The 140,712-nt window shown below is 48.5% G+C and overlaps 4 protein-coding genes and 1 long non-coding RNA gene across 9 annotated transcripts; 4 read left to right on the top strand and 1 right to left on the bottom strand.

Moving 5' to 3' along the window:
- The first annotated feature begins 4,773 nt into the window (after positions 1–4,773).
- TAC4 (tachykinin precursor 4) lies at positions 4,774–12,590 on the top strand. Of its 2 annotated transcripts, none has more exons than XM_047709308.1 (5): positions 4,774–5,179; positions 7,765–7,849; positions 9,742–9,774; positions 10,725–10,796; positions 12,020–12,590. In XM_047709308.1, exons 1-5 carry the CDS (start codon positions 5,063–5,065, stop codon positions 12,049–12,051), a joined length of 339 nt encoding a protein of 112 aa, XP_047565264.1. In that variant the 5' UTR covers positions 4,774–5,062; the 3' UTR covers positions 12,052–12,590. The 2 variants fall into 2 exon arrangements, with proteins under 2 accessions (XP_047565264.1, XP_047565263.1); XM_047709307.1 differs by having other exon boundaries at positions 4,780–5,179; positions 12,008–12,590.
- A 7,556-nt stretch (positions 12,591–20,146) lies between these two features.
- On the bottom strand, positions 20,147–53,783 carry KAT7 (lysine acetyltransferase 7). Of its 2 annotated transcripts, XM_047709302.1 has the most exons (15): positions 53,600–53,783; positions 51,023–51,170; positions 48,086–48,262; positions 45,471–45,710; positions 41,026–41,108; positions 37,651–37,737; positions 36,114–36,212; positions 32,949–33,059; positions 31,082–31,273; positions 28,440–28,529; positions 28,080–28,220; positions 26,875–26,968; positions 23,831–23,977; positions 23,099–23,205; positions 20,147–21,867 (listed from the first exon to the last, which is right to left on the bottom strand). In XM_047709302.1, the coding sequence occupies exons 1-15, from the start codon at positions 53,612–53,614 to the stop codon at positions 21,766–21,768; spliced, it is 1,833 nt and encodes a 610-aa protein (XP_047565258.1). In that variant the 5' UTR covers positions 53,615–53,783; the 3' UTR covers positions 20,147–21,765. The 2 variants fall into 2 exon arrangements, with proteins under 2 accessions (XP_047565258.1, XP_047565259.1); XM_047709303.1 differs by lacking the exon at positions 37,651–37,737.
- A 97-nt stretch (positions 53,784–53,880) lies between these two features.
- Positions 53,881–72,310, top strand: LOC125088190 (uncharacterized). Its single transcript, XR_007123605.1, has 3 exons — positions 53,881–54,431; positions 55,122–55,206; positions 71,911–72,310. It is a non-coding gene; the product is annotated as an uncharacterized LOC125088190 (long non-coding RNA).
- Positions 72,311–75,486: 3,176 nt separating this feature from the next.
- Positions 75,487–120,664, top strand: FAM117A (family with sequence similarity 117 member A). Of its 3 annotated transcripts, none has more exons than XM_047709304.1 (8): positions 75,487–75,696; positions 102,402–102,571; positions 110,353–110,448; positions 112,731–112,841; positions 113,304–113,438; positions 114,584–114,785; positions 116,168–116,318; positions 119,430–120,664. In XM_047709304.1, exons 1-8 carry the CDS (start codon positions 75,501–75,503, stop codon positions 119,728–119,730), a joined length of 1,362 nt encoding a protein of 453 aa, XP_047565260.1. In that variant the 5' UTR covers positions 75,487–75,500; the 3' UTR covers positions 119,731–120,664. The 3 variants fall into 3 exon arrangements, with proteins under 3 accessions (XP_047565260.1, XP_047565262.1, XP_047565261.1); XM_047709305.1 differs by lacking the exon at positions 75,487–75,696 and adding an exon at positions 99,707–99,734; XM_047709306.1 differs by lacking the exon at positions 102,402–102,571.
- A 2,521-nt stretch (positions 120,665–123,185) lies between these two features.
- Positions 123,186–130,078, top strand: SLC35B1 (solute carrier family 35 member B1). The gene is made up of 9 exons (XM_047708293.1): positions 123,186–123,411; positions 124,056–124,159; positions 124,718–124,848; positions 125,123–125,153; positions 125,731–125,888; positions 126,982–127,108; positions 127,864–127,970; positions 128,123–128,276; positions 129,827–130,078. The coding sequence occupies exons 1-9, from the start codon at positions 123,203–123,205 to the stop codon at positions 129,877–129,879; spliced, it is 1,074 nt and encodes a 357-aa protein (XP_047564249.1). The 5' UTR covers positions 123,186–123,202; the 3' UTR covers positions 129,880–130,078.
- Positions 130,079–140,712: the final 10,634 nt, after the last annotated feature.

The following is a 140,712-nucleotide window of genomic DNA, read 5'->3' as shown; positions in this document are numbered from 1 at the left end:
AAATCTCAGCACCTTTTGAAGTGAATATATTATGATCCCCACCTTGGGGATAAAGGAAATGAAGCCCAGAAAGGTTAAAGCTTGACACCTGACATCACACAGAAAGTAAAATTCTGGGGTCAGAATTTGAACCCAGGATCTCATTCTTTTTTTTTTTTTTAAGATTTTATTTATTTATTTGAGAAACAGAGGGAGAGAGGGAGCGCTGCACTAGCGGGGTGAGGAGAGCAGGGTGAGGAGCAGAGGGAGACACAAACTCCCCACTGAGCAGAGACCCCAGGATCATGACCTTGAGCTGAAGGAAGATGCTTAACTGGCTGAACGCCCCCAGAGTCTCATTCTTAGCCGCTGTGCTATGCTTTGCTTCTACTCTTGACTCGAATCTTTCTTGGGGACAAATACCTCCCACCATGTATTTCTCTTTCCTTGCTGAGCCTAACTGAAAAAAAAAAAAAAAAAAAAGAAAGAAAAAGAAAAGAAAGAAAAAAAAAAAGATGTGAGTGGGTGCCAGTTCCTACAGAGGGAGGGGCCCCAGGGCCAGGATGTACCTTCCATGGTGGGGGAGGTGTCTGACCATAAGTGTGAGGTCAGGGAATGTTCTGAATCATTCTCCAGACTCTGAGAATTTCTTTCTGAAACTGAGCAATAACTTCAGGCCCTTCCAGAAATATTCCAGGCCTAACTGAGGGTCTAAATGTCAAAAACAAGGCAGGCTGGGGCCCAAATGTCCTCGGTGACTCTGGACAGAGGTATCTGGCTCCCACAACCTCTGGGGACAGAGGGCAACTGCTCTGTCGGCTTCCTGTGTGCTCTGGGTGCAAAGACCCACGTTCCCAAGCCCAGAGTGTCCTAAGGACAAGCGTCTGAAGGGTGCCTGCTCCATCCGTGGGAGTCAAGGGGGCCCAGGAATCTTGGTTTTTCCCCAAATGCCCCTTCCATGGCACTTTCCACACTGAGTTAAAATTGCTATAAATGCTTGTGTGGTTCTTTCCTCTCTGCTCTGGGGCAACTCCCGCGTTGCGAGGTGCTTAGTAAGTCCGGGATCCCTGACCCAATGCACCAGCGTAGCCTCAACGACTGCGGGAGTCCTTCTTCAGGGGTGGCGCCAATCACGCTCTCCGGGCTACTCTGCTCCACTGCCCTCCCCTAGAAGGACCAGGCTGCCGGCCCAAGGAGCCTCGCCCCCTCGGTCACCTCCTGTCCCTCTAGCCAAAGGCCAGGCTATGGGGACCAGGGAGGGCCCAGCGGTTGCCCTGCCTGGACCCGCCAACTCCGAGTCGTAGGAGGCGAGACCAGACTTCAGGGGAAGCTTCCACATGGGGGCGCTGAAGGGGCGCGGGAAAGACAGCTGCAGGACCCCCTGCGGCGTCATCGCGGGAGGTGGGGGGTGGTGGAACAGATCATCCGCCCCACGTCCGCCCCCTCCCCACAAGCGTCCCCACGCGGCGGCCACGACCCCTCCCCAAAGCCCTCACCCCGCGGCCTCCCCTCCCAGCTCCGCTTCTTCGGCGGTCGGGCCCGGCCACCCGCCGCCCGCCGGTGTCCGCGGGCTCCGTGCAGGTGAGAGAGCGAGCTGCAGCAGCAAACCGGTTTCGAATCCCGGCCCTACCCCTCCGCCACTGGGCCGCCTGAGCCACAGCGCTCGGCGCCCCGGAGCCCGCCGCCCGGCGCGCCCATCCTCCCTCCTGCTGCGGACGGAGTGGGCGCTCGGGAAACGTCAGCTTCCTGCCCGCCGCCCGCCCTCCTCTCGTGTTTCCCTCCTCGCTGTTCGCCCTCAGCTTTAAAAAACTCCCTCCCTTCTGCGCCCTTGCTCTTCTCGGCTCCGCGGTCTTCGCCAAACCGCAGCCTTTAGCAATCCTGCGCGCCCACCCGGCGCCCCAGCAGCCTCGCCGCGGCCGCGACCCGCCTCGCGGGCCACACGGCCCCCCGCGCCCGCCCCTGCCCCTCGCGTCCGGCTCGCACCCGCCTCCATGCAGCCCTCCGGGGTCGCGCCCGGCTCGGCGCCGTCGGCCTCGTCCGGGCTCTGGCTGCCGCGCCCCAGCCCTCCCACCGAGGCCGCGATCACGGGGCCGTGCCCCGGTGGCCGAGGGCACCGGGCGGGGCGGCGGGCTGGGCGGCCGGGGCAGCGAGCGCCAGCCCGGAGACCGCAGCCCGAAGGCAGCGCTGCAAATAGCCGCGGTTTCCAGCCGGTGCCCTGCCTTCCTCCCAGCCTTCCGGACCTCTGGGATTTTCTCTCCCATCTTCCCGCCGCCCTCTCCTCTGCCCCGTGGCTCCTGCCTCCTCCCTGCTGTGCACCAGCCACATCCTGTCCCACGACGTGCGGCTTCTGCGCGGGCGGGGCCGGGAGTCCACGCCGAGGTCCAGGGTTCCAGAGGTCGAATAATCACAGAAAACAAGTGAGGATTAATTGAGCGCCTACTATGTGCCAGTCACTGGATTAATTGAGCGCCAACTATGTGCCAGTCACTGTGCTGAGCTCTTTAAAACTGGGGAACTCATGAAATCTTTACCACCATTCAATGAGCAGCAGCTCCAATTTTCAGATGGAGAAACTGAGGCCCAGGGATATTTCTTAAGTCCTAAGGTCACTCTGTTTGGACCTGCAAAACAGGAAGCCATCTCCCACCCCACCCCACCCCCCACACACACATCCAGGGGTCCATGCTGTCACTCTGCCTCCAGCCCTGTGCTGCTTGCCCTTAGAAGCTGAGGCCCTAGTGTGAGGTGGGAAGCAGCTGACTGGGGTCTGGGATGCTAGTCTGCCACCAATTAGTACAGGCATCTAGAGCAAGCCCAACCCGCCTCAGTTTCCACATCTGTAAAATGAAGATGAAAAGCGAAACTGTTCCCTGGAAGGAAGAGCTTGTCAACAACACTGGAAAACCTAAAGTGGAATGCCCCGCCCTTGGGGAAGTTCCGTGGGAGGCAGAGTGACCGTCACCTGGAGTGTTGAGACAGACCCAGAAACCAGGGCTGGTGGGGCCAGAATAGGGCTGAGCTGGGGGAATCTGCATGTTAGCACGTGCAGGTTTGGGATCAGGCTTGGGATCCACCAAAGAGATTGCTGGGTGGGGTGAAAGTGGAGGGGATGTGTGGGGGGTGTCCTCCCCCAAACCTCCGTGCTTGCCCGTATCCCTCTCTGCCTCCACTGGCCTGGACTCTGAGTGACTGCACATTTCTTAAGGACCCACTGTGCACCAAGCACATATATCACAGCCCCACTCTCACATAGTTGGGGCATAACCCAGCAGAAAAGGAGGGGCTGTTCTCAGCCCAGAGGTCTCCTCTGGGAGAAATGGAGCAAAGCACCTTCCTCCGGCGGAGCAAAGCCTCACACCAGGCTGTGAGGCTCAGTGAACAGAGCAAGGGCTGGGTTTCCCATCCACTCTCCCACTCGGCTGCCACTCCCACCCCTCCCCTGTGCTCAGCTACAAGGGATGTAAGTGGGATACTAGGAAAACCGAGGAAAAGGACTAATCAATTCTTGCTGGAGTGAGGAAATAGGCACAGAAAAACCTACTGTGGAGGTGACCATGAAGTGGGCCCTTTAAGGAGGGTGCGGTCGTACCAGGTGGAAAAGGAGGTCTAGGCAGAGCCAACAAGCCAAGGTCAAGGCACGGGGCAGAGAGTCTGAGCCTGTCCTGGGAGCAGGCAGTGCAGCATGTCTGGGACCATAGGGACCATAGGGATGGGAACAAGAGAAGGACATACCTTCTCTTGTTCCCGTCCCTATGCAGGCACACACCAAATGGAACAGAGCTTCCCCACCAGCCAGGGGTCTCCCCTGGACTGGGAGATGTTGGAGGACAGGGCTGGCATCTTATTCATCATCTGTGGCCCAGGGCCTCACCCGGGCAATAACAGTTACAGTAATAACAGTTAACGGTGTCAAATGTTTACTGCCTGGCTCTGTGCTAAGTGTGGCACACGTGGGATCTCATTTCACCCGCCAGCAACTTTGGAAATTAGTGCTATGGTTAATCTCATGTACAGATGTGGGGTCTAAGGTTTAGAGGGACTAAGTAATGTGTCAAGGTGACACAGCTATGTAATGGTGGAGCTAGGATTGGAATTCAGGTCTCTGACCACAGGGCCCTTGTTCTACACTGACAGATGGACCGATGGATGGATGGACGGTTGATTGGATGGACAGATGGATGGTTGGTTGGTTGGATGGATGGATGGATGGACGGATGGATGGGAAACAGGGAGGACCTAAATGGAGAAGGACCTTGAATGCCATGCTATGGAGCCCGAACATTATGCCAAGTGACATGGGGAGACACTGGAAGGCTGTAAGCCGGGAGAGACTTGCCAGGTTAGGGCTCTAGAAAGATCACTTTACCAGCAGTGGGAAGTAGTTTAGAGCTGATGACACTTGAGCAGAAGGCCATTTTTCTGGCAAATCCCAATTCTTCCCTCTGAGGAGCTTTACTCCTTTAAGCACTATGTTATTTCTCTCAGGGCAAGATGTGCGTTTCTATGTACATGTGGAGGTCCCTAGATGGAGGGGAACCTCGGGGTGGGTGTGCGCAGTGATGGGGAGACAAGTGGTCAAACACTGAGTTCTGGAGGAGAGGCCTCTCTTACAGGGGAGCAGAGCACCGGGAGGGGAGGAGCCGCACACTCCCCTTCCCCATGTCCAGGACGACCAGGCCCCCTTGGGCTTCCAGCCAGACCCCCACACAGTGCCGCATTGTGCACCTGCCACCAAGGGAACACAGCCAAAAGGTGAGGCCAGTGTTGCATCAGAGTGCTAAGCCCTGGGATCAAGTGCTGGGCCAGCAGTGGAAGAGGTCTGGTCCCTCCTCTGGTATCATTGGTCTTTCCAGCCAGCAGGAGGGAGGGAAGGGAGTCACAGGAAGTGGCCCCAGGGGCCAGATAAGCTGAAGAAAGGAAAGCAGGGTAACTAGAAGGACAGAGAGTAGGTGGAGACTCACCCACCCCCACTTCCCCAAACACACACGAAAGGAGCCAGAGAGAGGCCCCAGGCCGTGCTGGAGACAGCATCTTTAAGCTACGAGGAGCTCCGGGAGGGTCCCAGGACAGAGCAGTACCCACTATGCTGCCCTGCCTCCCCCTGCTTCTCCTGATGGGGCTGTCGGCAGGCACTGTGACAGCTGACGAGGAACTGGCACTCGGAGCGGAAGCAGGGTCCTGGATAACCTTGACCCTGGAGGTACTGGGGGGTGAGGCACAGGCTGGTCTGCGGTGGAGGGGGTGGGAGATCCCTTCCACAGCTGCCCAGAGAGCGGTTTGTACATTGTTAGCCATTTTGTTGGACTCCCCTCTGCAGGTAGGTTCAGGGCCATGGGCCCTGGCTGGGCAGACATCCAAAGGGGCAAGCATACATGGGAGCAACAGTGTGTGAGTGTGTATGTGTACGTGTGTGTGTTTGTGTTTTATGTCACATATGTTGTGCTCCTGGCACTGTCCTCAGCGCTTCATAAATATTGACCAGTTTAATCCTCCTATCAGCCTTGTGGGGAAGGTACCGTTATTATCACCATTGCACAGCTAAGGAAACTAAGGCACAGAAAGGTCAAACAGTTTGTCCAATGTTATGCAGCTTTAAAAGCACATTTGTCCGAGATCAGATTTGGTTTGTCTGTGCATCAGAGGACATTTTCCAGAATTTCCTTTCAAGGGGGTCAACTTAGGGCAGGATCACTGTTAACATCTCCCACGTTTCTCTTATTTCATGATAAGTACTTGGTCCGATGGCCACTGTCTTCTACTAAAAGGTCCTGAATGTGGTCACTGGGGAGAAATCCAAAAATGACAGCATCTGGTCAGGACCCTGGGGCCACTGGAAGAGCCATCGAAGGAATGGCCATTGGTGGCGAGTTTCCTTCCTGCTTTGTCTGATGTGGAAGCGTGTGGAGTGGAGAAGACTGCAGGGTGCACGGACCCGGGTTCAAGTCCCAGCTTCTCCATGGACTCTGCGCGAACTTGAGGATCACTGCTGCTTTCTGGCCACCTGTGACATGGGAGGAGAATAAAATGATCCCCAAGGGTCTTTGCAGAGTCTGTGCCTAACAGCATGGGACTTGGCCCAGGCCCAGCAAAGCCAAGTGGTGTGACGGGGAGCTCTCTTCACAGCCATGAGAGAAACATCCGCTTCCCCAGGTGCTGCTGGGCCTTCCACCTGCGAGCACCTCCCCCTGTAGCTGGGTCTCATAGCTGTTCTGTTCCCTGAGACACGGGGCTGGGAGTAGAGGAGCCATTCACACAGGAGGACTGAGGTGACGGAAGGAACAAGGCAGCCATCAGGAAGAGCGGATCACTGCCTCAGCCCTGGGGGTTCCCCCACCTGTCGTCATCCCTGGAGCTAGGCATTTGGGTTAAATGCATAAGGCAGGCTTCAGGTGGAGGAGGGGTCTTTCCTGAGTCAAGGGAAGCTAGGGTCCAGAAAGCCCAGGGAGGGCGGGAGAAAGATAAGACTTCATAAGTAGCCATTCTCTCCAGCTTGCATATGAAGGCTGCCTTTTACCCCGGCAAAGTGGTTTTCGTGAGCTTTTCAGCAGTGGGTCCAAATCTCCGAAGAGACTTTTCCGGTTCCTAGCCAGGCTAGGTGACTCCAGCCTGAGACAGCTGCCCCAGTCCTTGACATCCTGCACAGGAGACAGACTGGAAGTGACTGAATTGGCCCAGGGCTTAGAAAGGGCCCCTCTTCAGCTTTTAGTATCCTGCACACATTGTGTTCTAAGCTCTGTGCCAGGTGCTGGGCACACAGAGACGTGACGATGGTCTGATGACTGTCACTCACTGTCACCCTCTCCACTAGCAAGCATCTCTCCCTCTCAACAGGGCTGAGAAGCCCTTTGGGGGCTCAGGTTAAGGCCAGAAAGTGAGGCCACACTTTTTGGCCAAGATCACAAAGCCTGATGGAAAAACGAGAACTTCAGTTCAGCACCATTGGCCTAGACTTTTCGCCCCATCAGCTCAAGGACGACAATGTCTTTGCCCAGAGGAGTGGCCTCCACCCCAGGCCACATGCCATGTTCCACGTGGGAGGCCCAGGCTGTGGGGTAGGGTAGATCCGGGACCATGTGGGGAGTTTGGGAGGAAGAGAGGTCAGCAGCAGTGAGAGCGGGGGTGCTGGGGAAGCCCTCCCGCCTTGCCTATAGGGTGCCCACTGTGAGTTCCCCAGCTGCCCGCTCCTGTCTATGTTGGAAACATTTTCTATGATGGAGCAGAACCATGCTCTGGAGTCAGACTCCTTGTGTTCAAATTCTGCCTCCGCTGCTTCCTGCGTGACTTGGACAAGTCACTTACCTTCCGTGAGTCTCAGTTTCCCCATCCGTAGGTGAGGGATCAATCAGTCACTTCATATGGCATGTGCGAAGAGTAAGTGAGATTGTGTCTGCAGTGTTTGAGCCTTTGAGCCAGTTGACCTGGTTCAAGTTCTGGCTCCGTCTCTCACAACCTAGCTGGTGAGCTTGGGAGGACTAATGTCTCTCTGCCTCAGTGTCTTCATCTGTAAAATGGTGACTGTACAGGTTCTCACTTGGTGTGGCTTCAGGGAGGATTAAATGAGTTAATACGAGAAAGTGCTGGGCCCTAAGCCAGGAACGCAGGTGGTGGAACACTGTCTATGAATGATTGTGTCTAGGCGCCGTGTTGGCTAAAGAAGGCACCAGAGCCACCTGCCGGCACAGAGCCAGGGGGCATGATCCTGCTGTCGCTCAGGCTGCCCACCCTGTCCCGTGTCCAGCCCCAGCCTCTCCCGCAGCTCTAACAATGACATCTCCGCCTCCCCAGGATGATGGCATTCACCTCCAGCTCCAGCAGGTGAAGAGGGGCAAAGCCAGCCAGTTCTTTGGGCTGATGGGGAAGCGGGTGAGAGGTGAGTGACAAAGGTGGGTGCTGTCCGGTGGGTTCTGAGCGGGTTTGATGACACCAAGCAGGGGCCCAGCTTCAAGCCCAGGTCTCCAGGAGCTGGTAGGGGTCGCCCATGCCATAGGAATGATCGTCAAACCCGACACTTAAATAAAGAGAATTCATTATACCGGGCTACAGGTGTTAAACCCGGGGCTGGCTCAGGCATGTGGGGGTGCGGTCACCCTAAGGGTGAGGGAACGCCTCCCGGCCTGCTGGTGCCCTTGCCATCCATCCGAGGGATGACTCCAGAGACAGCTGGTGAAGCTGGGAATCAGTGTCTAGATGTGAGCCAAGCCACTGGCCAAGCTTTCTAGTTGATTCTGTTTGGCTCAGATAGAATTCTTAAAATGAACCCGTGTTCCCTGAAGATATTCTTAATGCAGAAGTCATGTCCCAGGGGATCTGGACAGAAGGTAGTTCCTCCTTTTTCACTGTCTATATTATATCTCTATCTCTATTATATCTCTATATCTATACACACATTTAAGTGTTGTCAGTGAGGGTCTGAGGAAACTACCATTTTTATACCCTGTCAAGGACACGTTGGCAATCTCCATCAAAGCTGGAAGTACACATACCTTTTACCAATAGTCTCACTTCAGAACATGTACAAAATAGAAATGCTATTGATGCATGAATCTTAAGATATTTACATCAGAGTGTTTATTGCCAACTTGTTTGTAATAGCAAGAATTTGGAAATAACATAAAAACCATCAATGGAGGGTCACCTGTGTGGCGCAGTCACCGAGTGTCTGACTCAGTTTCGGCTCAGGTCATGATCTCAGGGTCCTGAGGTGGAGCCCCACATCAGGCTCCAGGCTCAGTGCGGGAGTGTGTGTGAGAGTCTCACTCTCCCTCACCCACCTCCAACCCACAGCTTGCACTTTCTCCCTCTCTCTCTAAAACAAATAAATACTTCTTTAAAAAAATTTTTTTTAAAAACTGCTTACTTACACACTTGTATAAGCAAATATATAGGGAAATTTCTAGAAGAATAAATATGAAACTGTCAACAGTGGTTACGTCTAGGCTGGGAAGGGGAAGTAAGGGAGAGAGAGTGAAAGGGACTTTAATTTTTACTGTACAAACCTCTCATGGCTTGATTCTTTTTATAGTGGGCATGTACTCAAAGAGTGCTTTTTTTTTTTTTTAAGATTTTATTTATTTATTTGACAGACAGAGATCACAAGTAGGCAGAGAAGCAGGCAGAGAGAGGGGGAAGCAGGCTCCCTGCTGAGCAGAGAGCCTGATGCGGGGCTCGATCCCAGGACCCTGGGATCATGACCTGAGCTGAAGGCAGAGGCTTTAACCCACTGAGCCACCCAGGTAGCCCAAGAGTGCTTTTGTAATAAAAAAAAAATATGCACATAAAAACAGAGAAAGCTGACTTATGAACAAACACTTCTGACCTTTGTTTTCTTCTCCACAAAATGTGTTCTCGACTGGGCCATTTCAGTTTCTTCCAAATCCAACACCCCATGAGGAACAGGGGATGGGGAGAGCAGAGAAAGATTTATTGAGCACCTAGAATGCTCACATATGACATCTCACAACAACGTCCCCTTTATCACCAGCGGGAAAACTAAGGTTCAGACCTGTTACAAACTTTTCCAAGGATGTCCAAGCAGTGCCAGGCACCAGAGACTCCAAAGTCTGTGCCCTTCCCAGGGCTCCACACTGTCTCCCCCCATGAGCAGTCAAGCAGCCCAGCCATACGGGGATGATGGGAAGGGACTGGAATTCTGCCAACTACCCACCAAAGGCACCGAACCCCAAAGAACCATGAGCCCTTCCCGCCTTACCAAGCCCCTGGGGAAGCAGTGCGGCCCTCATTCCTTCTTTCTCTTCCCCCCAGGAATACCTCCCATCCAGCCAGACAGAAGAACAGGTAAGCATTGTCCAGATCTTCCCCTCAGCCTGCTCCCCAGGGAGGGCTGAGCTGGCCAGGCCGCTAACAAGTCAGTGAGGTGGGGGAGACCCTCTGGCCAGGGGCACCCCATGCTGGCCTTGGAGGGGGAGGGGCCAGCACCATTTGGCCACACGCTGGGCTTGCTGGCTGTCTCCTCAGAGAGGGGGTTTGGACATGTGGGGGGAGTAGCTGCAGGGATAAGGAAGAGACAGTATGAATCCAGTTCTGCCAAAGGTTCAAAATTACTTTGGGTCTAAAGCCTGGGATTGGAAAAAGCTACCAATCCATTCCGCACTGTGCACCTAGAAGGATCTGGAAAGTGCAAATCTGAGCAGCTAGTACCCTGCCCAAAATCCTTGGTGAAAAGAGGGGAAAAAAAAATCGAAAGAAAACCAACCAACTCTTACCCACCACACCCTCAGTACTCTCTCAGGATCAAGTTCAATGCTCTGACGACTCACCACATCCTCCTCACTGACTTGACTCTGGGCCCCACCTCCCCTCCCCTGAGTGCCTGCCCTACCCGGATGGAGCTGGTCTCCGTGGCCTGGGTGCCAGGCTGTCCTTGGCACCCCGCCCTGCCCTGCCTCACCAGGTCACCTGGGTGCTGTCCCCAGAATAGACCCCCTCCCACCACGGACAGTAAAGGGTGGGTTGCCGCCTCTGTACCCACAACGCTAGCAGTTTCTATGAGTGGTGCTCATAGGTGTCTGTGGAGGGAAGGGCAAAGGGAGGGAGAATGCCAGAGAAAGGGGTGGGAATCAATGAATGACTCAGTGAATGAATGAACCAATCCACAATTTTTCCCTCAACTCCCACAACGCTTGAGGAATGACTGCGTTCCAGCTCTGGTCCTGGCCCTGCCCTGCCCTTCCTGGGTCCCAGCACAGCCTTATTCTGCTGCACTCTTTCTCCTCTATCTCGTCTAGCTCCACCACCAGAGCATCCGCAAGGACAAATGGTGCAGGGCCTTGTGGACAGGGTGCAACTATCTACAGAAGGTAGGTGAGCTCTGGTGGATTGCAAGGGCATTAGGGGAAGGTGACCAACGCCTCTCTGCCCGTCTCCATGGTGGGGGCCAGGCAGACGGACAGACGGAGCAAGTTCCCCACAAGCCGCTGGGCAGATGTCCCATAGAAGAGAGCGGTTGAAGCACAGGGAGGAGATCCCTTCAATGATTTGGCGTGAGACAGCTGGAGTCCTGAAGCTGCACCCTCTCCACCCACCCCAGCACCCAGGCACACTCTGCCCCCGCCTCTCTCAGGACCAGCTGGAGCCACGAGAATCATGTGTGTTTTTCAGGCCCAGGAACATCCCCCTTATTCCCACAGTGATCAATGATTGTTAAAAGTCATGCCTTTAGCCTTGAGGTATTTCGTGTCCTCAGCAATCTTAAGTGTGAATCACTCCAGGAGGGATCACACCCTAAGCAGTTACCAGCTAACACCTTCTGGCAGGGGTCACAACCCCAAAGGGGCCCAAGGGTACACTCAAGAAATGAATGAGCCGGCATGAAGGTAGATAAGAGACACAGGCAGGGGTGGGGATGTGGGGAAGATCAGAAGTTCAAGCCAGTAGGCCCCCGAGCTCCAGTCGGCCTTCAGTAAAGCCTGACTTCTTCCCCCAGAGCTCATCCTTTAGCTGAATGCTCTTCCAGCTTCCCTGGTCCAACACCTGCTCCTTCCAACATAGGCTCTTGGGACTAAAGATGGCAAGTCCTCTCCTCCCCCCACCCAAGATTCTTTTCTAAATGTCTCAGCTATTCCATTCTAAGGCCATGGAAGTCATCTCAGTACCTAAATGGAAGTGAACATCCCTGCACGCAGAGTGTGGGCAGGAATCCCATTTTTCAGGGATGGAAAGCTTGCCCGGAGTCACACAGTGAGCTGAGGACAGCTGGGGCTAAAGCTGGGTCTCCCATGACCTAGTCCATGGCACCTTGTGCATCTCTCAGAAGGCCTGCGGGCTTGCAAATACTGGATCACCACTTCCCTCCTCTTAGAGAGAATAGCTAAGGGGTGGCTCATCCAAGCTCCAGACGTGCTTCCAGCTGAGAACTGGAAGATGTGGCAGACGGACTTGTAATTTGATCGTCCCATATATCTATAGGCTGAGAGTTAGGGAAATGGAGGGTCCAGGGAGGAATGACTAGGGAAGCCCCCCCAAGGGTGGAGGAGACAGACAAGGCTCCTGAAACCACTGTCACATACAGAACTCTTCCCAGGCAGAGAGGACGAGGACCACAGGTCAGAGTGAGCACCCCCACTGCACCATTCCTGGAGGACGAAACGCCCATCTCTTTCCCCGGATGATACAGCTGACAGCCGGCCAGGCCAACTCTCTTCTCATGTGTCTCCTGCACCCGACACTGGTGTGTCCCACCTGGCTTCCCTGAACTCACTGCAGTTCCTTCTAGAACTCTTGGTCCTAAGCCATGGTGATGCACACATGCACTATTGTTCCAGTTGTGAGCTGCAGTGACCCTGCTCTCCCCCCACGCTCAGCTCCCATCTCACTGCTGAGCAGGGCTGAGTGCCACGCACTTCCATGTCTCCTGTGCCTGGAACACAGGAGGGGCTCAATAAATGGACAAACAGTGAATAGTTTCTTCTCTGGTGCAGAGCAGAGGGCAGGGATGGTCGGGGTGCTACACCCTGCCATAAACTGCAGAGCAGCAGAACGGGGCGGGGATGGTGGTGCTTTTCCAGAACTGCAAAGGGAATAGTAAACAACCCTGGTCCCCACCCTCAGGCGGGAAAACAGGCTTGGGATACAGGTAAGGACAGCCCCCACCAGAAAGCAGACACCCTCTCCCTACTCAGAGTTATCATTTCAACACCCCAAATCCGTCTTCTGACCTGGAGATTTGGGTCCCAGGTCCTTCATCAATTCTCATGTGTAAAGTGGCTCTTCAACTGCTTTGCTTTTGGGACCACAGGCAGTCAGGCATGCTCTGAGCGCTGGGAAGAGCTCCAGGGGCACCAAACACTTCCTGCTCTCAGGGAGCCCCTCGTCTGATGGGGACACCACTGTCACTGCCTCCATGGTCCATGGGGCAGGATGCAGAGGACCCCGGGATGCTTGGAGAGAGGCACATGAGCTGGAATGAAATCGTGGAGGGCAAAGCTGGTCATCAGCATGGAGGGCTACGTAAAGGAATGAGCTGGGAGTGGGGTGGGTTCAGCAGTAGAGGACAATTCGTGAATTCACTAAGCTGCATAACATTTAGCCTCTAGGTCACTCTCCCCACAAAGAGGAAATAGGTTAGACATTTTTTACAGGGATGTCTGATCCTTTGGGAGTGGGGTGGCCAAGCTGTTTTAGGAGGAGAAGGTGGCCCTGGAGGAGAGGGCAGGCCTTTCACCTGGGTGCTGGGGAAGGTTTTAGCGACGTCAGAGACCACTAAGGAGTGGCCAGGTGTCAGCACAACCAGCAAGAGTCCTCTGTTTGCCTTATAATGAAACAGCCTCTATATTAAGACCTGACTAAACCTCAGGCCTCCCTGGTCTTCCTTCTCCCACCTTACCCATGCCCAGCGAGCCATCCAGGGGTGGGAGTGGTACAAGCCCTCTCCAGGGCAGAATACCCCAGCGGACGCACTTATTCCATCCACTCCCGACCCCCTCACTCCCGGGGCACCCCCTGTGCCTTCCCCACCTCAGCCCACTCAGTGTTGTGGGCCCAAGAGGTGGTTCAGTCATTACCAAACTTGAAGGATGCACGAAGACTGAAGATTTTCTTTTTGTGTTTGAAGACTGGGACATTTAAAAGAAACTGGAGTCACCAAATATTTGGTGAGTTTCCTTTCTGTGCTGGCACTTGGCTGGGAACTCAGATGACCCCGGGAGGATGAAGAAGTCGGGGACACATTGGTCCTTGAAGACCTAATGCCCTTAACAGGGAGTTGAGATGTACAACGCCCACGCCTTGCTCTCCACTGTTCTCCAACCTACCACGTCCCTCAAGCTTCTTGGTTCCTGCACATGCCATTCTGGGCAATTCTTACTCTGAAGTCAATTATCTCTGTAAAGCCCTCCCAAGCGGGGAACTAAACATTCTATGCCTCCTATGAGTTCCCCAAGCCCCCTGAACATTCCTCCATGACACTTAACATATGATGTTCCCATTCCGTTTCTCTCAAGTACACAGACCACATCCCATTCATCTTTATCCCGGTGCCACTGCTAGTGCTTGCCCAGTGAGAGGTCCTTGGAGAGTATTTTGACAAATGACTCACACTTCCGGTCCTCCAGGAGTCTCTGTCTCTAGAGAGCCACACTTCACACAAGTGCCTGAAATAAATAATAGCAGCTACCGCTTCTGGAACGTCTATCCTGTAGTTCTTGGACTCTGCGTGTCCCAACGCTGAACTCTTCACCTACTGCCCCAAGGCCACTCCTCACCGTGGTGGGCAACCCCGCAAATGGTGCCTCCCTGTACTCTGCTGCCCCAACTAGAAACCTGGGAATTACCCTCCGCTCCCTACATGGAATATAATAAGCCCTGGTTCTTGGTTTCTCCAAATTCATCTCCAATTCCTCCCCCTCCACTACCACCCTTAATACAAACCAGTCTGGCTTTGCCCGGAAGGAGAAAGCCCCGGTAGACTTCCTTGCTTCCCATCTTACTGCCAGACCTGGCCCATCCATTCTTCACCGGGAGCCTGAGCTTTTAAAATGAGAAATTGGGTCATGCCATCCCCTGCTGGCCACGGTTCAGCTTCTTGGGATAAACCTGACAGTCTCATGAAGGCCTCCAAGGCCCTGTGTTCTCAGGTCCTTCGCCCTCCAGCCAGGCTTTCTCGAAGGCCCTCACACACACACAAAGGACCCCCTTATACTGGGGTCTATACCTAGGCGTCCCCACTGTCTGAACGCTGCCGCCATCCCTTCTCTCTTCCTTGGACTAATTCCTCATTGTTCAGGCCCTAGAATACAGACCCTTCCTCAGGCAGAGTCCCCTCTAGTTCTGCTCACACACCTTGTCCTTTTCCCTTCGTAGCACTGATCACAATTAGAAATCACATGTATTGGTATCTGTCTCCTCCAGAATGCAAAGTCCACATTTTTTTTTTTTTTTGTACAAATAAGCATTGGGTGTACAAATCGGGCATTCTGCAAGGCAGATTTCCTTCCACAATTATTGTCCTCCCCCTGCGATGAGGATAAGCCATGTGCTCGAAGTTATACAGGAAACGGCAGAGCCAGGATCTGAGCCCAGGTGCCTTCATGCCAACACCCAACCTCTCCCTGCTTTACTTGGTCTACACCATAATCACACAGACAAGTCTCACGCAGAATTAAGACTTCACAAGGAATTCCAAGGGGCGCCTGGGTGGCTCAGTCTGTTAAGCCTCTGCCTTCCACTGAGGTCATGATCCCAGTGTCCTTCGATGGAACCCTACATTGGGCTCCCTACTCAATGGGAAGCCCGATTCTCCCTCTGCCTGATGCTCAGCCTACTTGTGCTATCTCTTTGCCGAGTAAATAAAATCTTAAAAAAAAAAAAAACTTCACAAGGAATTCCTTTTTAGTGGGGCCAAATGAGTTGGTAGGAAGGAAATTTCCGAGAACCTGCCTCCATTGTACCAGTCATCTGGGAGGCTCCTTCCAGAGATCATTTTAGGAAGTGTTACTGTGTCTTCCTCTAGGAAAACTCCCACAGGGAGGAGGTTTTGAGAAGCTCTGATGTCAAGAAACATACCGATACTTTTTAACTGAGTGTCTTCCAAGTTCTAGAACTAAAGTATCCTTTTTGCCCATACTATTGTGTTCAATCGACACACTTGGGGGTGGGGGTACTGCTGGAAGTGTTGGATTTCCCAGCAAAAACAGGAAAGGGAATAAGACCAAGGCAGCTGCACTTTGAGACTAGGTATCGTGGAACGATGAAAGCTAGGTAGGCTGAATCCGCTTATGGACAGACTCGAAAGCCAGGATCTGGGACCTTAATGCAAGAAGCACTGGCGGGGCCGGGCGCCTGGGTGGCTCAGTGCATTAAGCCTCTGCCTCCGGCTCCAGTCATGATCTGAGGGTCCTGGGATCGAGCCCCACATTGGACTCTCTGCTTGGCGGGGAGCCTGCTTCCCCTCTCTCTCTGCCTGCTGCTGTGCCTACTTGTGATCTCTGTCAAATAAAATCCTTAAAAAAAAAAAAAAAAAAAAAAAAAAAAAAAAAGGCAGCCCTGGGAAGCCGTGTGGTTGAGCAGGGATGACCAGCCAGGTCTAGAGGGCAGTATATCCTTCACTTTTCCTGATCCACTTCTCTAAGGACGTAACTAAGATTCCCAGGCCAGGCAGGGACTTTAGAAGCAATCCGAGTGACAGCGAGACAAGCTGAATGGCCAAACAGGGCTCGAAGGGGTTCCCAGGCTCCCAGGCTCCCATTGTATGGAGTAGGAAGAGCGCCCCCTGGAGTTACACAGGGTGGTGGCCCCTCGCCCACCCATCTGGTTCCCAGTCACAGGCAATCAGCTGACAGAACCTCTGGGGCCAAACTGAATTCCAGCTCTTTCGTTTCAAAAGTTCTCCTCCTGCATTTCCCCATTGCTGTGTATGGAACCATCCCCGAACAATGAACGGCTTACACCAGTCTTTCTCACAATTGCGAGGTTGGCAGGACTCAGCTGCACTTCTTTAGCTAACTGTGGGGTCAGCAGGGGTCACCGCTGAGACCGCACTCAGTGGGGAGGTCTGGGATTTGGGTGCTATCGTCTGCAGCTTCTTGGTCCTCTCCCTCGTGGTCTCTCTTACACAGCCCTCACTGTTCACAATAGCTCAACCTTCTGCTTTGGAAAACATTTCCGCTGGTTTCCAACAGCCAAAGTGGAAGCTTGCCAGAGTATCACATCCTATTAATCACTCGATTAATCAAAACAAGTGAAAAGTCCAGCCCACCCTCAAGAAGGAAAAAAGTCTTACTGGGAGGAGCAGAACACATACCCAGAAATGGGAAACTGTTGGTGGCCTGCTCTGGAGAGGACCTACCACACCAGGTTTGTGAGCGTGTGTGAGTGTGTAGCTTTCTAATAACTCTGAAATACACACACGGTGCTGTTCCCAGAAACCAGCACCCGGTTAAGAAAAGAGTAGCTTCTTGGACTGAACCGGACTTGTCGAGGATAAAGGTGTTTACATCTCACAGTGAGGATCTGGGAGGGGCTCCTGAGCTGATGTTGCGCAAGACGCACGTTATTTTCTCCACTTCTGGGCACAAATAAACAAACCCCCCAGCCCCCAAATGGTAGCAGCAGGACCTTCGTGGACAGGGATTGCACAAGACAGAAGAGACAACCAGCACCTGGGACATTTGTCACCACCGAGGAGTCCTTTGTCTCCTTCTCGGTGACATTCATTGGCATTTTGTTGGAAGAGGCCACAAAGGAAGTGGGCAATTACACTGCCCCCAGCGGCAGGAAACAGCCTGGAAGAGGCGGTCAGAAAAGTCTGTAGCAGAAAGTTCTGGGGCAAAACCCGTGGGTCTAGTACTAGCATTCCAGGATCCCCGTAAAGAGCAAGATAGTTTCTAGAATTCCTAGCACACGCCATACATTTAGCAAAGGTTTCTCTTTATTCTAATAACGTGCAGAACCCTGGGCTGCATTTTGTATATACACACACTTGTGAGGCCGTGGGAGGAAGTGGAGAGCCAGTCAGGCCTGCTTCCCTGGTGGTCACTCGGCTTCACTCGAGGGGACCTGTCATTTCAGCCTGCACATACAAGCCCGTTCAGGGCCTTGGGGTGAGTGAAGGCAGGGTTCATACCTGCTCATGATCACTTTCTGTTTCAAACCAAAGTTTCTTTCTTTCTTTCTTTCTTTCTTTTTTTTTAAATATTTTATGTATTCATTTGAGAGAAAGCAGATAGCAGACTCCCCACTGAGCAGGGAACCTGTGACTGGGTCCCAGGACCCTGGGATCATGACCTGAGCCAAAGGGAGTCACTTATCCGAGCCACCCAGGTACCCCAAACCAAGGTTTCTTATTTGACCCCAGTGTAGGAATGGACTTCAAAGGCTCAATTTTCTGAACAAATCTATGCCTATTTGCCTCATGTGCGTTCAAGATGATCCAATGCTAGGGCTCTTCTCAAAAGGTCAGAAGAGAAAAAGAGGTAGAAAGGATCACTGCTGAGAGCTACACTGCTTGATCCAGGCACCGCTCACACAAACCCTGCTTTGGGAATGCCTTTCGGCTTATCGATTGCTCTTCAAATGCGGACAGGTTTAAAACTTCCTTGAAGTTACAATATACCTCTAAGACGCGCTCCACTCCACTCCATCTTCCAGAAGGAATGTGTACTAGAAGCAAGCTGTGGTCTTTTCTACTGGCTTTTCACACAGAGCCCCAACCTTGACCTGAACCAACTGCCTTCACACTGATGGCATTCGAGGCCGTTCCTAAGTGGAGGCAGGCAATCTGCCCAGAACTACAGGGACAAAACAAAGCCAAGTCAAAAGCATCCTCCTGCTCTATAAAGGGCAAACCATCTTGTTAAACAATCCCTTGCCTCAAGAGACATGGAACTCACAGCAGCGTCAGAGGCCTCGTGACAGCATCATGAATGGGTTTGGAACCTGAGTCAGGGCCGGCTTTCCATGACCCAGAGGCAAGACCTGAGCCTCCAGCCTTCCCATGATGAAGAGGCAGAGAATACCCACCTTACAGAGGTGTGGTGAGGAGAGGAACCAGTCAAGCGACAGTGCTTACTGAACTGCTTATTCCTAAGTCAGCAGCAGTGTCAGAATGGGGAACAGTGGCTGCTTCCTGGGTCTCTGGTCCCCCCAGTGCTACTTACAGGATGGACTAAAATCTTTCATTTGAAAGCTTCTACCGGTTTCATCATTTCCCTGGTAATGGAAGCCTCTAGGAGCACAGGGGCCTGTGGCTGAAGCCAGGAAATCTAACTAAAAAGGAAAGGATGATTAATCACTATAGAATTAAAGAGAAGAGAAAGCAAAGAGCAGAGGGGACGGTGAAGTGCTCAGGGAGGATAGACCAAAGGGAGTTCTCGGCCCTCACTGCTGTCACCTTAGGCTCCCGGCCTCCCCACGCCACTCCAGTGCATTTCCACCACGCTGGGGCTGACATGAAGGTCAGAGGCAGTGGGAAGGCACCCAGCATGCCAAGCATACAGGAAGCAACCAGCACATGCCAGGGTTCCCTTCTTCCTCCAGATACAGAGTAGGCATTGCTACTTCAAAGGTTTCAGAAGCTCCACCAGGAATAGCTCTGGACCTGCTCTGAGGAAGGAGTCGAACAGCAGGGCTGCTCTCCGGCAGGTAGTCAGAGGGGACAGTCTTACACAACACTGCTATGGAAGTAAACACTCTTGTTCCCATACCTGAGGGATTTAAACCAGAGAAACCTTCCTTTTATTTTTAAGTAAGGAAAGTCGGGCGGCAATAGGGAGTCTTGGGGGCCCGACGTGGCACAAAACTTCAGGTGCCCTGACCTCTCAGCATCCAGTCGCATGGTTCAGATCACCTAGCCTGATGTTTTTGAAACATGAGGCAGAATTTCCCTTTGATACAAGTATGTAGAAGAGGGAGATCTGGGCATACATCAACCTAACAGTGTAAAAAGGGTCTTTTTGTAACCTCAAGTTTCTCTTCAACCTAGTCTCTGCCCATGGTACATGGCATACAGGACTCTAACCTTACAAGAGAGAACCTTTATTCACTGGGATGGGTTTCTCAACCCTTCCATGGTGAGCAAAACCACCCCGGCAAATACAACTTCCAGCGTCAGATAAGTGCTGGCCCCAACTGCCTGCCCTGGGTAAGTGCCACAAGACAAGGGGGCTTTCAGAAATCCTCTCAAGCAGAGAATCCATGACTGGAGGTGACAACGCTCACTAATGGCAAATGAACTCTGAGACAGGGATAAACCAGCCCGCATCCCATCCCAAGTATCCGCTGTACCCCATCTATCCTAACTTTCTGCCGTGCCTTTGCCCTTGAAATCACAGGAAAATGAGCTTAAGATTGAGTAACAAACACAGGCGTGAGGCTGACTCAGTAGGAAGCACATGCGACTCTTGATCTTGGGGTTGTGAGTTCAAGTCCCACGTTGGGCATATAGCTAAAAAAAAGAATATGGTCTTGTCAATGCTATGCGTACCTCTTAGCTGCAACCAAGTGAGGCAGAGAGAATTCATCCCACCAACTAGACAAGTTAAGAGTAATCGCGCTCTCTATAGCCTGCATCAGAGCAAAATTCCTCAGCCACAAACCACATCCATCAACAGCCAGCTCACTGCTGGGGAAGATAAATGCCAAGCATGCTTGCCATCAGTAGCAGGTCGGCTGCCCCATTTCCAGAATTAAGGAAGAGCTCCCAAGTGCAACAGGCTTGAGCAGAGAACATGCTTTATTGAGGAGTAGATAGAGAATAGCACATTCTACCACATGTGGGGAAGGGTTAGCTTCGGTCAAAGACCTTTACCCCTTAAGAAAACCCGCAGTGAAGTTGCTTTTGGATAAACGTTAACAGTGACACTGAAACTGGCGGGGAGCTGCCACCGGAACATGCTTAAAAGGAGCTCCCCCCAACCCACAGTGAGTATAAGTAGTGTACAGAGAGGATGAGAGAAAGGCACAAATGACCAGAGTTGGGACCGTGGGGAGGGCTCCACACTCAGCAGTGTTGGAGGAGACCAAGTTGGGAAGGGAAGCACATGTCCTACATCCAGAGCTGCCCCCAAGATAGCGGGTTATAATGAGCTGGAGAAATTAGAGGGAGCGGCTCTTCCTTTGCTTGAGGCCAAAAATAGGAGAGCAGAGACCCGGGCGGGGAACGGTGTCAAATCCCAAAAAGGAAATGGAGTTCTTGAAAGGGCAGGAGCACTTCGGTTCAAGGGAGGGTGAGGCGCAGTGGGAGAAGCAAATGCTGGGTGGGGGGGCGGGTGGCCGTGGCACTCTGCCTTGCTGAGTCAAGGGCTGAGAGGAGAGCCGGAAGTCAGGTGCAATCATTTCCTACTTCTCTGAGGAGGTTCGGGCAAAAATCAATGCAACCGAGGCAGAAGTACAGGTGTGCCAGATCTGAGCGACAGGTATGGGGGGGGCGCAGGGAGGGGGAGGTTTCTGTACTCTAAATGAACCGGTTAGCATGCAGCATGAGAGGGAGAACCGGACACTGTTTGGCCCCTGCAAATGACAAAAGGGGCAGGGGATCACAAGAGAGGAAAACATTTAGGGCTGGGCACTTTCTGGTGAGGCAAAAAAGGACTCGTTCCCTTCCACCAACACGCAGCCCACCGGTGAACTCAAATCAAAGTACAGAATCACCACCTGTCAATTCTCCTCTCCATTTCATTCGGATAAATTATGTGCAGTTGCCAAGACGAGTCCCTGGGAGAGGCTAAAAAAATACTGGTCTCTTGTCAGCTTGACACTGATCAAAACCCGGCCTCTTTCAATAAAACTGGTGGAAAAAAATTTAAAGTGAGCTAAAATCCGAAGGGAATGGACCCCTCACAGTACACACAGTCAGAAATGTTACCTCTTCCCTGCTCTCCCCCCACCCCCCAAAAAACCACATTTAAGGAGGAACTGGAAAGGTCCTGGTGGTGGCAAACCATGGTCTGGAAGTCTGGTGACCCGGCAGCAAGAAGCACTAGTACAAAGTTTAGAAGACACAACACAACCTTGTGGGGCTAGAGGACATGAGGAGAACCAGTGACTGGACAGGTACAGTACCAAACAGAACACCTTGGGTCAGTGCTACGAGGGATCTGCTCTCAAGTTTAACAGAGATCCCATCCAGGCAACCTCACTGAGGCCGAAACAGCAGTTCCTCAGAACCAGCGTCTGCAGTGAACACGAGGGTCGGAGCCAGGACAGTCCTGAGGGGGGTGGCCTTCCCAAAGGATACTGTACTTGCCAATCACAAGAGCAACAGAAATGACAGACAGATCCCTAGGGTACGGATTCCTACTGCTGGGGTTCGCTGGCTCAGAGTAACAGGTCACTTTAAGTGCCCTTGGGAGGGGTCCATTTTAAGCAGCTTGGATCCATGGTTTTATTGGAGTTGGATCTTTTGGCCTCTTTGGCTATCCACTCGTCAATCAGGTCCTGCGGGAGAACAACAGGAAGAATGACTTTACACATTCAACGAAAATGTCTTTATATACGGATTCCAAAATGCCTGTTAGTGAAGGATGAATCTCCAAAGGTTTAATGATACACTATGGAGGGAAACAGGTATAAAAAAATTATCTTTTAGGGGCGCCTGGGTGGCTCAGTGGGATAAAGCCTCTGCCTTCGGCTCAGGTCATTATCTCAGGGTCCTGGGATCAAGTCCCACATCCGGCTCTCAGCTCAGCAGGGAGCCTGCTTCCCTCTCCCTCTCTCTCTGCCTACTTCTGATCTCTGTCAAATAAATAAATAAAAGCTTTAAAAAAAATTTATCTTTTGATTTAGAAAATGCTTTCCTACAAAAACCCATTGCTGCTCTGTCCTCAGAAAGAACGGAAATTATTCACCTTCCATTATAGGTTTCTCAACTAAAACAAATTAAAAGCACTTACATGAGGGACACCGGGGAGGCTCAGGAGGTTGGGCAGCCGACTCTTAGTTTCAGGTGGTGACCTCAGGGCTGTGAGATCAAGCCCAGCATCAGGCTTCATGCTCAGATATACATATACATATATAATATTATATTAATTATAATTATATTATATATATATAATATATACCTTTTAAGTGCACTTCCACAAAGATATTTTAAAATATTTTTATAAGAGAAAAAAGTGCACAAGCCCTGGAGTTTGTGAGGATTCCCTTCAAACAGGTGGGGAATTTGCTCCAATCGAAGAAAATCGTTAGGACAAAAGTGCTGTGTGACACAAAGCTGCTTAACTGAGCTCCTTTGCTTGTGTCATCCAAATCAGAGACAGGAGCTTACTCAAAGTTTCAGATAAAGGATAAGATAAGAAGTAAGCCCAACAGGCTTCACTGCAGGCTCAAAAAAAAAAAAAAAAAAAGAGAGAGACCCAATAAAAGGTACATGTGGGCAAATTCCCTTAAGAAGAGAAGGCTAGGCTCAGTTGGTAAAGTGTCTGCCTTCGGCTCAGGTCACGGTCCCAGGGTCCTGGGATTGAGTCCTGCTTCTCCCTTTGCCTGCTGCTCCCCTTGCTTGTTCTCTCTCTCTGACAAATTGATAAATAAAATCTTAAAACAAAACAAAAAAAAAAAAAAAAGAGAGAGAGAGAAGGCTACTTTAAGGGTATTAAGGCCCCATTTTGCTCTGCTAGGTCTCAAGAGACATTCAGCACTGAGACAACAGCTGACAAAAAAACTTTACCTGTCTCTTTAAAACTAGGTGTTTTCCTTTCCAGTACTTGAGCATCTGAAGGGCTTGCAGAGTGCTGACAATGTCCACAGGATTCACAGCTGTCTCCTGGCTAATTTCTGAAACAGAAGCACTACTGAGAACCAGGCCAAAATACAGACCTACACCTTCACTGACCCCCACCAACCCGAGCCCCTCACCCCGCTTAGAGGAAACCCAGACGAATGGAGTCGGATACTTAACCCAACCTGCTCAGAAAAAGCTTACAAAGCACTTATTTGACGGGTCCTAATAACTATGAAAGAGAAATACAAGAGCAAGAAATCACTCTGACCTGTACAGAAATCAAGGTCAAAAACAGACCTACTTTCTTCCACCCTTACATAAATATACAGGCATATCTTATCAGGTCCTACATTTCCCAAAGAATTGGGAAAAGAAAAATTCACATTCTTCTTCCTTCTGGACTTTCGTTTAAGAACTAGTGTTAACCACTCCAGGTTTGTGAAACCAAAATCATATAGCCATTCCCAAAGGGCCAAATGCTCTGGAGTCCTTCGGCAATTTTGGGAGGGTCTCTGCAGTGGCCTGCATCCAGGGGACATCTGTTCTCCTGTTCAGATGAAGCACTGAGGGCTTTCTCTTTGCAGGTGACCAAGCCGAGCAGGGCCAAGGAGAAAAGGTGGAATGTCCAGTGCCATTAACATCTTGGGTATCAATGATCCTCAAGAGCCAAAAACCAACCTTTGATAGAAATCTCTTTGCCTTGGAAATTATGCAGGTAACGGAGAAGCACTTCTTTCCAGTAACTGCGATAGCTTATGAGCCCCAGGTCGGAGAGGGGACGCTCCGGGGAGCCGACTTTTTCTTCCACTTTGGAAAGCAAGTAACCTAGCGAGAAACAAAATGCAGACACTGCTATGCCAACACAGAAAGCTTAAGGACAGGCGGCTTCATGGTACCAACTAGGGGTCAGACATTCAAGCTGGGGCAGTGACTGTACAGAGTGCTGCCTTGGGCTAAGCCGAAAGGGGAGAATGGTGTGTTTGCATTTAGCTGTAAATGACATTAAGAAAACTATGGAAGGCTTCACAAGATAAAAATGTTAATAACAACAGTAATCGGTAGGTGTGCGCTGGAACAGAGATGGGGAGCCATTTTATTATGTCACTTTTTATGTTTTTTGAAATTTTTCAATTTTAAGAATAGATTATCTCAGTAATGGGTATCTTGCAGCCTCTGGTTCTAACATCTGAACGTCTAACGTTAAATATTATGGAGACGCAGTCCGCAAAATGCATGCTCTGCCAAATGCTCGTGGAAAACTAATGGGCTTTCAATAAATAGGAAAGAAATACAAGAGATGGGAGTGGGAACTTTTCAGATTAAAAGGGATTTACAAGCCACATCTATCAATCCCAATGTATCAATTCTATTTGGAGCTAAGTAAAAATAATTACATGTGCGTTTTCTTTAAAAGGAAGAAAAAAAAATCAGAGAATCGGGGTAATCTGAACACTGTAACTTAGGGTATTAAGTATCTTGGGGAGGTTTGGATTTTTTTTTAACATGAAATAGAACTTATCTGTTAGAGATGTGAAAGTAACAGGTTGAGAATAGAGGTAAAACAAGACTGACCATGAAACGTTAATCATACGTTACAAGGGCTTTTATTATCTATTCCACACTTTTTTTAAAAAAGATTTTTATTTATTTATTTGACAGAGAGAGATCACAAGTAGGCAGAGAGGCAGGCAGAGAGAGAGGAAGAAGCAGGCTCCCTGCTGAGCAGAGAGCCCGATGCGGGGCTCCATCCCAGGACCCAAGATCATGACCTGAGCCGAAGGCAGAGGCATTTTAACCCACTTAGCCACCCAGGCGCCCCTATTCCACACTTTTATATACGCTTGAAAATCTACATAAAATCAAGTTTATAAAATAGGCGTCACCTTTTCCAAGATATAGGGCCCCCCTCCTCCGTGGGCTGTGCCACTTCCTGATTTCATCACTTCCCACAGCTGGAAGGCAATGGACTGGAAGGCTAACTCTAAGAATTATAATTCTGACTAGAGTGTTGTAGGACAGGGAACACTGAATAAAATACAGTTGACTCGCATCATTTATACAGGTGTTACGTTCTGCAAAGTCATGGCAAGCACTGAGTTAGCGAACACTGAACCACTGCTCCTAGGGGAACCTGGGTTAGGTTTCTGTAAGCCTCTGGTCATATTTTCATCAACCCGTCATTATGGTTACCTTGTCTTAGGTGTCTCTGTTTAACAATACCTTTTTAAATATACATGGTTGACTCATTAGCATTGAACTCCCGGCCAACAGCACAACAACACAACAACCTTGCGTTCTGGCACTACACCTAGGGGCCATTTAAAATTAGCAACAAGGGACTCCTGGGTAGCTCAGTCGGTTAAGCATCTGCCTTCAGCTCAGGTCATGATCCCAGGGTCCTGGGATGGAGTCCCACTTCGGGCTCCCTGCTCTGCACGGAGTCTGCTTCTTCCTCTCTGCCTGATGTTTCCCCCTGCTTTGTGCTCTCTCTGACAAATAAATAAAATCTTTAAAAAATTAACTAAGAGGGGCGCCTGGGTGGCTCAGTGGGTTAAGCCGCTGCCTTCGGCTCAGGTCATGATCCCAGGTCCTGGCTTCGAGCCCCACATTGGGCTTTCTGCTCAGCGGGGAGCCTGCTTCCTCCTCTCTCTCTCTGCCTACTTGTGATTTCTCTCTGTCAAATAAATAAATAAAATCTTTAAAACAAAAATTAAGTAAGTAAGTAAGTAAATAAATAAATAAAATCAGCAACAAGGGCACCTGGGTGGCTCAGTCTGTTAAGTGTCTGCCCTCAGCTCAGATCATGGTCCCAGGGTTGTGGGATCAAGTCCCACACTGGGCTCCCTGTTCAGTGGGGAGCCTGCTTCTCCCTCTCCCTCCCCCACCCTGCCTCATGCTGTTTCCGTCTCAAATAAATAAAATCCTTTAAAAAATTAAAGGGGCACCTCCGCAGCTCAGTGGGTTAAGCCTCTGCCTGTGGCTTAGGTCATGATCTCAGGGTCCTGGGATCCAGCCCCGAATCGGATTCTCTCTTCAGCAGGGAGCCTGTTTCCCCCTCTCTCTGCCTGCCTCTCCGCCTACTTGTGATCTCTCTGTGACAAATAAATAAGATCTTTAAAAAAAATTAAAATAAAATCAGCAAAAAAATGCACAAAAATATGAAAAGCATGGCACTAACAGACAGAAAAAAACATGTGTTTACATGGAGAGCCAAAACAAGGCACCTGCTTGTTTGACTGGAGCAGAGAAAATGTGACTTCCTTTTTGCAGCTGTGTGCACGTCCACAAGTGACTGTAGACATGCCAAGAGTACAGATTTGGGGATTAAAAATAAATTCGAGTAGGCAAATTCCCAAATACAGAATATACTACTAAAGAGGCCCAAAGCCTTTATCAGGTACATGGATTGCCACTGGACAAGTCCTTACAAAACTGAAATCCCTAACCCAGGAACAGATTTGAAGCCTTCAGCATACATGTGCTGTTGTTCCTTGTCTCAAACGGGGATAATCAGGAACCTTCTGTCCTATCCCCTACTTGCCCCACCATCAGGTAGCGACTGAGGCCTGCATTCACTGACGGTTCCAGGTACACCGGCTGACCCAGGACCTTCAGATTCTGTCCACACATCCGTCCTCTTGCTGCGTGCCAGGCACCAGAGACCCAATTGCTCCCATCACCCCCACGGCTTGCGGAGCTCAGGCTGCAGCAGTCGCACTTACTGAAATCGATGAGCATCTTGCCATAGCCCTGTCTCATGTACTGAGGCATGGTGAGGATACACGACACGTTGTAGTTGAGGAATGAATTCTTTTCCTACAGTCAAGAGCAAAACAGATGAGACCACGTCAGGAGAGCTTGGAACCCAAGGTGTCAGGAGTCCCACAAACAGAAAATAAGGCTGCTAGCAAACTGTCTGGACAGGGAGTTCCGGGGAGTGGCTGTCACACTCACAGACTCACAGTCACAGGAACTCACAGTTCCACCTACACTGGTTACAATAATGGCCAAAGCCAGCCATGGCAGGCTCCCCCTTGCTCGGAGACCAGTATCAATTTAAGGGGGGCTGACGGAGTTCTTTCTAGTCAGAGCAAGGCCAGGAGGGGTTGACTGTGGAGTCGTTCAGGGCAACCCTCTGTAAATGTAATTTTTCAAAAGGGGACTGGCTAGTGGAAAAGAGAGGGATCCCCACCAGGAAGCCTCCAGTTTGGACGGGAGTGAACAAACACTCCCATCACATACTGTCCGGTTCCATTTACGGAAAATGTTCATGACAGGCAAACTCCTAGAGCCAGGGGGCTGGTGGGGGCTGGCAGCGGCTGAGCGGCAATGGTCAGGGCTGCTTGCTGGGGTAACGAAAACAGAGCAGGGGGGCCTGCGTGGTTGCTGCGCTATTCTGGCAATACAAAAGCCACTGAGGTACAGGCTTTAAATGAGTGAAGTGTGTGGCATGTGAATCAGATTTCAAGAAAGTTCCTACTAAGAAGTCAAAAGCAAAACCTGGCCTTCAGCTTTCAAAAGCACAGTGGTGTTATCACAGAATAAGCCCAGCTAGAAAACCAGGCAAAAGGAATATATTCCTGGTTTTAGGCTAATAACAGAGAGCAAAGCCAGGAGCGCTGGCCTGACTACAAAATGTGGGCTTCGGGGTTAGTAGGCAGGGCCTTGGCCAGTAATTAATAGGCAGCTCTAAGCCACAAGTCCAGAAAGGAATAAACCAGAAGCTTTTAATAAAGAATCGCATACTTTCATTCAACAATCTTTGATACATGGATTTCTGTGAAACCTTCCCACCCAATCCTTAAGGGAAGGGCTGTCATCATTGCTCAGGGTCCAGCCTCTTCCTGTCAGTGATCTGGGTCCCCAAATGCCAACATCAATCACCCTGCTGGGGCCAGTAGCTTCTTAATCTCCAGATCCTGCTGACCTTGGAAAAATATCCAATCAGGTGACAGCCGGTGTTGTCCGCTTCTGTCATAACATAAAACAGGAAGGGTTCCACATCATAATATAACGTCTTGTGGTCCAGAAAAAGCTTGGCCAACAGGCACAGGTTTTGGCAGTAGATCTGGAAGCAGAGAAAGAGAATTCATGCATGGGCCAGTGATTCCTCAACTTATCAGATAAAGGCCTAAACCTAAAGATCCTATCGTGGTTGTTGATGAGGCAGAAAGTGTGCTTTGGTCAACAGCAGAGTCCTATCACCTCTACAAGGGGGAGATGGGAGGCGTAACAAACTGCTGCTGGGACCTGTGAATATACACCCTCCACCACCGCACCTGCTTACCTTGTTTTTCTTGCCGTCCACTTCAAACACGGAGATGGAGCCTTTCCGATAGATCTCATCGCCAGGTGGGTGTTTCCACACACATTTAGCCTGCAAGAGAATGGAATTCGTATCTGGGAAAAAAGCCTTCCCCAACAAGACTGCTGCTTAAATGGGAAAATGAATCACAGGTCAAATTTAGTTAGCGGAGATGAGAGACAACTGGACACACTTGAGAACGTACACAAGAGGTTTTTTTTTTTTCCTTTTTTTTTAGTAAAACAATTAACGGCTTCTAAAGTCATAGGAATGTGTTTACGGTATTTTTATAGCAGTTTAGAACAAGTTTTCTAGATCATACTCTGGCCCTGTTTCAACCCAGGAGATTAAAATCACCTACTAAGTAAAAGCCAGATAAATAAAAAATACCCTTGATTCTAAAACTCCCTGCGCCAAGAGGAAATTCTTGAGCAGCTTATTTCTAGCAGCTTAAGAGCTGCTAAGGAAAGGCAGGAACACTTCATGTTCGCCTTTACTAGTAAACTTTGCGACCGCCTCACCGTCAGTCTTTTCTTCCGATTAAAAAAGACACCCACAACAATAAAGACTAACCCCCACACCTAAGTTTTCCCTTTGTTATATAAGGAAGATGAGGACGCCCTTCCAGGGCTTAAAAAACAAGCAAGGTAGCCTGGTTCTAGAGCAAGAAACTGCGGAGGTGGGTGGACAGCTGGCCACAAGGGGGCACAAAGTCCCCCTTTCTTCACCCTCAAATGCGAAAGGATTTAATGCAGCCAGTCAGCCCTTGCTGTAAATATGTGAATTCTTATAAGGTTTTATGCAAACACATTAAAAAACATCATTTAAGAAGCATATGTAAATGGAACATTTTCTACTAAGTTTTATTCTAACTTCTGGTCAACTCAAGACACACCCCATTGCCACGTGTAAATCCAAACGCTAACTGGAATGGCTTCAAGAAAGCTCTGCCCCCAGTTTGTGGCTGGATCCACCTGCTTACTCATGCTGGCTCTTTCCAACAACCCAACTAATGCAACAATTGTTTAGAAACAGAAGCCAAAAATGGCCAAAGGTGGCCCGTTTCAGCGATTACTCATGAAGCAATGGGAATCACAAGTGTAGATGAAAAAACAGGTTTCCATAACCTGAAAATCGATTTTGTACCTCCCCGTAATACAGATCCTCCAATATTCAAAATGTTTACTTGACCCTCAGATTTATCCAAACCTTCTGTTTTCCCTACCTACTACTATGTCTTGCCCTTTTGGGCTATTACATTGGTTAGCGCCACTAAGTAACCAGAAACAAAAAGAAGTAAAACCTAAATGGTCAGCAGTTCACATCAGTCAAAATACCAGCCTTACTTTCACATAGGAGAACTGGATTTTAGTTTATCTCCATGGTCTACCATCACGGAGACCAGTCCTCTGCTACCCTCACCCCGGTGGCGCAGTGTCCCCACTAGTCCTCCATCCATTAGAGGGCCCTGTCCCAGGCAAGTGTGCAGGAGTCTAGAAGGCTGAACTCAGCGGGGCGGTTCTAGGCTGCAACAGTGTGTGTGTTCCAGAGAACACAAAATGCAGTTATCTCCCAAACCAACTGGGGACAAGAGGAGAAGGACATGGGGCAACCGGGTGGCTCCGTCATTAAGCATCTGCCTTCGGTTCGGGTCATGATCAAGCCCACATTGGGCTCCTTGCTCAGTGGGAAGCCTGCTTTTCCCTCTCCTACTCCCCCTGCTTGTGCTCCCTCTCTCACTGTGTCTCTCTCTGTCAAATAAATAAAATCTTTAAGAAAAAAAAAAAGAGGGGAAGGATGGGAACTCTGGGAAAGCCTGGGCCACAGAAGCTCAACACACAGAAAACCTGGGAAATAAAAGTGGAAGGGGATGGAAGAAGGTATACCCTAAAAGGTCTTAGAGCCAAATTACGCTGGGACGACAGAAACAGGAAAACGAAGGTGCCCACCTGAAACGCTCCTTCCTCTCTTCCCCATCCCTGCTTCCAGAAATTCCCTTATTTAAGACGAGATTTTTCACTCTACAGCTAGGCAACAAAAAAATGGCTTAAAGCTACAAAATACCTAGTGAGCATATATATGAACAATAAAACAAGTCTTTCTTCCTATCTGAACAGGAAGGACAATATTCAGGAACCAGAAAGCACTAAACTCGGGAGAAGGCACCAAAGGAGCCATTTTGTTAATTCCATAATTTGTCTCCTTTAAATACGCATTCATTCAGCAGTTACAGGGCACTTCCTGCCCCCACTGGTTGCTAGGGATATGAAGTGAGTCACGTCGTCCTTGCCCTGTCTAATGAAGTCCACTTGTTTTTATCAAGTTTGGGACACATAAAAACTGTGGGCAGAGGTAATTCGTATCCCAGGGAGAAACGGTACCAGGCAGCAAGAAAAAAAGACAAGGCAGTGTGTGTGACAGGATGTGGTTCCAGGACATCAGCTGCTTCGGGTGCCACCTGCCCCCACCCGCCAGGCCCCACCCTGAAACGTGGCTTGCCCTTTCCTATGCCTCTGTGCCATTCCTATGGACCACTGAGAGAGGCTAAGAGGTGGAGGTCATCCAGGTAGAGGTCAACATCCAGAGCTCCACCATGACGATCGCAGAACCCCAAGATGGCGTACCATGTGTCGGCGGAGTATCGTTTGGCTCTTCATATACTTCAAACAGAATTCGCACATGTAGAGCCGTCCCAGGCGCGCGTATTCTTCGGGATAGGGAGAGTGGTACCACGTATCGAGCTCATAACGACCAAAAGCAATTGTTTTAATCATGTTGCTCCCCTCTGTGATTTGGCCTTGCAGCCTTAGCTTCTCCTATTGTAGAGAAGAAATCAGAAAGCCAGAGGATTACGACTGACCATCTTTGTCTTCAAAAAGTCTCTAGTATGCCTGTTCGCATGCCACCATGCTAGGCTAGGAGAAAAAAACAGAACTGACTTCTAGGGGCGCCTGGGTGGCTCAGTGGGTTAAAGCCTCTGCCTCTGGCTCGGGCCATGATCTCAGGGTCCTGGGATTGAGCCCCGCATCCAGCTCTCTGCTCAGCGGGGAGCCTGCTTCTCCCTCTCTCTCTCTCTGCCTACTTGTGATCTCTGCCAAGTAAATAAATAAAATCTTGAAAAAAAAACAACTGACTTTTAATGCATGAGAAACTTGCACTGAAGAGGGCTGCCCACCCGGACACAGATAGTCAGGATGGCTTCTAGAAAACTCACAATCTACACTGCCTGGAAGCATAGGTCTCAACAGACCGCAGCTTTCCTCTGCTCCCTATCATGCTGTGGGTGGGCCTCACCTCTAGAACCTCAGTACCAAGTCCTTGGTAAAATTTTGTTTCTCATCACCCGGCACCAAACCACTTGATAAAGGCAATCTACCACAAAGAAAAATGCCCCGCCCTTACCAAACATTGTAAAACCAACCCGAAAGATTATCTAGAATGTGCTTTACTATCTGCCTCTAAAGCTGTATGGATCTGTGTGATGTAAATCCACAGGTATACGGGGCCATCCTGTCAAAGCAGGTCCCTGAAAACATATTTTTGAAACATGGACAGTGCTTTAGTACTGGACTCTACTCCAGATGAGGCAGAAAATATTTTTTGGATATCACTCCCCACTCAGTGGTTAGGACCTGACTATAGGACAAATTTTCAAGCCTAACCAGGTGGAGAGCTTTGACAGGAAATACTCCGCTCCAGAACAGGAAGAAGAAAAGCAACTACCAAACCCTGCCCCCTCCAAGGTTCCAACAAGTCTCTCTGAGGATTTGTGAATCAAGTATTTGACATAATTTAAAAAAAAAAAAAAAAAAAAGGGAAAGAGGATATTCACTCTACAAGCTAAGTTTCCTTCAACACATTTCATCTGTTAAATCACAGGTACCACAATTGTTTTAAAGCAATCTTGTTAAAAATTCTGCCTAGGGTATGAAAACCGAGTGAAACTAACTGTAAATAAAAATCAGAACAGTAAACCAGCTTCATAGATAAAACATGGCTAGGTCAAAGATTAATTTCCTTTATAAAACGTCTGACCACAGCCTTTTCCATTACTCCTCTATGCTGTTCTCTTAATTCTTTTGGAGCTAGAATGGAGGGCCTAGCAAAGCCTGCAAAGGCTAGCTCCTGGGTTGGTGGGGGGGTGTTGGTAAAGAGAACAAGAGAGGCTTAGCCACCAGTAAGAGGCTCTCAGAATTGCAAATTGCCCGACTGAGACCGAGGGGCACCTATTGTTTAACCCAGGCCTCAACACTCCCACCAAACAGGTCCTTCTGGGAGATGAGATGGAGAAGGAAAAGTGGTCAGGGAAAAGAAAGGGAGGAGGGGAAATTAAATATGAATGGGAAGCAGGATCATTCTGATAAAGGATAGCTGCGGGAAGGGAAAGAGATTTTCATTGTTTCCCATCAACTGATCGATCACTATCACTTTTCTGGGCAGTTTACAAGACTTTCACAAGCAGTCCGTAAGCCTGAAGGTTTTAATACTCACCAAATCCTCTGAAGCCCGGGCTTGTGCTCTTCGGAAAAGATCCAAGTCATACTCGCTAGTCAGGTTTTCCAAGAGAGGTTCCCGAGTGTTCCCATAGGTCTGTCTGTGTTCCTAGGAAAATAATTAGAGCGTGAGTCTTACTGCTTCTAAGAACTTAATCTATTTTATCTCAGTCAATGCCAACCAGAGGGCCAAGCACAACTATAAGCTATTTATTTAGTGCCTACTATATGCCAGGCATTATACTAGGCACTGGGGACTGAGCACAAGACACACTATTACCAGGTTAATGCCAAAAACAACCATTATCCACCCTAGTGAATCTGGAAAGAAAATGCTCCTACACCTTCAAAAGGGAGTTTCAATCTTCTCTCTCTAAATGAGCACCTCGAGGGTCAGAATTCTATGCCTCCATTTCTTCATCTGAAAATGTGCATGACAATACAAATAAATAAAATGTAACAAAGCCAAAGGCACTACAAATTCCTAGAATCTTGAGATCTGGAAGGAACCTCGGATACTCCCATGTTTAAAAGCAAAACAAAGCAGAACAATACAAGATACACAAAATCTCTTGAGACTATATAGAGTCTCACATTTTAGACGGAAAGGAAAAGCCTCAACGAGGAAGGGTATCCACACTGTGGTCCTTGCTAAGTCCCTTCCCCGAAGTCGCTGCACCCATGACGCTGTTCGCCCAAGGCCTGAATCTGCCACCTGAGATCTCCAGCCCCGGCGCATGGGAAACACGGGCTGGCCCCTTTAAAAAACACTGTGCTAAATACTAAGCGAGGAGGAGGAGACAATACTCAGAAAATCAGAAGCATAAAAGTAAGCCAGTTCTCAGTAAGTATCAAATCTCACCATGGCAGTCATGACAAATATCCTGGCACCGGAAAGAAAGGCCACAAGGGAAACTTCCCTTTTAAAACCTCTGATTCTAGCCCTTCCCACTCCATCCCAGACTCCACCTCCCACCCAGAGAATAGAAGATAATGGTTGTTAAGTGGAGTGGATGGCTCATCCCCAGGAGAACATTACAGAATTCGCATGTATATTATCATATGAAAAAGCTATTCACCAGTACCTCAACCCCTATTACAATTTCTTCCGGTTCCTCTGGGCCCATCTGACCTGTATCTTTTGCATCTAAGATTCAGGTTCTTAAATATGAAGTTTTTTCTTCTAGTTTCATAAACATTTTTTTAAGCTTATAAAAAAATATCCTAGGCAGCATTTTTAACAGGAATGTTGGGTCCAAATAACCTAGCTCAAATTTTGCAAAGCAGATGTTTGTAAACTCAATTTCAGGAGCTTTTACTTCAGACATTCTTTCTACCCCCCATATGATTTCTGGGCAAGTTACTTCTCGAACCCTCCGTCTTCTCATCTATGAAATAGTTAAAGCACCGCCCAGCACAAAGAGTTGTCGTAAAGATGATGGGAACAACATAACCATGCCTAGTGCTTACGCACATAAGCATTCAGTAAGTGCCACTATCATGTTTACTCCTTCCACATCTACCCTATTTGTAGATAGAAACACTGAACAAGGCAGAGGGAGGCATACAACTTTGCACCTGGCAGCCCACTACTAGAACCCTCCCCTCTACAAACCCAACAGTCTGGTGTAGGCGGATCCTACAGATCCACCCACCACCCATTTCCTGCTGGGCCATATCCATCTCATTCATAATGTTATCATTTTCAAGGCAGTGAGGATGGCCAAAAAAGTAAATACATGGTTTGGCATATTCTTGCCTTAGTGAAGCTGTGCTAAGTATCCACAAGCCATACATTAAATAACTTAACGCCTAGATAAGCCAATATTCCAATTCCATGAAAAGATAAAAATATGCATCAGGAAAAGCCCGAGAGATCTCATAGCAAAACACGTGGCAGCGGAAGGGGCTTCTTATCTCAGAGGGTGATTTTTATTGGAATTTTTCTTCTCTAATATTTTTGGCATTTTCATTAGGAAGCATTTAACACATTTATAAATATCAGTCACACATATTTATAAATCATGTTTACAATAAATCTTTACTTAACAGTTAAATTTTATGCAAAAATTTCTTGAATTTTTATGAAATGAGGAAATTACAGTTCAAGTTACTTAAGTGAAAACACGGAATCCAAAGCTGTGCTTACAGTAAAATCCAAATTACATAAATTAGGCATTATGTAAAAAGCTAAGAAGAAATATCCCCAAATGCTAACATGGCTACTTTTTAGGTAGTAGGACTGATGCTTATTTCTGTATACTTCTCTTTGTGTTCTGCATTTCCTACTACAAATGTGTATTACTTTGGGGATACCTGGGTGGCTCAGTCAGTTAAGCAACTGACTTTGGCTCAGGTCCTGGGCTTCCTGCTTGGGGGTGGGAATGGGGGGATTCTGCTTCTCCCTCTCCCTCTCCCCTAGCTCATGAGCTCTCTCTCTCAAATAAATAAAATCTTTAAGAAAAAAAGTCATTACTTTTAATAATGGTTTTTTTTTTTTTTTTTTTTTTTAAGATTTTATTTGTTTATTTTGACAGAGAGACATCACAAGTAGAGAGGCAGGCAGAGAGAGAGAGAGAGGGAAGCAGGCTCCCTGCTGAGCAGAGAGCCCCATGCGGGACTCGATCCCAGGACCCTGAGATCATGACCTGAGCTGAAGGCAGCGGCTTAACCCACTGAGCCACCCAGGCGCCCCAAAAGTCATTACTTTTAAAACTAGAAAAAAAGTTAAAATACTACCCAAAAAATCTTCTTATAGAATATATCACCCAATACCTTATACTATGCAGAAATTTTGTTTTCCCATTAAAATATACAGACCATCAGTTACTTTGAATACCTTCCCTTACACAGACATCTCCAACATCCTGCTATTTGTTCGAGTGGCTAAATTTAACCCTTTACAACTAAAGTTAGGTTTACAAACAAGTACAGGACTGAATTTTTTTTTTTTTTCATCTAAATTCTAATGGCATTTTGTCTTTCAAAGTCTCCTGTTTCCACTCTTAACAACCCAGTCTGGGGGTGGGGGGCGATTATGGCAAACTCTAAGTAAGGGCCAGAGGTGGGCCCTTCCAGGGTATTCTCACAGGCAGGGCTTAGAAACCAAAAGCAATCAAATGCGAATGCAAGAATTCGTCTTAATTATTTAACTTTTTCTCACCATATATTTCTCTTTCTGTTCTTTGCTCAGCCCAGAATTCCTTTTCTTCCTGAGTTCAGCCACCTTTTCCTTATATCGCAGCTGCCTCTCTGTTGGTGCCTGAAAGGCAAGAAGAGGACACTGAAAAGCTAGCTGGAAAATGCGTTATGTCATTCAGTTTCAAGATGAAAAGTAACAACACAAGACAAACCACAACCCGGGCAGGGAAGGAAAACATGCCCAGTGTGTGACAGCCACCCCCGAGTACCATGGCGATTTTAAAATCCCAAACTGGTTACAAACCACCATGGTTACAGTCAGTTAATATGGCTTCAGGAATGTACTTATTTTAGTATTAAACCAAACAGAACATAAATTAAGGAGGGATGTCTCCACCAAAGCGGCAGGAATAAAATAAAGGTATGTTAATTCAATAAGCATTTCTTGAATGTTTACTGTTTTCCAAGCACTGATACAAGAATGAATAAGACTTTTAAACTGAGTCAGACTAGAAGCCCAGATAGACCATGAAAACAAGAGCAGCTACAACTTACAGCATGCTTATTACCTGGCAAGCCCCAGGGAAGGGGAATTTGTCAGGTGACTACCATACTACGTAGTTATTGTTCACTCCTTGTTATGAACAAGGAAATAAAGTGTAAGGAGGGTAGCTGACCTGCCCGAGACCACACAGCTAGTATCACAGAATCACAGTATTCAAATCCAGATCTGTTTCGCTCCAAATCCCAACCTCTCCCTCCTCACCAGGCTTCCTCTGCTAGCTACCTATCATCTGACCACAAAACCAGACAACCACGTGATGAGCTACGCATATATAAGATGCGACAAGGGCTAAACCAGCATCCTGAGAACATTACAACAGAACACCTATGGAAGAACCACCTCAACGGTAGGAGGTCTGGGAAGAATTTCTACAACAGCTGAGAAGTGTTCAAGGCCTTGAAGGATAAACACAATCCCTTCCTGGCACAGAGTTAGGCAGAAAAACGGCAAGAGTGAAGACCCAAGGCAGTCACGAAGGAACAAGGAATTAAGCGTCACCAATAAGCAGGAATGTTCAGAGAAGCAGAAAGATTAGGGCCAAGCAGCATCTTGGAATCCAAGGCAAGAGAGAAGTAGAAGAAAAACGACACCATCCCTGAGTGTCAAATGCTAATAAGCACAAGTCACTGGCGACCTTGGAATCATGCCAGCACAGCGAGGGGGTCTGAAAGTAACAAAAGATTAAAAAGGAGATGCGACTCGGAGCAGCCATGGACATCTCAGAAATAATCAGGATCGCGTGCGATAACCATTATTTTCATAAACACCATGATTTCTTCATTTATGAGGCAGAAGTGCTCGTTTCATGAAATTTTACTATCTGGAAAGCAAATATGCTCCTGAGTGTACAACTGAAGGCGAGTTAGGACGAGTTACTCAGAAATACCACAGGGAACAAGAGACTTGGATAGACCTAACGCCCGCTCCTGGGCCGAGGAGAGCCAAGACTTGGCCCCCAGGCTGCGAGCGGCCGGAGCTTGAGCGAGGCCCGTACCTGGTGCCTGGTTGCGTGCCTGTTGTCATCTTGCCTGTGGGACAGCGTTCTCTCTTCTATCTGCTTATCCCGGCTCTGTGCTCTCACCTGCAACCATCAACAATGTCAATAAATCCACCTGCTTCTAAGACTAGGTTTATGTAAAAGAATAAGAATATCATGGAAATCCCCTGAATTCACGCTGCGGTTTTACTTTCAAAGGGTCTTCACGTTTATTATCACCATCTCTCCAAGATGGGGAAGGCAGGCTTCACCGTCTGCTTTCTCGGCCACTAACTGAGGATCAGAGAAGCGCAATCCTCGGGGCTACGTGGTGGCAAGGCGAAGATTTTAATGAAGTCTGAGGACTCGGAGCCTGGACCCTTCCCGCCGCACAATAGGTAAGAAACAAGAAACCGTGAGCAAGTGCAACAACGGGGCGAAGACGTGCACAGGTAAGCGTGGATAGCTGGGGGGTCAAGTCTCCGGGGAAACTGAACTCTGCAGTCATGCGTTCTTAAGGCAAAACACATCAGCTCTCCAACAGTTTCCGCTTCACTTTCTGGAAGTGAGGGCTCACATCTAACCGCCTGTTCCGCTTCACACCAAAACTCAGCACGGCCAAAACACGATGACTGGTATTCTCCCACAGATCTGCAACTCCCAAACATTCCCTCTGTCGACAGCAACACTTTCTAAACAACTCATCGAGTCAAAAACTTGAAGGTCGTCCTTGCTGCTTCTCTTTCTCTCTCCTCATGACATCCATCAGCAAGTCTATCAGGACGCTCCCTTCCGAGATACATCCTGAATCTGATCAGCTCCTACTATCTCCGTGGATGTGGCGCTAGTCCGGGCCCCCCGCCACTGCCCGAGCTTTGGATCACCCTTCCAACTAGTTGGCCTGAATCAAACTCTTGCCTCCGACCAGTCCACTCCACACACAACAGTTGTGATTTTTAAAAAGCATTTAGGAAATTATATTACACCTCTGCTAAAAGCCCTCCAAGTGCTTCCCACCGTCATCACATTAAAGACACACTCCTCGTGCCAAGGCCTACAGGTCTTTTTGGGATCTGGATCCTCCCTCCTCATTTCCCATTATGCGCCAGTCACACTGGCCTACTTCTGGCCCCTCCAACCCAGCAGCTGATCTCTACCTCACAGCCTTTGTGCCTGTCCATCCTTCCACCTACATCTCTTCTTCTAGATCCAGACACAACAGTCTCTTTGCCCTCAGCCATGACTCAGGTCAAACGCCAACTCCTCTGGAAGGTCTTCCTTAACGACCTGCGCAAAAGCAGTGCTGTACCCATCACCACCCCCAAAACAGCCATCACCCCCAAAACAGCCACTCTGTATCTTTTTTTGTTGTTGTTTCTCACAGCATTTATTACTGCATGAAATTCTTCTCTACTTATTCATCAGTATGTGCTTTGCCTCCCCCCATGAGAAAGTTAGCTCACTGAACGCAGTCTTTTTATCTCATTCAGAGAATCCTCAGATACCTGTCACGGTATGTAGTCATGGCAGTCTGTAACGGAATGAAAATGGCAATATCCTTGACTGCAAACATTTACCAGGAAACTCAAGGGTAATCACATATATGCAAGTACATTAAAAATTACAGAGCTTTCAGTAAATGCAGGAATTAGTCTAATTTTTCCATTTGGGATTCTAAATGTTAATAAAATATAGATCTTTCAGAAATTCTCTGGAGCCACCAGGTTCCAGCAGTAGAGATGGATTATATGGAGCCTCACTGCTCTTGTGAAGAAGAAAGTATAACAAAGGAAAGACTCAGGAAATGCTTTCCTTTTTTTTCAGAATTTTCTTCCCCAAACTGAATTTTTTCTTCCTCTTTTTTAAAAATAAATTGCTTAACTTGTTCACATTGCCACAAGCCAACAATTTACAAGTTGTACTTCAGGAAGACTTCTATGTGAGACCATCCACAGTATCCCATCATGATATTTAAAGACAAGAGGCAGAGGACAACTCTCAAAAGAGATCTTGGTTCATTTCAGAGAAACAAAGACCTAGTGCCTTGTCGGCGTCTGATGCAGATGTTGGCTGAGCTGTTCCTGTTTTGATCAGGTCTCAGGCAAATGGCAAGATAATGGGAAGACCTACCACTCCCTCTTACACAGAGCAGAAGAAATGACCTTCCTTACACAAGAGATTTGGAATGAAGAAAAATAAGAACATTTTCATTAACCTTAAAATCCATATAGGCATTTAAAGTACGCTACTTTGCTGAAAGAGTAAACACATCAAGAAATGTCCCATGGTGTGGTCTAGTTATGAATAAGAAACCAAATTCCTGACTCAGAAAGAACTAATGTTGGCTAGGGATTCTAATTTTTCATAGGATGAAAGCGGCTCAGGCAGGAATAAATCTGTGACCTTGGCATTGTCAGAAAATAACAGCCACAAGAACGACAGTTAATACTTTGATCCAATGAGCTTGGATAACCTATCCAAATACTACCCACGCAATCCATTTAATTAAGAACGTTTAGACTCTTGCTTCCCTATTATTAGTTCCATTCTTGGTAGCAGCAACCCATACAGGAACATGTAAAAGAGGATCCTGGGCTCTCCCAAAGCCATTACCCCAAATCCCAAAGGTTATTTAGGACTACAATCCTCAAGAATTTAAAACAAGAATTAGCCAAGAGCAGGCATGACTGAGAATAACAAAAAGGAAAAATATTCCACGGAAACAGAGAAAGAGGAAAAGGAAAATAATTCTGAAAAACTTTAAAGAGCAAAATGTCTTCACAGATTCATGAGACGAGAACCTAAATCATAAATATTGAGATCACATATTTATGCAAATTAGTTCCTAATGGAAAAGGTGCCTGGCAGTCGCTGAAGTCAATTTTCTTTTTTTTTTCTTTTTTCTTTTTTTTATATTTTTTATTTATTTATTTGACAGAGAGAGAGATCACAAGTAGACAGAGAGGCAGGCAGAGAGAGAGAGAGGGAAGCAGGCTCCCTGCTGAGCAGAGAGCCCGATGCAGGACTCGATCCCAGGACCCTGAGATCATGACCTGAGCCGAAGGCAGCGGCTTAACCCACTGAGCCACCCAGGTGCCCCTGAAGTCAATTTTCAAAGCAAAGTATCAAGGCACTAGAAAATGATACTCCAAATATTCCATACATAATCTCCCTATTAATTCCCTTTAAAGCATTCATTACCTCCTAGAATTCTTTTATATTTAACTATTTTTTTTTAAACTGTATGTTTACTATGTTTCGTCCACTAGAATATAAGAAAAAGGACCTTGCCTATTTTGTTCACACTGGATCCCCAGGGTTTAGCCAAGTGCCTGGCAAACCTTATGGCAGCACTCACTGGGTAAGTACACGTCAAGTAATGACTACAATTACCTTGCATTCATCAGCTGAGAGGTTATGATAGAGCGGGCATCCTGAGATGGAGAAATGTCTCTCGTGTTTTCCTGTAAGATGTCCTGTTAAAAGAGGGAAAAACTCAATCTCAAGATAAAAGATTTAAGCTCATCAAACGATAGTTTTCTGTACATCAACCGTGTTATTTTGCTATATCTTTTTTATCCGATATATATCTGATCACAGATTGAATCCACCAAAGGTAAGTGACGGGCCATAACTTGCACCCACGATAAATTCTTTTCTTCCACAGGATGGATCTGGCAATCTTTGAACATACTTGTATATGTTCAGTATCAACGGTAGTTCCTTCTGTTCTTCTGATAATGTATTTCTCAAATTCCAAAAAAGTCATAAAGCCATACATTTATAATAAAGGAATAAAAAAAATGAACGTTTCCTTTCAGTGAAATTTAACGTTCCTATGCTAAATTTTCAAGTTATATGTATACTAAGTGTTCCTTCTTTTCTATTATGCAATGCTATCCAATCTGAACTGAGTTCTCATAATCAAAAGAAACTTATGGAAAATAAAGAAAATGGACTCTTCTAATCTACAAATAAGCATATTTTGATAATTCTGAACCAGATTAAATATATTTATTTTCTTGGAGGGGGACTGATTTTGTTTAAAGATTCAGGCTTCTTCTGTAATCAGACTTTTAAATAGGCAGTTAATATTTTCAATAGCCACGATATAAAAGCAACTCAGGTGTCTATTCATAGACAAATGGATAAAGAAAAAGTTGTTCTATACACACACACACACACACACACACACACACAGAGTGGAATATTACTTGGCCACAAAAAAGAATGAGATCTTGCCATTTGTGATACGGATAGACCTAGAGGGTAGTATGCTAAGTGAAATAAGTCAGTCAGAGAAAGACAAATATCCTATGATGTCACTCATATGTGGAATGTAAGAAACAAAACAAAGGAAAAAGCAAAGAAAAAACAAAACCCGACTCTTATATATAGGAAACTGGCGGGTGCCAAAGCGGGGAGGGGAGAAAGGGGTAAAACAGATAAAGGGGATCAAGAGTACACTTATCTTGATGAGCACTGGTTCATATATGAAATGCCGAATCACTACTGTATACCTGAAACTAATCTAACACTGTAATAAATAAATGGGAAGTTAGCACAAGGCACTCTTATGAGGGGACAATGTTAGTAAATAACAATACAGAAAGCTCATTTTATCTAAAGGGTCATCTCTTCACTTTTCTATTTTTCATGTGGCTTTGGGAAACACACAGGGAACTGAATGTCACTTCCTTTTTACACATCTCTTTAACCAAGAGGTTTAAAAAACCTTTGGGTAATGGAGACATTGGCATTTAAAAAATCATACATGATTTATGGAGTAAGCTTTACAAGATGAAATTAATCCAAGTACTGGAGGAGAGAGGAATTAACATATGATATGCAGGCTGCCATTTCTCCAGGACTGTATTATAAAAAAATATGATTTTAGAGATCCATTCAATTTATCTTGCACACAAAAAACTACCCTCAGTGATCAAACACCATGTATAAAACGTAAAGCATCGATACTACAGAAAGCCTTCTTTCTATAAATATTTCTTTAAAAAAATACTTCTATAAGTATTTCTTTCTAAGATATTATGCACCTATAACTTCTGGGTAAATTATTCAAGTCATGTCTTATTCTGGAATATATAAACTGAAACCGATCTAATGTGTCTATATCAAAAGTGTTAAAAAGGATAACTAGTCTATTGATCTAGCAGTTCTACTGCTACAAATTTATTCCTACAGGTTTTCTTAGGAAGATACCAAAATACACACATACAAGGCTATCCACTACAGTATTATTCAAAATAAATAAAATGAGAAATAATCTCAAGATCAATCCATAAGGGACAATGTAAAAAATTTATATAAACTATCAATATAATAGAATTCTCTGTATTCTTTATTATTATTTTTTTAAGATTTTATTTATTTATTTGACAGACAGAGATCACAAGTAAGCAGAGAGGCAGGCAGAGAGAGAGGAGGAAGCAGGCTCCCCGAGGAGCAGAGAGCCCAATGCGGGGCTCGATCCCAGAACCCTGGGATCATGACCTGAGCCGAAGGCAGAGGCTTTAACCCACTAAGCCACCCAGGCGCCCCTCTCTGTGTTCTTTAAACAGATGAAACTCTGAGAAAGGTAAAATATCCAAGATGCCAAACCATCATACTTTCCCTTTTGTGGATAACAAAATAGAAATTTATGTATATATACACGTGTATGTGCGCGCATGTACACACAAACTTACTGAAAGCATTCATAAAAAGCTACAAGAGGGGAGCCTGGGTGGCTCAGTGGGTTAAGCCTCTGCCTTTGGCTCAGGTCATGATCTCAGGGTCCTGAGATCAAGCCCCAAATTGGGTTCTCTGCTCAGCAGGGAGCCTTGCTTCCCCCTCTATCTCTCTGCCTGCCTCTCTGCCTACTTGTGATCCCTCTCGCTCTGTCAAAAAAATAAAATCTTAAAAAAAAAAAAAAGCTACCAAGAATAGTTTTATATCCAGGGTTATGAGTGAAGGAAAACTTTATGCATTTCAAGGCTCTTGCAGGGTTTTAAGTTTTCACGAGCACAGACTACTTTCATACCAAAATTATTTTAAAAAATTAATGATGTTATTTTGCTGAACTTAAAGAGTAGGACAGGATCAAAAATAATTTCAGTAATTTTTTTTTAACTAATCTCTATGTCCAACATGGGACTCGAACTCACAATGCCAAGATGAAGAGTCACGGGCTCCACTGAGCCAGCCAGGCACCCCCTTATCAAAAATAATTTTGGAAGCTCAGGTTCATACTTTTCAAACTTTGCCAGTACATTAACACCAAAAGTCAAAGTAAACTCTCCTCTGATGCAACAGATTTACATTTATCCTCTCATCTACCCCACTAAGGGGGGTTAAGTACTGAGCATAAATAACATACAGTTAGGCCTGACTCTGACCTCGTCTCCTTGTGCCCATTCTGGTTGCTCTGCCCTAGGCATACTGGCCCCTAAGTGTGTCTCAAACTGCTTAAACATTATCTTGCCCCACAGCCTTAGCACTTGGCTGTGTGAGTGAATGAGTGTGTGTGTGTGGTTGTATATATGCACAATACCTTTCTCTCTCAGCACTCCCTAATTTTCCTTCAAGGAAATATCTCTAGTTGACTTATTATGTATCCACCTGGTTTGCCTTCCCCAGTTAAGACTATAAGCTCCAGAGGGTAGAAACTTGGACATGTTCCCAGCTACACCCCCAGAACCTAAAACAGTGTCTGGCATGTGGCAAACAGAGCACATGAAAGTGACAATTTAGGGAAGCAGGGAGAGTGACAAGTAGGGCCTGAATCTCTTTGCCATCTGGCGAGTAGATCCCCTCACCCTCTTGAAGCATTAGCTAGCACTTAAATACCAGTGTTTACATGATGATGTCCATGCTTAGTTTTTCCATCATTTACCCAAGGAAACTCATTTAGGCCTAAAATGATCAGCTTCTTTGAGTGATGACTGGTGTGATATTCAGGGGAACTTATGCTCTAGGCATTCTGAGGAGTTGAGATTATCAGAGATATTGGTGCTAAGACCAGGAAAAGATACAAATTCATTAAATGCTAGGGAAAACATACTGTGGCCTGTAAAGCAACAGCTTACTCTGTTCTACCTTTTTTTTGGAACCTGACAGCCCCGCTGAAAAGTTCACAAATTTGAGAGGTAGACCCAGTGGAGAAAAGTCTGTAATCTCCATCAGCGCCTTCCAGCTCTAAACAAAGGCTTAATCCCAACGTCTGCACAGAAGCTCGTCTTAAGGACCATTGGTTTAAACCATTATAAGAATCTGCCAGTAAGAGGTAAAGGTCGTAAGAAAACACTGAGATATTCTTCTATCTGAGAAGAGATACTTGTCCGGTTTATACTTATCAAGTAAACAAAGCCTAAAACCACTGAAGTCACAAAAGTCCAGCATCTCATCTGCGCCCTTTTACGTTCACGGCCACGCAATAAGAACTCTGTTTTTCTCATTTTCTTAGCAGCTCTAGCCACACAAGCAGTACTCTGCATTAGTTACACTCCTCATGAAGCACGAACTGTGCACCACACAATGAGCCATTTGGAGACAATTCATTTGGAGACAACCGGTCTTCTGTTTTGTATCTGCAGGAAAAAGGAGGAATCTTTTCACAGGGAGAAACTCGCAGGAAACTGATCGGTGCGTCGCGCTTCTTGTCCTTGCAACCAAGGAGCAAAAATACTTTCTACTTGAGTGGGCAACTCAGTGATGCTCTCAGCGCCACGGAAGAACCCAAGAAACTAGATCACAGGAGAACACAGAACATCTCCTCATGATCCTAATTCCAGAGGGCGAGAACCACAGAACACAGGTGTTATGAAGCCGGTCACACTCACCTAGAGAGTTACAGCCTGGAGTAGGACACTTCATATTAAAATTGTAGCTTTCGTGGAAGCGACGGCGCTTGGGGCGATGAGAGAGATCGCTGCCTGAGTCCTTCAGGGACATGTCCTTGGCAATGCTCTCATCGTGAGACACGTTGGGGCTGGAGATGTCTATATCAGACTCAGAAGAAGGCGCATTTCCAGTTGGAGTTCGAGGTGGAGACTCATCATGATCAGCTGTATTTTTAGTTTCTAAAGCAAAAGCAATTGGTAGAAGCTCATAAGTGAGGTTCTTTTATTTAGAGGTTTACTATTTGGAAGAGTTTATGGGCTTCCCAGATCCTCTATCATTTAACCAGTGACTTTTAGCCACTTATCTGCTGTAAAGCTACAAGGAAAATGAAAAGAAACTAACATCATTCCTTTGTGCGACTTTACATTCTGAGTAAAATTCAGTTTGGGATTTATCCTAGTACATCTCACTTATCTGTGTTTCTCATAAGCCCCCCATCATGGGTAATCAAAAGTGGACAGAAGAGGGGTGCCTGGGTGGCTCAGTGGGTTAAAGCCTCTGCCTTCTGTTCAAGTCACGATCCCAGGGTCCTAGGATTGAGCCCCACATGGGGCTCTCTGCTCAGCGGGGAGCCTGCTTCCCCTCCTTCTCTCTCTGCCTGCCTCTCTGTCTGCTTGTGATCTCTGTCAAATAAATAAATAAAAATCTTTTAAAAATAAATAAATAAATAAAATGACCATCCAGGGGTGCCTGGGTGGCTCAGTGGGTTAAAGCCTCTGCCTTTGGCTCAGGTCATGATCCCTCGTTCCTGGGATCCTGAGCCCGCATCGGGCTCTCTGCTTGGCTGGGAGCCTGCTTCCCTTCCTCTCTCTCTCTGCCTGTCTCTCTGCCAACTTGTGATCTCTGTCAAATAAATAAATAAAATCTTTAAAAAAATAACAATAATAGAATAAAATAAAATAACCATCAATGGGGTGCCTGGGTGGCTCAGTTGGTTAAGTGTCTGCCTTTGGCTCAGGTCATGATCCTGGGCCTGGGGTTGAGCCCCGCTTCAGGTTCCCTGCTTAAGGGCAAGTCCGCTTCCCCCTCTCCCTCTGCCCCTCACTCCCACTTGTGTGGTCTCTCCCTCCCCCTCTCAAATAAATGAATAAAATCTTTAAAATAAAATGACCATCTAACTTTCCTTCCAAGAAACACACAGGATGGAAGATTAATAAAAATGGGTGTCCTTCTGGATGACATATTAGGTGTGAGTGTGTGAATGAACTTGACTCCCAAGCTAACCTGTTAGTAATCTAACAATTCAGATTATAAATCATGGGTTGTATGCCAAATGCCTACAAGGGCTGAGCAAGGCCAAATCGAGAGCTGACTGTCCACCTCAAGAAGACAACTACTGGGGCACCTGGGTGGCTCAGTCATTAAGCGTCTGCCTTTGGCTTAAGTCATGATCCCAGGGTCCTGAGATCGAGTCCCAGATCAGGCTCCCTGCTTAGTGGGAAGCCTGCTTCTCTCTCTCCCACTCCCCTCGCTTGTGTTCCCTCTCTCGCTGTGTGTCTCTCTGTCAAATAAATAAATAAAATCTTAAAAAAAAAAAAAAGGAAGAAGAAGAAAACAACTACTCTTCCAATTCAGTCAATACTGTGAGTGAATGACCACCTCATGTTCTCAGAGCTTTCTAGGTTTTTTTTTTTTTTTAAAGATTTTATTTATTTATTTGACAGAGATAACAAGTAGGCATAGAGACAGGAGGAAACAGGCTTCCCTGCTGAGCGGAGAGCCCAATGTGGGGCTTGATCCCAGGACCCTGGGATCATGACCTGAGCTGAAGGCAGAGGCTTTAACCTACTGAGCCACCCAGGCATCCCAGAGCTTTCCAGTTTTTAAAAGAAACTAGTAACCTAGGTTTTCTTCGTTTTTTATGAAATTCTGTATTTCCAAATGCTGGCAACAAACTTTTAAACATGTAAACACTGGGGCACCTGAGTGGCACAGTCAGTTAAGTGTCTCTTAGTTTCAACTCAGGTTGTGATCTCAGGAATCCTGAGATCAAGCCTGGCGAGTCCTCTTGTTGCTCTCCCTCCCCCTCTGCTTCCCCACTCTCTATAAAATAAATAAATGAATTTTTAAAAATAAAAATTAAAAAAGTAAACACTGTGCAAGCAAACCAACAGAGCATGTTGGCAGGCTGGGTGCCCAGGTCTGTAACCCGTGCTCTAAGGCATCTGATCTGGGCTGGTGAATCACAATCTCAACAGCTCACAACCCCCATTTCCAAGGTCACTCCTCCTCAGAAATTCAGAGGTAAGTGGACTGACAAGCATGACTATAGGAAAATCTGGTGCAAGCTTTCTTCATCTATGGGTAAAAGGTCTCCAGTCCCTTTTGCCTATTATGGGTTTCATCTAATATACTTGTTACTCTAGACTTTAAGAGTACTCTAGTACAGATCTGTCCTCAGCGACACATTCAAGAAAGGAATCAGGCAAACAGCATTTACCTAGCTGAATATTGTCAGTCTTGGGCATCTATCTGCAGTGGCCTCAAGCCTTCTTTAAGAGGGAATTGATGAGATCCTCTCTGTAATTGACCAAATGATCCTATATTCACTCACCTCTATCTGAAAAGTCAACCACTTGCTCAGTTTCTGAGCCAGACGAGCGAGTCTGCCGAAGGGGGTATTTTTTCGGAGTCACCGGGGTAGGCTGCTGCTGACTACGGGTCACTCTTCTGGTAGAATAAGCAGGCTCCTCAGTGCCAAAAGACTGCAAATTTCGAACAGGACTGGAATCTGATCCCCAATATTAAAGATAATCATTTAAAGAGAAAAGAAGGAAATTTGTTTTATTTCTTATCCGTATGATCTATTAGCATGCATGCCCTCCTCTTCATACTTCACAAAATCTAACAAATAGTTAACATACCTATTCTATTAAATAAAATATAAGCTAAAGAACCTAGATCAGATATAGAGGTGCAATACAGTATAGAATTAACAGTTTAGGTTCTGGAATCAAGACTGACTCCCATTCCATGCCACTCCACCATACCACCTAGCTAGAGCATCTTGGGCAAGTTCACCTCTTCAAGTCTTTTCCCTGATCTATAAAGAAGGTAAAACACTAGCTGCAGGGCGCCTGGGTGGCTCAGTGGGTTAAAGCCTCTGCCTTCGGCTCAGGTCATGATCCCAGGGTTCTGGGATGGAGCCCCGCATCGGGCTCTCTGCTCAGCAGGGAGCCTGCTTCCTCCTCCCTCTCTCTCTGCCTGCCTCTCTGCCTACTTGTGATCTCTGTGTGTCAAATAAAATAAATAAAAAATCTTTAAAAAAAAAAACAACAAAAAACACTAGCTGCACATTCCTCATGTTTACCGTAAGAAGTGAGATACTTCATATAAATTTCATTGAATATGATCCCTGGTACCTAGTCTAGTGCTTTCTGAATATTAGCTGCATCCTCTCTTTCTTCCTTTAGTCCAACCCACCAAAAAACACGTATTTTACTACTAAAGGTGTAACAATATACAAATATTTCCTTTCTTTAGGGATCTCTTGTGTTCTTCCTGATTATGCTGATACTCTGAAGCAAAGTCATAACAGATTTACGAAAAGTGAGGCCAAGAACACAGTTTTGGAATTTTTTTAGATACCAAAACCTATTCTGAAGCACCTGGCAGCCTCATTACATCTCTAATTTGATGACACTTTAAAAAGAACTACAAAAAAAAAAAAAAAACGAACTAGAGAGGGGTGCCTGGGTGGCTCAGTTGTTAAATGTCTGCCTTCAGCTCACGTCATGATCCCAGTGTACTGAGATCGAGCACCGCGTCAGGCTCCCTGCTCAGTGGAGAGCCTGCTTCTCACTCTGCCACTCCCACTGCTTGTGTTCCCTCTCTCGCTGTGTCTCTCTCTGTCAGATAAAAAAATAAAATCTTTAAAAAAAAAACTAGAGAAAGATTCAAAGCTGAGATTAAACCATATTTTAGATGACAAAAGATCTTTAAGGTGATATGTAAATCTCACAGGTTCTCCTAAGAACAAAACTAAAATTCTCAAGCTTTTCAGTAAAAGAAGTCAACACACAGCTAGGCTATCAGCTTGCATACCTCGAGAAGGGGCAATTCATAATAGAGCCTACATTTTGCTTTTGAGAAGGCCACCTTACATAGACTACATTGTGAACGATGCCCCTGGGAGTTGTACAAGTCCCCAGTTATGACGTATAACAACTAGGAAGAGACCCAGGGCCCAGGTATTTCCTAGCTGTTTTGAATATTTACAACTTTTAGGTGTCCGGGGCAATGACCAATTACACTCCGTAAGAATATTATAACCCTTCCTTTGCATATACTGTTCCCTCTGCCTAGAATAACATTTTCCCATCTTTCAACTTGTGAAGTCCTATTAGATCCTTTAGGATCCACCTTGGAGACCTGTCCCAAATTACCGGCCCCATCTCTGAGCTTCCAAAATAGGCTATGCCAACCTCTCAGAGCCCTTACCACAATGCATGACCATGATCAACTGACATATCTGTATCTGGCACTGAACTGTGAGCACCTTACGGGCAGGAACTCTGATTTTTCTATCACGGCATTCCAGTATACAGCATAGTATCTGAATTACAGCAGTCATTTATCGCTATTCCCACTGTGCTCAAAAAATAAACACAAACTGAGACTCAAGAGACAACAGCATGACTTCAACTGAAACGTTAAATTCAAAAATAAAATCAAGAACAGCTGTGGAGAATGTTCCCATTTTCTTGCTTGAAAAACTGGTTTTTCTCTCATTTTGCAATGTGCTCATGAAGCGACCAAATTAGTGACCAAACGGGCATTATTTAAGTGCTCAAGCTTATTACAGTCCCCCCCCCACCCCCCTAATCTGTTATCACCAGCTTTGTGCATTAACTGCAACCTTCTGTCCTCCCCGGGGAATCCCAGAGCAGAACCAAGAGGGATTCAGGGGTACCCTCCAAATCTAAGCCGAGACAACTCAATTGCACAAGAGAGCCTTCAAACTACCTTCCAACGCAGAGATTCTCCATTCTGTACAACCAAAGTGAAATTCTAGGTATTTAACAACTGACAGTTGGGTGTAACTATTTATATCTAATAATTGCGTCTGACTACATTACAGAATTAAATATAAGTTTTGGAAGTATTGAGAAGTACTGAACCTCCTCCAAAAACAAGTTCAAGAGACTATTCTAAGGCCCTAAGTCTAAACCATTCCAACAGGAAGTGAAGAGATGGCATTCCCATTTTATTGATGGAAAAGCTGTAGTCCAAAAAAAAGTGAAGCGACTTAAGACATCCATGTGTCACACAGCCATTACATCAGACATAGTTCCTTTGGGTCTACAGATTAGACAACACCCCCAACAGAACCATTTTTTAAAGACCTGATATTTCTGCAGTCATTCACTCTGCATTTTACCAGATTCTGTCACCTACACCAAGCCAAGGGACCAGTTTCCATATTAACACAATAATACGATGACCAGTGAGCAGGCTGCGAGGTATGGTCAGGAAGAATGAATTCTTATACCTTGGGAACTCTGGCTCAGCCGGGCTGAAGAGCGAGTAACTCGGGCAGATCGCCGGGATGTGCCATCACTCTCTGAACTGTCTGTGTGCTCGAGATCTGTAGAAAAATCGGAATCTTCGGTTCCATCTGAACTACTGCCTGCATTCCTCTGTAACACCATAGATCCAGACATTAGCACAGAAGCATTTTTTCTGTGGGTTTGTGTTAACACTGGAAATAAAATGAACCATGATCCCGAAAACACGAAGGAAGGATTCCATCGCCAAATTCCCTTTACTTAAGGCATTTAAACGGAACAACCTACAAATAATGCACTTTTCTTAAATGAATGAAAGAGAGCATTCTTACTTCATTAACTAATTCTGACACAAGTCCATTTATCGGTCAGCACTACAAACTGGAAATGAAAGTATCAATTCAAAATGGTCTGGCCGACAGTACTAGGCACTTAAAGTCCATGGTGGTAGGAAAAATATCAGTGCTAGTCTCCTTTTAACTTTAGAGTAGCTTTTGTTCAAAGTTTCCACGAAAGGCCATCATGTTTTTTTAAACCGTATACTATTTCAAAATATCATGATCCACAACTCTGATCCCAAGAGAACTTAAAGAAAAAGACTAAAATTCTTCTTTCTTATGTTATCTACCTATGAAGTTTCTCCACATGTACCAAAAGTGCTTTAAAAAAAAAAAGTAGCTTGCACATGAAGACTTGTAGATATTCAAAAACAGAGATTTTTATCATCTCTTCAATTAATAACTATTTGTCAATTATTAGCTTCCTGAAGCATGATTAGTCATACAGACAACTTTTAATGACTGAACATTAACACTATACCCTTCCCTAAGCCAGAAAGGGGAAGAGTATTTGCTTAGAAAACCCTACAAAACTTCAAGCTAGAAGCCCCCTGGGTTTTTTTATTCAAAACCCTTAGGGCCAGTTGTGTCTGAAATTCGTAACTTTTTGGAGAGGGAACATTTTGCATATACCCCGCAAGAAACACCCATCAACAAACACATTAATATTTCTACAGCAGAATATATAAACAATCACCCAATGAGACACACAGAAACTATAAGTAGGCTCAGGATAGTTTAAGACAGGTTTTGCCAACCAAGTAAGTTACTAAAAACACATTTTCAAAAGCTCTTTGTATTTGGGAACTGCAGAAAAGGGACTATGGACCTATTCCAAGGCACCAATACTATTCCAGCATTTGGTGAGCCTTAACATAAATACTGCCTATGAGTATAGGCCATTTTAGGAGAAAACAAAAGGTACAAATGTTTGAAAACCTCTGTGAAAAGAAAGATTTCTGCAGAAATGAGCAAGAATACCACGCAGCTTTCCAAATATTTCAAGCATAATCTGCCCAGAAATGAGCGGAGGCTCCAGAGTCACAGAAATTCCACAGGATAAGAGTGAGTCTTAAAGGTCGTCTAGTCCATTACCCAGATACTCAAGTCTCTGACCATTCCCTCCTGGTCTGACTCTGGAATTCAGCTCTCCTCTCTAGCTTTCACCATCTACTTCCCATCTTACTCCACAGCAGACTTAACTGCTCCCTCCACTTCCCTCCCACAATACTTAGCATATACCCCTGAGTAGAGAATTTACTAGCTCCTTCTAGTTATTTATATGTCTGTTTTCCCCATCTGACTGTGATCTCAAGCCAGGGATCATGTCTAATTAATTCGTGAACCTCCAGCAACTAGCACGGTAGCGAGTAGTTAATAAACATGTGTTGAATTGAATTAGATTTGCTCTGTAGTCCTGGCTCCATTATTGCCTAATGGGAATGGCTTGGGGCACTCCATTACGTCTCTGTTTGTTCAGCTGCAAAGAAAAGGAATGGGGGTGTCCCTAGGTGACCTTACAAATCCTACCTAACTCTGGAAAGTTTTAGCTTTTTGGAACGCATTTCCTGTCCGCTGTCCAATTGGGCAAATAAGGAAAAATTACAGCTTAGATGCAACAGGCCTGAGTGGGATCCCTAGGGAGTGGGCGCTGGTTCCCAACCACCCAGTCCTCTGCTTTGTTGTGCCCCCCGCCTGGAAAGGAAGGATGCTCCAAAACCCCGCCTATGCACCTATCAGCATCACCGGCCGGAAGGGCGGGGATTCGTGCCACCCAATGGCGCTACTGCTACACCGCGCCCCCACGGGACAGACTGCCAAGCCTAACCAATCAAGAGGGGAGGGATCGTTCTCCACAGCCAGTCGCAGAGCCATAGGGCCCGGCCCCGACACCGCCCCCGCACGCGGGGAGGTGACCGTTGGACCCAAATGGGCGGTGCCACCAGCCAATCAATACGATTCTAGGCGTTCCAGCGACCAATTAACGAGAAGAACGCCTCCGAGCCAGGCAAGCAGAGGGCGGGAATAGTTACAAGCATAGGCCGAGGCCAGGATTGGGCCCACATTTTTCTGTTGGGTATGGACAGAAGAGAAGGCTGCTGAGCTAGGTTCGCGGGAGCGGGAAGTTGGAACCCAACCACTGTGAGGCGTGGCCAACTGCGTCACGTTGCTCAATCGACTGTCCTTAGACACCCGCCATCCCTTCTGTCCCGTTCCTCTCACCTTCCTTCGCGGCATTGCCGGCGGCTGCGGCCCGACAGTTCCGACTCGGGCAGCGGCAGCAGCAGCAGTAGGAACGGTGGCTCCGGCGGGCTCCGTGGCGGCCTCTGTAGCAGTCCCAATCCTGCGGACGATCCCAAGTGCCTCCTGCTTCACAGCGTCTAGACCCTTCTGCGCAGGCGCCGCGGGCTGAGGCGCTTTTTCCTTCACTTCCGGCTGGGGTTCGCGTCACCTGACGTTGAGGGCCAGAGAGGATGCTGGGAGGTTCGCTCCTCCTGGTGAGGCTAGTGAGCGCCATTTTGGAATTGGGCAGAGAGTAGCACAGTTGTAGAAATCCGGGCCAGCCATTTTTAGTTAGGGGATTGGCACCTTTTGTGGACGTGGGCAGCCATTCTTGTTTGGGGCTGAAGCCTGACAATTGAAGTTAGCCGTTCTCATTTTTACCTTGGGCAAAATTTCCCTTCCCGGTCGTTTTAATTTCTGAAGTCGAGGAAGGAAACCCCCAGAATCCATCAGGTGGCTGAGGTTTAACCCCTTCGTTGCCTAATTGGCTAAAGGACATTTCTGTTTATCGTATAAACTCAAAGTTGGGAAGGGATATTTTGCACAAGAAATTGTATCTTGAAAGCCATTCTGTATCTCAAAGTGGTGGGAATGGGGCTTGTAAAAGGAACTAAAGGGTAGCGTCCATCATCAGGAAGTTCGTTGTCTGGTAGAGGAGACATTGTCCTTGCCCTTAGCGAACAGCAAGTAAGTTAGCCGTTCACGTCGCGGAAAGAGGTAAAACCATTCTCCAGAAGCTGTAGCTCCAAAGACTCCCCAGTTTCACTCAACGGTGAGCGCCCACCTCCTTCCCCCGTTCTGTCTGGGTTTGAGAGCCCTGAGTGGCCCGCGGGAGTGGGGGTGGGTGCCGGCGCGGTACCAGAGTCGGAGAAGCCGTGAACTCCTTTTAGCCCAAGGGATCTCTGGAAATCAAAATGCTTGAGTCAGGAGTTGGGGGAGGAGGGAAGAAGAGGAAGGAATATTTTTAGCGAATTGGCTTTTAAAAAAAGGCAATGGGTATTTAAATAATAAAAACAACAATAATAATAATGGGGTTGGTTGTGAGAGGAAGGAAAAGCTGGTCAAGGATGTCAGGCTAAAAAAGCCATTTTTAAAAAGCTGGAAAGTGGAGAGCAGGCGTTGAGGATTTAACCTCGCTGGAGGAAATGCTTTCAGAGTCATTAAGTTAGAATCCTGGACCCCAGTTCCCCCCCACCAGCCAAGCTAAAGAACAAAGCAGCAGAAAATAAACATCTGATTGATGAGAAAAACAGAGGACTCTGAAGAGTTCAAGTTCCAGACCCTTAGCACTGCCGTTGTCTGGGATATTCTGGGTTAGTGGTAAGACCTGCAGCTTTTCAGTATTTAGTATTTAGCTTTCAGTGTTTCATATAAATACCTCTGAATAACCTACCTAAGGTTGAACTGCACATAAGAACTTGTTGGAAAAGGGCTCACGTTTCTTCCTCTTGTATCTCTTCAGCATTTAATTTCCCACTATTACTGTTATTTTGCACTTCCTGGTGTGTTCTGAGGTCAGTCGTGGATGCTCTGGCTCCCAGACTAGGGTAAGAAGATCTTGTGTTAAAAGCCTGTCTCAGTTTTCTGTGTCATCCTTAATAGTGTGCCCAGACCATGCTACGCCCACACTAAATGCTTGCCAGTCAATCAGAACATGTTTACCGTTCCACAGTCTCTGAATGGATAGCACTCAAAGATGATGAAATATCCCTCCGTGGCAATTAGTCTTTTAGAATAAGATCTTATTGGGGCACCTGGGTGGCTCCGTGGATTGAGCCTCTGCCTTCGGTTCAGGTCATGATCTCAGGGTCTTGGGATCAAGCCCGGAATTGGGCTCTCTGCTCAGCGGGGAGCCTGCTTCCCCACCCCCCACCCCCCCGACCCCCCGCCACTGCCTATGCCGCCAGCCGCTCTGCCTACTTGTGATCTCTTTCTCTCTCTGTCAAATAAATAAATAAATATCTTTAAAAAAAAAAATCCTATCCTGACTTAACCATTCATCATATAAATACCAGCATTACAGATGTTCAGCATTAATCGCTTACACTGAATTCTCAAACACTGCAGCTGATGCTGAAGGATTTACAGTTTCATTTAGACATGGTTCTTGTCCTTGGAAAGTGTGCACTCTGGAAGAAAAATGAAAAAACACTAACATCAATAGGATAGAGAGATGATCAAAAGGAAAACGTGTACTTAAGAGGAAAGTAGAACAGCTAGGTATATTTAAGAATGGGGAAGAGGGAACCCTAAAAGCTTTTTTTTTTTTCCTTCCTTTCTTCATCTGAATCAAATATAATCTTTACTTTAAGGATCATTTTCATCATGGCTCAGTTAGCTCCTGAAGCAGGAACTGATGTTGGTTTCAAAGTTTCTTGGCTAGTTGCCCGGGCCCAGCCTCACCACCAGACTTCACAGGCTGCTCAGCTCCACTGTGTCTCCTGCCTTTACACTTTCACACAGGTTTTTTTTCCTGCCTGGATACGTCTTTCTTGAACATTTACTTTCTTCAGAAAGCTTTTCCTGGGCGCCTGGGTGACTCAGTGGGTTAAGCCGCTGCCTTCGGCTCAGGTCATGATCTCAGGGTCCTGGGATTGAGTCCCGCATTGGGCTCTCTGCTCAGCAGGGAGTCTGCTTCCTCCTCTCTCTCTCTGCTTGCCTCTCTGTCTACTTGTGATCTCTCTCTGTCAAATAAATAAATAAAATCTTAAAAAAAAAAAAAAGAAAGAAAGCTTTTCCTGATTGGGGCGCCTTGGCATCTTAGAAGGCTAAGTGTCTGACTCTTAGTTTCAGCTCAGGTCAGGATCTGGTGGATCCCAGGATAAAGCCTACCACGTCAAACTTTGAGCTCAGCAGGGAGTCTGCATGAAGATTCTCTCCTTCTGCCCCCCCCCATCCGCCCCCGCCACTCATTCTCTCTCTTGAGCTCTCTCTGAAATGGATAGGTAAATCTTAATTTAAAAAAAAAAGTATAGTCATAGCTCTACTAGTACCCAGTCCAGGGCTCCGATGTCAGATCGGGAACTGACTTTCAGCTCTGCCACTTTCTGTCTGCATTGCTCTCCGACAGGTTTTGTTTTTTTTTTTTAAAGATTTTATTTATTTATTTGACAGAGATCACAAGCAGGCAGAGAGGCAGGCAGAGAGAGAGGAGGAAGCAGGCTCCCTGCTGAGCAGAGAGCCCGATGCGGGGCTCGATCCCAGGACCCTGAGATCATGACCTGAGCCGAAGGCAGCGGCCTAACCCACTGAGCCACCCAGGCGCCCCTCCGACAGGTTTTTTAATTCGTGCCTCAGTTTTCCTATCCGTGAAATGGGGACACTGACAGCTGCTTCCCAGGTTATTGTAAGGATTCAAGGAGACAGCTGTCGTAAAGCATTTAGCACAGTCCCTGCTGCAGTAAATACCTTGTAAATGGCTGTCGTTAGTGATATTTATAGTTCAGTCACCGTAGCCATGGCTAACATCCTACTGTTAGTGAATATATCTTTACCAGGTCTAGCGATTGTTTGCTTTTGTCTGTTCAACCTCACCTCAGCTCAAGAAACATGGAGTGATAAGCCCGGGAATTCTATCTCAGGTTTTGGGCCACACCCAATAGGGGCAAAACACCATGTCTCCCCAAGCCAGTAATCTCATGGTCACCAAATACTGTGGAAAAATAGAAGGATGAGCAAGGGTCAGACATGGTACAGAGGAGGAAGTAGAGTGTTTTGTCTGGAGGGTAAAGGAAAGGGTTTCTAGAATAGGTGAAAGAAGAATGGGGTTTCATAGGACAGACAACTTTGCCAGCAGGCAAGCAGAAGAGGGGCTTTCAGTGCAAAGGGAGCCAGCAGTGTGCACAAAAGTGCAGAGGGACAGAGCAGCACAGTATGTGGCAGTGACTGACTGACTGAGGGCAGGGTGGAGTTGGGGGTTTGCCAGAGAAGAGGCAGGAATGGTTTTGGCAAAGCTTCCTCCTTCTGAGGAGCCTGGACTGGAGGTGATGGGACATCTCTGAAGGCCTTTAAGCAGAGTAGTCCCACAATCACACTAGCACTTAGAGATCTCTTTCTAGAAGCTGTGAGGGGGACTCGTCAGAGGGGCAGGGAGACCAGTGAGAATCCCTCTGTAACAGACAATAACCTTATCCAGAATTGAAGAGGAACTGAACCGGGCAGGGGGCGTGGGGCTGTCTTGTCTTTCTTGTATCTATATCTTGTCATTTGTAAGCTCCCTAAACGATCCCTCAGTTTCCTTTAAAATGCTCCCCTTGGGTTGCCCTGGTGGCTCAGTCATTAAGCATCTGCCTTGGGCTCAGGTCATGACCCCAGGGTGTTGGGATCAAGCCCCGCATCAGGCTCCCTGCTCAGCGGGGAGCCTGCTTCTCCCTCTCCCACTCTCCTTGCTTGTGTTCCCTCTCTCGCTGTGTCTCTCTGTCAAATAAATAAAATCCTTAAAAAATGAAATAAAATAAAATAAGATGCTCCCTTTGCTAGTAAAATGGTACGTTTGGTATTTCAAATGCAAAGTGGAGTTGTTTATTGTTTGCTTCAAAGGTCTGGGAGCTCCTGGGAGGTTGGGAGCCTTGCCTGGCCGAGTTACCCCGTCAAACCCCGTCTCCAGCTTCGCCCTGGCCGCCTGTCCTCTTCAAGGGCTCAGTAAATGCAGTGACCACTGCCAGGTGTTGGCTGGTTAGGTAAGACTTGCCCAGAACCAGCCACTCTCTCTCCTTGAAGCCTGTTTTTGACCAGGGATGTGCCCAGGAGGGGTTAGAGATGGTAGTTACTTTGTGTGCAGACCCACTGTCAAGGTGGAGAAGACTGCCTTGCCCTTGGGAGGGGCTAGCATAGCCAGGCCAATCTCGTGACTTCTCAACAGAAGTGTTGGCCTAGTCTCTGGCCCTTTGGGAGACCCTCAGAGGTTGCTGATGGGACCGTAATTCATATCCAAATCTTTCCATTCACAGCTGCCTTCAACATGGAGTCAGCACAGTCACTAAGGGTCACTTCTGTCTCACTCTTCTTGGAAGTGGTCTGGAACTTCTCTTACCTTCTTGGACCCCTTGTGAATTTAGTTTCTCCATCACCCTTATCTACCACTCGCCCCCAACCCCACCCCTGGGGAAGACATAGGACAGATCCCAGCAAGCTCAGGCACAGCTCCCCGCCTCTGCAGCTGGGGTTATAAATAACCACCAAAACTAAACAGTCAAATAACTACATTTTGAGAATTGCTTAAAAAAAAAATCACCCTAATCCTGATTCAATAGCAATTCTCCCTCTCCTGCCCTTCACCTCCCCGCTTATCTACCTCCCTGCACTTATCTACCTCCCTTCCCTGATCTAAGCTCCCTAGGGAAGTCAGTCTGCGCACAAAGGCTGGTTGTGATAAAGACATCCTTTTCCATATTTGACAGGGCCAAAGCCCTCCAGGGCTGTAGTTATAGTTACACAGTGTTGTTATGGCAGCAAAGGACTCAGGGCGACATATGCTCCTGGGTGGTAATTGGGTTCGCTTTAGCAGACTGTCTCTCCCTGGGTTCTCCAAGCCCAAATTCACTTATCAAAAAGACGGGGGAATTGTCCTTATGGATGGGCCTTCATTTTTTAAAAATTTATTTTATTTTGGGGCGCCTGGGTGGCTCAATGGGTTAAGCCGCTGCCTTCGGCTCAGGTCATGATCTCAGGGTCCTGGGATCGAGTCCCGCATCGGGCTCTCTGCTCAGCGGGGAGCCTGCTTCCCTCTCTCTCTGCCTGCCTCTCCATCTACTTGTGATCTCTCTCTGTCAAATAAATAAAATCTTTAAAAAAAAAAATTTATTTTATTTTAAGTAAGCTCTAAGCCTGGTGTGGGGCTTGAACTCATGACCCCGAGATCAAGAGCTACTTGCTGTACTGACTGAGCCAGCTGGGTGCCCCGCCTTCCTTTTTTTCTTTGAGCAAAACCAAATTCTTCTTCATTCCCCAGAATGGAATGTGCCCAGTGATCCCGGGTTGAGACTTTCTGGACTGCAGGCACTTTCATTTATTCATTCAACAAATATTTACTGAGCCTCTGATAAGTGCTAGGATTGGGCTGGGAGCTGAGTGCAACCGTGGATAAGCAGATGTGGTCCTTCCCCTCCTAGAGCAGAAGATGTAGGACAAGTGTGTATAGAGGGGGCTGGCAGAGTATGACTTTCACCTGCACTAACCCCTCCACCTTTTCAAACATTAACACAACAGAAATACAGTAAATAAGGTGCTTGGGTATTTTTTTTTTAAAAGATTTTATTTATTTTTGAGGGAGTGAGAGAGAGCGTGAGCAAGGGGGAGGGGCAAAGGGAGGGCGAGGGGAAGAAGCAGACTTCATGCTGAGCTGGGAGCAGGACATGGGGCTCAATCCCAGGACCCTGGGATCGTGAACTAAGCTGAAGACAGAGGCCCAACTGACTGAGCCACCCAGGTGCCCCAACACTAAATAAGTTGTGAGAGAATAAGACCTCCTTAATCTTGCTGCTGTCACACAGCTAGTTTTCTTTTTTTTTCTTTTTTAATAATTGGGGAACTGGAAATGACACTATTATTTATTTATTTATTTTTAACTTTTTTTTTTTTGACAGACAGAAATCACAAGTAGGCAGAGAGGCAGGCAGAGAGAGAAGGGGAAGCAGGCTCCCCGGCGAGCAGAGAGCCCGATGTGGGGTTTGATCCCAGGACCCTGGGATCATGACCCAAGCCGAAGGCAGAGGCTTTAACCCACTGAGCCACCCAGGCACCCCACAGCTAGTTTTCTTTTTCACAGATGACCTTTCCAATTTTTCACCACATGAACACATTTTATTATCGTGCATATTTTTGTTTAGATGCACCCATTGTTTACATGAAATTTCATATTTACGTATTCTCCACATGCGCCATGTTTCTCTATGGTCTTCATAATTGTAATTATGATCATTGTGTGACGTCACCTTGTGGTACTGTGACGTATGTGCTCAGTCCCCTGTGTGGGATTACTGAGGATCTTTTACGTCAGATAATGCTGCCTCAAGCGTCTGCACGCCTCTGTAGTTCTATTCTGTGTTTATGTCTACCCCTTATGTATGTATCACTTTTTCTCTTTCCCCAAAGACTTGCCCAAATGTGAAGTGTCACCATCATCGTGTGAGGTGCCAGTTTTAAGACATTATTCCCAGAAGTGAGTGTTACCACTTCATAAGATCTTGCAGTTTGGGGCGCTGGGCTGGCTCAGTCTAGAGCGTGCAACTCTTGATCTTGTGGTTGTGAGTTCGAACCCCACCTTGGGTGTAGAAATTACTTAAAAATAAAAATCTTTAAAAAAAAAAAAAAAAGATCTTGGGCGCCTGGGTGGCTCAGTTGGTTAAGCCTCTGCCTTCAGCTCAGGTCATGATTGCAGGGTCCTAGAATCGAGCCCTGCATTGGGCTCCCTGCCTAGCAGAGAGCCTGCTTCTCCCTCTCCCTCTGCCTGCCGCTCTGTCTACTTGTGCTCTCTATCTCTGTCAAGTAAATAAATAAAATCTTAGAAAAGAAAAAGATCTTACAATTTTAGTCAAAATGAAAACTGTGTCTCCCTCTGATGTACTTTGGATTTGATTCCTGGTAAGGATTTACTTTCGTCTCTCCCATGTGTTCCTTTACTAGTTCTGTTTCCTCTTCCATGGAATCCTACTCATTACCCATTTCTCTGCTGGGGTCTTGAGGATTTTGTTTTTGAGTCTGAACAAGGGTCAGATGGATGGATAAATAGATAGGCAGATGCTTTGTGTGAGCCCTAGTCAGTTACGGAGTCAGTGTTATTAAGAATGCAGAACCTTTGGTTCGTAATTCTTGCCCTAGTGTTTTCTCCTCACTGTTTCACTCTGGCTTGCTTGTGACCTCTAGGGGTAAGCTCCTAGTCAAGTGTGCAGGCTACTGAGAGAGAATGGCCCCTTGAACGGAGTGTGGAGGTGACAGGCATGAAAGCCATGAGGAGGCAGTCTCCCTTTTTACCTCAGCAAGAGGCAAGGGGCCACTTTAAAAGTACTCTTGCCTTGGGGCACCTGGGTGGCTCAGTGGGTTAAGCCTCTGCCTTGGGCTCGGGTCATGATCTCAGGGTCCTGGGATCGAGTCCCGCGAGTCCCGAATTGGGCTCTCTGCTCCGCAGGGAGCCTGCTTCCTCCTCTCTCTCTGCCTGCCTCTCTGCCTACTTGTGATCCCTCTCTGTCAAATAAATAAATAAAATCTTTAAAATAAATAAATAAAAGTAGTCTTGCCCATTACAGGAACCTTGAAGATGGTTATGTAGACAGTATTTTCCCAGTGACCTAGGAGAAACCGAGTCCCAGGAAGGGGAAAAAAAAATTCCCAAACCAATCAAGCTTCGGGAGGATGAAAAATGACCCCGAATTTTGCCATTTGTAAACTGTGGGTCTTTTTATTTTGTTGGGAGATGCTTTCCCAGGAATGGGGGCTAGGAATGGGTCCCTCTGAGTCATATACACATGCTTACCCAGTCTCCCTTGTGACTAACTGTAGCCAAACATGAACCAACTGGCCAAAGTTAGGGAGGCAAGCTGCAACTAGGAAAAACATTTCTCTGTTTAAGGCAAACCCACACATATACGGTCCAAACCCACAACTGTGGGCTTCTTAGCTTGCTCTAACCAATATCAGGGGCTTCAGATAATTGTTTGTTTGTTTGTTTTTACTAGCCTAGAAATTACTTGAGGGTAAGTAGGCATCTATCTGGTCATTAGCTTACCTGCCTTGCTTTGCCAGTAGATGTCACTACACCAAACCACATTCTCCCAAAAATAGTCCGAGAAAGGAGAGGCCTTCTGAAAGGCTAACCATCCAATCATCATGACCCTTTTCTCCCAGGACTTCCAATAATACCAGTGCAAAGCTATCAAGGGTATGTAAATATACATGGTTCTAGACAGTGCTGAGGTCAGAACTCAGCAGGTCAGAACCCCAGGTTCTGGGTAATCAAGAATTCTTATCCAGGGGCCTTCCCCAGATTGGATGGGAAGAACAGCTGTACAAGAAGGGTGGCAGGGTGAGAAGGCCTTTAAAAGGGGGGAGTACATGATAGACTTATCTAGGAACAAGAGCGAAAAGTCTTGGGGCTGTTCCAGATGTCACTGCAGAGCTGATACCTCAGGCAAAACACTCCACCCACCCTCCACCCCTGCTCCTCCGTCCACGTGAGCAGGGGCCATCCCTTGCCTGGAGGGCTGCAGGGCTGGGGTTGGCTGGTGAGTCCTGGGCCTCCCCAGGGCAGAGCCACACCATGCCAGGACACTGGGAAAATTCCTAGCACTTCAGGCCATCATTACTATTCTCCTTCAAGACAAGTACAAACAGCATCAGTAATCTGGGGGAAACAGCCATTCTTAGCTCCTCTTTTTTTTTTTTTAATTAAATAGTTCTGTTTTTTAAGATTTTATTTATTATTTGAGAGATCACAAGTAGGCAGAGAGGCAGGCAGAGGGAGAGGGGGAAGCAGGCTACCCACTGAGCAGAGAGCCTGATGTGGGGCTTGATCCCAGGATCCTGAGATCATGACCCAAGCCGAAGGCAGAGGCTTAACCCACTGAGCCACTCAGCTGCCCCTCTTAGCTCTTTTGTAGATTTTTTCATGTGCCTCTGGAGAATAAAGACTAGAATCCTTACCTGGCAGCTGGAGTCCTCATCTTACACAACCTTATTCTCTGGTTTGTAGCCTCATTGGCCTCCCTGCAATTCTTCTGGAGGGCACTGGTTCCTTCCACTTCAGGACCTTTGCACTTTACTCTGCCTGGAATGTTCTTCCTCATACTCTTCTTCACCTATTTCCACTAATCATTCAGATCTCAGGCCAAATGTCACTTCCTGAGGGAACTGTTTCCTAAAACTTCCAGACTAGATTCAGGCCTCGATTTCTATACCCTTAGGCATCCTGTACGTTTCTTCATACCTCTCATCTCGGTTTATATGTACACATTGACTTGTGTGACTTCTGGATTCTTTATCTTCCATCCCCTAACATACACCCCAGACCACAGTATCCTCAGTACCAAGCACCGTGCTTGATAGGCTCGGTTCACTATTGGGTGTTTGAAAGCATGGCCAACATTTAAATGAAGGAAGTTAGAAAACATTGTGTTACCCATGTCTACACATGCATATCACATTCGTATACAAAATATAGTGCCTAATTCCTGTCATTTGCCTCCCAAGGAAGACCCATCAGAGTCCAGAAAAAGGTCATGTCAATTATTAGCCAAGGGAAAAGTGGGAAAGTCACCCTATGAGGCGAACTTTAAAAGACTGCGGAAGGAGGGAGGCTGAGGAGTTGAGCCCCACGTGTGAAAATGGAAAGCAGTTACTTGCCTGCTGGATTACCAAATCCCAAAGCACAAAGGAAAATCCATTGAAAACTAGACTGTGGACTTGGCAAAGAAGTGAACTATGTGTGTTGTTCACCTCCATCCCCCTAGCACCGAGTGTGATGCCTGGTGCATAGTAGGAATTCAAGAAACATGGGTGAACTCTCTTGTTAAAGCTTAAAGGCAGTAGACTCAGGTCTCGAGACAAGGTAGTGTGGAGTTATTCACTTGGGAAACCCCAGAGGCAAGAAAAAGAGAAAAGTACAGAATAGGGTCAAGAAGGGTTCCTTTACATGTAGAGACAATAGCCGTACAATAGACTGTTTCAGGGACATTAGGGCTATTCAAGTCCCATCCCTTGACCTTTTGAGATCACATTTATGAAGGGCATTTACCGGGCGCTCTCACGGAAGGCATCTTCTTCCCACCAGCCAGAACCAAACTGTAAACTATATAAAGCACCAGTCTCATCGTACCCCACATTGTTATCTCCTTCAGTGCCCTCCAGACTGTTGGGCACATGCCCTGTGGGTCTCTGGGGCATATTGTGCTCTGGTTTTTCACCAGAGAAGGGAAAGTCCCAGAAGGTGGTGCCCTTCAGTCAGGAGTAAAAATGGCTGCATCTCTCAGGGCAACCAAAGCCTGGGCCTGGCATTCCCAAGCCCACAGCAGGGAGGCCATTAGCCCTGATCCCAAGAATCCCTTCAACCAGCATCTCTGGCTTTTAGCCTTCCATCCCTGGCACTTAACCCCTTGGCCCCTGAAGCAGGGACGTTTCGAATAGTTTTTCTTGGAGCCATGGAGGGTTCAAAAGAATTCTTGTACATGAAAAAAGGGAATCCTCCAAAAACAGCTCTTGAGCTGCTCGACCTCACTGATTTCTCCTTCCCCCGGCAGTGCAAGGCTTACAGAAGAGCCTGCAGATTTGGATGTAGGTCCATTAGTTTCATTCTAGCCAGTTTCATGGGTCTCAGCCTAGATGGTACCCAAGCCTTGGGCCCCAGGAAGGGTGTGTGGGCTGTCTCTGGAAACTGAAGGCACAGGAATCAAGAAAATACTTTGACTCTTGTCCGTGGTGTACTGATGCGTCATGGAAACTAGTCCCAGGGGCTTCCCCTCACAGCTCCCCCACCCCTCCCCTTCCAGCAGCCTATAAATCACAGAGTATTAAATACTGTCTGGAGGACCCTTTTTACCCCACGCCTTTCTGGAGCTCCCTGCCAGGCAGAAGTTTGCAGCAAACTAAGCAGAGAGAAGAGAGAATGGGCAACAGGCAGGGGTGCTCATTATTTATCTGCCAAACACCACAAGTCGGGTACTGGTCCCCAACACGCTCGGACAGGCTGGACCAACAGTGCGGCCGGTGTTTTCTGGCCTCGGAGAGCACCTTATTTGGCTGCCCTGCCCCAGAAGTGGGGGAGGTAGAGTCAAGGGGTAAGGCCCTTCCTTTTGTGATCACGGTGGTTTCAGAATTAAAACACACTTTCGGTCCTGGATCAGCTCTTGCCTTCTTACCACCCTCCTCTGCCTAGTGTTCCCTAGGGCCTCCTCTTGTTGCCTCTCTTTTGACCCCCACAAAGAGCTTTCTCACTTTACCTCCCATACTGCAGAAATTTCTTGAGTCTTGGCTCCAGAACTCTGGCGGCCCTGCTTAGAGAGCAGCACTAACTAACCCTTCCACCTCCTTTCATTTTCTCTCCTTTCTCCCAATGGAAATCCCCCAGCTTCCCCATCTCTCTTTCCTCCCCCAAGCTAGGAAGCTTGGAGGGAGCAAATGGATTTGATCCTAAGCTAGTCCACTGAAGGAAAGACATGCTTTTGCCAAGGAAAAGTTCCAAAAAGTGTTCAACTCCCACACCAGGAACAGCTGGAACCTGCTAGGCTTACCTCCGTAATTTCTGAGCACTGCTTCCTGCAGTATAAACAAAGTTAGAATTCTAGAAAGTTTAGGGCTGGGGAAGTGGCAGGGAGGCAGGGGAGTGGGTGGTCTGACGGGTGGCATAACTGGTCTGGCCTGTATTCCTAACTCCAACCTTCGACCTCTGGGTAAGGGGTGGTGACCCCCCTGCCCCATAGTGGTTATACACACAGTCTTTGAAAGCAGGTGGACCTGTCACTTCTAGCCATATAACCTTCAACCCGTTTCCCAACCTCTCTGAGCCTCAATTTTCTCACCCGTGAAATGGGGGTAATTATACCTTCTGTATAAGGTATAATAACTATGAGTATTAAATGAGACTATGTGTGCAAATTGCATAGCCTATAGTAAGCACCCAGTAACTGGATGTTTTCTTCTAATGCTATGTAACAGGGACACATGGCCTTTGGCATCCCGATTACATTACTTCCTTCCTGGGGGGCTGATGTTAATGTCTGCACAGGTGGTGCAGACTTCTGGGGCATTTTGAGGAATGCAGGCCCATTGCTGGTTCAGGGATCCCAGAATTTCCAATCTGCCTTGGGAAGAATTCAGAGTTGAGTGTATTGGGCCAAGAAGTTGACAGGGCAGTTTCTAAATCCTCGCTTGATATTCTGGGCAAACACCCAGGAGGTCAAAGAATTGGATAGAGCTTCTGGGTGGGACTTCCAAGGAAAGTGCCAACTCGTGTGATATTATCAGAGTGGCATGGAATAAGCAAGGTCCAACTGCTTCCTACCCCAGCAGAATACAGGCTACTTTGTAAACTACCAGGCCTTTGCCCAAGTTGATTGGAAGCAGGGGTCACAAAGGCCACTGGTGGAATGTATTGGAACATTCCAAGCCCTTCCACTGTACAAGAACACAATTCCTCGAGTCTTTGAGCCATTGGGGGCTTCTAGGATTGAGCACAAGCTCATACCCTCCATGATGCAAGTAGGAGAAACCACCTGCTCTGAAAGGAGAACGGTTCTAAGTGTCATAAAATTACTAAATGGGAAGAGCGACAACCCAGCCCTTTGGGACTTTCTCATGAGATAGACAGACTTGGCTGCCAAAGCCATTTTGTTGAGCCAAAGCCATCTCGTGGAATGCATGCGTTGGATACAGGATATCCACAGGAAAACCAGGAATAGGCACCTCATTTAGTCAGGGCTCAAGAGTTGGATGGGATATAACCGGACTTCATTCTTCCAATCAGAACCAAAGCTTACCGTGAAGCTTAATGAAACTTTAAGAGTCTGATCCCCTCCCTTGCACAGAACCCTTCTAGGGCCTTGTACCTAATTCTATAACTTCTTACTCCTTAACTTAAAGAGGAACCCCAGATGATAAACATGAGTCCTCACAAAACCTGGAGACTTCCTTCCCTCCTTTCGGTCAGCAGGACTTTTAACCTCAACTCCCAAGAGTGATCAGGAACATTCAAGAGTGATAAGTTGGAGAAACAGTCTTAAATAACCAATACTGACTCACCACTGCCCAGAGCAGTGCTCACATTAGGGGCTGACACGAAATACAAGAGCAGGGGGCACCTGGCTGGCTCAGTCAGTTCAACGTCCGACTCTTGGTTTTGGCTCAAGTCATGATCTCCCAGTTGGTTGTGGATCAAGCCCTGCATTGGGCTCTCTGCTCAGTGCGGAGTCCGCTTCAGGTTCTCTCCCTCTCCCCCTCCACCACCTCGAATGAATAAATTTACAAAAAATACTACAGCGAATGGTTCCCCTTCTTCCGAACTGGGGAGAAGGGATAAAAATATATGAAATGACTTAGCAGACATAAGAAAGCTACCCATAAGCTAGGACAAAATAATAGGCAGCAAGTTGAACGCCTAAGCCAATTAGCTAAGTGCTGAGGGAATCATTAGTCCCAGACTAGTCCCGCTGAGGAATGTTTGGAGGAAGTGAGGTCTACCTGGAGGTTAAAGCAGATGGTGAAGAAGACAGTATTGCCAGGAGGCAGGCAGGGTCAAGGGCAAACCTCATATACCAGAGAATAAAAGTGAAAAAGCCTCTGGTGATAGTTCACAGTTATCTATTACAAAAACCCTTTAGAGATAATATTTTGAGCTCTGAAAATAACCTCTGGAGCCTGTGCCCCGGATCTAAAGGAAATCAGACTGCAAACCAACTTTCTAATCAACTCCTTCCTTCTGTTACATTTACAGTCTTTTTTAGTTGGATCTCGTGATACTTGATGCCTGATTTGGTGCGTGGTGGGAGGCGAAGGGAGAGGGATTGGATGTGGAATCAGATAGAAAACGTTTATGGTGGTGTAGTTTATTTGCTCCCAGATAATTGTATTTTTGAGGCCAATTTAAGGTAAATGGGAAGGGAAGAGAGAAGTCAAGGGGTCTGAGGGGCTCCTGGCCAGCTCGGTAGGTGGAGTGTGTAACTTTTGATCTCCGAGTTGTGAGTTTGAGCCTCACAGTGGGTATAGAGATGACTTAAAAAAACACAAATCTTTAAAGGTTTCTTTATTTTAGAGAAAGGGAGGAGCAGAGGGAGAGGGAGAATCTTCAATAGACTCCATGCTGAGCATGGAGCCTGATGTGGTGCTCGATCTCACAACCCTGAGATCACGACCTGAGCCAAAACTGAAGTTCGGACGCTCAACTGACTGAGCCATCCAGGTGCCGCCCCCCCCCCCCCCCCGCCAAATACAAATCTTTAAAAAAAATAAAGGGAGCTGAGACTCTGCAGTCTCCTGGGAGTGTGCATAACCCAACCTGTCTTTTTTTTTTTTTTTAAGATTTTTATTTATTTATTTGACAGACGGAGATCACAGGTAGGCAGAGAGACAGGCAGAGAGAGAGGAAGGGAAGCAGGCTCCCTCCTGATCCTACCCTGGGATCACGACCTGAGCCAAAGGCAGAGGCTTTTATCCACTGAGCCACCAAGGCGCCCCCCCAACCTGTCTTCTTCAAAGACTCTGATCTCTGAGAAGGCCTGGTGGTGGGAGTGGGGGCTGTGGCACAAACTGTTCCTAGCAAGGCACTGCTCTAGATACCAAATGGTTCTCCAAGGCACCTGTGATCAGATGACCTGGCAGAAGCCAAGTTCATTTTTGTGAGACCCTGCATGCATGTCAGGCCCAGCGCTTGCTGAGTAATGAGAGTGATGACCAAGACACACCTGTTCTCCTTAGGAAACTTCTCTAGTTTAGAGAGGTGGACTTGTGTAACGAATGAAAAATGCCAGCCTGAGTGTTCCGTAGGCCAAAAAGCCAAATCTTCTGTCTTTCACAGTGACCTTTTATTTATTTTTTATTTTTTTAAAAGATTTTATTTATTTATTTGACAGAGACATAGCAAGAGAGGGAACACAGTAGGGGGAGTGGGAGAGGGAGAAGCAGGCTTCCCCCCGAGCAGGGAGCCCAATGTGGGGCTCGATGTGGGGCTTGATCCCATGACCCTGGCCTGAGCCGAAGGCAGATGCTTAATGACTGAGCCACCCGGGTACCCCTCACAGTGATATTTTAAAAGGGAAATAATGAGAGTAGCTCTGTTTGTTTCCTAAGACATTCCCTTAAAAGATGAGCAGGGCTTGCCGCACATCCGAGATCCCTCATTCATACACATATCTAACTCCTCTTTTTTAGGAAACAGCTTGATTGAGGTATAAATTACATACCACAGAATTGACTTATTATATATTTATAACCATGTCATTTCCTTTAGTAAGTTTCTAAATTTGTGCAACCATCACCACATTCCAGTTATGGGTCCTTTTTGTCCTCCCCAAAAGTTCACTGGGCCTGTTTTCAGGTAATCCTTGTTCTCATCCCAGCCCTAGGCAAGTACTGATCTTGTTTCTGTCTCTATAAATTTGCCTTTTCTGGACATTTCATATAAATGGAATCCTATAATATGTGGTCTCTTGCATCTGGCTTCTTTCACTTAGCATCATGTGTCTGAGGTCTATGTATGCTACCGCACATAGCAATAGTTGTTCCTTTTCGTTGCTGAATCATATTCCACCTAAATTCTGTTTTGAGACAACAGTGAACAGCATGCAGGAGCCCTGGTCTCTGACCCTGTGTCTGATATCCTGAGTGCCCTCTGACCAGCCCTTCTCTTGTTTAGGCATCCATTTCTCCATCTGTAAAATCAGAGGACTGATCAGGAAGAGTCTCTAACATCTCTCTCAATTCTTCTTCTTCTTCTTTTTTTTTTTTTTTTAGATTTTATTCATTTATTTGAGAGAAAGAGAGAGAGAGAGAGCATGAGTAGGTGGACGGGCAGAGGGAGAGAGAGAATCAGACTCCATGGAGCAGAGAGCCTAATGCAAAGCTCAGTCCCAGGACCCCAAGATCATGACCCAAGCCGAAGGCAGATGCTTCAGTGACTGAGCCACCCAGGCGCCCCCTCAATTCTTTAAAAAAAAAAAAAAAAAAATCTACTTTGTATTTTTCATGGAGTGTCACTAGGACCAGTATTCCAAAATTTTGACGTCTCTGATCCTATATTTACCCTTTACCTGTTTTAGAACTTCCACCATATCCTATATGGTTAAGGATTAGGAATCTTCGTTTTAAATAGCTTGCCATTTAGCAGGAAAGTTTGATTCCCACTGAGAGGAAGAGTGAAGGAGTGAATGTCATCCAGTCTGAAAGACAGAAAATGAGCACTTGAGATAAGTAAGCCAGAAGACAGGAAGTGGTGGGCCACAGCAGGGGATGATATGTGTCAGAGGCAGCCCCCAAGGTCGAAATCCAGGCCATCGAGTTACCTTGGGAGTAAGAGGGAAGGGAGAGAGGGAGAGAGAAGCCACCACAGTGGGAGAAGTGTTGAGGGCTGGGACCCCTCCCTACTCTGTTCCCATAACCTCATTCATTCCCTCAACCCTCCTGCCCCATCCCTCTCCGGCTGCTCTGCTCCTTCAGTTCTGACCCCATTTCCTCAGGATCTCATTCCCTGAGGAGCCGGACCTGACATTTCAGACAGAGGCTGAGGAAAGGAGGTAGGTCAGAAAGAGACACAGTGTGTCTGCGTCATCTTATGTTCTGTTTTATTATTTGGGAACCTGAGGCCCAAAGACGTAAGCACTTGGACATTTACCTGAAAGTGCAGAGACAGTCCGCCAGGTACCCAGGAATATCAAGAGCTCTCTATTCTCTGAACAATTGCTATGAAGTGTCAGGTTTTGGAGGGTAAAAATGGTGGTCTGGAATTCCTATGCTTGTTTGTAATTGTGGCACAGAGGAATAGGGTGAGGGTCAAGGTGCCCTGGAAATTGGGCCAGACAGCACCATCAGAACTAGAAACCTTCTCTTGGTTATGAGGACCCCAGCCTTCTCTTAATTCAATAGACAGCAGGATAAGACCTCCTTGTTGATCCTCTGATCTGGTAGAATTCCCTCCAGTCTTTGGTCGTGGTACTCCCTGAGACTCCTGCAAAGTATGGCCATACTTCGTGTATGTAGTCCTCCACTTTTGCTGTTTTCGAGTGCCTGCCTCTGACCCAAACTCTCTGAAGGCAGGAACCATGTCAGGTCTCAATCAGATAGCATCTAGCCGGGTACCATTTCTGCACACAGGCTTCAAGGCCTGCTGGGTTGTGACTTCCAGCATAGGGACCATGTCTCTGAACATTATTGTCATTCCTTAGTGCCCAGCTCTGTGTCCAGTACCTAGTGATCATCTGAATAAATTTGTGCTGAGTGAATTAATAACTATCATGTTGATAAGGATGACAGGGGGAACAGTAACAAAGGGTTGTTTTGTTTGTTTGTTTGTTTGTTTTGCAAGCTACAAGATGCTTTGTAAGGCCAGGCATCTCCGTTAGCAGCACACAGCCTCCTCAAAGCCATGGTTTTCCTTCAGTGGAGGAAAAAGACAAGGGTTTATCTTCAGATGAGGTCTTTATCCCCTCCATCAAGCCCATGGCAGGAGAAGCTATCGGTGATAGAGAAGGGAATAAGAGACAGCTGCTTGGGCATGATACTTGTGTAAGGAGGAGACGGGGATCTCCTATGCAGGCTTGCCTTCTCACTCCGGCTAGGTCAACTCGAGTGTCTCTTGCCAACAACTTATCTGGAAGGACCATGACTCTCTGGACTCAGAAGATCCAATTCTTCAGCTGTGCCATCTCCATTGGTTCTTCTTCCACTGTCCTGGTCCTCAATTCCTGGTGTTATGGCTTTAGAACAAAATTTAAACACCGTGTCCTTGAGACTATCCACCTTAGCCTTCTTTCCAACAGAAGAATGCATCTGCCTACTACTATGCCATATTATCTTTAGAACCACTCTGTGAGGTTAATGGAGGTGATTTTTGCAGAGAGAAAGGACTCCACCTGCCCAAAGCATTTCAAGATTCGTCATTTAGGGCTTTGCCCTCTAACACACACTGTATGGCTTAACCAATAAAAATTACCCATCATCTCCTAAGAATGACTGAGAATTTACATGTTGAGGGGTCCCAAAATGGATCTCAGGAAAGAACAGATTTCAAGAGATCAACTAGCCATCCTTTGGCTCTTAGGTAGGCCAATGGTCTAGAAGTTGAGTGTTGGTTGGGAAAGTACTTCAATTTGGAGTCAAAAGACCTCGGATATAAATCCTGGGTCTGCCATTTACTGAGTGGATGATTTTGGAGGAAGTCACCTAACATCTGTGAGTTAGCCTTCTATAAAACAGGGATAATAATGTCTGTGTTTTTGTTTTTTGTTTTTATTTTTTTTCTTTACATACCCATTGTGAAAATTAAATGAGATGATGTATAAGAAAGTTGTAAAGTACTAGGCAAGTGTTCATTTTAACGTCTCAGGCAAATTTGCATCTTTGGAGACTCTTTATGTAAAATACAAATAGTAATCCATCTGTGTTCATGACAAAGTTTTACAAGAATAGGAGTTCAGGTCTGGTGCCTGACTGCCTGAATAACCTTGGGCATGTTATTTCTTTCTGAAACCTCATTGAAGAGATCTCACTGAAGACCACACCATCTCATAGGTGTGGTCATGAGCATTAAATGAAGGAACATACACATATACCTGGTGTAAAGAAAGAAACCAGTGAATGTTATAGCTGCTACCATTGCTTATTTTATTAATGGAGAGATGGGGGCAGGGTGGTCCAATAAGATCTGATAGAGATCTTTTGATCCTTTTGAGCTAGAAATCAAAAGGACTCACTTTTTTGGGCCTCGGTTTTCCTACTTGCTCTGTAATAAAAATCTACGGTTTTCTTCTTCCAGATTGTCGTAAGAGTTAAAAAAAAGAAAAAAGTATACAAAAGTATATGAAGTATATGAAGACTTTGAACTGATTGCACTTGAAGAACATTATAAATTGCCAGATTTTTAAAAAATGCTCTATTATTTATTTATTTTATTTTATTTTTTAAATTAACATATAATATTTTATTAGCCCCAGGGGTAAAGGTCTGTGAATCGCCTGGTTTACACACTTCACAGCACTCACCATAGCACATACCCTCCCCAATGTCCATAGCAAGATTTTTTTTTTTTTAAGAACTGAATTAAGTTGGGGCGCCTGGGTGGCTCAGAGGGTTGGGCCTCTGCCTTCGGCTCAGGTCATGATCTCAGGGTCCTGGGATCAAGTCCCACGTCGGGCTCTCTGCTCAGTGGGGAGCCTGCTTCCTCCTCCACCTCTCTCTGCCTGCTGCTCTGCCTACTTGTGATCTCTCTCTGTCCATGAATAAATAAAAATCTTTAAAAAAAAAAGAACTGAATTAAGTTTATAAAGACTATTACTCTTTATCATCCATCAGTTTTTGTTGATCCCTATCTGCCAGTATTAAAGTCATCCTCTTCATGGAAAAGGAATACAGCATTTCCCAGACAATAAAAAAGATTTCAAATGTCAGATTTTTTTTTTTTAAGATTTTATTTATTTATTTGGCAGAGAGAGAGAGATCACAAGCAGGCGGAGAGGCAGGCAGAGGGGGAGGGGGGAAGCAGGCGCCCCTGCTGAACAGAGAGCCCGACACCTGGCTTGATCCCAGGACCCTAAGACCAGGACCAGAGCTGAAGGTGGAGGCTTAACCCACTGAGCCACCCAGGCACCCCTCAAATGTCAGATCTTGATGTAAACCCTTAGAATCTGCTAGAGCACATACTCTTTGTTCGCAAAGAAAACCATACTTCAGGATGTTCCATTGCCTCACATTTGTTGTGCGTATGTAGGTTGATTTTAATATTCAGCCAGTGCTTAAATTTCTACTTTGGGTATTAAGTGCTTTCAATAGGTAATCACAGAATGACCTCTCCTTGCCTTGCAGGATGCTCCCAGATTACCTCCTTTTCTCTGATTAGCTAGGATGGCTTCAGGGAATACCTTCATTTTAACATTAAAGTGGGCAAAAACAGAAATAGAAAGACAAATCTGTAGCAAGATCAAAAATAGAATTCATAGCTAAATATAAATCTGGAGGGAATTATCCAATTATTTGTATAGTCCCTTATGGCAGAGGATCCAGGGTTGATTGCCTTCTGCTTTTTCCTTATATAGAACAAAATGGTTAATAAATACCAAGGGTAATACTTTTTTTTTTCTTTTGAAGAGTAATAGTTTTTAATAGTAACTAAAATGCTGTTTTCCTTCCCAAATGTCCTCATATATATTACAGCATGTGATTTTTACAACTGCATGCATTCTCTTTGGGGACCATCTCATTGTAGGTCAGAGAGCGCTGAACTGGGAAGACCAGGATTTGTTAATGGAGTCACTGTACAAATTTGGGCACGTTTCTCAGTCACTTTGTTCCTTCCACTCCGCTAAGCTAGACTTGGAATGGACGGCTCTGAAGGGAAATTCCCTGCTCCTTTTCAGTCTCAATATAATTTACAGGCTAGCGCTGGGTGTTTTTTGGGGGCGGGGGGAGTTGGACCCACACCAGCTAGGGACTTGGAAACGTGGAGAAAGACAAATGTGGGTGTCACATGAGACACGGTGGCCATTAAGTGCATGAATATAATGCAAATCGCATGCAAATATATGCAAACTTTGCATTAATTTGTAGAATCTTACTTTGGAGCTTTCGAGCAGCACTGAGATCCTATGAGGACTCACAGCTAATATTTTTAGGTTAAATCAAAAGTGATGCTTTTTGAAGTTATCGCTTTCTCGGTGCTTGCCAGGCTGAACTGCTCAAAGTTTGATACTCTTCTCTACCCCCCCATAATGATTTCACTAGTGCTTGATTCCATCTTCCACCCGGCCCCACCCCCGCTTAGCCTGACGTCACGTGATAGTATATTTGCATACTACCTGGGACTGGGTGTGACGCTCCCCTTTTCTGCGTCTTCTCATTGGCGGCACCGGAGAACCAGCCCTCTTCCGGACGGACCAATCAGCGCCCCCTCGGACGGAGGCCAGCGGGAGGGGGCGGGATGAGGGTGGGGTCTTGGGTTGGATCGCTAGGCATATCGGCCAGTCATCCTCCGGAATGGAAAGAACAAGCCGGGGATTGGTTGGGGGGCGGGGTCTGGGACTCTGTAGGCCTATGAGAGTTCTGGGCTGAGGGGGCCGGTCTCCGCCCCGCAGAGCAGATAAGCAGCAGCAGCGGGGGTTGGGGGGCTGTGTGGGGCTCGCTGTGGGGCAGAGGCAGGCAGGCTGTCGGGCGGGCGATGGCGGGGGCCGCAGCGGGCGGCAGAGGCGGAGGTCCTTGGGGGCCGGGGCGCGGAGGGGCCGGGGGGCTCCGGCGGGGCTGCTCTCCCCCAGCCCCCTCCGGCTCCCCCCGGGCTGGGTTGCAGCCGCTCAGGGCCACGGTCCCGTTCCAGCTGCAGCAGCCGCACCAGCGCCGGGACGGGGGTGGCCGCGCAGGTGAGCCGGGCCTGGAGCGGGTACCGGGGGGAGGAGCCGTTGGGGGAGGGGGGGCGCATGATGGGGGGGGGAGGGGTACGGGGAGAAGCGTGAGGGGAAAGTGGATGGGAGCGAAGGAAGAGAAAGGGGGTCGCGCAGTGTCTGCGAGGGCGGACGGAGCGAGAGCGAGGAGCGGTGAACGCAGGGTCCACCGCTGGGACAGAATGTGCAGGGAGTCGGGGCCAGGAGATGAAGGAAGGGACATGGCAGACGGAGGCTGGCTTTGGGGGCGTAACCGAAAAGTGGGCAGAGGTGTCGTGTGGGGGTGAGTGGAAGATGCAGGGGTGGCAGCGAGGTGTGAGGAAGGAGTGAGTGGCGCGTGATGGGGGCGCCCTGTGCTGGCTGGCTCTGGAGCGAGGAGCTGGTGGGCGCTGGAAGTCTGCACGGGGAGGGGGAGGGGCATGGAGGAGAGCCCCGTGGAGCCATGTGTTACTTCTCCAACTTGAGTTTGGCCCCGGCATCCCGCTCTACGGCTCTGGAGTTCATCCCCCTCAACCCCCCCGCCCCTTCACGTGCACTTCCCTATATTGCCACCTCCCGGAGCTGATTTCATCCGAGCCGTTGGAATAAGTTAGTTTAACGGCTTTTACTACGGTACAAACGCTCTGCTCCGATTCCCTACATTCCTCTTGGTTGGCCCAGAAGTTGTATGTTCCCAGATCATTGACCTGCTTAATATGGCTGTCTCATTCCAGCCATCGTGTGTGTGTGTGTATACGGCCTGGGCAGTTTGCCCCTGGCCTTTCTCTCCTACCCCCACCTGGGCTATTTAGTCTGGCATTGCCAGCCAACGTGGCAGTGGGGTGAGCGCTACAGTCAAGTACACTGTGGCAAATAACCCCACTTTCTGAACAGCCCTGAAACGGCTTCCTAATAGCAGCTTGCCGTGCTGGGTGTGGGGAAACGAGGGAGGAGCAAGATTAACCTTGCTTTCACACTCAAAGCTGCGATGGATCCCCTGCAAAGGCAGGCAGTGAGGAATGGGAAAAGGAACCTACTTGCATGAGGAGGTTGGCAGTAAGTTTAAAGTGAGGCGTGCATTTGATTCACACCAGATGTGAAAAAGATAATTGCACAAAGCCTCAGAACCTACCAAATGTACAATAGTCATGGTCCCCACCTTCTAATGGTTAATGACATTGTCCACACCAGAATTTCTCGAGCTTTTTTGTAATTACTAGGCTTCACTCCCTCCTGAAAGTATAGCTGCTACAGTGCTTTTCTAGGTAGGAATGGGGTTAAGAGGGTCTCCGAGGTGGAAAGGCCAACTCTATCTGGACCTCGCTGTAAATGTTAACCTTGCATATCGGAATGCAGAAACTTGGTCAAATCTGGTAGCAAGGTGGTGACCAATTAGTCAAAGTATGCCTAGACTCTGGTGGTGGAGAGCAGAGCAATGCCCAGACTCATGCCTATCATGAGCTATAAAGCAAACCACAAGATTACAAACCTGTTGGTTTTGTTTGGATTTCCTTGGAGTCCAGGGAAGTTAGTAGTAACAGCAAGCACTAGAACCTTAGTCACTTTTAGTAGAAATCAACAGAAAGCCTGCCTATGCGATAGCTGGAAATCTATTTGCAGTCATATATTTTTTTAAAACAGTTTCATTTATTTATTTGACAGACAGAGATCACAAGCTGGCAGAGAGGCAGACAGAGAGAGAGGAGGAAGCAGACTCCCCGCTGAGTAGAGAGCCCGATGCAGGGCTCCATCCCAGGATCCCGGGATCATGACCTGGGCCGAAGGCAGAGGCTTTAACCCACTGAGCCACCCAGGCACCCCTGCAGTCGTATTTTTTTAAAAAGATTTTATTTATTTATTTGACAAACAGAGATCACAAGTAGGCACAGAGGGAGGCAGAGAGAGAGGGGAAAGCAGGCTGCCCACGGAGCAGAGAGCCCGATGTGGGGCTCGAGCCCAGGACCCTGGGATCATGACCTAAGCTGAAGGCAGAGGCTTTAATCCACTGAGCCACCCAGGTACCCCTAGCAGTCATATTTTAAGGGCAGTTATTTTATGTCTGCTATAGAACTGACATGAAAGGCACAAACTGGTGGATGCTGTGGAATGGAGAAGAGTGTAGGTTTGGATAACTGGGTTCTTTACATGGCCTCTTCCTTTTTATAGGGCCAAGGTCCCGAAGATCCTAGTAAAAACCGTAGGAAGCTAGAGTTCTGCGTAACTTGTTGGATGATTCAGGGCAAGTTGAGTGGTCTCTTGTGTATGAATTGGGCCGAGGGGTGATCCCTCCACCTTTTAGTATCCAAGAGTTCTTAATGAGGTACTTACCTGGTGTATATTATCTATAGATTTTCAGTGAGGCAGGAGAGAGGAAAGATAGGAGGAAAGAGTGGTCTGAGCCTGTGGACTTCCTCCTGAGCACGCATTAAGGGAATGTACCTGGCCTTTGATTTGGGAGCACATCGGGTCGTCTACGCGTTAACTTTACTCCCTGTGTGTTCAGATTGTTCCCATTCCTTGCACTTGAGAAGTGGCAGAAGTGATTTCCTCTAGGTCAGGGGCGTGCTTGTGATAGGAGGAAACGCCTTACGTTCATAAACCCTTAGAGAATCCTCCTGGCGTTGGGGGCCAGGATTCCTGAATTTCAATTCCAGGCTGTGCCATTTACTAGGTGTGTGGCGTGGAAGAAGTTTCTTAACTTGTGTGCCTCCGTTTCCTCATCTGTTAGAATGTGAATCATAACTATATCCTGAGTTAACAGTTATAAAATGCCGAGGCACCTAGAAGATGTCATCTGTGTTTGCCGCTGCTTACATGGTTCCTCTTCTCTCCACCCCGCCAAGGTGAGAGAGCATTGTTGGCCAAAACCCATTGCCTTTCAGGCTTCAAAGAGCAAACCCATATTGGTCTGAAACCAGTACTGCAGGTTTCAGTATTTCAAGGCCTCCTCTTGCACTTGTATTCCCTCATCTTTTAAAATGAGCTTTTCTAATCAGGGCTCCAGACCCCAACTGTTGAAAGAGGCATGTGAGCTGGGACTGGGTTTTAGGGACAGTTAGGTGTTGTCACTGTTTCTTTCCCACCCCAAAGTGCCGAAGTGCTCTGGGCCATGCACTTACCTGTACCACATGCCCTGTTGTGTTCCTGACAAGATATGTTAGACCTTGTAAAAACAGGGCGATGATGTAAAGAACAGGATTTACCTTCTGTGGCCATTCATCCATGCGGGATGTCTTTATAAAGTGAGGAATGGCTTCATTTTTCCGAGCCTGGGCTAGGGGTGTGGAAGGCAAAAGAGAACAGCTAGAAAAATGAAGGTCAAGTCTAAGAAAGCTAAGACTCCCCCCATGGGGAATAGCAACCCAGCATACATTTATTACGGCAGTTCCCCCTTTAATTAAATTCTTGTTTGTGCCTTATGTCAGTTGGAGGCTAACTTTTATGTTCCTCCAGGATTGCTGATGGACAAAATGGGACTGGGAAAATTGTTCTGGGTTCTGGTTTTAACTATCCTGTCTAGTGTCTATGTCTCCATATCTCTAGAAAGAAGATAATGTTTAATTGAGCTTTACAAATTCCTCCCTAGTGGACCAGCCTCCCAGGGGTCAGCTGGGTCCTGGGGGAGCCCCATGTTGCCTCTGTACCTCCTCTGCACATCAGAACCTTCTTAAACCCAGGGTTGGCAATTATGGCCTGCAGGCCAAATCTAGGCCTCTCCCTGCTTTTTTAATTAAGATTTTTTTTTTAAAATTTTTAAAAAGATTTTTGTTTATTTATTTGACAGAGAGAGCACACAAGCAGGGAAAGCTGCAGGCAGAGGGAGAGGAGGAAGCAGGCTCCCTGCTGAGCAGAGAGCCTGATGCAGGGTGGGATCCCAGGACCCTGGGATTATCACCTGAGCCAAAGGCAGACACTTAACCGACTGAGCCACCCAGGCACCCTGTAAATAAAGATCTATTGAAACACAGCCATTCCCCTTCCTTTAGTATTGTCTGTGGCTGCTTATGCACGACAGTGACAGAGTAGAGTGGTTGTGAAAGAGACCAGAAGGCCCATAAAGCTTAAAATATTGACTACCATGGCACTTAACAGGAAAAGTTGGCCTACTCTTGTCTTAAACAATGTTCCTTCCCATTATTCCTATATACAGATGAGTTTCAGTGCGTGTGGCATAGACCTTCTCAGAATATTCTAAGGGGATAAAGAAAAGTAACAAGCCTGTATCCCCACTTCTGTTTTAGGTGAGAAGAGAAGGGGGGGTCATCAGCTTCCAGTCAGTTCTCAGTCTTTGTGGAGGATCAGCACATGTGAATGGAGGCTGCCTCCCTGCCTGCGCGCCCCCCCCCCCCCCATTGTCAGGTAGCATGTGTTCAGTAGACATAAACTAATTTGGATTTACATAAAAGCTTGACTGTTAGGCAAATGTGCACCCTCTCCCCTCATAACCCTTCCCAAACCACCCACAACTGCAGTGAACACATTTCAGATCATTTGGAAATGGCTTTAGGTTTATGTCCTCTCTGGGATTTTTCTCGCTACCTTTTATTTTTCTAAACAGATCACTGACAGCTGGCAGTAGTCTTAAAATACTGGCTTCCCCGTAGGGATGTAGGATGGGTTTATTTCAAACACGCATTCGGTTCTCCAGGATGGCCGATTCAGTGAATATAAGGCAGCATTGTTATTAGCAGTGCTATTGGTAATTATTAAACTCCTTTCCTTGCAATGCTTTGAAAACTTAGTCCTTGGGGGATGGGTGTTTAGATAGGTCCGGAACCTCATAAAGGAGGTCCCTTATTAGGGACCTTGAGAAAAAGCCCTCCTCAAGTCATCGTCCTCCTGGACTCGGGAGCTAGAAGCAGTCCAACTTCTCAATGCCAAGAACCCATCTTGCTATGATGAAGCCTGGGAGTGCATTTAAAAGCCTTTAAGAGCTACTACCGTCCTTGAATGCTCTGTGATGGAGGCAGTCTCTGTTTGGGAAGCACTGGACATTGCTTAGCCTGATGTTGCTAGCTTGCTTTTGATAGCTTTGCTCGCCCTAGACACACGTGGTCCCCAGGAGGTACTGTTGAAATCTGTCTTAAAGGTTATCACCAGGGACGGCATCCTTTTCATTTGAGTTCCAAAGTACCTAACTGCTTTATCCCGTCGTATATAAAAGAGCATGGGTCTGTGTGTTCTTCCGTGTTTCGGATAGCAAAGGATTGTAGAGATGGGAAACTCTCCACTCATGTAACATAGAGCTGGGATATTTTAAACCATTTGAGGTCAGTGGAGGAGGGGTGAGAACAAAAGTGGGTGTAGTGGTAAGAGGACATCATTCTCTCTGATTCCAAATATAGATGGATCTCCAGAAGATTTGGGGCAGGATTGCAAAACTTCCAGTTACGGTGGCCATGTGAGTGTTGCCAAAGTGGTTGGTGGGCTTTAATGGCAGAGAACACTTTACTCATAGTTTCTGGCTAATTTATACTGAATGGTATGATGGGCACCCACACCACACTGTTCTTTGTTCTTGTTCTTTTTTTAATTATAGCATTATGTTAGTTTCAGTTGTACAGCATAAGGACTTAACAGTTCTGTACATTACTCAGTGTATCCCTCGATCTTCATGGGACTGTTAGAAATCAAGCGTCCTCAGGGGCGCCTGGCTGGCTCAGTCAGAGCATGCAACTGATTCTCCAGGTTGTGAGTTTGAGCCCCGCGTTGGGAGTAGAGATTACTTAAAAAAAAAAAAAAAAAGAAAAGAAAAGAAATCAAGCATTCTCCTCTGGATTTTTATACCTCTCACATAGAGCCTTTGTGCCGTAAGGATTCACACTTTAGGGTGTGACACGTTCTGGAGGCAGGTCTGGTTTTGAAACCTCACTGACACTATCGCATTTATCAGTGCTATGTGACACCAAGCTCCAGTGCTTTCCTAGTCTTGCCTGGGCTTACCCTCACTCTGTAGGCAGTTTGGAGCCCTTTGAAGGGGCTGCAAGGGGAAACCTTGTGTTTCCTTTCCAGTTCAGGATGGAGGTGGGTGCCCACCAGCATGTTCATTGAGTGGGAATGGGCAGTCTCTTCCTGGGTTAGTAAGTTGGTTTGTTTTTTTTTTTAAGATATTTTATTTTATTTTTTAAAGATTTTATTTATTTATTTGAGAGAGAGACCGTGAGAACATGAGCGAGGAGAAGGTCAGAGAGAGAAGCAGACTCCCCGTGGAGCTGGGAGCCTGATGCGGGAATCGATCCTGAGACTCTGGGATCTTGACCTGAGCGGGCGTCCCAAGATTTTTTCCTTTTTTATTAGGGAGAGAGAGAGGGGGGAGAGGCAGGCAGAGGGAGAGGGAGAAGCAGCCTCCCCTGCTCAGCAGGGGAAGCCCCATATGGGACTCTATTCCCAGGATTCCAGGATCATGACCCTGAGCCGAAGGCAGTGGCTTAACGAACTGAGCCACCCAGGCGCCCCCTGGGTTAGTAAGTTTTAACACCACTTCGGGCATAGAAGAGGGGCTGGGAAGAGTGGAAACACAAAAGATGAGTGAGAAACCTGGTCCTCACCCCCGCCGCGCCCCGGCTGAGGGCTGATTAGCGTCTTCATAGAGGGCTGCGCTATTTGCTTTGCAGGGTTATGAATTAACCAAACACCAGCCGAATCTATTCACATTGTTAGGTCAAAAACAAATCCTGATCTCTGAGAGAGAAAAGAGTTTGGGATTCTATTTGAAGTTCTAAATTATCCGTGCACCAGTTCCTCTCCAGCAGTGTGGAGCTTGCGAAGGGGCCGTTGTTCTTGGGAACAGCTGGATGGAGGGAGTTTCTCTACAGCTGGCTGCCCACACTCCGGCCTCCAGCTCAGGGTCCCCACCAAACCTCCTGGTTTGGAAGACTTTTCCTGGCACTTGGCTCTCCTCCTCCGCGCTTTTTTCTCAGGGTCACTACAAAGTTGCATGCTCAACTGAGAGCCATTTAAATGTTTATCTTCAGGCCCGAATAAGCCTCAGTGGACTTCTACTGTGTCAGAAAACCACAACCAGCCAAAGGTGGCTTTAATGAACTTAAAAGAAGGCTATCGAAGTATTTCATAATAGGGAATCTTTTAGCACCAGCCCTTGGGGAACCTGGAATTGAAATTGGGGCTCTGGACACCTCCCATATGCCCTGCTTATGCACCCCAGCTGGCTGATGTTGGGGATGGATGGAGAGCCTTGGGCTCAGCAGTGACTGTGCACAAGCAGTTTCTGCTTCCAGCTCCTTAATAAAGCGGGTGGAGGTTGGAGAAGGCCTGGGAAGATTCCTCTGAGGGCTTTGGTTGATCTGAAGCAGTAGGCCTTTGATCAAGGATGGTAGAGTTTTCTCTGAGGCTGCCTGGATGATGTGGCTTCTTAGAATATCTGATTTAGCAGGGCAGAGCTGTAAGTCTGGGATGCCTCTTCTCAGACCCTGAGCCTCCTCAGCTTATGAACAAGTGTGGCTTTTCGAGGTGGAGAGAACTATGCCAATACGCATAGGTTTAGTCCCTCCCCAGCTCTGTTACCTGAATCCCCTGTCATCTGATCCTCGGTGAAAACATGCAGGGGAGCACTGAGGTCTCACCTCCTTAAGAGAGAAAGGAGGATAAACATAGGACTCCCAAAAGCAAATGACTAACACATCCACAAGTGGATAAAATTTAATTCAAGCTGGAGGAGGCATAGAATAAAGGAATATTTATTCTTTTTGTGTTGGGTAGGGTTAATTGGAGAATTAACTGGGATATTTCCAGTAAGCTTTTTTTTTTTTTTTTTTTTTTTTTTAATTGGCCAGTGTGTTTTTCTCCCTAAGGTTAAATGAGATTTTGACTTCTTCTCTTCCCTTCCCTTTCAAAAGTGGCATATTGGTGTGGCCCTGTCTGGTCAACCGTATTTCTTCACATTCTCCGCTCTCTTTAGTCTCTTCAGCCCGTGCTGCAAATTGTGTGCCTGCCTTTTTAAAAGGTAGGCACCTCATGTTTCAAGTTCAAGTGCAATGGAACTCACCCTGCAGCTTGAACAGATTTGAGTGTTTTTGCAGAGGGAGGACCAGGGCAGATGGGGAGTGTCGTGCTCAATAAATACTTGTTGGATTGAGTTGCTGGAAAGGCAGCAGGGGTGGGGAGAGCGAGTCACACTTCCCCCAGTCTCCCTTGAGATGGTTTTTCCCACTTCTGGTCCCCACACACTGTGCCCCCTTTATAATACCCCACTCTGCAGCTACTTCCAAGGCAACCCCCCCCACCGAAGTGTTAGTGTTCTCTCTCTCTTTAAATCACTGGTCTCCTATTCATCCTGGTCATTGGGCCTGAAGCCCAGCTGGTGGCAAAGACGTGGCATTTCCATGGATGTCATTGCTAGGCCTGTAGGTTCCCTTCCCCTCGCACTTAAAGCCAGAGGGGTGAGCTTGGGCAGTTGGTTACCAGGTTGATCCGTGGAAACAGCCAACACCTAGGATTTTGTTAGGATTTTATTAAAAAAAAGCCAGACTCCCTGGCTTTAGGCTTAGAAGTGGATATGGGTGACAGGCCAAGGAAAGCAAGACGAATACTGGGTTTCCTTTCACTCCAGGTAGATTTACAACAAATTCCTAGTAGGGCTAATGTATGGGAAAGGGAAGCAGAAAAACGAAATCTGCATCAGTGACTTTTCTAGGCTAGGGAACAGAACTGTCTATGGGCCCTAGGGGGGGCTTCAGGCTTCCTCCAGAGGTGTGATCAGGCTGGAAGCCCCCTTTTCCAAGCCAGGCACCATCCTGTTTCACCTTCTTTCCGCACACCGGCCCCCCCAACCTCGCCCCCCCCCTCCCAGCAAGTTGGGAAATGCTGGAAAGAGATGCTTATTAGCATTCCCCACCTCCTGAACACATAACACTGCCATCCATGGGGCCCACGTTGTCCTGTTGTTCCGGTTGCCAACCATGGACCTGGTAGCTTAGTCAGGTGGTTTTCTGAACCTGCCCAGCTGGGGGTAACTTGGAACAGAGTAAAACTGCAATTGAGAAGAAGGAAAGAGCTCTTCTCTTACCTTGCCCTCTCTTCTCCTCTTCCCTGCCCCACACACTACCTTCCCTTTAACGAGTTTTCTGTGCTCGGTGCGCGTTTGATCTGTTTGATCGCCCACATCGCTTTGAGAGAACCACAGCTGATAACATGTGCGCTCCCTGCCCCACACCTGCAAGCTGGCACGGCCTCCGTTTAGGGATTGTCTTTGTAACTCATACCCATCAGATAGGACATGCCAGGGCTGAGGGTGGGGGCTAGATGCCATTTGGCGAGCCCAAGGGGATGCAGCCGGAGAACTGTTGCAGGATTACGTGGTCCGGGGCAGACATTGGGAAGACGGCAGTGTGAGTCATGCCCGAGTGGTGCGTGCGCTCCTGACTGCCCAGAGTAGCACCTGGGCTTTTTTGTCACTGGGACCACAGTCCTCGGTAGCTGTGTGTTCACAGGAGAAGGCAAAAACAGCTGCTTCAGTGGAAAGAAAGAGCTTGGGAATCCCAACAAATTGTTGTACTTTTCAGAGAAGTTGAGTATATAGATAACTTTCGTTTTAACAGAGTGTTCCATTCATTTAGCTCTTTGTGGCTCCTGGTGGGAACTCTGGAATGTTTCTCATTTATCCTCCTGACACACAGCTGCAGGTGGCATGGACTTGTTTTTGCAGAGAAGTTACATGAGGCCTAGGAAGGAAGTGACTTGCCCAAGACCATGTGACTCTAGAGCCCTTTTGCTCCCAATCCCGGAGCTCTTCCCACACACGCAGGGCGAGTCTGTTGTGAATGGGCTCCCGAGCTGGCATCGTCTGTGTGCTGGCCCAGCACACACCCAGCCCGTGTTTCCCTTCTGCTCCCATGCCTGGATCCCAGGAGCAAAAAATCATCTGTTCAGTTGACCAAAAGAAAATTGGAAAGGCAGATGGGCAGCAGCGAAGTCTGTTGTTCCTTCAGTGCCCCGTAAGTGACTGTTCTCTTGGTGTGGCTAATTGGAAGGTAACGGTTGTTACATTAAATGTGTGACACGGTGGTGGCCCTTGAGTACCTCCCACCAGATTTGAGATATGCAGTTTCCAGGTGGAATGAGAAGCTAACCCCGGGACAGATAGACCCAAGGAGGTAGGCAGGGTTTTCCTGCTTTTAAGGGGGAGTCATGGTCATGATTACTGGGCTTGGGGCCATGTCAGGAAGATAACACCAAGATGGAGCTTATAGGAAGGGGTGTTGCTCTTCTATGTGGAACCCCAAAGAGCACCTGGGGATAAATGTGGGTGGCGCATTCCTCTGACAGGGGTAGGTTCAGGTGGCATGTCATCTTGATGACAGCTTAGTCTTCCATGTAAGGAACCTGTGGTGCAAATCACCCCCACCCTCCCTGCCACGCTCTGTTTTGAGTATGCTCCCTCTTCCTAGCTTTAGGTTAAGTGGAAGTGGAATCATTGTGATACATGATAATGCCTTAATGAGACAAGCGTGTGCCCAGTAGAGGGGACTAGCGGGGACTTGAACTCGAGAGAAGGCTCCATCTAGGGACTTGGTATCATGGGGAATTGCTTGGCCTGCTTCACAGAGATTACCTAGCCCTCCTGAGAGGATTCCGGGCAGCTCTTACCCACTTACCTCTCTTACGAAATCAGGCTCTGTATAGAATTCTTGAAAGTCCTGGTAACCATAGGCTTATGTGCATCCTTTCTTTGCCTGTGACCTCTCCGCTTCATCAGGTAAAATCCCGTTATAACGAACGTTATAAAAAAAAAATTCTATATAATAAAGCTATTTCCATGGTTCGTATCAATGCTTTGTTGGTTTTGTTTTGTTTTGTTTTGTTTGTGGCTTTTGTTGTTTAAAGAGAAGAGTAACTTCTTCTGTATTAAGTACTTTTTCTGGTCCCTGTCCATGTGATGGTCCATTCCTAAGCCAGGGCCCCCAGCACTAGCCATCTGCCTTGGTGGCAGGGAGGAGGGAGAGGAGTATTGGAGCCATCACCAAGTAGCAAGGTCCCCCCCTCTGTTTGCATTTCATCTCAAACCTCCCACCGTCTGGTACATCTTTGTTTTCCAACGGAACACCACACAAAACCCAACAAAGGATGTAGGAGTGTGTGTTTATCTGAATGTGAATGTGTGTGAGTGTGAGTCTTGAGCATGAGTGAGCATGTACGTGCCGAGTGTGAGCATGTGTGTGAAAAAGTGCATGTGAGAGAAAGCCAGTGACAAAGCAGGTGGGACAAATGTTTGCCCGATGGCGAATCTGGGTAAAGGTTATATGGGTGTCCCACGTACCGCTCTTGTTCTCGTATCTGGAAGTTGGAAATTACTTCCAAATAAAAAGTTTAAGAAATGAGTACATGCTAGACTAACTTGATGGTGCCAGGAGTTCTTGAGAGTGTGAGTTCTCTTCTCTTCCTCTTATAAACATCTCTTACTCTTCCCATGTAACAGACAACAAAACTGAAGCCCAGAGAAGTCAAGTGACCTGAGTTCACGTAGCACCCCGGGGCCGAGGCGGGATTTGGGCCCAGGTACTGACCACTGTGGCAGGCCACCCCTCAGAAGACTAGACTGCTACTTGCCCGGACTCCCTGAGCCGGACCTGGGGGTGGGGGGTGTCCAGTGCCAGGAACGGTCGGGTACCTGCTGCGGTGTGCCCACGCCCCTTGCATGGCCCGCGCTCCCCCAGTAGGGGGTCAGCAGGCATGCCCCAGTCTGCCAAAGTGTGCCGAGCGCACACAGGATGTCCCGGTACCTTCTGGGGACAGCTGCTTCCTTATCCTAAGAACCGCTCTTACTCTGCTGTTCACTCAACTCTCTATGCTTCTGCAAGAGCACGAGATGAGAACCCTCTTGTTCCAGAACCACGGAGTTCTTCTAGTTCTTCTAGTTCGAGCTTTTACGAGATGGATGGGTTAAAAGCAGTTGGGTTTGGCATGGAGAGCAAGGCCAGAGTGTGGACCCCGGGCCAGAGAGCTTTCTCGGCCGCGCACCCGTCCGTCTGTGGAGGTACAGGAGCCCGAGGGAGGATGTTTATGTGGTTTCTTGTGGCAGATCTTACCAAGGGGTTGGGAGTTACAGCTTCATCCACAGAGGGAGGACTCGCTGTCAGTCAGGGAAAACTGCTAACCGCAGGGCCAAGGGAGGGATCTGATGGTCCTGCTATGCTGGCGGTGGAAAGAGAGGTTCAAACATGGCTGTTTGTTTCCTGGCCCCTGTTGTCTAACACCAAACCACATGGCCTCCATCTCTATGTGCTGGAAGGCACTTAAATCGTTCCTGACAGTTTCGCTTACTGATACTTCCCCCCAGCTTCCAGAATTAGGGTTGAGCGAGAGTCTGACTCTGCTTCTTAATAAAACGGTTTTGGAAATCTTCAGTTTTAGCATGTGTCCTTTATCTGCAGTGCCTTCCTAGAGCCATGAGGCTGTGGTTAAGTTGGCTTCAAAGGATTTTTTTTCCCCATGGGCTCCAGCCAGTTACGTGAAAGAGACCCGTGAGCATTTACTGTATTATTACCCCTGCTTACATATACTGAGATCACTTGTCTTTAGGCAGTTATCCTGTTTCAGGCTGTTGCCTCAATTCTCTGATTCTTCCTGGTTCTGTTCTGCCCCAGCGTAAGTGCTGGGTGGATGTCATCTAGGGGCAGAACAGGGTGCAGCAGCATGAGGAAAGGCTGCCCGCCTGATTCCTGATGACTCGTGTGCAGCATGGAGGTGTGCAGATGGCCAGAGCCATCTTTTTTTTTTTTTTTTAAGATTTTATTTATTTATTTGACAGAGATCACAGGTAGGCAGAGAGGCAGGCAGAGAGAGAGGAAGGGAAGCAAGCTCTCCGCCGAGCAGAGAGCCCAATGCGGGGCTTTATCTCAGGACCCTGGGATCACGACCTGAGTCGAAAGGCAGAGGCTTTAACTCACTGAGCCACCCAGGTGCCCCGCAGAGCCATCTTAGGACGGGACGGCTTTGCATTCTGGTTCTTAGACGTATAGGTAGGCTGGATGCATTGGTGATGAACATCCCGCACTGTTTGCCTGGATCGAATTCTCCTTTGTTTCAGGAGGCTCAGCCTTTTCTTTGCCTGACTTACAGAAGAGGAGACTGGTACTGTTAAGCCCTTGATTAAGAGCAGACACAAAGCCCTTCGGGTACTTTGTGGAGGGAGTGTAACTTACCTTCTAGTGATGGGTGTTGTCCTGTCCGCCTCTGCCCCTGCAAGCACATGGAGAGAGGTGACCTGACCAGCGTCGTCCTGCTCTGAAGTCCACCGTGGTCTTGGGTGTACACTGATGGTAGGAAAAACCTTCCCAATGTCATGCCTTTTGAGGCTGTTTCTGGAGGGGAACCATCTGATTGTACTTTTCAGAAGAGGTTTACCCTGGAGGCACCGCATAACCTTTGAGCCTCCCTTAAGAGATCGGAACAACTGGCAAGACCAGGGCTGCCACGAAGGGGCTGCCCCGGAATGTTGCCTGGCATGCTTTGGGGTTTTTTCACTGGTGGGGTGACAGCTCAGGAATTTGCCTGGGATTTGAGGTCAGGCTGGGTCAGGTACGGGATGTCGGAGGCCAGGTGGGATGGAGCGGACTTGGATGTCTCTCCCCGTTGCAGCAGAGGACACAGTAGAACCTGCAGAAGGAGATGGAGATAACCAGAGAAGGCTTTCTGCAAATGGGGCAGCATGGTCCACACAGCTTTGTAAGGCGGCCAGGGCTGGGCAGAGTGACCCTAATAGGATTTTAGACCCTGAAGGCAAAGCAGATGCTGTGACTATAACTTCCTGGTCCTGAATAATTGAGCAACTGCTTCTCATGGAGCCCCTCTCCCCAGCCCTCAGTCCCAAGCAAGATGAACCTGAGTCAGTGTTCAGAGCAAAGAGCCTGACAGGTTCCAACCTAGTGAGGTGTAACCAGTGAGCCAACCCACCCTCTGAGCTCTGATGTCTGCTTGCCCAGTCATGTGATCAGCCCTTCTGCCTGTGGCTAGCCACAGGTAAATTGAGTGCTGTTTATACCCTCCTGCTTGGTCTGGGAGCCCACGGCACAGCTGTCTGATCAGCCTAGGTAAGGCAAATTTCCTTTTGAATTTGTGCCTCCCCCACCTTCCCACTGAACTTCTCTCACCCCAGATAATAGCCCTGAGCTTTCCATTAAGCAGAATTGGCCATCTCTTGTTTACCCTATAATGAGAGTTGGGGAATTCTAGAACTAGAGGAGGCTCAGACTCCTCTGCTGTACTTCCCTGCCTTCCCCGGGGGACTACTGAGCCATCTGGGGGGGCATGTCATTCTCGCTCCCCAGAGCTGTTCAGGGAGGGCTCTGTGTAGTTGTCTTCCTCATCTGACTGGGATCAGCGAGAAGGTCTTCCTTTGATCTAGCTGAGTTCTCTCCTAACTGAAGTCTCTGATCTTCCCTTCATTTTTACATCCATACAGAAGACTGATAAATTCAAAGTCCTTTACCGTTCCCTGCGACCTACCTACCTACGTTCCTGTCAGCCATGTTTACCCATCTTCCGTGAGATCTCACTGCTTTCTGCATTTCTGTGGCCAATGAATGCCCAGTGCTAACTTTGCCAGGCAGAGCCGAGGCTCTGTCCAGTCCCAGCTGTGTTTCTGGACCTGCAGGAGCCCTTTCATTCTGCCCACAGTCTTGTGGTCTTGGTCTTGCTACCGGGATCTTGTCACCTTTCTTAATTTAACATCGCCTCCTTCATTCGGTATCTTTATTCTACCTTGTCCTGATTTACATCTTTCAATTCCTGGCCTCAGATGAAGCTTCATTCAGGGTTTCGTTTCTTCCTGCCTACCTTCCCTTTCCCCAAATTAGAAGTCCAGAGCAGTGGGGCGCCTGGGTGGCTCAGTGGGTTGGGCCGCTGCCTTCGGCTCGGGTCATGATCTCAGAGTCCTGGGATCGAGCCCCGCATCGGGCTCTCTGCTCAGCAGGGAGCCTGCTTCCTCCTCTCTCTCTGCCTGCCTCTCTGCCTGCTTGTGATCTCTCTGTCAAGTAAATAAATAAAATCTTTAAAAAAAAAAAAAAAAAAAAAAGAAGTCCAGAGCAGTGACTCAGTTGAATTTGACTACAAATTCTATGACTACAACCTGCCAAGATCCAAACGCTAAAGGGTTTAAATCCTTGCTGAGGAGTGAACTGAATTTCCATCCTTCCAAATTAAGCCGGTTCCTTTTTTTTCCCCCCTCACAACTTTATTTTGGAAGAAATTCAAACCTACAGAAAAGTTATAAGCATGGTGCATACCCATTTATCTTTCACCTAGACTCACCGATAACTTTTTGTTGCATTTGTCAAATCTCTTTTCTCTCCTTCTGGGGATTACATATGTGTGTGTCTAGACTTATATATGTGTCTATATGTGTGTTTTGTTTATTTGTTTTGAACTGTTTGAAAATAAATTGCACATGTCATGACACTTTTTGCCCTTAGCCATATGGTATCTGCTGAGAGTAAGGGCATCCTTCTACATAATCATGATAACATTATTACCCTAACGAAATTATCTGTAATCCCATATCATCTAGTATCCAGTCCATTTTCAAATTGCCCCTTTGATTGCTCTTGCTTGTTTGTTTGTTTGTTGTTTATTTTTTTAAGTTTTTGTTTTGTTTCGTTTTTTTTGTTTTGTTTTTTTTTTTAGCAATCTCAACACCCAATGTGGGGCTGGGGCTTACAACCCCAAGATCAGGAGTTGCATGCGCTACTGATTGAGCTGGTCAGGTGCACCTTGTTTTTGCCTTTGAGCCAGAATCCAGTAAAGACTCTCGTTTGGTTATATCTTTTTATTTTTATTTATTTATTTTTTAAAGATTTTACTTATTTGAGAGCATGAGAGAGCACAAGCAGGGGGAGCTGCAGGCAGAAGAAGAGGAGGAAGCAGGTTCCCTGCCAAGCAGAGAGCCCCACATGGGGCTCAATCTCAGGACCCTGAGATCATGACCGGAGCTGAAGGCAACCTCTTCACCGACTGAGCCACCCAGATGCCCCGGTTATGTCTTTTTAAAAAGTTTATCAAGAATTCCCCTTCCACTTGTGTTTTTGGTTTTTGGTTTTCAAGGACTTTGAAAAGCATGAACCAGTTCTGCCTTCTAGCTCTCCCACATTTTGGGTTTTTCTGGCTGTTTTTTTCATGGTGGCATTTAGCTTGTTCTTCTATCCCCTATATTTCCTGTAACTAGAAAGTTAGGTCTGGGGCCTGATTTGGTTCTGGTAAAACACTCCTGGCAAGAACATTTCATGGGTGAAGTTGGGTACTTTATATCACTTTAGGAGGTATATTAGGTCAGAGTATCCCTTAAGAGTAATGGCTAAACTTGATCACATGAGGTGGTGACCACCAGCAGATTTCCCACTGTAAAAATACATTCTTCTTTTGATAAATGGTTTTTGATACTTTGGCGTTTATTTAAACATTTTGTTCCCTGTAGTGTTTCTCCCAGTGGCTTGGCACCCACTGGTGGCTCTTCCTGGCTAAGAGATTACTTTGAGAGTTGCAATAAGGCTAGTTCTGAATTAAGCACTAATGGACATGAGTATGGACATGAGAAGTTCAAAAGAGGAATAAACTTTTTTTTATTTTATGGAAGTCATAGGTTGGGGGGAAGGCAACAAAACGGGTTCAATCAAATTCTGTCAAAGACTAGGTGTTTTATATGACTTGGTATTGATACTAAATTGAGTAATAGTTGCTTACACATATATTGCTATCTGGCAGTTTCCTTCAGGTCAGGGGAAAGCAGGCTGGATGGAGCTAAAAATAAGTTGGTTCACAAAGCAGAAATTTTTTGACTATTTGGGAGTTAGCTGTAATTCTGTTCTCCTTTTCTTTCTTTCATGCGGTTTCCACTCTCCTCACTAGAAGAGGAATCTCTCGTTTTTTTAATTGTCTTCTCCCCCTTGACTCACCCAAGATGCCCAGTGGGTAAAACAGGATTCCTGAGACCCAGGTATGATCACCCTGGTTCCTAGCAAGGGAAAGGACTAGAACCCTTCCAGCCCATGGACTAGTTCCTGAACCAAAGCAGCCAGGTGGTCGTGACAGTTGAGTCTGACAGTGGAACACAGGGGTGGGGATCCGATTGTCACAAGCCTTCTGAGGAAGAAAGATCTGTATCACAGGCCCCTACTGTGACCCCTTGGAAGCTCTCCCTTCTCTTCCATAGATGAGTTCATGAGCATATAGGATGCGCGCTGTTAGAGTAGGAATCCACAAGTTTCAATCACAGCTGTCCTCTCACGGGTTTTTTTTATTTTTTATATTTTTAAGATTTTATTTATGTATTTGACAGAGATCACAAGTAGGCAGAGAGGCAGGCAGAGAGAGAGTGGGGGAAGCAGGCTCCCTGCTGAGCAGAGAACCTGATGAGGGGCTCGATCCCAGGACCCTGAGATCATGACCTGAGCTGAAGGCAGAGGCTTTAACCCACTGAGCCACCCAGGCGCCCTTCTCACGGGGTTTATTAACGAACCTCCTTGATCTCTGTTTCTGCCTCTCCCTCACTTATCTTCCAAGACTACCTGAGGGCTGGCTGGATGTCGTGATTTCTTCTTGCCTTGATAGGAATCAGACTGTTGTGAGAAGTGGAGATCCTCAAGGGTTTATGCCTGTCCTCTGAGTTTAGAGATTGGTCACTCCCAAATAACCATCAGTGGGGACTTTTTTTTTTTTTTTAAGATGGAGAGGGCCAGGCTATGTGCTATTTCTGTTCTTCTTGCAGAGGCCAAGGAACAGCTCCAAAAGGAAAGCCTGCTCCAATCACTAACTGCTAGTATTTTGTTTTGTTTTAAATATGTTGAAATCCTACAGAACTCTTCAGAGAATTCAGATAAAAGGTGAAGAGTTCACACCACTTCCTTCTCTTCTAACTGCAGCTTCTTGAGAATCGAACAACCGTCTACAGAAATGCTGTCTGTTCCTTATCCATGCGCGTGCGCACACACTTGGGATCGCCCTTTTCCCTCCCTGCTGATACAGACTCAGTGTTCTTTTTTTCTTTCTGCACAGTGACCTCTCTAGATGGGTTTCTCCTGGCCCTTCTCTTCAGCTTCCCATAGATGTCGTCTGCATGCTGGGAAGTCAGACACAGAGCCCAGAAAGGCTTTTGCATGAGCTGCACCCTTAACCGTGGAATTAGTCATTAATTCAGGGCCCGGCTGGGTTCGTTTTCCATGCGTATACAACTATCATCTTCTCTCTTTAGAGAAGCCTCCTTGGTCAGGGAAATGCAACGTCCCTCTTCTTTCCTTCTTTCTTTTTAACTCTCGTTTCTGTAGCTGCTTCTCCCTGCTGTGGCTGAAGTGAGCTCTCTCCTTGGTGTTGAGAGCTCTCGGAGCCCCAAGTGTAATTTTCCCAGCTGGGGATGGATGGGGTCTCCTTGGGCTTTCCAAGGAGGGCTTCTTACTCTTGTACCGTCATTAAGTGGGGATTTCAGTTTGACCACAACTTCCCTCCCGAACCCACACGTCCCTGAGTTAAGTGGTTCAGTGGCTCTGGATCACACATCGCTCAGAAGATTGCCTGCAGTGTTTAATCCCAACACAGGACTGAAATGGAAAGAGAATCCCTGTCAAGCTGCTGGAAGGAACTTCCCCTACTTACTGCCAATCTGTTATTGGGGGAATGTTTAGACATTCTGATGCCCTGGTTTACTTTGTTCCTCTCCAGATTGACATATCCCCTCTCCCTCCTGGCCCCCAGCAGCAGTACTGTATCATAGCTGGGGTTGGGGGGTGAGGTGGACAGGGCAGGGCCTGCTCCCTCGATGGCCAGCCTTGTGCCCGGCCTCTGCTTCCTAGGCTGCCCTGCCCCTGCCTACTCCTCTTTTCCAAAGGAAGATCTGTGATGGAAATAAGCAGATGGCAGAAAAACACATATAATAGGATCTCATTTTATTAAAAAGACACACGTACATGTGTGCATGGGGAGAGACCAGGAAGGATGTGGACAGGTGGCGATCTCAGGGCCGGGGACAGGCCCTGTTTTTATTTTTCTCTTCTTGCTCATCTGCATTTTCTTATTTCCTCCAGCACAGGTAAAGCTTCTGGTACCGCGAGCTATCTCTAAGAGGAGAGGTGGAAGGCTGGTGCTAATAATGCTTCAGAGCCCCCACAGCAGGAGAAAGTGACTCGTACCTCCTTTGTTAGACCAGCTAACTGTTGAGTTTGGGCCACGCATATGAGCTCATTGGCTGTCCTTCTTGGGTATTTTGGGTGGGGGAGAGTAGCCTCGTCTCATTTCCCAGGTTTCTATTTTGCTTCAGAGGTGGTAACAGGAGTGACATCGCCCCCCAACTGGGACCCTGTGGCCAGCGGTTGCTTTCTCCCTGTGAGCTGCCAAACCTTCACCCCACGCTCTGTCTCTGGCCAAGCTGAGAAAGGCAGCCCCAGAAGCCTCACTTCCTGCCTCGTCTGCTGCCTTCCCCTGACCCCCTCCTACCCTTCTTCTGAGTGCTGTCATCCTCCTCCTCAGGGTTCCTGGGGCAGGGATTTGCTGGCGTGGTCCAGCCTGAGCCAGGGACTGGAGGGAGGTGCAGAGAGAGTTTGCTAGTCCTTCTGAAGTGTCATTTGCTGGGGGGGGGCGGGGAGGCCCCCGAGATTTGTGTCTGGTAGCCTGGCCCCTAGGGATCGCAGCGGCCTCGAGCACTTCACCTTCGCCTGCAGCAGTGTCAGCAGTGGTTGTAGACGGGCTCGGTGTGGGCACTCAGAGTCCCGCCGGAGGAATCAGTCGATCCCTGGTTGTGCGCTGGGCCCCTCTTGGCCGCTTTTGGTCCAGTGTCTGGTCTGCTCTTTGCTTTGTGCTGGTGGACTCCTCCCCCAAAGCACAGACACCTGACCGCTGGCTGTCTGCACTCAGAGCCCCTGTCCCCGCAGCCTTACACATGGCAGCAGTTGGGAAACAGAAGCGGGTGGCTCTGGAAGATAGCACCCAAGGCGTCTTATCTCCGGTGTGTGCTGTTTTTTTTTTTTTTTTCCATTTGCTGTTGCCCAAGAACCCCAGCATCCGCCGCTGCTCCGCTGCCTGGTGAAATGGCCTGGCCCCGTGCCAGGGTGCTTCGCCAGGTGGTTGGGCTGTGGAGGCGGCTGCATGCGATGGGCCGATAAAACCCCACCGCGCCGTAAACAGGACACTCCACCCTCCCGCAGGCACCCAGCCGGGGCCCCCGCAGCCTGCTGCTTTGTCATGGCCTGGCACGATCTGGGCGTCCCTACTCAGACAGGGGAGCCGATGGTCCTCTTACTCCTCCGCCCCCGTTTCCCAAATCTGAGAGAGGGGTACTTTCCAGAAATGAAACCAGTTCAGCTTCCAACCACAAACAGCCGTTGTGACTTCTCAGCGCTTCTTCGTTGACCATAATCCCACAACGGTGGGGCAGAACCCAGTCCCCAGATCTTTCTGGTATATTCCATGAGGGAGAAGCCCACAAGCTCCTGTTTGAACTACGCTCACTTGTGAGATTTCTTTGAGGACATTCCCCACAGAGTTAGGGCCCCCTTGGGCAACACAGGCACACGCAGGCAGCCTCTCCACCAGTTCCTCAAGGCGGTGTCCGTGCTGGGGTAGGCTGTCACTCCGTCCATGTGTCCCAAGGGATGTGTGGCTGGAACTCATTCTGTGCATCTTTTCTGGGCTGAATCCTTTTCTAAGTTCCTTTACCTGACCTTGTATCCTAAAGAATTGTGGAGGAGGGAGAGTTTAAGTGATGTTAACTGGTTTGACATAAGCTTTCTAGCGAAGACTTTAAGCAGCTTTGCCTCTCACCCTCTGTTCTTGAGAGCATTGCTAGGAAGCGCTGTAGGCTGGGCATGAGCTCCCACTTGCCAGATGGGAGAGCAGGCCCGGGGAGGTTGGGTGGTGTTGGCTGCAATCCCATCAGGAGGAAGGTCAGAAGTGGGTCCTTTTGGAGCCTTGGTCAGAAGTGGGTCCCTCGGGGCGCCTGGGTGGCTCAGTGGGTTAAAAGCCTCTGCCTTCGGCTCAGGTCATGATCCCAGGGTCCTGGGATCGAGCCCCGCATCGGGCTCTCTGCTCAGTAGGGAGCCTGCTTCCTCCTCTCTCTCTGCCTGCCTCTCTGCCTACTTGTGATCTCTGTCTGTCCAATAAATAAATAAAATCTTTAAGAAGTGGGTCCCTCACATCTGACCTCTTGGGGACCACACTGCTCACACTCCATTGTCGCCCCTTGGAGGCTGGCACAGGACCCGTCACTGTCTGATTCTAGCTTTGGTTTGTGTTGTACTTGGGGGGAACTTGACACATGGGTTTAGCCCTTCATCGGTTTCAGCGCCCACGTGAGCAGGTGCTCGCCAAACCACTTAGGATGAGGTTTCTGAAGTAAGTGGTGAGTTTTTGTTTCCTATCAAAATTGAATTTTTCAAAAAGTGCCCCCCTCATTTTCTGGGCATGAAGGAAACATGGCATTTTAACTCTCTTCAGAGGTGTCAGGACTGCCAAGAATTGGGGGCTGGGGAGGGGAAGTGGGGACTTGCTGAGGTGTCTTGAGACAGAAGGTGATTCTGTCACCTTGTGACTGGTAGGAGCTATGCCAGTGGTAGGATGTGGTCACCCTAGAAATAAGGCTGAGGCCCAGCTGCCTCCTTGAAGGGAAAGAAACTGAGGCAAGACCTCCAGGTTTGACTTGGATGCAGTGAGGTCCTTGCAGGTCTGGCAGAGAGAAGGGCATCAGGTGTCACTGGTCCTGGATTGGTGTCCTCCGTTTCTCTCCATTCCTATCTCCCACCCCCATGTTGTTTTCTTCCCTTTTTTGTATGTTTCTTTCTTCGTGTGTGTGTGTGGTGGGGGGGGGTTGGTATATGGAAGAGCAAGTCAGGACCCATGACACCCTCAGAGTCTTTGTGAATCACTTTGGTCAAAGGTAGCCAGAAAGCATGTAGAGTTGACCAGAGTGGGTGGTTGGATTCTCAACCACATATTCTAGGATTCTGAGTTCTGCCTTATCCCAGGGCTACTGTGAATATGGTCCCATCTCTGATTGCCACCCTTAAGCTTGGATTCCTACTGTAGCTCATGAGTAGGGTGGATTATGAGGGGTAGTGCGAACAGTTATCAAATGGGTGTGCTTTAAATTATCCCTGGGAGATCGTAGAATGCCAAGGTTTCAAAAACTTCAAAAAAAAAGAAAAAAAGAAAGAAAAAGAAAAACCCAACCAACCTGAAAAACAGAAAGTCAGTACAGACACCTGGATAATGGCTGCCATCAAAAGACTCCCTTCCCCAAAAAGGTGCTCTAAAGATGGTCCTTCCGGCCGGTGTCTAGGCAGGTGTCTTCTGCAACCTCAGAGAGTGTTTCTGATGCTGAAGGGCCAGGAGCCCAAATGGGGTGATTAAGGAGGAAGGAGACTTGGGTTTAGGTGTCGGACTGCTTCAGACCTCATGGGCAACTGAGTCTGGTATGAGACTGGCCCACTCTGGGCCTCGGTTCCCTTACAGTCCCCGCCTACCCCCCCAGCCCTTTTTGGGGCTGATGGGGGAGTAAAGACCCAGAAAGGACTTTGCAGATGGGGTGAAATTTAAAAGTTCTCTGTAGTGGGATGCCTGGGTGGCTCAGTTGGTTAAGCGGCTGCCTTCAGCTCGGGTCATGATCCCAGCGTCCTGGGATCAAGTCCCACATCGGGCTCCTTGCTCGGCAGGAGCCTGCTTCTCCCTCTGCCTCTGCTGCCATTCTGCCTGCCTGTGCTCTCTCTCTCTCTCTCTCTGGCAAATAAATAAAATATTAAAAAAAAAAAAAAGTTCTCTGTAGATACCAAAGAGCCCTCATGGTCTCGGTAAAAGAAAAATCTCCATGAGGCTTTTGTAGCAGTTTCTGGGGGAAGGCTGGGTGAGGCTGTTCCCAGAGATTCCCTCCTCACTGTTTTCCCTGCCCAGGAGTCCTGGCCCTCTTCCGCACAGCAATGAAGCGGCTGTCAGGATCACCACATTCTGGCCTTTATGCCAGCCTCTTCCTCATCTGCTTCCCACCTGCCTCTCTGCGGCTCTGTCACATGATCCCATAAACTCACTTTCTGGGGCTGCCGCCCGCCTCATCCCTAGGCTCTCCTAAGACAGTTTTGGAGGCCCACAGGACAGCAGTGTTGTGTCTGACCAGCATGCGTCAAAACCTCCCCAAAATATCTGGATTGCCACCTTTTATTTATTTATTTATTTATTTATTTATTTATTTAAAAGATTTTATTTATTTGACAGACAGAGATTACAAGTAGGCAGAGAGGCAGGAAGAGAGAGAGGAAGGGAAGCAGGCTCCCTGCTGAGCAGAGAGCCTGATGCGGGGCTCAATCCCAGGACCCTGGGACCATGACCTGAGCTGAAGGCAAAGGCTTTAACCCACTGAGCCACCCAGGCGCCCCTGGATTGCCACCTTTTAATCTTAAACCTAGGATGGGAGAAAGAGTGGCTGACTGCAAATGGGGGACGTGAAGTTGGGACTTGAACCCAGCATGCCTGTCACTGACTGACTGGGTGACAAGGCCCAAGGAGGAGAAGAGAGAGGCCTGGCCTTCCTGAGCCAGAGAAAGAAAGAGACAAGCAGCCCTGGGGGCTTTACTCATGGGGAGGGGGTTGAGCATGGATGCGCAAGGCAGACAGACTTCAAATCCCTGATCTGATTAGAGTAGATTCCCTTGTAGTAACGTTTTTTTAATTTTATATGAAAACTTAGGCATCTGCCAATCACCAGCCCTGTGTTCTCAGCACTGTGTGGGGTACAAAGATAAATTAGAGACAGTCCTTGGCCACAGGTTGTTTATTATCTCGGAGTTAAAATACCCATAATCCAAGAGAGAGAGGATTCTAGGTACTAAATGAGTACAAAGTGCTGGGGGAAATCAGAAAATTCTTCCAGGGAATCCAGCAGGCTTTGTGGAGGTGGAGACAATTAGGCTGGCCCGGACACATGGGGCAGATACCAACTCTGGCCACCTGTGCAAAACGTCAGAGGAGGGAAGGCACAGGACATGGTGGGAAATGGTGCATTGTACAGCTTGTCCAGGACACAGAGACCTTGAGGAGGAGTGAAATGTACAGGAAAGGTAAGTGGGACCAGGACATAAGGCCTTTGGCTACTGTCTTCAAAAACGAAAATGAACTTTTGAAGAGTTTTAACAGAAATGTTAAAGATCTTTTAGAAGGGTATCTTGCAGGCCAGTATGTACTATTTGGAAAAGTGTTTATGGTATAAGGTGAAAACATATTACAAAACAATATGTACAGCATGATCCCATTTTTTATTTAAAGCACACAGCAGTCCAGCAGACAAAGGTGTATCTCATAGCATTGCGGGGCTTATCTCTGGGTATTGAGAGTCGAGGTTTTTCTTTTTGTTTGTATATTTCCTGACTTTTTTGCAGTTCACGCTTACTACTATTGCAGTGTGTCATTTTCTTCTGTTTTTTTTTTTTTTTAAGATTTTATTTATTTATTTGACAGACGGAGATCACAAGTAGGCAGAGAGGCAGGCAGAGAGAGAGAGGAGGAAGCAGGCTCCCTGCTGAGCAGAGAGCCAGATGCGGGGCCCGATCCCAGGACCCTGGGATCATGACCTGAGCCAAAGGCAGAGGCTTTAACCCACTGAGCCACCCAGGCGCCCCATTTTCTTCTGTTTTAAATGAACACATATGATAGCTGAGGGAGAGGACTCAGAAATATGCCAGGAATAAGAAAAAACAGCCTGAAAGTTATATAGGCAGTAACATTTGTGATGTCCAGATTGTGGGCAGGGAGACCCTTCAAATGCCCAATAATATGGTAGTGGCTAAGCAGGCAACTGTATACCAACCTAGTGGAATATTATGTAGTCATTGGAAATGGCAAATAAGTAGATTGTTGATACTTGGAAGTGGGTATACGAAATGGGTAGAACAAAGCAGAACGTAATGTATATTTCACGTTGATTTCAACTATGTCAAAATGTGTATAAGTAGGTAAACAGATTTAGAGAATATACAGTATGGTTAGCATCTCCTTCTCTATCATGGTAAATGCTTAACATAAATTTTACCATTTAACCATTTCAAGTTCATTATTCAGTGGCATTAAGTATGTTCACGATATTGTGCAAACCTTCCTACCATCCATTTCCAGAACATTATCATCATGCCAAGCAGAAACTCTGTGCCCATGAAAACTCTGCATTCCCTTTACTCCCTAAATCCCCGGTAACCACTATTCTACTTTCTGCCCCTATGCTTTCTAGAAGTGGAATCATACAGTATTTGTCCTTTTGTGTCTGTCTTATTTCACTTAGTATAATGTTTTGAAGCTTCGTCGAATTGTAGAATGAGTCCGAATTTCATCCCCCTTTGAGACTAATGGCCCATCGCATGTATACACCACAGTTGGTTTAGCCATTCACCCATTGATGGACATCGGGTTGCTTCTACTTGGTTGTCAAGAATGGCGCTGCTATGAACATGAGTGACCAAGACCCTGCTTTCAGTTCTTTTGTATGTTTACCTAGAAGTGCAATCACTGGATCATATGGTAATTTTATGTTTAACTTTTTGAGGACCTGCCAACCTGTTGGTGTGTTTTTAATATAAAGCTCTTCAAGTTTATTTATACCTATGATCCCTAGTTCCTTTTGCTCTGCTTAATGCACACACGAATTATTAAGGGATTGCTACAGATGTGAAAACATTTTGCTCTGTGGAAAGGAAAGAGCTTTTATAGATCTTAAGATAGTAGAATTTTTTTTAAGGTTTTTTAAAAAAATTTATTCATTTGAGAGAGATACAGAGACAGAGAGAGCTCAAGCAGGGGGAGAGGGAGAAGCAGACTCCCCGCTGAGCTGCCCCCCCTCCCCAGACATGGGGCTTGAACCCAGGACCTGGAAATCATGACTGAGCCAAAGGCAGACAGACGCTTAACCGTCTGAGCCCCCCAGGCACCCCAAGATAGAATGTTCTGAATGTGACTGTGGAAAGCAGGGTCAACCCAGATGACTGAAACTTAACAGATGATTCCGGAACCCTTAGATTTTATCAGCAGCCTGTTTTTACCATCTCCCAAAAAGCTTTAACCAAGGTAAAATTTAAATGGATGGATTTATAATTGCTTTATTTTTGTCCAATTTAGCCAGAAGAGGGGAGACAGAGGAGGGAACCAAAAGACTGATTTTCCTAAGCTAGATTCCTCCATCCCGGATGGTTGAAAGGAGTTCTATTGTTCTCTTTGTCTCAGTCACCTAGGTTCCCTGAGCTAACCAGTCATGAAGGACGTGTGAAGAGTTCTTCAGTTAATTGGGTTGAATTTGTGCAGTCCTCAGGAGCCCCTCAGTGGGTGCCGGAGAGAGGCAGGGCAGAGGATAAAAGATTGTTTTGGGGCCCCTTAGAGTTCCCTCGTTAATGATGGGAAACAGTCCTGCCCTCGGGAACTTCGAGACTTAGGAGTTCAGGGCTCCTGGTCCTTTAGGAACAAGAGAAAGAAGACATGTATAAAATCACCCCTTTTCTGAAGTAAAATGATGTAAATTGTTTCCAGTGATAAAGACCAGCTGGTTAAGTCAGGATAGCTCCGGTCAGACTGTATTTGCTTAGATTTGGCCTAGAAAAGGCCTCTTCAAATAACCTTTTAGGATGGAGGTGGATACAAGTGAAGACATGGCCGTCAGGTGAGGCTTTCCTAGGAGACAGAGGATTGGTTACTCGTCTCCTTCCTCCATGCTGACGTCAAGGTGTGCGGGCTGTGCTCTCTTCCAGCCAGTGTCCCATGCTCCGTGGCCCCAGAAAAGTCAGTGTGTAGGCCTCAGCCGCCCCAGGTCCGGCGTACATTCTCCCTGGACACCATCCTCAGCTCCTACCTTCTGGGCCAGTGGCCACGAGATGCCGATGGGGCCTTCACCTGCTGTACCAATGACAAGGCCACCCAGGTAATGACGTGTTCTCCTAAGGGGATAGGGATGGGGGGCGGGGGCTGGCTCAGGAGGCCTTTGGTCTACTTACCAACTCTCAGTCACTGACATGATCTGTCCTGGGTTTTGGCTGTAAGTCTTTACCATGTGGCTTCTCAGCATCTGATACTTACCAGCTCAGTTTTGTCTGTAAACCTACCGTGAAAACGAACTTGCATCCCACCTGGCTGGTGGAAAAGAGAAGTTAGTCTGGGTTTCCCAGTCTGGCTTTGAGTATTTGTGTGTGGGTAAGCAAGAGTTGACTTTGGAATCTCTTCTAGGTTTTCAAAAATGAGCTTTACCTTTCTAAAATTAAGCAGGCCAACATTTCAACCGAGTTTGCGTTCCCCAGACAACTGGGAAAGGGGGCCAGAAAGTGTCTGGAGCTGGGATAGATTCCCCTGGAGCAGTAGGAGTGGAAAGCTCTCAGATTGTGAAGACTCTAGCCCTAGCCAGCAGCCCACTGGAGTCCAGTGGGACTGTTTAAGTCCTTTGGAGCCCAGGTCCTCTCTGTCAGTATTTTTCTTCCTGGTGGTCTTTTCACTAAGAATCCTGAACTTCGAAGGAAACTCTGTGGGTCACCTGGCCCCTCGGCAGTTTTCGAATAAGATAGTGTTCACCTGAGCAAGGGGTCATCTCCTATGTAAAATTATACAAAGATATTTCTTTTTTCTTTTTTTTTTTAAGATTTATTTATTTATTTGAGAGAGAGGGAGAGAGTGCACATGCAGGGGTGGGGAGGGGCAGAGGGAGAGAGAGAATTCCAAGCAGACTCCCTGCTGAGCCCAGAGTCCAACTCGGGGCTGGATCTCATGACCCTGAGATCACGACCTGAGCAGAATCAAGAGTTGGACTCTCAGCCAGCTGACTGAGCCACCCAGGCACCCCATACAAAGATACTTCTTAATCTGATTCAGGACTTCACCATTCTTAGCAGTTGAGTCCAGTCTTTTCCCTTTTGACACATAAACCCATTCCTCTTCGACTTCAGAACAAACGACTTGTTCTCAGGAAAGAGGAAACAGGGTGGGTAGCATGGGGCCTCAGAAGCAGGCCCGCATCCTGGGGGGTCCTGGGCAAGTCAGCTCTTCCTTTGCAAGCCGGGAGTGTGTACCTGCTCGGCTTGCTCGAAAGTGTTTCGTTCCCTCACAACCCCCTGCCTCTTCTGTGCACATCCCGTTGGTCCCTTGCTTTTATTTATTATTTTTTTTTAGTAAGCTCCATTTTCAAAGGTTGCTAGTGAACGTCTGAATGCCCAGTACTGTTCTCGGCATGTTGGAATGAAGGATAAGGAAATGAGAACAAGATTTGGCCTCTGTGAGTCTGGATGCCAGTTCCATGAAGGCCAGTGAACAGACAGCCAAGGGATGAGATGGGGCCAAATGTTTGGCATGGTTTAGAGGAGAGAAATTCTCATGGGAATGCCCCACCTTGAACCAGAAGGAATTTGCCGCAGCTGAGATCACTGGCCCTCTTTCGATCTACGGACAGAATGCGAAGGGAGGACACGCTCCAGTGATGGACAGCAGGGGCCTGCCTCCTTGGAGCCCCAGGCACTGCTGTGCCCTGTATCCTTGGGAAAGGCTGAGTAAGACGCCTTCTGCTTTGCCCTCACAGGCCTGGAGTACACACTCCCTTCTCTTTGGAGAGGAGGGTTTAATTCAAAGAAGGTATCTAGTCAAGCAGGGCTTCCAGGAGGACAGGACCCAAGGCTCCTTCCAGTGTGCAAGCTCAAGTGTGACATCCCCCTTTGTCAGGTGCGGGCTTCCCACTGTCACTGTCACTTCTGGCCACCGACCTTCTAGGAAGCCTCTACCCCACTCCTTGGAGAGTGTTCTCTTTGTCAACTCAAGGGAGGGTTGGCCTCAGACGTTCCCTGGCGGGATTTAGAGGCCTGGGCTCTAGGCTGTGTGTTTTTGCTCAGGCTCCAGCTGCAGGCCAGATCTTTTATATAACAAGTCTGGGCTTCTTGCCACGGCAAGACAGAGGTCAGCGATGCGCCTCCGTGGGTCTGGCAAGGCCAGGCTGTGCAGCTTTCCTCTTTTCCCGGGATGGGCTCCAGCCCTCGAGGAACTCTTAGCAACCTGTCAATATTGTGGCCGGAGTCAAGATGTGGGAGAATTCTGATCAACGTAGGCATCCAAACCAAAGTATGCATCCTGCCCATCTTTCAGTGCTGGCCTTCTGGGAATTTTCGGCTTCTGGACTTGGGGCTCCAGTCACATTTTTGCTTGAGGCCCCCACTCCTCCCCAGCCTGGCACAGGCTACCTCCTTCAACACTGGCATTACACCGGGAAGCCCTGAGGTTCTCCTACCCTCTCCCTAAGTGATTGGTATTCCTTCTCTCTGCAGCACAGGCATATCCCCAGAACGGACTAGAGATGAGGGAGGGGTTTTATTGGGGAGCTACAAGGGAGCATGGACAAAGGTAGAGGGAATGTAGGGAGGCAGGATTTACCAAAATCCTTGAAAGCTTTTATGTTGTTAAAAAAAAAAAATAGGGGCGCCTGGGTGGCTCAGTGGGTTAAAGCCTCTGCCTTCGGCTCAGGTCATGATCTCAGGGTCCTGGGATCGAGCCCCACATCGGGCTCTCTGCTCCGCGGGGAGCCTGCTTCCTCCTCTCTCTCTGCCTGCCTCTCTGCCTCCTTGTGATTTCTGTCTGTCAAATAAATAAATAAATCTTAAAAATAAATAAATAAATAAATAAATAAATAAATAAATTGAGGCCGGCACCTTTCCCTCCTTCCTCTAAGCCCTTCCCTTGCCTTTTGCCCCTTGTAGTGAAGGCTGCAGCCGTTGTTAGGCTGAACGTCCTAGAGGAAACAAGAATGCTCCCTGTTCCAAGCAAGTTTCTGACTTAGGTAGCAGACACAGAGCACCTGTCATTTGGATAGCCGAGCATGCTGCATTCTCAAATTTTTCTCGCAAGGTGGTTACTCAGATTATTTGGGGCAGGGGAGGAAGAGAGGGGGATGAGTCTTATTTGGTAGAATAGGGTGTTCTGTGAAGGTCTGCATGTTCTGAGCCCGGGAGAGCCACGGGAGAGAGCTGCCCAGGTCTCCCAGAGACAAGCTGGGTGAGCCCAAGGAAGAGCTTGGATATGGCAGGAGCAGGGCACAGAGCGGCCAGTCAGGGAGGACTGGCAAGGCTCCTGGATGGAGTCACCATCATCGGGAGGAGGTTCTTCGTGTGTTGGAGGACTTCTCAGTTTTCTTCAGGCCAGTCTGAAGATGTTTTCCCCTCTCTGGACCACTGTGTCCCCAAGTCAGCTGGTAAACCCAAGCCAGCCACCGAGTGCTCTGGGCCTGCCTGGCTAGTGGCTGGGCACTGTCTCCACCTCCCTTCTTGCCATGCAAAGCCCTCATGTCTCCATGCGCTCTTCTGCAGGGAGGAAATGGTCTCACCACAGCTGGAATGACTGTTTGAGCACAGTTCCCCTGCTGGTCTCATCCTGCAGACACATGGGACCCCGGGTTCCCGCTCTGCCCGGCCCCCCGTGCTGCTCATCCCAGTCCTGGGTATGGGGCCTGGGCATGGCGCCTGGTTTCCAAACTGGCAAGCAAGACCAGTTGTTCAGCAGATGGTTTGACAGCAGCACAGAATATTTAAAAATGGGTCCGTGCTGGAAAATCCAAGGGTTCCATAGTCACTGGAGGGCCGAGGCCAGTGGCCTTGGCCACCTCCAGCCGGAGCCTGGCCTGGGCCAGCAGACCACCCTCAGAGAGCCTTTTCCTGCCTGTGTTTCGCCAGAGTCCCCCGGGGGCTGAGTCCCTTCCGACTGTCATGTTCCACACGTAGTCACTGAGCTTCTGTACCAGGCCAGGGACCACGCTGTTCTTGGTCCCCACACAGGTATGCAGAGCTATGTTCCCAGGGCCTGCCAGGCTCTGCCAAGGTTCCTGGAGACCGCGCGGCCGGGACTCTTGCCTGGGAGTCCAGGTGGAAAGTGAGTTGGGTTGGGGTCAGAGAACCAGGTTCCAATTCGGAGGGTTTAGGCTCCCTCCCGCCCCTGCCTACTTGTTCTGTCAGGCTGTTCTTTGGAAAGCTGCCCTCCATGCCCACCCCCAGTTAATCCTTCCACATGTGGCCCTGGCAGCTCGGATGCCCAGGCAAGGCTTCCTGGCTATGACCCCCACCCAGGCTGGCATAATCTGATCATCGTCCTGTACAGTTTGCTGATGTTGCTTATGGCTAGTATGTGGGCCTGCTTCTCTCTCGGCTAATCCCCGTGGGCCAGGGTGTTAAAGTAAATCTGTTCCAGTGCCTGCATCCCCTTGACGAACATGACGCTCTGGTCTGCTGAGCTGAAGCTCCACTTCCAGAGGGTCATCTGGCTGCCGTCCTGCCGCATGGCTTGACCCTTGTTGTGCAATGCAAGGGGACTCTTCAAAGGGTAGCCTTCCTTAGCTGTGGCTTTTCTGTGCTCCAGGGAGACCCTGGCTTAGACCTCTGCAGTGAGACCCAGAGGTGAAGCCGCCCGTCTGCCCAGATGCACTGGAACTAGGGAGCAGGGCGTGGGCCCCACTCTTGACACACCCCATTCAGTCGGAGGGGCCGAAGCCCACATCCATACATGGGCTTGCTTTACAGATGCTCAGATGTCCATGGCTTCAAGCACAGGATGACCTGCTGTCTTAGGTTCCCAGGACTGCTGTGACAAATGATCTCAAACTCTGGCTTAAAACAACAAAACTTGATTCTCTCACAGATCCGGAGGCCGGAAGTTGAATTCTGTTTCACTGGGCCAAGATCAAGGTGCTGGCAGGGCTGGGTGCTGGGAGAGCCATTCCTTGCATCTTCCAGGTTCTGTGGCTGCCAGTGCTCCTTGGCTTGTGGCCACATCACTCCGGTATCTGTCTTTGTGGTCACATCACCTTATCTTTCTCCTTGTGTGTCTGATTGCCCTCTGTCTCTTTTATAAGGACACTTGTAATGGCCCAGGTTGTGTGGATAACCCAGGGTAATCTTAGCATCTCAGAATCCATAACTTAATCACATTTGTAAAAACTTTACCATATAAGATAACACACATAGATTCCAGGAATCAGGATCTGGTATCTTTGTAGGGCCATTTTTCAGGCTGTCACACCAACTAACCTCACCTTCTCCTGCTTTGCCTCTTGCTCACTCTGCTCCAGCCACACTGGCCTTGCCTCCTTATCATTCTCAAACAAACCATGTTCACTTCTGCCTCAGGGCCTTTGCACTGGCTGTTTCTGCCATCTGGATCTCTTGTACCTTAGATATCTGCCTGGCTCGCTCCCACATCCCCTTCACTTTTTCCTTCAGATGTTGCTTTTTAATTGAGGATGTCCCTGACATTTAAAATCATGTTCCCCTGTCTAGCATTCCTACCTCCTTTCATTGCTGTGTTTTTCTCTTAGTACTTATCACTGTGTCCCCAGCTAGAACATAAACTCAGAGGGAACAAGGATTTTTGTTGTTTTGCACATGGCTGTGTCGCCAGCACCTGGAGCAGTACCTGACATGCGGTGTGTGTTCAGTAACTGTATGTTCAGTGTGTGGGTGATCTGTACTCTGAGCTGTCTGTACAGAGGAGACGAGCAGAGGAGTAGTCAGTAAGAGATACACAAGTTAGATGGGCTCCCCAAGGGGCAGGCTGGGAAGACTTGGTAGGGTAGGCACTCTTAGACAGAGAGGGCAGGCTTAGAAGTCCAGGGTAAGGGGAGAAAGGAGGCAGAGCTAGGCTTGCCTGGGTACAGACAGCGAGGGTGAGGGCCCATGGGATGGAAGGTAAGACAGCGACATCTGTGACCAGGGCATAGCCAGGTGTTATGGCAAAGCAGTGACCTTGTAGTATGGTTTACACAGGGGTGGCTCTGGTTGCTAGAAGATGTGGCTGAGCAGAGGGAGGTGAGGTAAGATGGACCGAGAGACATGATCCCTGTTTGGCGTGAATTTTCACATCCTTTCTAGACTCCACTGTCAACCCACATGTCTCCTTCCACCCCCTCACACCTCTCCGAAGGAAGAAGGCAGTTGAAGAGCCTGTAAGAGATGTTAATGGGTGGGGCTGCTGTGAGTGTGGTACCTTTCCGATGGAAGGGAAATGGGCATCATCACCTTCGCCATCCCACCTCTGTGGCCTGTACGCGAGCTCAGCTTGAATGAGCAGAGCTAACAATCTGTAGGGCTGGCTTTGAAGCCCGGGGCAGGGAGGTGCGTTTGTGTGTCTACTAGGCGGAGGAGACTGTGGGAGAGGGGGGACCTCCTCGTTTGCAGTATGCACAGCAGCTCTCCTGAGGCTCCGTGTACTGGCACCCCAGTTCGGGGAGATGCAAGCATTGGGAAGTCGACCAGCTAGCCGCTTGGTTGCCGAATGCTATCAGAGCTAGCTCTGCCTCCAGGGCTTGGGCTGTGGCCTGAAGGATGTGCTGCCTGCCCTCTTCCTGAAGGAGGGGGCCGTGGACTCTGGAGCCCCAGCTGGTCTTCCTTGTGGTACGGTCAGGGAAGGAGGGTGGGGTAGCCATCTTACCCTGGCTGTGTTGCACAGGAAAGGCCCTGGTCAGCAGTTGGGAGAAGGAAGAGCCAGGGAGACTCAGCTCCCTGTTGCCCCTCCGTCCAGCTGTCGCACAGGGCAGTCTGCCCCCCACCCCCTCCCCGGCTCTTCTTCACAGCTGTTGGGTGGTGAGTGGTTGGGGTTTTTTTCCCCTGCTCTTATCCTCCCCCTTTTCTGTTTGCAACAACCTCTCAGGGGAGGTCAGCAGATCTGCTGGAAGAGATGGTTCCCAGGCCCTCATGGTTTGGCAGCTCGTGCAGAGAACTTAGAGCTGGTTCCCCTGGAACATTCCCCCTTGGGCCCCTCCCTTGGAATGGAAGCAGGGGGTGTTGGTGGTGGGAAGTGATCTAGTCCTCCTTTGCCTCCTGCTTGAGCCAACAGCTTCCTCCCTCAGGTTGGGGCCCAGGAAATGGGTCTGCGACTCCCCCTGCCTCAGTCTTGGGCCCTTGGCCTTCCTATGCAGCCAGGGAGGGGGATATGGCCGACTGAGAGGTCTTTTCCCACAAAGGGCAGCACAGGGCCCAGGAGAAGGAGCTGTGATAAAGCCAGGAAGGCTCAGGGTCAGGGCTGAGTTCAGAATTCTGGCTTCCTCCTTGTTGAGAATGTCCCCTCCCCTGACTATTCAGGAGGACTTTGGGGCCCCCAGCATTCAGTCCATGTGCAGGGGAAAATCATGAAGCCAGCTGGAGACGCTGCGTTACATGGAAGCCTCCTGCTTTGGTCAAAGATGGAGGATGGGGGACCCCCTACTGATATTTTTCCTGTTTTACCAAGTAATGATTGCTTACTGGAGTCCCGTCTAGTAACTTGTTTTGCATGACGCTCCCAGGATCCCAGACCTATGCCAGGCCCATAAAGGGTCCAAGAATGAGGATGCCGGTGGTTCCCTGAGCCTGTGTTCTTCTGGGGCTGGTTGGGATAGGGAGGGCAGGACTTGTCCCGTGGGGAGCACCTGGAATAGCTGGGGCTATTGAATCCATGTGTAAAGGTCACAAGAGAGTAAAAGCAGATTGGCCTTGTTGGCTTATCAGGGAGGGCTTCCTGGAGGACGTGGACTGGGAGAGAGGCAGTGCAGGTGGAGAAGCCTCAAAGAATAAAAGAGGCGGGCAGTGTTTGGGAGGCTGATGACCAGACGACAGAGAAGCCTTCGGAGAGCCACCACTGCTGACCAGGAAGTGGCTGCTTCCCTGGAGCCTGCCTGAGAAGCCACTCTGTCTCATGGGGTTTCTCTCCCTGCAGACACCCCTGTGCTGGCAAGAGCTGGAAGGAGAGCGGGCCAGCTCCTGTACACACAAGCGCTCGGCATCCTGGGGCAGCACAGACCACCGAAAAGAGGTAACTGACTCCTTTGGCTCGGTGGCCATTGAGCTGCCTCCTGCCTAGGCCCAGCGTCGTGGATGCGTCTGCTCCAAAGTGGCCTCAGATCTTCGGTCTCACTTGCCTTTTCCTAACCTGTCAGTGTCATGGCCCAGCTTAGGAGTCCATACCTTTCCACCGGCAGGAGCTTTGCAGGGGACTACAGGTGCCCTCCAGCAGCCAGGAGCAGGGTGGGAGCCGCCACTGTTCTCCGTGTGCTTGGGGTTGTATCTGGATAAGCCATTCCGAGGCTGGAGGAAGACAGGGAGCGAGTTTCTGGGAACTGGAAGCCTCCAACCTCACCACCTACTTAACTATGCATCCAACCTTATTTTTTTTAAAATTTTTTTTTAGATTTTATTTATTTGACAGCACAAGCAGGGGGAGTGGCAGGCAGAGGGAGAAGCAGGCTCCCCACTGAGCAGGGAGCCTGACACGGGGCTTGCTCCTAAGACCTTGGGATCATGACCTGAGCTGAAGGCAGATACTTAACAATTGAGCCACCCAGGCATCCCATCCAGCCTTTTTTTTTTTTTTTTTGAAGATTTTATTGTATTTATTTGACAGATAGAGATCACAAGTAGGCAGAGAGGAAGGCAGAGAGGGGGCGGGAAGCAGGCTCTCTGTTGAGCAGAGAGCCCAGTGCGGGGGCTCGATCCCAGGACCCTGGGATCATGACCTGAGCCAAAGGCTGAGGCTTAACCCACTGAGCCACACAGGTTCTCCCAGCCTTATTTTTAGAAGAAGAGAAAAATAGTTGTGTGTTCCCACTTTTCACTGGCCCTCCCCCTCTCTCGGGAGGATGCCAGTCACTGAGGCTGAGTAGACGGGGCAGCATAGACGGGGATCCTGGGCGGTAAACCACCTCCACCTGCCACGCCAGCTGGCAGTGCCTGAGGGCCGACCCTCTGGGAGTCCCCTCGAGCCACTCTTGGTTGCAAGAACAGAGAGAAAATGTGAAGGGAATGCTCTCCAAGTTAAAAGCCAGTGGGAAATACAGAGTATGTGAAGTTTGGAATGATCAGTAAGCAAGGTGTTTACACTAAGCGTGGTCACGGTGTGAATGGTGCCTGAGAGCAGATCTAAAACCACTTCTTTTTGGCAGTGGTCATAACTTGTATGGCAGATCTCCTCTCTGATTCCTATTTAATTTGGACCCATATTTATTTATTTATTATAAATATTTTAAAAAGATGTTTATTTTATTTGATAGGTCTTTTAAAAGATTTTATTATTTATTTGACAGAGACACAGCAAGAGAGGGAACACAAGCAGGGGGAGTGGGAGAGGGAGAAGCAGGCTTCCCGCCAAGCAGGGACCCCGATGCGGAGTTAGATCCCCCATGACCTGAGCCGAAGGCAGACGCTTAATGTCTGAGCCACGCAGGCGCCGCAATTTGGGCCCATATTTAAAAAGATCTGCATTTCCGGAGCCTTCGCCAGCTGAGGGCGAGTAGGTGGAGAATTACACATGTGACAGGGATAATAATCCAAACCATTTCTAATAATGTGTAATTGTTACAAGATACGGAAGTCAGGACAAAATCTGAGACTCCCTCTTGAGCGTGGGCTCCTTGCTCAGTGCAGTCTCCTTTAAAATGAGGGGAGGGGCTCCTGGGTGGCTCAGTGGGTTAAAGCCACTTCGACTCAGGTCGACTCAGGTCATGTTCTGGGGTCCTGGGATTGAGCCCCGCATCAGGCTCTCTGCTCAGCAGGGAGCCTGCTTCCTCCTCCCTCTGACTGCCTCTCTGCCTACTTGTAATCTCTGTCTGTCAAATAAATAAATAAAATCTTTTAAAAAAATAAATAAATAAAATGAGGGGGAATCCTTCCAACCTTCCTGGTCCCAGGGCCTCTGAGATAGCTGTAAATGGACTTTGAAGAGTGAATTCAAAATCATCATTTCCCATTTCTATTAATAGCGTGGTATTCCACGCCTTTGGAATCCGTGAAAGACAAAAATGGTTTCGGCATTGCGTATTTTGAATTTTTTGGAAACTGATCCATCTGATTCATTTTTCCAACTGATCCGTGGAATACATGAAATTCAGGAACCGCAGATACCTCGTTCATAAGGTCTCTGGCTTGGTCGATGAGCGTATCATCAGTTCTGAACTCACCGAGCTTTCCTGGGAAGTTTTCCATCTTCCTCTTAGGCATTTTGATGGGTCTTGGGCAGCAGCCGCACCAGGGAGGAGGGACCTCCGTGCCCTTTAGCTTTGCTTCACCTGCCTCTCCCCCCTCCCATCTCTGGGCTGCCAGATTTCTAAATTGAAGCACCAGCTGCAGAGGACGAAGCTAAGCCGCAGCGGGAAAGAGAAGGAGCGGGGCTCCCCACTGCCAGGGGACCATGCTGTGCGGGGAGCCCTGAGGGTATGTATGTGTCCGCCCCCTTCCTGGACCTGCACCCCTTGTCGTCGCCCCGTGTGGGGAGGTCCTCACAGGTCTTATGGTCGCTGATTGAGCCCTGTCACACTGCCTGCCCTGTGGCCACCTGGCTGCCTAGGTGGTTTAGGTGCCAACTCGGGCTCGCTGAGTGAACCTGGGAGGGCCAGTGGCTCTCCCCTCCACCCTCACACCCCCTTACCATTGACCCAGTGGTGAGCCTGCACACTCTAGAAGCACGCTCTAGACCTCTCAACGCACTAACTTCTGAAGAAAAACCCCCTGAGTTTTCCTACTACAGTCGACCCTGTCCCCAGATCCTCCTTGACCCTCTTGGTTCTGCTGTGTAGACATGACCTTACCCTCCCTGGTCAGAACTAGTAACTCTTCGTGGCTTTCGGGGCTGGGGGCGGGGATGGTCTGTGATCACTCTGTCTGCCTCCTCCTCAGGCATCCCCTCCCAGCTTCCCCTCAGGGTCACCTGTCCTGCGACTCAGCCCCTGCCTGCACCGGAGCCTGGAAGGGCTCAACCAAGAGCTGGAGGAGGTGTTTGTGAAGGAACAGGGTGAAGAGGAGCTGCTGCGGGTGAGTGGGGTGCGCCCTCGATGTGGGACAGCCAGCGGCCGGCTGAGGGTGGGTGCAGGCCGGCGGGACTCAGGCTCTCTGGGGGGCTCCGGGCCATGGCCGTGTCGGGAGCACAGTGCGAACACCAGCCCGCACAAGGAACACAAATCAAGTTCATTAGATTCGAATAGACTTGGCCAGCAGGACAGCAGAGCCGGGTGGTGGAGCGGAGGCAGGCTTGTGGTGCTGGGTGGGAAGAGAGGGAGCCGGCCTCAAGTAGAAGGGAGACTCCGCAGCCAGGAGGAAGGGTCTCGGCACTGCTCTTCAGCTTACCAACCAGCTCTCTGCTCCCCGCCTTCTCATCCCTGTCACTATCACTGTCCCCTGCCCATGCCTCAGTCGCCTGTGTCCTTCACCTCTCCCCCCATGTCCACCTGGGGACCTGCATTCATCCATGTCCAGGTACCCCTGGGCAGCCTCCCCCGACCCTACCCCACTCCCAGGCAGAATCATGTGCTGCGTTTTTCTGCCATCTCAGGCACGGTCTTAATACTGACACAGTACAACTGGACAGTGCCAGTTGGGCAGTATTAATATAATTGTAAGGGGTACACTCCTCAGTTTATGAGTTACGTACTGGTTGGTTTTTAATCAATGTCCATGTAGGATTTGATACCCACCCAGACACCTGCACACAGTTCGGTGAGCTGTGGGCACTAGTACCAGGGATGGTTAGTACTACTACTAGTACCAGGAAGCAAGGAGGGGGTATTTCCTATGTGATAAGGATGTGCATGCCTGTCCTGCAGGGGCTCGCGTGGTCAGCGTCCTGGTGGTTCACCCCTTAGCATGCTTCTCACATGTTCTTCATCTTTGTGTTCCCGGAGAATGTCCCCACCCTCAAGGCTTACAGCCTGCTGGTGGCGTCACCTTGACGAGACCATACAAATAAACATGTGATTCTAGATTGGGTTGCAAGGGCCAGGGGAGAAATAATAAGAGGGGCTTTCCCTTGAATCAGTGACTTGAGAAATCTGTGTCCTGGTGTCGCTGTGTGTCAGCGATAGTGGCCAGAACAGCGAGGGGAGGAGCTTAAGGGACATTGGTGCTCTGCCGGCCCTGAAGAGAGGGGCCTGAGAGTACTTCCCCACCCTTTTCCCTGGCAGATCCTTGATATCCCTGATGGGCACCGTGCCCCAGCTCCCCCGCAGAGTGGCAGCTGTGACCACCCCCTCCTCCTTCTGGAGCCTGGCAACCTTGCCAGCTCTCCCTCCATGCCCCTGGCATCCCCCCAGCCTTTGGGCCCGGCCAGCCGCGAGGAACACCGGGGTACAGTCGAGGAGCTGGCATCCACCCCTCATGACAAAGGTAAGCTAAGGGGGTCCGGGCAGGGCCCGCCTGAGGTCCAGGGGGCCCTCCATGCGCTTTCCCCCTCTAGTCAATTTCAAGCCTGGGAGTTCTTACTAACCAACTAGAATATCTTCATGGGTCGTCTTTATTCTGTATGCCATACTAGCCATAGAAACAGTGCTTTCCACAGATTCTGATTTATAATTTATACAAAGTCTCTGCACCTGCACTTCTAGTCTCAGTGGGACCCAGGCAAGCAGCGCCTCTCATCCTCCTGTTTCGGCTAAGGTTAGCATGCGGAGTGGAAAGCCTATGGGTCTGTCCGGCTGGTCCACTGTGCACATGACTAGCAACAGGTTTCAAGGCAGTTGGGAAAGACAGACAATGAGCAAATGTGGTCTCTCGCCCCGGGGTCACACTACTTGACCCTGATTGAAACCCACCCTTTCCGACTCCAAATCTCTACTTTGTCCTGTGCCCTGGCTCCTTCCTGGGAGGATGAGACCCAAGCCCTTCCTCCTCACGATAACGACCCTCCTCTCCTATAGCATTGTGGCCTGCCTCCTTGAACTGGATCCTCACAACGGCCTGTGAGGTAGGCAGGTCAAGGGCATGTCTCACACTTCGCAGAGGTAAACAGAGCATAGAGTAATAAGGAATAAATGACAGATAAATACAGATAAAGTCCATATTGGCAACCTAGACCAAGTATGTTCGCTGCGTGGAAAGGGAGAGGGATTTTATCCCACGAGTGGGGTTGAGTAAAGACTGTACAAGAGCTCTTCCTGGAGGAAGGGATAGCTTCGCAACACTGTGGAGAGGACGAAGCTGTGATATGTTGTAGCAGGGTGGTGTGGTCTTGGAAAAAAGCAGGGAGACAGAAGTTAAGATTCCTTTAATGACGACTTGGAGTCCCAATTGTAGTCTGCCTCCTGGGAATACAGAATTGCTGTTGGACCTGATTTTTCCATCAAAACAACTATATTTTTTAAAAAAGATTTTTTTATTTACATATTAGAGCACAGAGGCAGAGGGGCAGAGGGAGAGAATCCCAAGCAACCTTCCCATTCAACATGGAGCCTGACGTGGGGCTCGATCTCAGGACCCTGAGATCATGACCTGAGCTGAAATCAAGAGTCGGTCGCCCAACTGACTGAGCCACCCAGGCACCCCTCAACTATAATTTTTTATTCTGCGTAACGAGGTACAGACTTTCATAAGCTGCCTCAAAGCTGTCTTCAGGTAAAGCATGGTCAGACAATGTGGATTATTAGCATAACACTGCCAAACCCCCCACCACGTGTCCTAGTCTCACCCCTTTACACTGAAGCCTGAGCCCAGGAAGGCAAAGAGCCTCCTTTCCTTCAGCTCCACTGACCTCAGCTTCACTCCTTTTGCAGCCTCCTCTCCAGGCCGCCCAGCCTGCCTTGAAGACAGCAGCCCATCTCCGGTCCTTGCCTTTGCTGCCTCCCCTCGGCCCAATCATAGCTATGTCTTCAAACGGGAGCCCCCGGAAGGCTGCGAGAGAGTGCGTGTGTTCGAAGAGGCCGTGTGAGTACCTCCTGTGGACCTTGCACCGTGGACAGGACAGGGTGGGGTCGGGATGGGGGTGACAGCCCCGTGCTGTCCTCTCTGACAGGCCCTTCTTCCGCCTTGGACTCTCTCTCGGCCTGGGGCCATGGTCAACTTCAGATGCTCCGGATCGCACTTTTTCCGCGACCAAACTTGTTGACATTACCTACTCGGAGCCCTTCAATCTTTGCTTATCATGATCTCTGTGGAAACCTGCTCCCTGCCCACATGCCAGCCACAAGTGCTAGGGGAGCTGGAAAGGAAAGAGATCTGAAACCCAAACCCTTTGTTTTTTTTCTTCCCCCCCCCGCATCCCTGGGAAAGGTGTGAGTTTGCTAGATGGTAATCGGAGAGAGAGAGAGAACATACTAGTAGTTCTTTTCAGGCAAAGAGGGGAAGTGTCTTGTCCCCAGTGGAGTGGTGGGAGGGGGGCCTGAACAGCTTCCTCCCTGCTTCCCAGTCTTCACCCTGAGGCTGTAGTAGTTCAAATGTCATGAACTCCCAGACAGAAATTTCCAGTCCCTACAAGGAAGGACTGTGGAATATTCCCAAGCCAGGTGGGGCAGTTCAGAAGTTGTTCTGATGTTGACTGACTTCTTTACCACAGTGCCTTCCCATCAGCAGAGAGGATCAAGGGCTGAACCTTTCCGGACACCCACCCGGTCCCCCATAGCAGGCACCCCAAAGAGCTCATTTCCTTCCTCCCCCACCAGCTTCACAGTCAGCGGGACAGATTCTCAGTCAGGAAGACTTTTCCTGGCCATGTGAGCTGAGATGTCGCTAGGACAGGGTTGGAGCCTTGAGAGCTCCAGTCGTTGAAGCCTGAGCTTCAGCTCAGGTGAGGGAGAGGACAGTGTGTGGTAGCGACAGAGGGTACAGCTCGAAGGCAGAGTGGGAGTTAGGGAGAAAACATGGCCCCCCAGGCTGTTTGCTCCCAGCTTCACTACATAGCTGTCCAAGAACCCTGGGTCCTCAGGGGTGGTGTGGAGGAAAAGACCAGATCTTGCCCCTTAAGCAGACTGGGCTCGTGTGTCTCTCCCCAGTCCACGTTACGCTTGAGGAGCCACAGTCTGGGATTACTTGTGGAAATGAGGCTGGTGCCTTTCCTGACTCTTCCACACTCATGACTGCCAACACGGGTCTTCAAGCCATCTCCTCCGGCTTCCTGCCCCTGCGTTAATCCTTTGAGAGAGATGGTGACTCCTGGGGCCCTGGGTGGCTCAGTCGGTTAAGCATCGGACTCTTGATTTTGGCTCAGGTCATGATCTCAAAAACAAAAACAAACAAAGAGGTGGTGACCTATAGATTGCTTTCCAAGAGGCCCTGGGAGAGAAATTCTCAGCTCAGTGGGGCCTCTCCCGTGTATCAGCTTGCCCATTGGGAAAGTTCTTGTGTTTCACAGTTCTTCTGTCTCATTTTCCTTTTCCTAGCTGCTGATCCTATAAGATGGTCTGGATTTCCCAGGAGGGGAGTCAAGCCATTCAGGGTCAAACCATCCACCCTCATGTCCTTTGAGTGGGGCTTGGCCTCCTGGGGCACCTTCCCCAGGTGGGCATGCACACACTGAGAGCATTCCCCTTTCCTGCCCATTCCTCACTGTCTGTAAGGTGGGATTCTTGTAAACCCTTCTTGGTCAGGGGAGACCTGGCCGCTGTGGACTCCGCTGGGACCCCAGGCCTTCCCAGAGACCCCCAGCACAGGGGTCTTCACCTCTTTCTTCCCCCTCTTGCCCTGGGCTCACCCCTGCCCTCCTGCTGTCTCCTTCTTCCTGGGTTTGGAATCACTAGAATTCTGCAGTTAGAATGGTCATCAGTTTACCATGCTATACACGAAGTGCATTTTCCTGTCTGTACATTATACGTGAAGAGGAAGGCGATCGAGGGATCTCCCGGTAACAGAGCTTCACCATCGCACCACACCTTGACCTTCCTAGGAGCCCTCACAACCAGCGGCTTCTCAGCTGCTTCCCCCTTAAAGTATGGCCAGATGCTCCTCGTCTTATCATAGGGATTCATTATTCCAGAACTCCCTGACCTCCCTCCTTTCATCCTTCTGTTTCTTCCACATGATCAGAGGAGTGGGGTTGGGAGGGTGGTTCAAGACCACCTGTTGAGTTAGAGCCCAGAGCTCCTGGTCGAAGGTCGAATGTTGGCCCGCCTTCTCACCCGGGTTGTTACCCTTGTGTCTGAGCAAGGGTTTTGGAAAATCACACTTTTCAAATGTGTTCAAGAATGAGATTCCTGGGGCACCGGGTGGCTCAGTGGGTTAAGCCACTGCCTTCAGCTCAGGTCATGATCCCAGGGTCCTGGGATCGAGCCCCACATTGGGCTTTCTGCTCAGCAGGGAGCCTGCTTTCCTTCCTCTCTCTGCCTGCCTCTCTGTCCACTTGTGATCTCTGTCAAATAAATAAATAAAGTCTTTAAAAAAAAAAAAAAAAGAATGAGATTCCTTAGGTCAGTAGATTTCAATAGGACACATTCCCCCCCCCACGCCAGGAGACATTTGACAATGTCAGGGAACATTTTGGGTTGTCACAACTTAAGGGAGGCACAGGTGCTCCAGGCTTCTAGTGGGGAGGTGCCAGGGTCACTGTTAAGCCCCCTCCAGTGCCCAGGGCAGCTCCCCACAACCACAGATTATCCGGCTCAAAATGCCAATAGTGCTTATGCTGAGAGACCCTGCTTCAGGCTATGCAGTGTCTTAGGAAATCATTTTGCCTCGGTCTCTGCTTTTAGGCAAGCAGCCTGCCCTCAAAACACTGTAGTGATGAAACCTCTCAAATTAAAAGATCCCTTGGTCTCCTCTTCTAAAATCATCTCGTCGGGAAGTTCCCCTTCCCATTTAGCTTCAATCCCTCCTGTTTCTAGCTGAAGTAGATTTCCTGTTCAGCTGTATTTCTCATAAATGGACGACTGAGCTTAAAGACTGGTGGTTGCTCCGTGGCCTGTAGTTCTTTGAGTAACTTTGAGTAAGCACCCTGCTTGAACAGAAACCCAGCTCCCCTGCTCCCCTGATGCCATGGCACCTCCTGTCCCTTCTCACTGGCTGTTTCTCTCCCTGTGTGTGTGTGTTTCTCTCTCCAATCTCCAGGTCCCCAGGCCCTGACCTGGCCTTCCTGACTTCCTGTCCTGACAAGAACAAAGTCCATTTCAACCCGACCGGCTCGGCCTTCTGCCCTGTCAGCTTGATGAAGCCCCTCTTCCCCAGCATGGGCTTCATTTTCCGTAACTGCCCCTCAGGCCCGGGGTCCCCCCTGCCCCCTGCCAGCCCCAGGCCTCCGCCTCGGAAGGATCCAGAGGCCCCCAAAGCCGCCTCGCTGCCGTTCGAGCCGTGGCAGCGCACCCCGCCGTCAGAAGAGCCCGTGCTTTTCCAGAGTTCCCTGGTGGTCTGAGGGCCCCAACCCTACCACTTCGCCATGGAGACCAGTGCCTTGGTGGCAGGCCCCTCACTCGCTCCCCTGAGGTGGGGGATGAGGGAGCCCTTCCCTCGCGGCCTTCGAGCACTTTCATTGATTGTGTCAAAGCCCCGCGTCCTCCGCCTGAGGGACACTAGCCCCTCCAAATGTGAGGGGACCTGCCTTCTCCACTAGCAGCTGGGCAGCTCACAAGTCACACCTGTGTTCCTGCCGCCTCTCTCACTTGGTGGAAAATTCACCTGAAGGTCTTGAGTCACCTCACCCTGGGGTGTGAGTCCAAAGGACTGTCTGTGGGGCCCTTGACCTTGTCATGGAGCAAGCTGGCCATGATGGAAGGAGAGGGAGCCCCACAGATTTCCTTCCCTCTCCTCTACAGACATGGAAGAGGAGATCTGAAGAGAGACAGCCCCATCCTCTCAGCCCCCATCCCCTTGCCTCCCTCTCACTGGAGGAGCTAACCAAAGCAGCCCTAAAGGGGCCAAAACACTTGACCAATCGAGCTGCTGGCAGAGGGGGGAACCAAGCGTTTTTCCCAAGTGGCATTTTCATCTCGCTTTCACCCTAAGATTGTCCTCAGCGGCAGCCTGGCTTGCCCAGCCCCAGGTGGGTGGTGGTGGAGAGGGAGAGCTAGCGTTCCTCCCGGTGACAAGCGGCGACTCCACACACCCCCCCACCTGCCCCGGGACTGGGGTGGTTTAGAAAAATGCCTATTTTTCTTTTATCGATGTAGAAACTCTATTTTCTCCCAAAGACACTATTTTTGCAGCTGTTTGAAGTTTGTATATTTTCCGTACTGCAGAGCTTACACGAAATTGAAGAATGTTAATTTTCAAGTTTTCTTATCCTGTGTTTAGAAGTTGTTTTTTTGCAGATCTTCGTGTTAATAGACCAAATAAATAAGTATTCCCAGCAGCTTGAGGTTCTGATAAACATTTTTAGGGGAGGGGAATGGGATGGAGATTGAACGTGTTATATTGAGCATCCTTGTCTTCAAGAGGGGTCTTTACTTAGCATGGGATGATATGGATGTGGGTGTTGTATGCATGTGGGCGTTACGATGTAGGCGTTATGTGGATGTGGGTATTAAATGGATGCACAGAGTCCCTGTCCTCAGGTCACCAGGCTGGGATTCTTTAGATGGACATCTAAGCAATAGGTCCACGGAAAGGCTGTCCAGAATGAAGAGCGTGGTGTTGGTGGGGTGAAGGAGTCAGTGGGGGAAGTCACTAATTCTTGGATGAGTCTGGGAACTCTCCCTAGGGAGAGTGGGTTTCAGAGAGGAAGCAATGGTGACCAAGTTTGACATTGTGGGTGCTCCTTGCACCGGCAAGGGGAACAGGACGAGGGAATGGTCATCGGGTTGAATCTCTTGGCCCAGTTTTAGGGAAGCTTTAGCCCTTCTGGAGTTCCATCTCGTGAGGACCCAGAACACACAGGGGTTTGCGGCCTCTCAGCTTTATAGTGCTGCACCTGTAAGAGCTCAGAGGCTCTGGGGAGAACTCAATAACCATCCCGACGTGCTGATGGCGCGTTACAATTTACAGACATTTTCACGACATATTATCCCCACCATATGGGTGAAAAGTCGGACTACCCCAAGGTCAGGCACAATAACTACAGTCGAGGGGCGCCTGGGTGGCTCAGTGGGTTAAGCCGCTGCCTTCGGCTCAGGTCATGATCTCAGGGTCCTGGGATCGAGCCCCGCATTGGGCTCTCTGCTCAGCAGGGAGCCTGCTTCCTCCTCTCTCTCTACCTGCCTCTCTGCCTGCTTGTGATCTCTCTCTGTCAAATAAATAAATAAAATCTTTAAAAAAAAAATAACTACAGTCGAATCTATGTCAGAAGACCATTCACCAGCTCAGTAAGCATCAGATACCGCGTTAGTGCTTGACATAAAATGTTACTAAAATATCATAGCAACCCAATGAGAGAAATTGATAGATGCCACTGGAATGATGAGAGGACAGAAAGATTGTATAACTTTACCCCCAAGACGCAGATACAAAGTGGGGGCACTGAGATGGGGAAGCAGATCACTTGAATCCAGTGCCCATGCTTCTAACCACAGTGCTCTCCCACTTGTTACTATTTTCCCATTATTTTCAGATGAGGAAAGACTCAGAGGCCAAGAGAATTGTTGGAAGTCCCAGCTGGGGAAGCAGCAGAGCTGGGTGTGGAACCCAGGTTTCTCACCCCAGCTACTGTATGGTGCCACAGGCTGATTCCGTGGAATAAGCCACTGGGCGAGAGAACAAATGTGGGGGCCCTATCCCCACTGAGATGGGGGATTGAGGACAGATCCTGTCTTCTATTTCTTACCCCTCCCCCTGAAAGATGTTTGGCCTTACCCCCAAAGCCTTAGTGAGTCAGGCCGGGAGTGATGGGTGTGGTGCTGCCCGGAGTTTCCTTCCTTTGCCTGAGGCTGTGCCAAAGAAGTGGGCTGTCAGAAGCAGAGAAGGAGCCTCTACCCAGATAGCAGCCCAGGGTCCATTGACTAAGTGGGGCTTGGAGGTTGTAGTGGAACGTCCTGGGGTTTTGCCCTAGGTCTTGGGGCCCTCAGGTGGAGGCCCAACCCTTGGATGAGGGAGAGGTTCCAAAAGGAGGTCACGAACGGGAAAATCTGGAGGGCGGCATGAGGGTTTGTTCTACTGTTGAGGTGTAACGGGAGGGAATCCGCTTCGGTAAGCATCCATTTCCACCTCTAGGATGTGAAGAAGTAGGATCAGAGTTGAGAACGTGTAATGACTAACAATGCCTTAAACTTGCATAGAACGCTTTACAGTTTTTGAAACAATTTCACAAACCTCAGCTCATTTAATCCTCAGAACAGTCGAGAGGCGATCAAGGGAGGGTGCTACTAATTGTCTATCCCAAGTTTCCGGGCTGGGAAAACTTTCGGCGACAGGTAAAGTTACCCCTTTGAAGCCTAGTGAGGGCCCTTAGAAGGAGGACGCCGCCCTTGAACGTTCTTCTTGCAGAAGGTGAGGCGCCGACGCGGGGCAGCAGCTAGGGGGCGCTGAGGTTCCACTAGATTCCCTGGCGTTAGGACCCAGCGGAAGCCTTACTGCCGACCCGCGAAGAGACTCGGATTAGCCGGGCCGGCCTCCTTCCAGCTCACCTGTCTGTCTTCGCACAGCGCAACCAATTGGTGACCTCCACATCCACAGACGTCGTCACTCCTCGCCCGCATAGCTCCTAGGCCATCCCGTCGAGCTCCGAGTCGCAGTTGTCCTCGGAGTTGCCTGATCGGAAGAGCCCGAGGGCTCGGCAGTAATGTCGGGGCAGTGACTCTTTCGGCCATCAGGAACGAAGGCAAGGTCCCAGGGCTGGTGTCCTTTCCTTGGGAACGGTTTTTGAGTCTCGAAGCTTTTCCTTCTCGGAGGCTCTGAGCTGGCAGCTCTGGCGGTGGCTGCTGGGGCCTACTGAGCGGCGGTCGCATGCAGCTCCTATGAGGCCCCTGTCGCCGGTCGGCGATGTCCGGCTGGAGCTGTCGCCGCCGCCGCCGCCGCTGCCGGCTGTGAGCGGGTCTCCGGTCGGGTCGTCCGGGCGTCTCATGGCCGCTAGCAGCTCCCTGCTGCCCGACCGGCTGCGCCTGCCGCTCTGCTTCCTTGGCGTCTTTGTCTGCTATTTCTACTATGGGATCCTGCAGGAAAAGATGTGAGCAGATCCCCGGGGCGGGAGCGCAGACTTGCCTACCCCACCCCCCGCCCCCGTGGCCCGGTTTGCGGGCCTCTGGCCCCTGACTCGGGTGTTCCCTCTTTCCCGCCCTCCCAGCCCCCCGACGACTTTGCAGCTGCGGCTGAGTCTGCTCAGATTTTGGTCTCCGGATTCTCGGGACCTGGTTATTTTTCTTCTTTTTCTCCCTGTTGGTTCTAAGGGCTTGGGTTTTACATGCTGAGAAGTCTACCCCCCACACAGGTTTCCTTGCTTACTAGCTCCTCTTTGCTACTTCCACATGTTTGCAGACAGCTGGTTCTTTTGCCCTCGGCCTTGCATGTGTTGCCCACATCCCCTCATCTGCTGCTTGTGGTACCCCGTTTTACTGTCCAATTTTCCACGTTTCCTCTAGCTCCATCCTTTACGGATATTCTTTCTCTAGGCTACCGGATCAGCAGGCTGGGATGTCTGGCTTCTAGATCCAATAAAATCAGCCCCTATTGTGAATAAGGCCAGTGAACCTTACATCCAGAGAAGCAAGATCATTTTAAAGCTTTCGGTAACTCTAGACATACTAGATGACACTGAGTGAAATACACTAATTCTTCTTCTTCTTTTTTTTTTTCTCATAATTTCATTCTTAGAACAAGAGGAAAGTATGGGGAGGGAGCCAAGCAGGAGACGTTCACTTTTGCCTTAACTTTGGTCTTCATTCAGTGTGTGATCAATGCTGTGTTTGCCAAGATCTGTGAGTACCTATCTCGTAATCTAGTAATCCCTATCCACTTTTAAGGTTTAACTTTCAACACTCCCACCTTCTTTAGTGCTTTCAAAGTCTGTCTGTTCAGTCTTCAGAACTAATGGCTTTGGAATGGGGTGAAATCCTATTTCCTTAAATTAGACCCAACTTCTGAGTCAGAAATGTGCACAGAATGGGTATTCTGTGTGCCGGATCCCCATTGAGAACAGTTAATTTTTTTTTTCTTTCTTTCTCTTTGATTTTCCTTTATGTGTCTGCTTCAAACATGTTTTGAGCTGCTCTTTGTTCCCTAGGGGCTTCAGCAGAGCTAACTCGTCCCTTGAACTGAATGAGCCCCCATTCCTGCTCTGCATGTGGTCTTGTGTTAGGTATAGGTGAGATTGGAGAGTTGAATAACCTTCAGAGATTTCCCAGTCTAAGAAGACAGAAATACTTTGTGCTTCTCGTCTTCTTTGACACATTTCCTTTCACTTGGCTTCAGCTTTGGCTCAGTGACCCATCCCGGGCTCACCAGGTTTCTCTTATACGTTTTTTGTCTCTTCCCAGTGATCCAGTTTTTTGACACTGCCAGGGTGGATCGCACTCGGAGCTGGCTCTATGCCGCCTGTTCTGTCTCCTATCTGGGTGCCATGGTCTCCAGCAACTCGGCACTGCAGTTTGTCAACTATCCGACTCAGGTGAAACCTCAGGGTGTGATGAGGGTTGGCTCAGAAGTTGTTTGAAAAGAACTAAGAATTCTTCGCTCAGGTCTGTGACTTAAATGAAAGAGATTGTGTTGGGAGAATTTCAGAGGCCAAAGAGCCACAGATCTGAGGTCTAGTGGCGGTGGGTTGGCCGTGATAGGCTGTGGTTTCTGGTGCAGACCCCATATGACTTTTCTTAACAGAGTGCCTAGCACAGTGCCTGGCACATCCCATAGGCTCACATACTATTTGCTGAATTTCATTTCAGGTCCTTGGTAAATCCTGCAAGCCAATCCCAGGTAAGCAGAAGCAGATGGTCTCCCTCTATCTACCATCGTCATTCTTCCTCTAGTAGGCTCTCTGCTCGGTCTGCTAGAGTTGTGTGTCCCTTCCGATTGTCATCCCATCACAGCTATCTCCAAAGCCAGCCCTCCATCCCTTCCACCTGCCATTCTGTCCTCTGTATCACCTCTGGTGGTGTAGGGTATACATGGGCTGGAAGCTAGAGGCTGACCAAGTCAGCTTCACATGCCAGTCATTTTGGTGTCCTGTGTGCTTACATTGTCATTAGAGTTAGGTCCCATTTTGATCGTCAGTTTCTTTCTTTCAACCTCTCACTCATCCACTATTCCCACTCTTCCCCTTGTTCCTTCTTGGATCGTTCACCTTTGTTCTCTGCCTTTTCCCTGCCTTCTGCCCTTTGTTCTCCCCATTGCTCAACCCTGTCTATCCAGGTGCCAGCCTTGCGCCTTCCTCATAGCTTCTGTAGGCCTTCTTTCTCAGACATTCTTTTCTCACAGGAGTCTCCTAAGAGGACAGTGTCGGGCTCATCAGTGCCTGTGGGTATCCAAATTTTCCACTGTTTCTTCCCTGTAGTCATGCTCCTTGGAGTTACGCTCTTGAAGAAGAAGTACCCAATGGCCAAGTACCTGTGTGTGTTGCTAATTGTGGCTGGAGTGGCCCTTTTCATGTACAAACCCAAGAAAGTAGTTGGGATGGAAGAACACACAGTTGGCTACGGAGAACTGCTTCTGGTATGTGATCCTGGTGGGAAAGGCAGCCTTTTCCAGTAATCACAACCAAGGAGCATCCCACCTGGGCATCCAAAAGGCCGGTTATGTGTCAAGAGGGAGATTGCGATGCTCCTTGCCCCCCATTTCGGGTCTTTGTCTCTTGCTGCGTGGTCCCCGCTCTGCTAAGGCCACAGCGGGAAGACTGAAATCTTGAACAACATCTCAGCTCTCCTGAGGGGTAACTCTGAGGCCTGCATTTAAGTGCTGGTGTGAGGCCAGAGAGACCTGAGAGCAAATAGGGAAGGAATGGCATGTTTCTCACTGTGGCTTTCTGAGAAACCTGGAAGCCAGAGTTTAAAAATAACACTGGAGTAGCTCTTGCTTGCTGTGTATTAGGCATTGTTCCCAGTGGTTTACCTATTATTTAATTTACTTATTTCAAAAGATTTTATTTATTTATTTGGCAGAGAGAGACAAAGTGAGAGAGGGAACACAAGCAGGGGGTAGTGGGAACGGGAGAAGCAGGCTTCCCGCAGAACAAGGAGCCCTATGCAGGGCTCGATCCCAGGACCCCAGGATCATGACCTGAGCCGAAGGCAGACGCTTAACGACTGAGCCACCCGAGGCACCCCTAGTTGGTTAATTTTACAACAGTAACCTTATAGCGTATGTAGTATTAGCTCCATTTTCCGTATGAAGACACAGACAGAGGTTAAGTCACTTGCCATGGTCACACGGCTGTGAAGTGGCAGAAGTAGCAGCTCACTTTGCCCAGGCTTCTAATCCCAGGCAGTAGGAGCAGAGAATCTAGTCTGGAGCACTCCTCCATGCCAGGAGGCTACCAGGCCGGTACCAGGTGTCTGTTCTCTACTCTCACGGGGAAAAATTCGTGGCTCGGCACATGTTCCAGGCTTCGTGGCACTGCCTCCCATCCCACTCTGATTATATTTACTCTGTGGCTCAGATAGTTCTAGTGCTTGGGTGGGGCAGCGGGCAGCCAGCACTATCTCTCCTGACTGAATGGTAGCTTTGTGAAGAGTGAGAGTCCTGTGTCCTGGGTTAGGGAGGGGCCCCGGTGGCCTTCTCACTGCAGGGGGCACCCTCTCTTTTCCAGTTATTATCTCTCACCCTGGATGGACTGACGGGCGTTTCCCAGGACCACATGCGAGCTCATTACCAAACAGGCTCCAACCACATGATGCTGAACATCAACCTTTGGTCGACATTGCTGCTGGGAGCCGGTAAGGAGCGGCTCTGCTGCTCTTTCCACACGTCACCAGAGGGCAGACTGTTGCCCTCCAACGGATCCCTAGCTCAGACTCCGGTTGCAAACTTTGCCCAGGTCAAAGGCCTGTCTCGGCCCCAAGATGCCCTTCTGTCCAAGCCCCTGGAAAAGCCTTCCTGGAGAAACGTTCCCCGGCAGGCTCTTCCTGCTACTTATGACTGGCACGATCATAGGCAGACCTGTGACATTTTCCCTGGGAGGACATGGGGTAGGCAGGTCACAGGGGTGCCTTGGGAACTCGCCTTCTGAGAGAGATGAGATACCGGTATTTGGTGTATACTGACTGTACTTTGAATACGAATGCATGTGCTTTTAAATCAGTGCTTCCTAACCTCTTTTCAAATCTGGGCGCGTGTAAGAAGTATTTTTTGTACAGCACAGTGGGGTTAATGGAGGAGGCTGCTGATGGCTGGAAGTGGCCAGCACTTGGGGCTGCCTTGAGCTGGGGATGTGTGGGTCAGTGTCTTCCCAACGTCTGAGGATCTCTGCTTCCAGTGATTTTGGCAGAAGTAGCTAATTGACTCACAAGCGTCTCTGGGAAGAGTCTGCGGTTAATTTCTCTCATCAGGAAACTAGGAGCAGGATGCCTAGTGTGAACTCAGTCCCTGCATTTGTCCACACCCCATTTTGTGGGGTCCTTTCCCAGGCTGTACAGACATGGGTGCCAACACAGGCTCCGTGCTCCGTTCATTCTTTACCATTTCTCCCCAGGAATCCTGTTCACTGGGGAGCTCTGGGAGTTCTTGAGCTTTGCCGAAAGATACCCTACCATCATCTATAACATCCTGCTCTTTGGCCTGACCAGTGCTCTAGGTCAGGTAAGTACCTCAAGACCGGGTAGCCTGGCTTCCCCGAGAAAGACCGACCCGGGAAGACGGTGGCAAGACTAGCCCTGATGTACTGCCACAGATTTTGACCTTGGGGCAGAGCCCCAAGAGCCGGCCTGACCCCACTTTCTCGGTCTTTCTAGAGCTTCATCTTCATGACAGTTGTGTATTTTGGCCCCCTGACCTGCTCCATCATCACCACAACTCGAAAGTTCTTCACCATCTTGGCCTCTGTGATACTCTTCGCCAACCCTATCAGCCCCCTGCAGTGGGTGGGCACCATACTCGTGTTCTTGGGTAAGTTCCCTGCGGAGCTCACATCTCTGGGCACATGGAGCAGCAGTCACAGAGCTTGCTTTTTCCTTTTTTTGTTTTATTTAAGTTTTGGGTTTTTTGTGGGGGGGTAGCGAGAGGGAGCGGGGAGGAGCAGAGGGAGAGAGAATCCCAAGCAGCCTCCTTGCTCAGTATGGAGCCCAACTCGGGGTTCAGTCTCAGAACTCTGAGATCATGACCTGAATCAAAATCAAGAGTCAGATGCTTAACCGACTGAGCCACCCAGGTGCCCTGTGACAGAACATTAGATATTTTTTTTCCTGAATTATGTATTTATGAAATTGATTTATTTCATTTCATTTTATTTATTATTATTATTTTTAAAGATTTTATTTTTATTTTTTTTTTTAAGATTTTATTTATTTATTTGACAGAGAGATCACAAGTAGATGGAGAGGCAGGCAGAGAGAGAGAGAGAGGGAAGCAGGCTCCCTGCTGAGCAGAGAGCCCGATGCGGGACTCGATCCCAGGACCCTGAGATCATGACCTGAGCCGAAGGCAGCGGCTTAACCCACTGAGCCACCCAGGCGCCCCTTTATTTATTTTTTTGATAGAGAGAGATCACAAGTAGGCAGAGAGGCAGGCAGAGAGAGAGAGGAGGAAGCAGGCTCCCTGCCCAGCAGAGAGCCCATTCGGGGCTTGATCCCAGGACTCTGGGATCATGACCTGAGCTAAAGACAGAGGCTTTAACCCACTGAGCCACCAAGACACCCCTGATTTAGTTATTTTAGAGAAGATGTTTTTTAAAAAGGAGAGGAAGGAGAGGAGAAGGGAGTTGAGGGAAATTGGAAGGGGAGGTGAACCATGAGAGACTATGGACTCTGAAAAACGATCTGAGAATTTTGAAGGGGTGGGGGATGGGAGGTTGGGGGCACCAGGTGGTGGGTATTGTAGAGGGCACGGATTGCATGGAGCACTGGGTGTGGTGCAAAAATAATGAATACTGTTATGCTGAAAAAATAAAAAAATTTAAAAAAAAAAAAAAAGGAGAGGAAGCCAAAAAAAAAAAAAAAAAAAAAAAGCAAGCATTGCTCCTAATCCACCCTTCCTTTTTTTTTTTTCCTCTAATCCACCCTTCCTAATGAGCATTTCATTTTAGTGATCTTCCTCCAGCAACTCGGGTTTCCTCAGACGCTGAGCAGATAAAATTGTTGTACTTACTCCCCACCAATCTGTGTTGCTATGGATGAGATGAGAGAACTAGCTAAGAAGTACTGACATTTTTTCTTTAAGTTTTACTGTATTTTATTGTATATATGTAATTATATATGTAACTTTATATACATATATTTATATAAATACATATGTGATTATATTTTGGTGATTTTTTTCATTTGATGCCTTACTTTTTCTCTGAGGGAGTTCTATAAAACCAGTGTTTGGAGTTCGTTTTATTTAAAGCCCTAATTTTGGAGAACCAAGCTGACCTTCCCCTCTCCCCATGCTACTCTCAAAATCATTGGTAGGTTTCATGTCTCGTCATAAAGTTAAGCCCATCTTCTCCCTTTTCATAGGTCTCGGTCTCGATGCCAAGTTTGGGAAAGGAGCCAAGAAGACATCCCACTAGGAAGAGAGAGACTACCTCCACTTCGAGAATATTTAAGTTATTATCTCAAATACGGACATCTCTTGGGCAAATGGACACAATAAGGATAAAGGACTGGGTTCCAGTCTGCTTTTGGTTTTTGTGGGGTTTTTTGTTTTGATTTGTTTTTTAAGAAAAGGAAGCAAAATCACATATTCTGAAAAAAGCACTTGGATTTTAATAAGACAGAGTTGGCAGTTTCTGTTCTGGATGACCTGGAGCACAGCCTAACTCGAGGGGAGGAGGGAGAGGAAGAGGCAGAGCCTGATGCTCTTTGCCCAAACTCTTGCTCGGGTGCAGGAAACCTGGCTGGGTGGCTCACTCCCCTGGGAGCCCAAGCGTTGCATGGAGGACCTTGAATAGATTTGCAGTTGGCCTTGTGGCCTCTGTTCCCGCAGGTGAGGGTCTGAATCTGCCAGGACAGGTGGTTGGCTGTTAGAGCCAGAGAATGTCAAAATCACTTTACCTCTTCAAGCTCTGGTGGGCAAATATTTCCTTAAGAACTCCCGATACAGTCTTTCCTCAGGAAGCCTCCCTTGAGGTTGGGGGCAGGGGTGGAAATGAGCCCAGAGCCTCAAAGTCTGCTGTGTTTCACATTTCCCCACGGCCTCCTCTTCAGCCAGAGCTCAAGCCTGGAGTGCAGACCCGGTGTGGTCTGCGCTCCACCAGGAGTGGAGACCCGATATATATATATATATCATGAACAGCTTGGGAAGGTCGATTCCCTCCATCCTGTCTCCTGAATCTGTTCTCAGTCCACCTGGTCTCCTCCTGGGGAGGCTGGATTAATCCTATTCTCCTGTTCCCTTCGGCTGCTAAAGCGTTGCAGTCCTCTGCTGTTGTGGCCCTGCCAGCGTGTCCCCATGCCAACTTCTGCCTGTTGAAAGGGATGCTGGCGGAAGGCTTGGTGGCTGGGTGCTGGCACAGAGCCCCCGTCAAGTTTCCTGGGTGGCAATGGGGGGAGAAGGCGGAGCATGGAGTGGAGCCACCTGCCCACGGCCGTCTTCAGAGCTGGAAATCACAATCCTCCACGGACCAAACTTTACACATGAAAGTGCATTTCCACCAGCTGCAACTTTCTCTCCATCTGTTCCGCAGCCCCAGCCCTGTGGCTCTCCAGCTGGGAGCCCAGCCTCCTTCCTGAGCGGCTGCCTCGCCACCCCTCCCCAGCCTTTCAAGCCAGCCTCACTTGAGCTCCTGTCGCTCTCTAGGGGTGCTGGTGTCTCTGCAGCTCTGCCCCCAAAGGCCCCCCTCTCATTCTGAGCTCCTTGAGAGAAGAGGTTTTAAGTACATCTGGCCGAACTTCCTTCCTTCTCCACCCCCTTTCCCCTCTCTGAGGTTTTTTTTTTTTTTTTTTTTTCCCATCCCAAAGCTTACATCAATTAGCCCCTTCCCTTCTGGATTGTTAGTTCTTCCAAGCTGTCTTCTGTGGCTTGGATGGGTGGTCAGAGCGTGTGGCCAGTGCCAGGGACCTACAGGCCTGCTGTCCCAACTATCGGACCAATTCCTTCCACCTCCAGTCTCTGCACTTCCCAACTAGCTGTCTCGCAGACACTTCATGCTAGGCACGAAGAGCAAGACAGAATCTTCCAGAGCCGAGCGCGGCTCACACCTGCTACTAGAGCAAGTCCATTCTACCTACCATGTGCCAAGAGCCCGCTGCTGGTCTATCTACTCAGCACCCATCTAACCCATCACTCCTGTGTGCTGCGCACCGTGAATTTGTTAGGAGTTCAAAGCTGAGTAGGACCAGGGCTTACCCTCTGGGGAGGTTCACAGTCTCGTAGAGAGACGGGTAAATAAACCATTGCATCTCAGACGCGCAGAGCTAACTACCAAGTGTCTGGGCAAGGCGAGGCTTGAGCTGCAGCGTGTGGGAAGATGAAAGGTGGAGGAAGCAAAGCCAAGTGGGAAATGGGGTTTTCAACTGCCCGGCCTCTCCGCTTGCTCCTGCCTTCAGTCAAGTCGAGTGGGAGCAGTGACTATGCCCTAAGGCTGTCGTTCAGCCCAAAGGGGAACAGGTGAAGACGTGGCGTGAGCTGTCGCTGAGCTCGGTGACGTGCTTACCTACGGGATCTCGGGAGCCCAGCGTGCCAGGTTTGACCGGAGTCAGCAGCGCTCTGTCAGGGCATAAGGGCTGATAAATGTGAAATGCCAGGCAAGTTCCAACAAAAGTGGTGTTGATCGCTAACCCTGGGCGGCCCGATGCCTCAGGTTTGTTAAGATCAAAAGACTTTTCATCTGTAGTTAATTCTCAGCTATGTGTAGAAGGGGGTGGGGTGGGGAGCCAGCGCACCAGTTTCCCCAAACACTGTATTTTTAGTTTGGGGTGTACTATACCTGACGCCTATTTTGGTCGAACCTTAAGGTTAGTCTCCTCAGTTTTTGGTGCTCAAGCTTATGGAAAAGTGGTCTGTCCATCTCATGTGAGGGCAGTGACCCACCAATGTGATTTGGGGTGAAAACGGGGCAGGGGGGAAGCTCTTACAGAATTAAACATTAAAAGAAAGAATGTTGTTGTTAAAGGGACAGAAATTAAACATTCCAGTGGATCATCTTTCAGACGAGGCATTTAAGAACAGATGATGTGTTTTTCCACAGCCCTGTGACACCCTTGCAAAGAGGACCAAGCAAGCCCCTCTGTTCCTTAGAGAAATGGAAAAACAGGTTAGGGAAGTCTGGCTGACCTGCGGTAGGTCCCTGGGTATGTGCTTACGAGATGAACTAGAACACAAGATTCCCTGAGTCCTAGTGGCATCTTGGACCTGTGCCCTCAGAGGGGGAGAGGCAGAACTCCTCAGGAGGCCTATTGCCTGTGCTGTCTGATCCCGCTTGTCAGTGGAACAGTTTGCACATTTTATGAGTGGTGGTGCTGGTCACTTTCTCCAGATGCCGCGGCAGAGAAATTATCCTGGGTCTCTGCGGGATCATTCAACTCTTCCCACTGAAAACACACCAGCTGTCTTCAGGAGCCACAATCTCACATATTTATTGAACTCCTTTCCCAGAGCTCTTTAGTTCCCGAGAATTTGTCCTAGCAACCCTCCTGGGGAGAGCTTAGGCCAGGACAAGTCTCCCCGCATTTGGGATAGGGAGCCTGAAACCCACCGGAGTGCATCAGCCAGAAGTCCCATGGCTGTGGGAAGGCAGGGCCCGAAAGTGAGTCTTCACTTCTCACATGTCTGAGGTCAGAGAGCTAAGCCACTGGTTCCCAGTCGTTTGGATTTCCTGGTCCAGTAGAATTTCCAAATAATATGGGGGGGGGGGTTTCTTTTTCTTTTTCTTTTTTTTTTTTCAGTAAGGACATTAAAACAAAACAAAAAAAATCTATCACCAATATGGCTTACAACAAGCCATTTAACTCTAAAAATTTTAGGAAGCGCTCCAAGATAAGGACCCTTCTTCCAAAGAAATTATAGTTGGAAATCATACCATGGTGTAGATGAAATAATTTTTTAGTTACAGAAAATGTTCAACATAAAATACTCTTCTATGATAATACATTGTAGGATATATCCTTATGATTTTTCACACAATACAACGTGGTCAGTTTGGGGGCTGTACTCCACAATGCAGTCCACTGACCCTGGAATGTCACACAAACATGCTGACAAAGATGGAAGCAACCCGCAACCAGATTTTACATCATTTAGAACATTCGGAGAGTCTGAAAAGAACATCCCCCTGACCTGGGCCACTTTCTGCCTTCCTCTATAGGGTTAGGAGGAGAGCAGGCTGTGGGGATCAGAGAACTTTCCAGTAACTGCTGTAGGAGGGAAACTTGGAGGCTTGGAACACTCTGCTCCAATATCTGCTCCCAAAATGTTCCAGCCATGGCTTTGATCACCCAGCTCAGAGCTCAGAATTAACTCTGGAAGGTTTTCACCTACTGATTAAAGGCAATTTCTGACAGACATAGTCTTTAGAACCAGCAGCCTATGCCTGCCATGGCAAGAAGGGTGGGAAGGGGAACAAAGAGGGTCTTGGACTAGGGAGTGATTTCATTCAGTGCCTTCCGCTTGGCTGAGGCATGAATCCACAAGGGCTGGTGGGTTTTCTGTCCAAATAGGCCTGATTCTCTGTTCTTTCTGGGAGAAGCGGAAGAGGAAAGAGGTTCATGGCATTTACGAAGGGGAGGGACTGAATGTTTCTTGCTGCCCACTTCTGTGTCTTGTCATGGTATGTGGGTGGCCAGAGCTAGCAGAACCACCACGTTTCCGTTTAGGTTCTGACTGGACACCATTTCCTCCTACTCAGGGTCTAGAACTGCCACATCAAGACCACAGCCCTAGAAGGAATGTGTCACTCTTATGTGAAGGCTTGGAAGTCCCTGAAATTTTAAGAAAAAGTGTCTGTGCATGAAAAAATAAGAGTGTCTGTGTGTGCATAATGGTACAAGTGCTCATACATATGTCAAGCTGGTCGGTTCATTTTTCTATGAAGAGTCCACAGCTCTCCAGATTCTCAAAGGGGTTCATACACAGTATCCACCATCATCCTGGGGCTCATTTAATCCAAAGCCATTTCCCAAATACAACGGTGTAACTGGGCACCACTACAAAATGTGAGAAAGCACCATCCCCAGCTGTGCTTAGAGGAGGGGTGGGGTGAGGTTGCAGAGCTAAAGTGATCCATTCAAGGTCATTTCTGGTTTTCTCCTGTCCCCTCCACACACTTTATCTGGGACTGTCCCATTCAGCAAATAAAAACACAGGATGCCCAGCTAAGTGTGAATTGCAGATAAACAACACATTTTTTTTTTAGTATAAGTATGTCTCATCTAATACTTGTGACATACTTATATTCTTTTTAAAAAAGATTATTTATTTATTTATTTATTTGACAGATGGAGATCACAAGTAGGCAGAGAGGCAGGCAGAGAGAGAAGAAGGGAAGCAGGCTCCCTGCTGAGCAGAGAGCCCAATGTGGGGCTCGATCCCAGGACCCTGGGATCATGACCTGAGCTGAAGGTAGAGACTTTAACCCACTGAGCCACTCAGGTGCCCCTGACATACTTAAATTCTTATATCACAAATTATATGTGCAATATTTGAGGCACACTTCTATGTGTTGTGTATCTGAAATTCAAGTTTAGCCAGTGTTGCGTATTTATCTGACAAGCCTGTGGCATTAGTCATTATTACACATGTTCTCATCGGCCTTTCTTTTCCCTTGCCATCACCCCTTGCCATCCTGCGCGGAGAGACTGCAGGTACTTTTTTGCTCAGGGCCAAACGTCGTAGAATTCCCCTTTTGGCCCCGGGGAGGTGCAAGCCTAGACCTCGTCGGCAGGGGGCACCATTTTCTTAAAATAGATCCCAAGTGGCGCTTCCGGGGCCTCGGAAAGAGAAAGTGGGGCATTGAATGGAATTCTATTTGCTGCTCCTGCCTTCCCTCCCGAGCTCCCTTCTCCCCACCTCACACCTTGCCAGACTTATCTCTGAAACAAGATCTGCTCCTGTTACTTCACTCCTTAAATCTCTTCGAAGGGTCCATGGTTACCATCAGAGCGCGGCATGAAAAGGGCTTCGGGATCCCACTAGACTCTGTTTTTCCCTGCTTCAACTCCTGCTGCTTCTACCCTCCGTGATCCCACCCACCTCACACTTCCAGCATCCCCATTCACCGCAAACTATTTGCAGTTTCCCTGTACACTATTTACTGCCATGCCTTTGTGCCCACAGTTCCCTCTGCTTGGAATTCCCTTTCCCACCTGGTGCTTCCAGCGTCTCCATTCATTCAACATGTCGCACCAGCATGTTCCGAGACAAGCCGGGTACCAGGCACTCAGCGTCGCACGGAGATACTGTGCACTAGGCGGCCAACCACGGCCCCTCCCTTGGGCACCATAGATGGGGGTGGGGAGGGGAAGAACAATCGGCAAGTTATCAAATCAACATGACACTTAAAATTGGTTCTGGGGTGGGGCGCCTGGGTGGCTCAGTGGAAAATAAATAAATAAAATCTTAAAAAAAAAAATTGGTTCTGGGGTTAACCAATCTGACCCCTTCCAGCAGAGTTGATGGTTGCCTCCTCTGGTCCTCCAACAGCTTTTCATTTTAAGGGTCCCGAATTCTACCACCTGTGCACAATTGTTTCAGGAAGCCTGAACGAATGAAGCCAGCCAGTTGGAGTTAATAGGGAAGGGCTGGGGCACAGAGGTGGAGGGGTGTGGCTGTGACTAACTGAGACTCTGCGTTCTGTCCCAAGGGGACAGTGGCTTACCACCTCTTCCAGATTGTTGCCAAATCTGTCATTTCAAAAAAAGGAAAAAAAAATGGAAATACCGATTTTTACGTGAACTCTCCCAATTTTTAAAATTCTTTGCCCCCTAAACTAAACACGCCGATAGGGTCGATTTGGCCCAGGGCCACTAGTTCACCCCCTACCCTATGGCAACACTATGTTACTGCCTTGCCCCTGATTAATGTTTATGGATATTTTTCTCCCCTGGGGACCAAGTCCTTGTGTCTTTCTCCCCAACACAGTGACTGGCTCACGGTAGGTGCCACACATCAATCAATGCTCGTGGAAGGACCTAAGGGAGGGAGGGAGGAGGGACACAAATGGGCGAACAACAGGTTGTTGATGGGAAGTTCTTATTACTTCTGCTCTGGGCATGGGACAGATGGACCAAGGAAGCCTGAGACAGTTTATTGCCGAGAGTGCCTGTGTGTGTGAGTGTGTTCCCATGCTAGCAGGTGTGACAGCTGGAAAATGTGTCTAAGAACCATCAGCTCCTTTCTTGGTGGGCTCCCAAGCCCTCCCTCCCCATTCTTGGCGGATGGGAGGGAGGAGAAGAAGGCAGGGCTTGCGGTGGACTCCTGGCTTCCTTCCAGGACCTGTAGTCGCTGGCACAGAGATCAGAAAGAGCTTATATAGGCTTTTGGTACCAACTGATACATCCTCAGGGGAAGGTATCTGGCAGCTGCTGCCACCCACCGCCTCCCTGCTAGAGCGCCCACTGCATTGCAAGCAGTTGCGGGGGGGGGGGCTCACTTGAGCAGAGCGAGATAATCAAAATGACCCTTTGCCGGGCATTGGGGAGTCAAAACATGTGAGTTAAAGAGAAGGACGGCAGGGGTGGGGGGGCACTTAGACTCCCCGTCACAGCCCCTCAGAAACAGAGCAGGAGTTTGACCCCTGGATCAGTCTGCTGATTTCCACGAATGGCATGCTGTCCCTTTTATTTTTTTTTTCATCAAGAGAGGAGTCTGCCTTGTGCCCACACAGAGCATCTCATGTACATTCTTACTGCCCCGATGAATAAGAACGTACCTTTGGAAGATAGACATCTGAGGCTTAGAAAGTACATTTTGTCTAATTTTCAGGAGAAGTGACTAGATCATTCGGGAATCAGAGCCTCCATCTTGGCCCTGAAAGCTTTTGTGAGGTCTGGAAAATGCCATTTTCTGAATCCGAGAGTGGCGAGTGTGTCAGGGCAGGCTGAAGTACATAGGATTCACTCTGGAAGCTGGACTAGGGAAATTTCTGCCCCACGACTCTCTTTCTGGTGAGAGGTCTCTTGAAAGCCAGAGCCATCTCTAGCTCCCAGGCAGGGCACTTCTTGTTCCCTACCAGCACTTGGTCAGCCAGAAGCTTTGAAGCAAGACTTCCAGGAAGCAATGTCTCCCACAGGCGGTGCTGACTCAGCCCAGACTCCAAGCTTTAAGTCTGGTCCCCGTCCCAGAGAAGCCAGAGGCGCAGAGGGGGGCTGTGCTCCTGGGCTGTGTTCCAGCAGCCGGGAAAGGGGGGAAGGGGGGCACAGACCCTGGATCGCTTAGGCTTTTGCTAAGGGAAAGGGGAAGGGGACTCAACAGTGGCCAGACTCCTCCGGGTTCCAGCACCCTTTAATGAAATCTAGTTTTTCCATGTTTCCAGAGGGAGCGATGGTGGCTAATTCAGTACTTTGCATTTGGGAATAAGAACAACCTTTGATATGTTCCCCTGGCTCTCATTTCTAATCTCCTGTGGGGGTCAAGGCAGTGTGACTGACCATCTCTCTGACTCTCCAACATCCTCTTCCCCAGACTACTCTACTTGGGTTAAAGGAAGATTCATGCACCCTCTCTCCTGACCTTTTTCATGAACTACCTGATTCCTTCTGCCTCTGCTTCCCTCCTCCATGCCCTCCCTCTCTGGATCCTTTGCTGTCATTTTCCTCTGTCCATACTCTTACCTTCTCTCTCTCTTTCTCTCTTTCTGTCTCTCTCTCTCTCTCTCCCTGCGGTTCTGATGGCAAATCCTTTCCCTGGCACAGACCCTCTACTTGCTCGCCAGCCCTGCTGGGTTACTTTCCTCATACTGTAGCCTCTATCCAATTATCTCTCTGGCCAGGCTCATGGGGAGCCCTCTCCTCCAGCCGCCCTGCTGCTGGCAATGCTGTCACCCACGATTCATTTCCATTTGGGGATGGGGATGGAAAACTGCTTGGAATGAACTGGGAGATGTTTGGCAATCCGTTCTGCCTTCTACTCCAAGGGCCCCAGAAGAGAATCTTCGGGAAGAGGACACCATTTTCCAGGGCATTAAGGGCTGCAGGATCTAGTTTTAACGAACGTGGGATCCACATGCATTAGAGTTGGTTAGCCAGCCCTTAAAAGCAAGGGCCCATTGACAGGGAAGACGGGAGGCCTTTGCCACAGAAAACGAAGCCGTGACTCAAAGGCGTCACATAGATGCTTCCTTGCTCATCCACGTTCCTGAGTTTAATGTCTTTGGCTTGGGAATTAACTTTGAGACTTTTCCAACTTAGATTAAAAATAGAGCTCATAAATGCCATCACAGGCACTTTCTGATAAGGTGGCCTTTTAAGGGAAGGCTGGGCTCCCAAGCAGAGGGTGTGAGTCAAAGAGCCTCTGAGTGGGTGCTCAGAGTGCCTAAGGCCAGCCTGCTGACTGGCCTGTGGCCAAACAGTGGAGGCCGGAAGAGGAAGCTGCTGGAGGCTTCTGTTCCTGAAATGTCAGGAACCAAGGTCCTTAGAGGAATGTTTATATCACTCATTCTTCTGTTTATGCTTCCCACAAGCTTTTACCTGAATACCTACTACGTGCTAGAAACACAGCTTGGTGCTAGAAGTGAGATAGAGGAAAAGAAAAAGAAATCCCACCACCATGGAGCTTTCCACCTAGTGAGGGACACAGATGGGGCCTGGATGAGTATGACTTAGGGGGAAAGTGCAGGGAGGGGAACAGCGGGGAGCCCCAGCTCTGGGTTGAGGGGGGTGTCTTACTTGCACAGTTGCCTGGAGGAACAGATGGATAAAATCAAAGCCTGGAGAAGCAGCAGAGAATTGGCCAGGCGAAGGTGGGGGTGGGGGTGGGGGCAGGGAAAGGTGTGGGGAAGACTATTCTGGTAGGAAGTAATAGCCCGAGCAAAAAGAGAGAACTTGGTTTACTCTCGGGAATCGAAAGTAGCTCTGTGTGTGATGGTAATTGGTATTGCTAAGCAGGGTGGGAGGGTAGGAGAGACCCCTGGAGACAAAGGCGTGGTCCCTGGTAAAGAGCCTTTCGCCCTGTTAAGGAGTTTGGACTTTATCCTGAGGGTCATGGGCACCCATGGAAGGGTTGCCCGCAAAGAAGTAAGTCCATTGGATTGACATTTAAGGAAGCTGACTCTGGCTGCAGAGCAGAGAATGAACTGGAAGGGGAAGATCAGAGGCTGGGAGGCCAGTGAGGAGGTGGCCACCGTTCAGGGAAGAATTGGGGAAGTGTCCATGAAGACGGAAGGAAGGAGGCAGAGCCGGGCCATAATTGAGGGATGGAATTGTCAGAACATGGAGGTGTGTCCGAAGTGGGCTGGAGGAATTGGGGGTCGTTCCCAGTTCCCAGACTCAGCTGCTTGGTGGGACAGAGAAACCTGGAAGAGAAGCACGTTTTAGATCTGCTCTGAGGTGCCTGGGTGACCTCCACCTGAGGCTATCTATGTGGGTCAACTAGGCTGGTTGGGTGTGTCAAGTGGGAGGCTCAAGAAAGATCTGGCTCAAGATGGGTTTGGAATATTCTTTAGCAGATGGGTGGTCGTGGAGCCATGAAAGTGAATGATTGATCTCGAGGCAAGTGAGGGCAGTGTGAGGAGGAGAGGAACCGAATAGAATCCAAGGAAAATGGATATAAAAAGGATGGCCAAAAGCAGAGCCCCAAAGGAGACTGAGAAAGAGCAGCTGGAGAAGCAGAAGGAAAACCAGGACAAAGGGTCATCCTTCTCCTGCCAAGAGTGCCCTGACGTCCCTTCAGGAATTCATTCCTCCATGTTCTGGGCCCTGGGGTTTGGGTCCTAGAGGAAAGAGGCTTGCTGGCTCTGTCTAACCCTTCTGCCCCACCTTCCACAGTGCCCCCCATTCTCCCACTTGCTCTCTGTCTCTGGCTACTCATTTCCCTTGAGTTTTGCAGAGTCTCCACACTCCCCCTGGCCTGAGGATCTCCATGTCTCTGGGGTGTTTTCCTTCCTCATTCTCCTTCTCCACACTGACCTTCTAGGTAGGCTTCCAACCTCTACTCAAGTCTTCCCTCACATTCCAGACAAGACCAGGGCTCTCTGTCATTCATTCGTTCCCTCCTTCGTTTGTTCAGTGTGTATGAAGTGCCGGCTGACCACGTGTCTGCACGGTGCCCAATGCTGGGACGTTCTGGAGAGCGGAACAGACTGCTATGGAACTTACAGTTGATTAAGCGAGACCGATAATAAACCAGTAAATACTCAAAAAATTAAAAACTGTTGTTAGTAATGTGAGGGAAGTAAACAGAGTACCATGATCGAAGATAATGGAAGGTCCTTGTCTGGGATAGCATAGATGGTCAGAGGAGGCTTTCTGCG

The sequence above is a fragment of the Lutra lutra genome, chromosome 16 (genome assembly GCF_902655055.1).
Source record: "Lutra lutra chromosome 16, mLutLut1.2, whole genome shotgun sequence".
In the NCBI taxonomy this organism is placed as follows: domain Eukaryota; kingdom Metazoa; phylum Chordata; class Mammalia; order Carnivora; family Mustelidae; genus Lutra; species Lutra lutra.
Note: the sequence above shows the minus strand (reverse complement) of the source record. Positions and strands in the feature narration are given on the sequence as shown.

Bases quoted from the DNA above. Each gene is read 5' to 3' on its own strand.
- TAC4 (XM_047709307.1), top strand. From the start codon at position 5,063: ATGCTGCCCTGCCTCCCCCTGCTTCTCCTGATGGGGCTGTCGGCAGGC. The intron at 7,850-9,741 runs GTGAGTGACAAA...TCTTCCCCCCAG, and splicing joins GATGGGGAAGCGGGTGAGAG to GAATACCTCCCATCCAGCCA. The intron at 9,775-10,724 runs GTAAGCATTGTC...TATCTCGTCTAG, and splicing joins CCAGCCAGACAGAAGAACAG to CTCCACCACCAGAGCATCCG.
- KAT7 (XM_047709302.1), bottom strand. The intron at 45,711-48,085 runs GTGAGTGAATAT...CTTTTGCTTTAG, and splicing joins GGTTGACTTTTCAGATAGAG to AAACTAAAAATACAGCTGAT. The intron at 26,969-28,079 runs GTCAGCAGGATC...TCTTGACTGTAG, and splicing joins TGATTGGATATTTTTCCAAG to GAAAAGAATTCATTCCTCAA.
- FAM117A (XM_047709304.1), top strand. From the start codon at position 75,501: ATGGCGGGGGCCGCAGCGGGCGGCAGAGGCGGAGGTCCTTGGGGGCCG. The intron at 110,449-112,730 runs GTAACTGACTCC...CTGGGCTGCCAG, and splicing joins GCACAGACCACCGAAAAGAG to ATTTCTAAATTGAAGCACCA. The intron at 114,786-116,167 runs GTAAGCTAAGGG...CTCCTTTTGCAG, and splicing joins ATCCACCCCTCATGACAAAG to CCTCCTCTCCAGGCCGCCCA.
- SLC35B1 (XM_047708293.1), top strand. From the start codon at position 123,203: ATGAGGCCCCTGTCGCCGGTCGGCGATGTCCGGCTGGAGCTGTCGCCG. The intron at 124,160-124,717 runs GTGAGTACCTAT...GTCTCTTCCCAG, and splicing joins TGCTGTGTTTGCCAAGATCT to TGATCCAGTTTTTTGACACT. The intron at 127,971-128,122 runs GTAAGTACCTCA...CGGTCTTTCTAG, and splicing joins TGACCAGTGCTCTAGGTCAG to AGCTTCATCTTCATGACAGT.